Here is a 144,179-nt window from a genome sequence, read left to right as displayed (position 1 = left end):
TTTATTTTTGAAATTGCAACTTTATAATATATAAAAATCGATAGAACATTAACTCTATAATATATACAAGAATTAAAATATCATATTTAAGCATACTTTACGACCAGGCATTGTCGGGCGTTCGTGCTGGCTTAGATAAATACTTTTGCAATTTTAACAAAAAAGCTACAATAATATCAGAACATCTCCATTTACACTGAACATCTGCAGAAATCCAGCATCAATATATTACATATGAATGAATCGCCTGTGGAATTTCCACAGGTCCCGCTAGTATATGCATAAATAAATGAAATATGAGAGAATAGAAACGTCATCAGTGAGCAAATGCTAAGCTAAACATTAACAGAATTTTATAAATAAAAAATTGAAAATAAAAACGAAATATTTTAACAAAACATTTTTTATACAGAGATAAGAATATAAAAATGATTTTCTATCATTTATGCAAATTCGTGTTTGGTAAAGAAAGTTGCATAGTCACACCGTGTGAATAATAGTAATTAATATGTGTGAGTATTTGGCCACGTGACATTGTGTATCTGTGTATGTTGGTTTATCTTGTTAGTGTGTGTGAATGAATAGCAATTCGTTTCTGTTCACCTAACTGTCGCCAGTGTGTAAGAATGTGTACGCAAAATGAAAGCTGGTACGTGACACATGTGAAAATATGTTTTTAGAGTGACAAGGAAAATGAATCACAATAAAGCAGAGAAAGAAAGAGGATAGTAATTAGAGAAATTTGCTTTTTAACTTTCGTTTGAATCATGTCTCATTAATTTGCTGTCACCAATTGGAAAATAAGACAAAACGAATCAATAAAATTTGGCAACCATTTTGAGAGCTCACAGCTTCAATATAACTGCTTTTATTTATTTATTTATCTATTTATTTAAAAAAAAAATTTTTTTAAGGTTTTCTTATCGTGTAAAATTGCTATTATTTCGTATAAATAGTACAGAAACTACCCAGGGCAACAACTCAATTTTAATTTGATGTTCTGCAAAATAATGAACTCGTCTGTTGTGTTGTTGTTTTTTTTTATTTAAGATTTTTGCATTTTCTTATCGTGCAAAATATAATTACACTCATGGCCATTAGTTCTTCATAATAACACAAAAACTGTCAAGGACGATAACTCCATACTGTTTCCTGGTAGCAATTCTTTTGACGGTGTGGTGACACCACTCTGCTATCCCGTTACATTCAGGAAAATATGTATATCGGTAATGCATTCTAACCCCCCATTCAGTTGTGAATTTCTGAAATTCTTGATATCGAAACATAAAGGTATTATCAGTCAAGATTTCAAGTGGGGGGTCCACATTCAAAAAAGATGTATCTTAATTTTCATACAATGCTCAATGTATCCTGTCATGTCAACAGACGCCATATCATGAAACACGTTGGGCCACAGTTTGTTACGGTCAAGAAACGTTTATCACCATAATGAGTTATGTCCATACCTATCCGACACCAGTTTTCCTCCACCTTAAGCTTCCCTTTTTGCTATTGGGGTCGTGCTGAATCAATTTGCTGACACTCTTTGCACGAGTGTATTGCTGCCTTGATTCATGCCTTCATAGTTGCAGGACACACTCTTCGGACAAAATATGTAGTTCGATGAATTCCAGGATGTCCACTCTTCTGATATATTTCACGGATCTGATCTGGTGTTAATTAATCTGTTAAGCCTGCGCATGTCAGTTGTGGAGGATTAGATCCCTGCCTCATTATATCAATCCATCTCTTTGGCACTCGTCAGTTTATCAGCCAAATTCTTCTCAGATGGAACTAAGGTAATGTCAACCTGCTAACTGTATTTGTCAACAAGATGCTTTATTATCATTAGTCTCCTTCATATCAACATTTCACTTGCAGTTTTAGTCCTAACTTGTGCCTTTCTACTTAAGGTATCAGTCAACCAGTGGTAAATACATAATGAGTCAGTGTGGAGATGTATGCACTTGGCCTGCCATTGCAACGCAAGATTAAGGCCTTTCAACATGGCATCATGTTCCGCCAAATTGATATGCTGGGCATCATTTTTCAGACAAAGCTAGCATACATCATTTATAACATTACACAATCATTCCAACACTACAATTGTAGCCAAAGAACTCGCGTCAACCCATCCATTCAGTTCATGTCTGGATACATCCTACTCTCCTTAGGCAGGGTCGTTTCTATATACTTTAATCAACGTTTTGGCCATCATTTGCAACAGAGAATCACCATCGACTTTTTCATCCCATCCTTTTGTTACCACAGTTACTAGTCTTTTGTAGTACTCCTGTTGCCACTTAGAGCCATTCACAGACAGGTAAATGTCCTACTAATTTACCGCAAATAGAAAACGTGATGCAATGTTAACACACAAGGTAACTCAGGAATTGGGATCTCTCACTTCCATCATAAAGTATTACATTCCTCCCAGCCCTCAAGAGCCAACATGAGCATCCGATTCTTTAAGCGATTAGGGCCCTTGCTTATTAAACCAAAAGATTCCAGTTTCATTTTAACCATATCTGCAGACATTATGTCTTCATTAACATAGATGTCATCAATGTAAGTTGAAGTAGCTTTCACTCTGATATCATCTTGCATCAAAACAGTTTTAATGATATTAATGTCATTATTAAGGGTGCTACATTTAAGCCAAAACCTAAGCATATCAGACAGTATCTTTTCCCCTTGTAATCAAGAGAAAATGATACTGTCTGAAATGGTCACAGTGACTCATGAACCCGTATCTGTAGGTAGACTCTCTTCAAATCCAGCAGTGCTACATTACTCCCTTTCTGATGCCACTCTTGTAGTTTAGCAGCATACACAACTGTATTTCCAGTAAAAGCATCAACATGCTGATTCAATTCTTAATAATCCATCATGGGTTGAATTAGTCAGTTGCCTAATAGCCATGAGCGGAATTAATCCTTTGGGTGGTCCTAGACGTTCTTGTGGGTATGGTATTAACAAACCATTATCAATCTACGTCTGAAGTTCTTCTTCATATGCAGCCTGATTCTTGATAGAAACTGCATACTCTGGAATGGTATAGCACAACCGACCTGGTGATTCAACCATGGTCCATTTCCATCTTGCAGTCCAGGCTCTTTTTTTGTCGTCAAACATAGCAGAGAAGTCTTTTTCCTCAATAGAACTAACTGCACAGACTTCTTTCCCTCTACAAAGCATTATACCTTTAGCTGCTGTAATCACGACACCTCCTGGAGCTCTTATTGTGTCAATTCCAAATACTAAGTTGTATCCAAGGGTTTTTTCTTGCATCACCAGGATGTCAACTTCAGCTGCATTACTTTTCTCAGTGCAGATTGTGACTGTCTCTATACCACAGCATGCTTGGGATAAGCCATTAATGGACATGACCTTCACATGTTCTCCCTCCATTGTTTTATTGTTAATTAATGAAAGAAATTGAACCAGCTAATGGAAATATTGGAAAACAGTGTTTACAGTGTGTATGCATCCAGTCAGAAGATTGTCCCGGACATTTTTGTGTGTTCATTCCTTTCAATATGCCAAAAAAGGATAAAATCAAAACAAAACTGTTGGAAGATAGAGGAGATTTATTCAGCTTGATCTTCATTTCAAATCATTGTGGGGCAGGGAGAGACAAAGAGAGAGAGATGGATAATCACTGTTTAATCATATCTGATCAGTGTATTTTAAAATAGTATGTTCACACATGTAGAGCTACTAACAAACTGCACAAATAACTAATCAGTTTATATACTAGTGGGTTTACTCACTCAATATTTAACAAAATTTCACCTCTTTCAACCCTTCATATGTATCATATATTATGCCCCTCTTACATTGACAAACATTTTGTGAGAAAATGTTTGTAGAAGCAAATATATTCATTCTTTTATTATTATTGTTCTTTGTCAGTGTCATTTTTTTGTACCTCATGTCTAGTGAAGAAAATACTTATGCAATATAGCAGCATTCATGATAGAGGTATCGCCATAAAAACGTATAGAATGGAATATCCAGTATTTTGATATCAAAAATGCTTGCAAAACAAATGATAGATTTCATTTCTACATATGGAAGCGACATGGTGTAATGATTGCAGGCACACATTATAAACTTAGTGTGACAGGTTTAAGCTTTGTCAAGTTTACTACATCATTTTCACAAAGAACCTTTAGAAATGCATGAAACTATTTATGCTCTCTCCAGCTTTGGATAGGATAATAGGTCACACTTCTCTCAAGGGCTCATTTGTAGAATCTAACAAACATAAGGGAGATAACTCCATTTACAAAGCAACATTTTACGGCTTATATCTTTGTAAAGAGAATTTGGGACATTGAAAGCATACTCGACTGATTTTTTTCTTTGGAACTTTTAGTTTTGTTTTCAATACCGACTCAAATATTAGGAAGGTGCAACTGCACTATAATAGCGAAATTCAGAATTTTTAATATTGAATTTCAATGGTCTCTACTTAATTGTCATGTTACAATAATGAATATATCCATTAATTACGAAAAACAATAAGGTAGAAAAAATTATCAAACAGAACATTTTTTTTAATGAAAATTCGCAAAAACAAAATGGTTGCCTAAAAACACTGGAGAGTTCCAAGAGGAGGCAAATAGCATGTAACTATTGCCAATGTTTTAATATATTGTGCATTAACCTTTTTTGTACCAATGTTCCTTAAATGGAACATAGTTTTCAACATACTATAGAAATTGTAATTTTGCTTTAAATTCAATTTTTATAAGTTATTTCTATTAAAGTAGCTTCATTTTACTCCAGATTTATGAAAACTTTTATAAATTATTCTTATAGTTAAAATAAATGGAATTTAAAATAGAGCTATAATCACTGTTTTTCTGGATGAGAATTGGAAGGCCTGAAATAACCATAAAGCAACCTGAGAGAAGTTTTTGATCAAGAGGATATCCTTCAGCAGCAATCAAGGTTTGTATGTATGCTGTTAAAAATATAATACACCTAACAAAAAATTTGATATGAGAAAAATAAAAAAAATGTTCCATTTATAAAACATTGGGAGGTTACTGCTCCAAATATCTTGTATTGTATTACCTATGTTATATTCGCATATCTCTCCACATTTCCATGAATAAACTGGAAATCAGCAAGGCAATGACGGCAGCAACAATGGCGACCCTAAGACAAATCTGTTCGCCGTTATAACGTAGTCAAACACAATAAATACACAGGACAATTTCAAATCCCATCTCTTTAGATACACACATCATTAAAATAACTCGCACCTTACTTCAACATAGAAAACCTCCAGAGAAAGTTGCACAGCAAAAGAAAAAACCTAAATAAAAAATCACAGACACTACCGTAAACGCAACTCAGATAGCATAAAAACGCAAATAATGATTCCACAAAACACCCCAACAATACGACACCGACTAGGTTACATTCACAACTTTCTCAGCTGTAAATCGATGTAACACATGCATACACACACCAAACAGATAATTCTCTACAATTCATTAAAGCACAAAAAACAAACACAAATAAAAAATACAACGGCCATTTTGACGCCGGAGCCGATGTGCCTTTTACTACGTCCGCACGTGCTGTATAAATAAGCCGGCCGTCAGAGAGAAAGTCAGTCTTCCAGCAGATCGCCAGCCAGAGCAGGTCGCCTCGCTACCAGTAGAAGTGGACACAGCTGTTCCCCTCAACTCTTTGCAGCAGCTCAGCGACAGTCGTTCCCCTCAACCTTCCAACAGCAGCAGCAGCAACAGCTGTTCCCCTCAACTTTCTAGCAGCAGCAGCAGCGGCAGCAGCAATAGCCGTTCCCTTCAGCTCCATCTAGCAGCAGCTCAGCGACAGCCGTTCCCCTCAACCTCTAGCAGCAGCAGCAGCAGCAACAGCCGTTCCCCTCAACTTTCTAGCAGCAGCAATAGCCGTTCCCTTCAGCTCCACCCAGCAGCAGCTCAGCGACAGCCGTTCCCCTCAATCTTCTAGCAGCAGCAGCAACAGCCGTTCCCCTCAACTTTCTAGCAGCAGCAGCGGCAGCCGCAATAGCCGTTCTCTTCAGCTCCATCCAGCAGCAGCAGCAGCGACAGCCGTTCCCCTCAACTTTCTAGCAGCAGCAGCGGCAGCAGCAATAGCCGTTCCCTTCAGCTCCATCCAGCAGTAGCAGCGGCAGCTCAGCGACAGCAGTTTGATTCAAAGCGCCTAGTCACCATATCACCGCTTGTTCCAGTCCCGGACGTCATCCCTAGACCGTACCAGCATCTAGGCCCCTGTACCTGCCCGAACCTGATCAGGCCAGGATCCCTACCTCTCTAATCCCTATTCCGGCCTTCCTGACGCCCGGCTGACCGTTCCGGCTTTGATTGAGGATATATATGCTTATTCACTTTGACCCTCAATAAAGGTTGAAACCAAATTACTTCGTTTGTTCTCCTTGCTTCCATACGCTCGTGTTATTTTATAACAACTGGTGTCAGAGCGTTCAGCAAGATGAGTACAGACAGCTACGAGAGTTTCACGCGGTCGGAGCTATTCACACTGATCAAAGAACAGAAGCATCTGCTGTTCAACCTGAGGACAAGCTCAACACAACCATCGGAGGAGGCACTTCAGGAGATCCGAAATGACATAGATGCCATGACAACCGCCCTGAGATCAACAGCAATAACAACAGCCACCACCCCCCACACAAGCAGCGACTACAGTATGCTAATGCGCCAGCAAACAATTCGGGACGCCATGAGACAACAGAAGCCCTTCCGCCCTGGACAGGACGTAAACCAGTTCATATCAGCGCTCACCAAAATATACGCAATACACATTTTACCGGAGGGAGCAACATACCCAAGCCTGGAGGGCGAATTTGTCAAGGCCGCGAAAGACATGCTGGACCAGGGTATATTTCAGCAAACGCTGGATTCTGCACAAGATACATCCACCTTCAACAACCTGAAGGAGTATCTACTAACAACACACGGCAGCCAAATGACCACCTTCCAACATCTAAGCAAGGCCTGGGACTTAGAACGACATGACGGCGAAAAACTAACCGATTTTGCCGGTCGACTCGAAACCACACTCAGGGAAGCGGCCGTCCACATCAAGGCAAAACACAGAAAGGACAAAAACAATGAACTATCCGTTGACGGACTCATAGCAATCATAGGCGCAATGCTTATGAGTGAAAAGGTGAAAGCATGGAACACAAATATCTACCCGCACCTCGTCAGAACAATGGACAACCACTATACGGCAACTGGTATAGCGGCTGAAGCACAGCGATACCTGGATCGCGGCATAAAATCCGATGTCACCAATTCCCAAGACTCCGCACTCCTCTCTCAAGAGCACCACTTGAGCCAAAGAAAACCTTACCATGTAACAAACATGCACACCCACTCTAGTGGACGCAAGCGCTCGAACTTGATAGACGCACACAAGAAAACTGATCAATGTCAACATCAGCAGCAAGAAGCTCGCAGGCAAACAGTAAGTTTCCCTGTATGCCAGAGATACCTCAGAGGCCTATCCTGCTTTAGGCAAAACTGCAGATACCGTCACCCACCCCGCACCCAAACACAAGCCCTTGTCGCAACAACAGGCAACAACATGCCGGAGACAGAGGACCAGGATTTTCACTTCGGTCAGGACGAGATGTGATGCCCCGCCCGACCCGCTCCAATATCAGCCATCACGTCTTCAACTTTCAAGAGCAATCTAACTATTCACCACTTGTCTACTCCACCTTTTACATTGGCAACACAAAGTTCTCAGACATCGCGATGCTCGACTCAGGATGCTCGACCTGCATCATACCAGCATCACAACTACCAGACGAAGCCAAGAAGCACATAAAACGCTCGGACGTCAAAGTGAGGGGCATCAATGGCAGCATTACCGCGCTTGGCCAACTAACATGCGACATTGTAATCGGCAACCAGAACACACCCGCATTCTGTGGCATAAACGCCCTAATAACGGCACAATCTACACCAATCCTGATCGGCCAAAACATCCTATGCCATGATACCCTCATCTCGTACACGGTCGACAACGAAAAAGCGAAAGTGGAGTTCAAACGCACACTTGCCCAAGGAGGCTCCACACACACAGCTAACATCGTACGGCAGACGTCGTCGCCAAACAGTCCCACAGACGACTCCCAGACCAAGGTCATCCAGGACTACCTAGCTATCGGACCCCATCCCGAACTCCACACCTTGGATGAAAAGCTTACATGGCTAAAACACAACACAGGACTCACACTACCAAACCATCCCAACCGTGATGAACTAGAGGCCACCACCAACCTACTAATCCGCTATGCCGACATCATCGGTACTGAGAATGGCGACAAGGGCACATTCATCCGCCCCATTCGGATACCAACCAACGGCCAATCACGCAGCCAAAAACAACATCCGATTGCTCAAGCCCTGGAAGAGGAGGTCAATGCCGAGATTGGCAAGCAAAGGCATCATTGAAGCCTGCAGCGACCCCAAAGGTTTCAACAGTCCAGTATTCACCGTACGTAAGAAAAATGGGTCAATTCGCGTTGTTGCAAACTTTAAAAGAACGCTAAACAAAGTGCTAGTCGATCTGGACCCCTACCCAATATCCAGGATGGATCACCTGCTCAACAAAATCGGCAAGGGCAACAGGTATTTTGCATCCCTGGATCTGCGTAGTGGATATTGGCAGATTGAAATAGATGAGCAGGACCGGCACAAAACAGCCTTCACATGGAAGGACAAATGCTACCAGTACACACGCCTGGCCTTTGGTCTCACTTCGGCCGGGCAAATCTTTTCCCGTTGCGTAGCAGAGGCCTTAGCCACGGTCACATCTCGCAGCAACATATCATCTTACATCGATGACAACCTGGTGCATGCTAAGACATTCAAGGAGTACATCATCGCGCTAGAACAACTGTTCATGGCCCTCCAAAAGTTTGGACTTAAGCTGAACCCAGACAAATGCTCCTTCCTCGCACCTGAGGCCAAATTTCTCGGCCGCATAATAAACAGCGAAGGGTTCAAGGCCGACCCCGAATATGTTCGTGCCATAGGAGAAATGAAGCCCCCAACCTCAAGAAAGGAACTCCAAAGTCTCATTTGCCGCTTGGTCTGGATCAGACAATTCCTTGAGACGCGCCTTCATGAACAAATCAGATCAAGCATGTTCTCAAAACTCATGGCTCCTATACACGAGCTCAACAAGGTCAACAAGCCATTCCACTGGACCGAGAATGCAGGCAGAGCATTCAGGAAGATCAAGGACCGATTATCCTCCCCGCCGGTTATCTCATTTCCAGACTTCTCCATGCCCTTCACGCTCACCACTGATGCCAGTGATGTCGCATGCGGAGCAACCCTGATGCAAGAGTCCAGCAACGGGAAGAAGAACATTGTCGGAGTCGCGTCCCACTCCTTCAACACAACAGAGCAAAACTGGTCTACAACGGAACGCGAGGCATATGCAGTGAAGTGGGCGATACTGAAATTTGACTACTTTCTACGTAACCGTCCCTTCGTGGTGTTCACTGACCACAGATCTCTGACATATCTCGACCAACGGGAATTCAACAATGCAAAAATACGAAGATGGCAGGACGAGATATCGTGCTACAAATTCGTATTAGAATACGTGGAGGGCGAATCTAATGTTTGGGCTGATATGCTCAGCAGAGGCTGTGGACAGAAGAAGATTAAGACTCCCAGCGACCCCAATCCAGCAGGAAGGACATTCATACTGGATGGCTCAAGCTTACGCATCTACGTCCCATCATGGTGCATCAATGACATCGACAGTCTGAAACTTATTCCCAAGACGCACACACCACGGAACGCCCACACGCAAAGACGCATCAGCGACGCGTTTTTCGCATACCACACCTACTCCTCCATTCCTGCTGAACAAATCTGTGAACACCTGGATATTGCAACCGAACAACAGAAGGATGAGACCCTGGCCGGAATCATACACGCACTCCAAACATCATACCCGGACGGCCCACAAATTGACCCCGATGACCACCGAGCTAAGTTATTCAAGAGAAAGCTACATCAATTCTTCTTAGAACCAGGAACCACGGTCCTAATGTTAAGAGACCACAAACATTCCCCTAGGCTGGTCGTACCATACAAGCTCAGACCCAAATACCTGCATCAAGCACACGACGCCAACAACCACTCAGGCATAACACGGATGCAGGAACTCCTCTCCGGTTACTGGTGGGAGTCCAAGAACAACGACATCAAGGCTTATGCTGATTCCTGCATCACATGTGCAAAATGCAAGGGAAATTATGGCAGACGCACCCGCTGGCCTATGGGCCACTGCAAGCGGGGTAAGAGACCATTTGAACTCGTCTTTGTTGACTTTGTCACAATGCCCAACTCAAAGGGGAAAAGATATATACTTACAATACTGGACAGCTTCAGCCGGCATCTCACAGCTATACCATGTGCAAGAGACCGTGCCATCGACGCCGTCCGTGGTCTATACCAGTTCTTCCTCCGACACAGAGAAATCCCACGCATAGTGTCCTCCGACCGAGGCACACGCTTCACAGGGGAAGTCTATCGACAGTTCTGCGAACAAATGGCCATCACACAGGAACTGCATTGCCCTTGGCGCCCACAAAGCTCAGGGAACATAGAGAGACAACATCGGACAATGAAGAACACCATCTACATGCTGTGTGAAGACAGGAATTGCGAGTGGACAGATGTTCTCGAATCTGTTGTGTCTTCCATGAACGCCACAATCAACAAGGCCACCGGTGTCTCCCCGCATTTCACAGTCACGGGTCGCCACCCTAGCATCGGCTTGCCAACACCCCACAGAAAGGAAGCCAGGAGCGATGACCCAGGTGCATATGGCATGCAAATCAACGCCCTGCTAAGACAGGTTCATCACCGTGTCGCCCTGGCCAATGATGAAGCAGATCATAAAATGGAGAACCGCGAAAAGCACCTCTCCCACGGGAACCCGCTACAAGTAGGAGACAAGGTCCTACTTCACCGTCCTCAATCAGCCACGGCCCAATCAACACACATGCAATGGATAGGAAGCTTCACTATCACCAAAACCAACAGCTTGATGTACCAAGTACAAGATGAGAGCGGCATCACAACCTGGGTACACCGGGCGCACATCCGACGAATAGCACCACGCCCGCCGCACCTGTCTATCACAAACCTCCCACCCGCACCCAGCATCACCGACGAACAGCATTCCACGAACGGCCCCACATGCAATCCGGACGAGAATCGGACGCCATCCTCACAAGCCAGCCAACCCAGGAGATTACCAGCCAGAACAACAAGAGGACAACTCCCTACACGCTTCAGAGACTTTATCATGTAAATATGATCGAGATCTGGGGGAGCATTGTTATATTCGTATATCTCTCCACATTTCCATGAATAAACCGGAAATCAGCAAGGCAATGACGGCAGCAACAATGGCGACCCTAAGACAAATCTGTTCATCGTTACAACGTAGTCAAACACAATAAATACACAGGACAATTTCAAATCCCATCTCTTTAGATACACACATCATTAAAATAACTCGCACCTTACTTCAACATAGAAAACCTCCAGAAAAAGTTGCACAGCAAAAGAAAAAACCTAAATAAAAAATCACAGACACTACCGTAAACGCAACTCAGATAGCATAAAAACGCAAATAATGATTCCACAAAACACCCCAACAATACGACACCGACTAGGTTACATTCACAACTTTCTCAGCTGTAAATCGATGTAACACATGCATACACACACCAAACAGATAATTCTCTACAATTCATTAAAGCACAAAAAACAAACACAAATAAAAAATACGACGGCCATTTTGACGCCGGAGCCGATGTGCCTTTTACTACGTCCGCACGTGCTGTATAAATAAGCCGGCCGTCAGAGAGAAAGTCAGTCTTCCAGCAGATCGCCAGCCAGAGCAGGTCGCCTCGCTACCAGTAGAAGTGGACACAGCTGTTCCCCTCAACTCTTTGCAGTAGCTCAGCGACAGCCGTTCCCCTCAACCTTCCAACAGCAGCAGCAGCAACAGCCGTTCCCCTCAACTTTCTAGCAGCAGCAGCGGCAGCAGCAATAGCCGTTCCCTTCAGCTCCATCTAGCAGCAGCTCAGCGACAGCCGTTCCCCTCAACCTCTAGCAGCAGCAGCAGCAACAGCCGTTCCCCTCAACTTTCTAGCAGCAGCAATAGCCGTTCCCTTCAGCTCCACCCAGCAGCAGCTCAGCGACAGCCGTTCCCCTCAATCTTCTAGCAGCAGCAGCAGCAACAGCCGTTCCCCTCAACTTTCTAGCAGCAGCAGCGGCAGCAGCAATAGCCGTTCCCTTCAGCTCCATCCAGCAGCAGCAGCAGCGACAGCCGTTCCCCTCAACTTTCTAGCAGCAGCAGCGGCAGCAGCAATAGCCGTTCCCTTCAGCTCCATCCAGCAGTAGCAGCGGCAGCTCAGCGACAGCAGTTTGATTCAAAGCGCCTAGTCACCATATCACCGCTTGTTCCAGTCCCGGACGTCATCCCTAGACCGTACCAGCATCTAGGCCCCTGTACCTGCCCGAACCTGATCAGGCCAGGATCCCTACCTCTCTAATCCCTATTCCGGCCTTCCTGACGCCCGGCTGACCGTTCCGGCTTTGATTGAGGATATATATGCTTATTCACTTTGACCCTCAATAAAGGTTGAAACCAAATTACTTCGTTTGTTCTCCTTGCTTCCATACGCTCGTGTTATTTTATAACACCTAATACTGTACGTTTTATAAGGTATGCACTAAATATTTTAAAAATTATAGATATAAATTTTATATTTCTGACAATATTCATCCTTTTTTTCATAGATGGATCCTCATAAATTTTATGGAAGAAAGACGACAAGAGTTTCTACACTTGCTGAAGCTCGTGAGGTAATTGAGCAATCATCAGATCCTGCAGCCATTGTTGTGCTATCTCCTACTGCAGGAGATGCAGCAGATCAAGAAAGTGATATCGAGGAAATTCCCGAAGACCCGGAAGTTGAGTATGAGCCGGCTGGAGAAATTGAAATAGAAGAAAATACGGAAAGCGAGTCTGATCACGAAATCCTGCCACTTCAAAAAAAAAAAGGAAACAGAATAGTAACATTGTTTGGAAGAAGAGTGCTATATTTAGCAAGCCAATGCAAGTTGGAAATGCCGTTATAGATCAAAAGCTTGAAAAACTTGAAGGAATGACACCTTATGAAATTTGGAAGCTAATATTTTCTACCGAAAGGTTGCAATATATAGTTTTTCAAACTAACCTGTATGCTAATAGGGATAAAAACGTTGAAAAATTCATAATATTAGAACATGAAATGGAACAATTTTTAGGGATCATCTTGTTATCAGGATATCATCTTGTACCACAAGAGAAGCTGTATTGGTCAACCCAGCCTGATTTTCGTGTAGAAATTGTTGCTAAAACTCTGAGTAGAAACAGGTATCTTGAAATAAAAAAGTACTCACACTTTGCTGATAATCTGAAGCTTACTGCAGGTAATAAAATGAGTAAAATTTCACCATTATATGATATGATTAATGAAAATCTTGTGCAATTTGGTGTTTTTCACAAACTGCTCAGTATAGATGAGTCAATGGTTCTATATTATGGACGTCACAGTGCTAAAATGTTCATCAGAGGGAAGCCAATACGTTTCGGATATAAAATCTGGTGTATTTGCGACAATGATGACTTTCCTTATCATATGAAAGTCTACCAGGGAAAGGAGGATAACCCTGAAAACTTGCCCCTTGGTACTAGGGTAATCAACGGCATGGTAGATGTTATAATGTCGAATACGGATATTACTTGCCACGAATTGTACTTTGATAACTTTTTTACAAGCTACAACCTACTGTCTGAACTAGGTGATAAAAGTGTTAGAGCAACTGGAACAGTAAGAGAAACAAGAACATCTAATGCAACGAAAAAGCTCATCTGCAGCAAAATTCTCAAGAAAAAGGAAAGGGGAGCTTTTGATTATTGTTCTGATGGAAAAGGTTATGTTGCAAAATGGCATGACAACTCAATTGTAACAATCGCAAGCAATTGGGAAAACCATAAGTCTGTTCATAAGGTAAGACGTTGTGTCAAAGGGGGAGAAAAGCAGGTTCCGCAGCCGCATCTCGTACACTCTTACAATAAAGAAATGGGTGGTGTCGACCTAATGGATAGACTAGCTGAATCTTATCGACCTAGTATATGGGGTAAAAAGTGGTACTGGCCACTCTTCATCAATGTAATAAATTTGTCAGTGATAGCAGCATGGAGGCTTCACTGCAAAACCAATCAAAAAATACTATCTCATTTGTAATTTCGCAGTCAAATCACACCGTGTTTGCTAAAGGCAGGACCAGAACGTGGAAGAATATCTATGTCAGCTGGAACATTGCCCGCCAATGTAAGATTTGATGGAATGGATCATACATTAGGGTCCACAACACAAGGGAGATGCAAAGTGTGCAGCAAAAATACTAAAAATATGTGCAGAAAGTGTAATATTCGGTTACATGCGGAGAGGGGAAAATTGTGTTTTGAAAAATATCATAAGAAACAATGAAAACATATAAAATAAACACTTCTTTTCTTATATTTTAGATCTAGTATATTATACATGGAATTTTATTTTATAGCTTTATAAGAGATCACTTATTTTACAAAGGAATAAATTGTCAGAATTTCAATGTCGTTCACCTGTAACCTCCCAATGTTCCTTAAATGGAACACACAATAAAATAAAAAATTGATATCGTATAAAGTTCAAATTTTATATATAAACTCATTAAGCTATGGTGAACTCATATTTTAAAAATGAACGAAATCGTAAAGCAAATGCTATGGTCGGTCCAAAAAAGGTTAACAATCATAAATATGAGTTGTTTTAGCATAACTGAGTTTCTTCCCTTGTTATTATGTTAAGTGTGCTTAAAGAAATATGGGAGAGTTTTTTACGATACTTATTTTACTTATGTTTTTCGTTTTAAATAATGCAGTAATATTTAAATACTTCTTTCTTAGAAGTGCACGCCTGTGGAACTCTGTTCCGTTTGCCTGTTTCCCACCTGATTACAACCTGGATGTCTTCAAGTCCGACATAAACAAATTCCTGATGAACTGCCCCCTTAAATAAGACCCTTTATCAAATCTCCAATTACTAACGTACCGTACATGCAATAACCCTTATCCCCGAGTGGCTTCTGGGCCTTTATAAGTGGTGATCACCTTGTAAAAGAAAAATGTCAATTAAATAGATATCATTATAATGCTTTCAGTTGTAATTGGCACAAAAAGTCAGTAGATACCATTGTTTTATTTTTTTAAATCAGTTTTTTCATTTTCCAAATTTTGCTATTATGAAATAGTTGCACCATTAGGAAAACCATTGTTTCACTCTGATAATAAAAACAATCAGTAATTTCAAACATCATGCTAACCTCACAGTATCCTCACTTCACTAATATTTTATTATAAACATTCCACACAAGAAAACACTTATGGGGGGAACAATTCAAACTAATATTCCTAACACGTAAATAAATGTTGTCTATTTCATGTTGATACAGAGATTTTGTGTTCTCTGTTGAGCGGCGTTATTTTCTGGATTTCATTTTTTTTATGTAAGTATGTGGATTGGTGAAATCTTTGTATCAATCAGTGATCCCGTTAAATTTACCTTTAATGTTCCCGTGAATGCACTCTTCAATAAAATTGCAGCACACACAACCTCGGTTCTAAAAATTGATAAATCCCAATTATAAATTGGTTATCCTACCAAACTACATTTCCTACAAGTGATGACATCACCGTGAGTCCTACACTATATATATATATATATATATATATATATATATATATATATATATATATATATATGTATAAGGAATGAAAAAGTGTACCAGCGGTGGTTGACGTTATGTTTAAAGAAAAAATAGAAAAAACCGAATGAAATTATTAAAAAATCAACGTTTCGTCCTTGTCTCAGAGGACATCTTCAGGATAATTGAAATAAAAATGTGATAAAAGAAAAAGTCATAGATCGTGCGAAAAAAGACAGTTTTTTAAAATCCAACCCATCCGCACACATATTCGTCCTTTCCCGACATGGGTTGGATTTTAAAAAACTGTCTTTTTTCGCACGATCTATGACTTTTTCTTTTATCACATTTTTATTTCAATTATCCTGAAGATGTCCTCTGAGACAAGGACGAAACGTTGATTTTTTAATAATTTCATTCGGTTTTTTCTATTTTTTCTTTAAACATATATATATATATATATATATATATATATATATATATATATATATATATATATATATATATATATATGAACAAATGATTAATAAAATATGTTAAAAGACATCTTGAAAAAGAGTTAAAAACATATTATAAGCTCTATTTCCTTCTCGGTTTTATTGAGCTTTTTATATCTGGCTGAGTTTATTTTACTTGTAAATATTAACTCTTTAATATTTATAATATATTTTAAGTTTACCATTTTGATTACCTTAGTAAACTTATTGTAACTTTTATTTTATATATATATATATATATATATATATATATATATATATATATATATATATATATATATATATAAAAATTTTTGAAGAAAACTATTTTTACCATCGATTTTTATCATTACCACAAGTTTAAGTTGTGCAACATATCTTGGAGAAGGAAAATTCTAATATAACACAAATCTTTCTCTGCTTATTTCGACCATGTTCCCAACAGTCCTCAATTCTCTTTGTCAGTAGACTCAAACAATGACGATTCAGGAGATGTGCAGTTGAGGATAGCGCAACCCTTGCTTCACTGTATAGTTTCAGGTATCCTCGCAGGGGAATCCATTGTGTTTTTAGACTGAAAAGAGATTCAGTACTACTTCCTTTATTATTTTGTTTAGCAAGATTGCATAGTAAAATATAAGTTGCCTCCCTTTCATCTGTCGTTTTTGTTTTATTTCCTGTTTGATATGGATTGACAGACACACACGATTTAAAGGAAGGAGGAATTCTTCTAAACTTTTATGATTCTATCTTCCAGAAGAGAGAAAGGAGTAAAAAGGAAAGAAGAGGAGAGAGTAACTGACTCCCACCCCTGAAGGAGGATATTTGATAGGAATATCAAATTCATAAACGATCCCCAGTCCGTTGTGAAAATAAGGCAATTTAAATTTTTGTTCCAATCCAAAATGTTCTTTATTGGGCCTCTGGGTTTTCATTACATTAAGAATCGACCTTTTTTTTAACTCTGCCTTTGTAGGGAGGCACAAAAATTCATATATGATTTATCCGGCCTTTGGACTATGATCAAACCGTCCTATTTTAGCACAGCCTGGTTAAAATAGGCTTTTATCTGGTTGAATGAATGATTCCTGCCTAATCCCCCCCCCCCCAGACACACACAAAATTTATTTTTTATTTCTTGGTAATAGAATTCGGTGCTTATTTACACCGTGATCTTTTAAAACCAACATATTTCAGATGAAAACATTATTATGTACTTATGTGTTATGGCTAAATTAATATAAAATCTAAAAATTATTCAAAAGTATTTAGTAAAAAATGTGCTAGATGTATTTTTAACTAATAATCATCCACAAGTACAAGTACACTGCGTTTAAAAATTGCAGCCGTTTAATTTAAGCCTTTCCCTTTTCCATACACTTGTTTTTATTTTCACAATGGGGATCGTTTATGAATTTGATATTCCCATCAAACATCCTCCTTCACAGGTGGGAGTCAGTAACTCTTTCCTCTTCTTTCCTTTTTATTCCTTTCTCTCTTCTGGAAGATAGAATCACAAAAATTATTTCTCCTAAACAGCAGTCCGATGGACATCAGAGGTGTGAACTTGATATTTTCTACCAGCAAAAATGATTTCTGTTTTAAATGTCATGAATGTGTGAACTCAATATTTTTCCATCAATGGAAATGATTTCTGCTTGTTTTATATCCCAAAATAATAAGCCTATGTCAAATTAACAAACCTTATAAAAACGAAATCAGAGTCTTTCTAGGTGACATCCACAACAACAACAACAACATTCGCCTATCCAAGAAAGACAACGGAAGTACGCCACGCTGGAATTCCTTTAAACATGATTGCGATTGCTTTCTCTACAGTAACAATTTAACCACCAATGAGTTGACTCTCTCTCTCTCTCTCTCTCTCTCTCTCTCTCTCTCTCACACACACACACACACACACACACACACACACACACACAGAACTTTGGAACGAACTTTCTAATATTCGTGTCTATTTCTTTTCGTGAACTTTAAACTTTCTTAATGATCTTTTGTCTTTCAAAGTATATTTTAGATTCTTGCTATATAAATATTTAAGTCATGTTTTCTCGCTTTCATTCACAAAACCTTGTTAAATGCTGACTCATTCTTTTTCATTCGCCAATTCAGCTACATTTATATAAATTATTAGCATTGTTCTTAACACTTTTTGAAGGTGTTACTGTCGTCTAAACACACTATCTGAAGCCAAGAATAGAGCCATATATTCATTTGAAATTATATCATGCTAAGAAAATACTTTAAGCAGCAAAACATGAAGCGTTCCATGCTCTCTACAGATCCAAGTTATAACAACAGGACCATTGCCAGCACCCTCAAAATCCATTGCTGGATTGCCATGAATAACAGGGACGTGTCCACGGTGATAAAAACGTTTCCGGCCACAGTTATGGTCTTTGGTGTGGTTTCAAATAAGGACCACATCATGCCACCTCACATCTTTGAAGTCGCCTTGAAAGTCAACACCAAAGTGTACCTGAATGTACTGAAGAGTGTCGTGATCCCATGGTGTAATCAGGTGTGATCAGGTGGCTGCTAGCAGATCCTGGCTGAGGCTCATAAGTCTAAAAAGACCCAGGCTTGGCTTCAGAGGGAGTGCTACGACTTAGTACCCTTCTCTCATTGGTCTCCTCCTCCCCGACCTTAACCCACTGGACTACTTTGTTTAGTCATACGTCGAGAACATCACCAACGTGACCTCCCCCAACAACAGCAGCAGCAAATGTTATTTTTATGTACCGATTCTCAACAACAGCAGCAAATGTTATTTTTATGTACCGGTTCTCGACCAGACAAAATCCCAAATCAATAATTTCTTTCAATCAATCATAGTGCAAGAAATATTTATTTCTAAATATTTGTAAATGCTATAAAATCCAGACATAGTGTTTTTCTTCTTATTTCCTCCTTTTCATTCAGACACAACATGTTTGTACAGTACATCCTACCAAAGGTCTTTGGGGCTAAAAGGCCCTCAGCAAGTAGCATGCACATAATGAGAGACATTCACAAACTACTGTACACCCAACAGCGGCATACACATGCTGCTCACTGAACACATATACATGCAAGTTCATAGTGTACCCACTCTCTAACAAAATAAAGATAAACAAACATAAACACACATCTACAATCGCTAACCAAAATAAATGTGTACTCGGTTTCTCCTTACAGATATAACAAAAACATTTTTCACCTAGAACATTCTTGGACCTCTGAACCTTTATCAACTCTTCATTTTTAGATATCTTAACAAGTTGTAAATAAAAATATGTACGTTTCTGAACTTTTAAATAAGGATCGATTATTCATACCATTTGAATTCTTCCGACTACTGTTCTCATCTTGAGTGTTATTTTCACAATGTTTCAGTCGATGTAACCTCCGACCTTCTTCAGGTGTAGCTTGTCAGACTCTGGAATCTTTCTGTCAAACCTAGGGAATCTACACAGAATTTAGAGTAGAACCCTTTAATTTAAGGTAGCAAGCTCTTGTTCCATCAGCCATGACTGGACAGAAGTCTTAAATAATTTGCAATTGTATAAATAAAGGGTTCTGTTTGAAATTTTGGGCAGTTTCCCAAGTTAGACAAAAAGGTTCTTCAGTTCGATAAGATACACCTGAAAAGAGGCAGAGATTATACCAACCAAACCATTGTGAAAATAACACTGAAGATGAGAACCATAGTCTAAAGAATTCAAATAATACGAAAAATGAATTAATTTTGTATAAATAAACTTTCTCGTTTTCTATTTTCACTAGCATTTCAGCTCGGCGTTGCCTGGGTGTTTGGAGGTGTATGTTGAACAAAAAAAAAAAGTGCTAGTAGAAAGGCAGACTCAAACCCGTACCGCGAAAGAGGAAAAGAACAGAGGGGGAAAAAACTTGACGTCTTTGCTGTTACAACCACTGCCAAATCGGAAGTGACGTAGGTTTAAATTAAGGCTAGACAATCGAAAAGAGGAGATGACTTTCGACAATATCGGCGAAAAAAGCGACCCCTCCCTGTAGAAAAGTGGTCAGTTGAAGGTGAAGAAATTAATGTTTTTAGCCGATTTTCCGATATTTGCCGTCTGAAAGGTCGAGCTTAAAAACGATACTGATCTTGTGAAAATCCGTCGCTTCTGTCAAAAGTTTTAGGCAGACATGCAAACATACATACATACATTTATATATTGGTAGCTCAAATTTTCGACATAAACCAATTAAAAAGCTTGCCCTATCTCTGAATACCCTTTATGTAAAATTTCAAATGTTTAGACCAGAAATTTTCTGAGTAATTTGGTAGAGACCACAGAGGTCAAATTTTTTTTAACTTTGACCCCCTATTATGACCCCTTAAAATTTATTGTTTTGGGCTCAAATCAAGTTATTAAGTGAGATCCATGTCCAAGGAATCTATGTCTAAAATTTCAAGTGTTTAGACACAAAATTGGCGGAGGAGTTTGATAGAGTTCTCAAAGGTCAAATGGGTGAACTTTAACTCCTTAACAGGCAAATTTCTGGCTGAAAACCGATCACATAGATTTTCTCAATCTCAGTACCCTGTATATCAAATTTCGTGTCTGTAGACTTAAAATTGAGAGAGTTATTGCATATGGAAATGTACACACACAGACAGATACACAGACACACAGACACAGAGGCACGTTCACTTTTATAGATATACTAGCATGGGTGCCCGGCGTTTCCCGGGTATTTGGAGGTGTATGTTGAGCAAAAAAAAAAAATAAAGCGGTTAATTTTTTTAACTTTGACCCCTATTATGACCCCATAAAATGTATTGTTTTGGGATCAAATCAAGTTAAGTTAGATCCATGTCCACGGAACCTATATGTAAAATTTCAAGTGTTTAGACCTAAAATTGGCGGAGGAGTTTGGTAGAGTTCTCAAAGGTCAAATCGTTGAACTTTGACCCCTTAATTGCCAAATTTCTGGCCGAAAACCGATCATATAGATTTTCCAAAATCTCAGTACCCTGTATATAAAATTTCGAGTCTGTAGACTTAAAATTGACAGAGTTATTGCGTAGGGAAGTGTATACACACAGACACACAGATACACAGACAGACAGATACACAGACACGTTCACTTTTATAGATATATAGATAGATAGATAATGTCCTATCTTCAACAAACTGATCCCTGTTTTTAAACCAAAATATTTATTCTACAATGAACACATGTGTGAATGTGACAATTCAGCCATGCTTTTCGGGCACTCCCTAATAAAATAAATATTTCAACAGAAGCTACTGAATAAATGAGCAAACAACTTTGTAAAACTTCACAAGGAAAAGGTTTATTGAAGCAAGGGTAAGATGCCAAAAAGATATATCTAGGATAGAACTCGTCTGCCTTTGTCCGGTAGTTATTCCCAAGTGGGAATCATCGATACCGGTGTAGGCAGAGAGAGAGTGAGGAAACAGGTCCGCTCTCTTTGACGTCTCGCTGGAAAAGGGAAGAGTTTTTCTTGCCCGGGACGGAAGCAGTTATAGTTCTTTAAGGGGTAAGGAAGATCCCTGCGCTATGCCTCTGATAGGTCAGTATGTGCCATATCGCACAGTCAGGGGAGGCACTGACGCACAAGAAAAGAGTTCTATTTGTTTCTGCTACAGGGCTGAAAGGCTTTTAGCAATAGAACAGAAATGAAGCGAGACATTCACAACTTCTGTATGCCAAACAAAGCACACGCACGTTGCTCAGCAAACATATATATAAAATTTGTACATGCACTCTCACTAACAAACCAGGCATGCTAAAATACATGCACATCTTCATGCCTATCTCAATTACACACATGTAAATGCACACGTCGACAGCCAAAATGAACATATGTACTCAATTTTGCCTTACAAACATTTTTCTTTCACCAGAATGTTCTTTGGAAACTCTAAACTCTCAACCTTTACCAATTCTTTATTTTTGGTTATGTTAACAAATTGTCAAGCACAAAAAATTGCATTTCTATGTCAATCTATCTTTTCATAATGTCGTATCTTCAACAAAATTGATGGACAAATGGTGAAACAAAGCCAACTTTCGATTTTTGAGCGATTATTGGCGTAAATGACTACTTTACTAAAGCCGGTGTCGCTAGTTTGTAAGGGGGCCTATGGTTACATATCACTGATTTCCCGACTTTGTTCGGCCACAAGTTTGTAGGGAAGGGGGCGTGGTTGCATGTGTCAACATTTTACTGAAGTCAAAATCACCAGTTTGTATTATTTTATTAGATGACTGGAAAAGAAAAATTAGTTTTGTCCTCCTTTCTTTTTTCTTTTCTCTTTTCAGAATCTACTCATTTTTTTTTTTATATAAGATTATCTTTAACTCACGAGTTAATTAATTTTCTTTAAATGAAGTGACCCACGATTTTTCTCTTTACAAAACACATAAGAAATTTTATGAGAACCGCATATAGTTTGTGGGTAGCACCAAGGTTGTGTGTTACTAATTTACAGATGTCGAATTTACCAGTTTGTAGTCGAGGATCATCAATTTGTAGAGAGAAAGGGGATCAACCAGTTTCTGAATTCATGACGAAGATGAGAGCATGGATCGTAACAAGCAAAAAAAAAAAAAACAAAAAAAAAAAACACACAAGCATATAGCAACAACTCAGGAACAATTACAAACATTGAAAATAATAATTTTTATTTAACCAGAAAAGGATCACTTTTTGTGTGTGCTATATATGCAAGTTACAGTCCTTCTTGAATGTGCCATGTCTGCCCATGTGCATGAAATTAAAAAGATTGGACTCCATTAATAATGCGGTGAGATATGTATTTTTTATAAGACAAGAGTTCAAAAACATCATTCAAGTGGAAAAAGAATATTGCATAATTGTAAATGTAATGCTGAAAGCTTTTAGTGACTGAAGAAATCCTTCGAGACTGAGGAAGTTATTAATGTTAGCATAATTTTACAAAGAAAACTTTACGAATGCAAAATGCTAGGGAGAAAAAGCTTGTGAGCGTAGAATATTCATCCTTAGTAAGGGATAGAGTATTTCATTCATTTACAATTTTCTATAGCACTTTCACTCGAGCTGCTTTTTATATGTAGGCAGTTGAGGTCCACATGGTAATAATTTCCACATGGTAATAATTTCCACATGGTAATAATTTCCACATGGTAATAATTTCCAGCAACAGTTGTTTAGTCTGTGAAAAGCTGGATGAAGATCACAGAATCGTTGCTGGGACTTGGTGTGGTTTTTAATGTCCTTTGGATGGAGTTAGATGTGAGCAACATTACAGATGGTGACGATGATGACTTCAGGAAACACTTTCTAGACTGTCTAAATTTTGGTGCACTAAGTCTTTTATATTGAGTTTCGAGAATGTTCCAACTTTTCTTCAATAATTACAAGAAATCATCTCTACCACCATTAGCGATGGCCAAAAACACATTAACTGAAAGTACTTCTTTTAAACTCCTTGGCCTAACGTTTGCAGGGAACATGAGCTGGAACAGATACATTGAGAGCATTGCCAAGGCTGCTGTGAAGAAGGTGGGCTCTCTCTACAAGAAAGTTACTTATGCCTGAAAGTATCCTATACCTCTATAAGGCCATCATTCGCCCATGTATGGAGTACTGTTGTCATATTTGGGCTGACGCATCTGCTACTAGTCTCTCACTCCTGGACAAGGTTCAAAAGGGAATCGCCAACCTGATAGGTCCTCAACTGTCATCTAGGCTTCAGCCTCTGCCCCATCAACGAAATGTTGCATCCCTCTGTCTGTTCTACAAGTACTTTAATGGTGAATGCTCTGACCAACTACAAGCACTTGTACCCCCTCGATGTAAATACCACCGACAAACCCGATAAGCAGCAAAATCCCACCCCTTCACAGTAGAGATCCCTAGGTGTAAGAAAGCCTTCTACTCTAATAGTTTCTTCCCCAGAACTGCTAGACTTTGGAACTCTCTTTCGGGATTCTGCTTCCCCAACTGTACTGACATGCAGAAGTTCAAGTGTAATGTGAACAGACATCTTGCTGCTCATCTTCCTTCATAATATCCCTGCAACTTATGTCCCCGATTGTAGCTCCCTACTTCAAAGTGGCACTGTGCCTTGTTTGGGGTGAAAATGGAATAAAAAAAATTTTTTAAAATAAGAATATAAAGTTACTTTCAATCATGAAAATGTGTATTCATACAAACACGTGTATGGTGAAGAAAATTAATAGTCATAAGTCTTAGAATGGTGTTGGTCAATATGTTCATAGTGTGAATATGCATGTGCAAGTCATACATGTATGTGAGTATTTGGCAGTGTGGTATTGTGCATGTGGGCGCATTGGCTTGCCTTATTTTTATGTATACCTGTGAGTAGCCATTTGTTTCTGGTAGCCTGACTGTTACTAGAGAGTAGAAATGTGTGCAAGAAATGGAGAAAACTTGTATGTAAGTCACTGAGTCCTTTGCTATTCCTCCGCCCAAATACTAGAGGGGGGATGCTGTAATATTTTTTATATAATATTAGGGTATGATTAAAGAAAATTGGAAGATTTTATTTATAGACACTAGTGATAGGAACTGACTAATCAAACGGAGCCACGTTTTGCTCGCAACCAATCAGAAACCGGAATTACTCCATAAAAATATTTGGTCTTTTAGAACTCATACACATTGTTTGTAAACTTTAAAAGTTCAAGTACTGATTAGCTAACTACTGAAAACGCTCTTTCATTAGCTACCCATCAGGAACTCTTCTGAAATTAAACATGGCTTTCAATTCAAAAGAGAGTATTGAGAAAATGTTCTAAAGTTCTGTTCAAGGTGCATCAGCCTGAGAATTCTAGAGAAAACGGATTTTGTTGACCAGATTTTATAAGATTTTCGAAGTTAGCACTGGCTTATTACTTTCACATAGACGTTTTAATTTTGGGGGTTTGAAATGATTTTCACTTCATTTCAAACGGTTGAAAATATTTTGAGTTTAAATGTTCCTTTGAAAACTTCCTTGCTTTGGAGGGTGAGGAGGAAAGCAAATTCCAATGAAGCAGAGAAGGAAAGAGTGTAGCAATCAGAGCCATTTACATTTTAGCGTTCATAAGAATCACTTCACGTTTAAGTCGCAGCATTCCCAACACACTACTACTAGCTATGCAAGTTTGAACATGACTGCGCATGTGCATGCAAAAAAATTACGCATGAGTACAACAAAAGCTTTTTATCATGTAACTGCTAAAAGATCCTTCCTCATAGACGAGGGACATGTCATATTTGTAAAGATTACCTTTATTTGCTGAGGCCTTTTTATGCCCCTTTAGTTATTGTGTTCTCTTGTAATGTAGTGGTTCCCAATTATTGTGTCACGGCACATTGGTATGATGTGGAAGGATTACTTGTGTGCTGTGAAGAGATTATAGGTGGACATTACAAGTTGTTTTAGGTAGAAAACAGCTTTCATATCGTTATAACTGGAGTTGTTTGTATTAATAAATATTAACTCACACATTATTACTTACATGATGTTAACGCTAAATTATCAAAAAAAAATAAATAAATAAAATGTGTAATAAATTGTTTGCTCAAATTGTTGTGTATTTCGAATTTTTCGATAAAAATAAACATTGGTAAACACTGATTTATCATCTTTGTGTCTCGTTTACAATATTAACAGATTCTTTGTTGATACTTTTTTTTATTTAATATTTAGGTTTTATAATTAAGTTTTAAATAGGACAAATAAAAAAACATGATTAAATTTGATAAAAGTCCACTTTGATGTATTATTTAAAATTTTAGATTCAATTCATCCTTAATTATAGACAAGTTTCTAAGAAGAAAAAGAGATGGTGACAATAATTCTACAACTTCATTAAAAAAAAAAAGTCTGCAGATTGTAAAGTCTTGCTGCAGTTCTCAACGTTGTACCTATGTAAACTGAGATTTTCTTATGTAAACAACATTAAAAATAAAATATGTGAAAGACTTAAAAACATTGAAAAAGAGCTAAGAGTATGCCTCTCTCACATTCACTTATATATATATATATATATATATTTTTTCCATTTTCATCCCAAACAAGGCACAGTGCCACTGTGATGTACAGGACTACTATCGGGGACACAAGTTGCAGGGATACTATGTAGGAAGTTGAGCAGCGAGATGTCTTTTTACATTATACGTGATTTTTGGAATATGACATTTTCTTGGGAACCTGAGCTGGAACAGATATATTAAGAGAATTGCCAAGGCTGCTGCAAAGTCTCTTGCTCTTGGATAGGGTTCAGAAGAGAGTTGCCAACCTGATAGGTCCTGAACTGTCATTTAAACTTCAACCTCTGTCCCATCAACATAATATTGCATCCCTCTGCCTTTTCTACAAGTATTTTAATGGTGAATACTCTGACAAGCTACAAGCCCTTGTACCCCCTCGATGTAAATACCACCGACAAACCTAACAAGCAGCAAAATCCCACCCCTATACAGTGGAGATCCCTAGATGTAAGAATGCCTTCTACTCTAATAGTTTCTTCCCCAGAACTGCTAAACTTTGGAACTCCCTTCCGAGTTCCTGCTTTCCCAACTCTACTGACATTCAGAAGTTCAAGTATAATGTAAAAAGACATCTCGCTGCTCAACTTCCTACATAGTATTCCTGCAACTTGTGTCCCCGATAGTAGTCCTGTACATCACAGTGGCACTGTGCCTTGTTTGGGATGAAAATGGAAAATATATATATATATATATATATATATATAAGTGAATGTGAGAGAGGCATACTCTTAGCTCTTTTTCCCAAGATGTTTGAAAGAAGTACATTCAGGTAATGTGTCTTTAGTCATAGCTATTGGTGGTTAAGAAGATTTCTTGTAATTATTGAAGGAAACGAGCTTAGTCTTGGCAGCATTGAATGTTACCATCCATTTTTATCCCCATTCAATCACAATATTTGAGGTCTTTCCCTAGTGTTTTTGCCATTTCCTTAGATATGTGTTCATAGTTAAAAAAAAAAAAAACATCAGGCACAACTGTCCCACTGAAATTCACCATTATTATTCTGTACCAGGTACTGAATACAGGATGTTTTATTCATGCGAATAAAAACTTTGTTCTTATTATTTAATTGTAAAAAGGCTTTAGGAGTAGAAAATATTCACTTTTTGTGATAGGCATGCCATGAAAATTTAAAGAGCTCAATAGTGTGCTGTCATGTAAAAAAGGTCAGGAACCATTGTTGTAATGGAACAGTGTGAGTGGAACAATCAGGTTTATTATCAGAATTTTGGAGCATGCTGGGAAGTATAATGAAAATGGAAAACTCCCTTCAAAGCATCTTTTGAAATTTGAAAAAAAAAAAGAAAAAAAGGGTCCTTATCCAGATTTCAACCTAATTAAAAAAACAAAAATACAAAAACATTTTTATATATTTATCACAAAATGAAAATGTAATAATCCAAAATAATCATGTAAATGGAACAAGTAGATTTTTTTACGATTTTCAGGAATTTTAATAATAAATTATAGCCATTAAAAGGTTGATTTTGTTCTCAGTAGTTTGAATCAAGTTGTCTCTCCCTTATTTATTAAACATGGCGGATGAAAACACAGTGCCTTGAATCGTCAAACTTGATCAATTTACGTGATTTTTGGAATATGACATTCAAATTTTTTATTTTAAAATTAAATTTCACTACAAACTTTCTTTTCATATAAGAATAAAAAAAAGTACATTATCTATTAAGCCATGAGTCTTATATAGTGGCTAAAGTCCTTGGTAACATTCAGTTGTAAAAATTACACTCTTCTGGAGATTGAAGGTCCAATCGTTAGTGTGAGGATTGAACCTTCAATCTCCAGAAGAGAATTATGAATTACTTAGGACTTCTACCCAGTTAAAACTGATGGAATGAGAGCATGCTACCCTGGTGGATTAAATAAAAGGTTTTGTTCAAAATTCTGTACAGATTTTCGAGTTTGATAGAAGCATTCTCAAATTCGACAAGATACACTGGAAGAAGGTCGAAAGTTACATTGCCAGAAACATTGTGGAAATAGCACTTGGAATGAGAATAGCAGTTTGAATAATTCAAATAATATGAATAGACCTCTATCGGTTTTATTCGTCCCTTAAGAAAATAGTTAAAACAATATGTTGGAATTATCTATCAATGAGTAAGGGGTGGGTTGGAGAAAAGACGTTTAAGGCTTGCAACTACAACATACTGAGGCAAAGTTATTTCCCTAACCTCCAAATCCTAATGCGATTAATTATTGCTCTTTAAACTAGCGGGCAAGGCCAGTTTCCTGTTAATTTGAGATACGCAATATAGAGAATGTGAAGCCGACTATTTTCGGTCTTAATTAAAGCTTGTTTTTTACCATGTAGAACCAGTCTCATGTATTTTTATTCATGCAAGGTGTTACTGCGAAAACATAATAATCAGCAACAAAGCATGAATAATGTAGAAGAATAAAAAACAAACAAATTATAAAAATGGAGAAAACCTACAACCCATCGAACCAGAGTGAAAGAGTTGCTGCATTTGCGAGGAACGGATAAAAATTGAAACTTTGTGGAAATAGCACTCGGGATAAGAACATTAGCCTGAATAATTTAAATAATATGAATAGTCTTCTATTGCTGTTGATTATTCATTTCTTAAGAAAATAGTTAAAACAGTGTGTCGGAATTATCTTATCAATAAGGAAGGGTGTTGGGAAGACAGTTAAGTTTTGCAACTAAATGGCATCGTTGCTTACAAGTAATCTTTTCTCGTAAAGGTTGCAAATTGGTAACATAGACAAATTTAACACGTATGCCTTCTGTCTGAAAATCAAGGAAGACCTAATAGAGACTAAGTGCAGCACGTTTTAGACACCAACTTTTTGTTCCGCGATATTTGAATTACGGTCTGTTGAATCACTGCCTTCATTTTAGTAAATAATAGTGATGGGACTATCCCAATATTTTTCCTGATTCTGATACAATTACCGATTCCGATTTTTTTTTTTATAATTCTCTAAATATTTTGCTATAAAAGTATTATTTTGTCCTTATTACCGTAAAACACATTTTAAATGTGCCTATATTTTCTCAAATATAAAAACACACAAAGGGGGTAATCTAGAGACTTTAGTTTTACTGGAAGTTTAAATCAATTAATATTTATTATTTGATTATTACTACAAGCAGTGGAAGATGTTTCTTAAACCAAAATCAAATAAAAAAGATAATTTAAGGAATCGGTTTTGGCACCGGAAAATACTCAAATTTTTCCAATTTCGATATCAATTCCGATACCCCAAAAAGCTCCGATTATTCCAATTCCCAATTATTAATTGTCCTAACATTCGTAAACAATAACTATGCTTGATGGCAGAAACAGTCACATGATCGACACGTCATGAGCATGCATGCTAACAACTTTTGTTTCGTTTTTATCACAAGCAAGAGAACAGAAACATAAAACTTAACTTTTCACAACTAAACAAAAACAAAACACGTTTAATTTGGAACTGAAATTAATATAGACACCGTTAATAAATACCTAAAACTCTTTTGATTTTGACAAGTTTGGTTGGGAATTAATTTTAGCCATTTATTTGCTTATCAGCACCATTTCTGTAACTTCAGTGCTCTTTCATAAATAGAGTGCTTTCCCTACAAAATTTTCAATTTGACTTGGGAACAGGAAGTGTCCCCGAATTGTCACTGTAACGCACCCAGTGTCAAGTTGTCCGAGCCTAAACTTTATTCGCTACTACTGTTTTCCTTCTGAGATTACTCTCTACAACCAATGAACCTCCAGCTCAATCCAGTGCTTCCTACAACTTCCAGTGCCTCCTGCAGCCTCCAGCATTGCCTGCAGACTCCAGTGCCTCCTGGAGCTAACTGTTTCAATGTACACTGCATCTGACTACCTGTTCCAATGCCCACTGACGTCCACTAACGTTCAGCTACCTGTTTCCAGTGACTGCTGCCATCTCACTCAAACTGATCCTGAATATACGACCTCCGTTATCTACAATTTACCATTTTGATTCTTTGTAAATAAAACACAATATCCATCGTCTTTAAACGAAAATCAGTGGATGTCATTCTTCTTTGCTATTGCAATTATCTTTTTGCTTTCATGTCTACCTTTTAAGTTGTATGGTCGATTGGCACATTCACACCTCTTGGCCTGCTGCAACAAGAGTGTCTATACAACGTGTGAAATCCGAATAATAGAAAAATGGTCTAGTGCCGTTCATAGATAGAAGAGTTCTTTTACTTCCCTTCTAAGGACCACCCTTTGTAAGTTCAGCAATTCCAAGTTCTCACACTTACCTTACCACTAACCCTAAGTCCGATTGGCAGTATCTCAACTTAAGATTAGCAGTAGAGTAAGGCTTTATTATTATTATCATCATCATCATTATCATCATCATCATCTTTTAAGCATGAAATTAGTGACTATAAAAAAAAATTAACGCTATATTTAATTTTTTTCGATAAATTAACTTAACACAAATTCACAGATAATAAATCTTACAATTAGTTTCCTCACTTTAAAAGTAAATGGGTCGGTAGAAAATTAAATTTTAATGCATTTGGCTAAACTTATTAGTTGTATTTTTTATTTTCAATTTTTCGGCTGTTAACTATACTGAAAGATTGCCAAAATAAATATAGAAGTAAATAATTTAATGAACAAATGTACTCTTTCCTTTTTATATTCAAAGAGGCCGACGCCGGGCGGTTAGGAAACCGGAAGTGGTCGGTGCGAGCTTACTACGCATGCTCAGAAGGAATCACAATGAATCTTGTCGTTAATGTCTGGAATTTATTCCTAAATCTCTAGTCGCTGAGACGGTTTATTTGTCTCTAATTTTTATCTTTTTTTTTTTCTTAGAAATTATTATTATTTTTTTAATACTTACATACCGTGTGAAATTTACCTACCCGAGGGACAGCGGCGGTTACCACGATTAATCGCAGCAACAACCAACCAAGTAAGTACAACGAACACACGATCACACGTCTTCAAAAGGCTGCTAAAAAAAAGTACGGCCAATAAGTAGGGGTTCGATATAGCACGTTGATTGTGTTATAAATTGGACCCTCATTTTCTGACCATTTATTACTGTTTTTTTCTTTCTCTCTATTCACAAAATCGAGACTAAAATGTTTAAAAAATTGAAATCTAATAAAGAAATAATTAAAGCATCTTTTTATTAAAAATAAATGAAAAAAATAATTTCGTTTTTTTATGATTAAATTTTTTTTCCGGTTAAAATGCGTGGAATTTTAAAATAGTCTTCTTCATCACGATCGCTTTAGTTATTTTTGTTTTATTGTTTTTGTATATTTTTCAATAGTTTTGCATATTTTGTCAGTATTTGAGTTTTTAATTAATGATAAAATTTGTCAGTTTGATAAATATGAAGTAAAACTGAAATATCGTTTTTGTTTGTTTTTGTTTCACTATTTTTTGCCATGAAACACGAGGGCATATATAAGAATACTGTCGTTTCACATTACTAAAATTGAGACCACATCACATCACGTGTGTGTGTATTTCTTATGTCGACGTAACTTTTATAATGTTATCTTCTATGAATCGATTATTTATTCAAATCCAAAAACAATAATGTACAATAAAACAATTTTTTTAAATGTTATTAAAAATAATTGGTACTTCTTTAAAATTAAACTTATTTTAATAACAAATGCAGAAAAATTATTAAAAAAAAAAAAAAAAAACTATACTAAACTGTACGTACCAATCACAAAATGATGTCGTATTCCAAAAATCACGTAGCTTGATCAAGTAGGGTTCGGTTGTCGGTGTTTGTGTACGTTTGCCACCGCGCTATTTTTTAAATAGTTTTTTTTTTTTTTTTCAGGTTAAATTCAAGCTTCACGGTATCTTTATTAAATTGTTAGGTGGAAGCATAGAATAGTTACAAAACATCCCCCTCCCCATGTTAAGAATGGCTTTCAAAATAACGTTATTTCAGCACGGCGGCAAAAGTGCACAAATACCTGAGTTTCTATATAAACAAACTACTTGATCAATTTGTGATTTTTGGAATATGACATCTTGATTCTCTGACCGGTACGACGTACCGGCGGTACGTGCATCACTCCATCATAAATATTGTTCTGCAATTTAGTTAGAAATAGATTTAATTCTAAATATATTCGCGCAATAAAAATTTAAAAATGTATTTTTTTTTTTTTTTTTACTGGAAAAGTAAGAAAACAAATTATTTGCCGGCCGAAATAAACCTGGGTATTTTTTTCAGCTTATCACCGGAGTCAACGTGCTGACGTCATATCCGGTGCCCATGAGTATGTTTCAGTATTACCAAAAAATAAATAAATACGGGATTAAATTCACCGGAATGCATTTTCGAGTTCTTCATAAACAAGTTAGAAAATTAGGGTTATTTTTACAATCCACAGAGATTCGAAAAAGTGGTAAAAATTTCAGATATGTAACAAATGTTATCAAACCTATTTGGAAAAGTTGGTGCTAGTGCACTTAGTGCCGCCGCGCTATTTTTTTAAATCGTATTTCTAAGTTTAATTAAAGTTTTTTTGTTTTTTTTTTATTCAATTGTAAGGTTAAAGTACAGAATAGGTACAAAACACCCTCCCTTCCCCATGTTAAGAATGGCTTTTTAAATAATAACGTTATTTCAGCACAGATCAATAAATGCAGTACCGAAAAGTTTTTAGTGGTTTTATTCAATCTAAAACGTTTAATCGGTTCAAAAATATATAGTGTCTAGCGTTACGTGAGAACAAGAAACAATTGACTCCACTCATAGTTTTGAAAATGACTTAAAAATGTACAAAATGCTGTTAGAAACCCACCAAAAATTACTGTGACATATTGGGTTGGTTTCTAACATTATTTTGTATAATTTCTTGGGGCTAATGCAGAGAGTGATCCGCGCTATATTTTTTTTTTTTAATCTTATTTCCACGTTTAAATTTTTTTGTTTGTTTTTTTGTTTTTTCAGATTAGGTTCACCTCCACAATTTTCTTTTAAATGACTTTTATAGGTTTTCGACTATGCTGAATACGAACATCGCATTGAAATTTTGCAGAAATAAGTAGTTATCGAAATATAAAAAGTTGTATTATGTATTGTATTCTCTGGCGACCATCTTTTTTACGCGCGTGCAGTGTCAGTCATAGATGAGTAGATTTGTTTATGGCGCGCACGCGCGTTAAAAGATGGCCGCCAAAGAATACAACGCATAATACAACTTTATATTTCGATAACTACTTATTTCTGCAAAATTTCAATGCGATGTTCGTATTCAGCATAGTCGTCATTAAAAAGAAAATTGTGCATATATTCAGAAATATGGTAAATTCAGCATATAAAAGTCGTCATTAAAAAGAAAATTTACCTTTTTTTTATTATTCAATTGTAAGGTTAAAGTACAGAATAAATACAAAACACCCTCCCCTCCCCATAAGAATGGCTTTTTAAATAATAACGTTATTATTTCAGCACGGAGTATCAATTTTTTATAAAGTCCTATTCAAAACTTTAAGCATTTTAGGAGTCAACTTGTTCTCGTATAACGCTAGATAGATAGATACTGTTTTTCCAAATCGATTAAACGTTTTAAAGTGAGTAAAATCACTAAACTCTTTTCCAGATAGGTAAAAGAGTAACTTATCTTTCCTTTGATATTTGTTTGCTATGTTTGAAATTTTGACCACTTTTCGAATAATTGTAAAACAAACTCAAAAATTGTAATTGTATAATTGACAAAAAGGAATGGAATAGATCATTTGAAAAGAATTTAAAAACCTTTAAACTGTCTAGTAGTAAAAAGTTTAAATTGGCTCTAAAATTCATGCAATGTTGATTTTTTTTTTTTTTTTTTTTTTTTTTTTACTTCGTTAAAATATCTTAAACCATTAAAGTAAATAAAGGGTGCAAATTCAGCGTTCAACCAGATTAAAAATCATGAGTACATTTTTTGAACGTATGTACTTGCGTTATGGAATGGAAGTAAAGCCAAAAGGTAAATTTTAAAAAAATGCTACTAGAAATATTTTGGTACTAGTGCTAGTGCTGAAATATTTAGAAAGCTATTCTTAACATAAGGAGGAGGGTGTTTTTGTTGTACCTATTCTGTACAATTTAATAAAAAGATTTCATAAACTTTTAATTAAACTTGAAAATATATTTTAAAAAAATTAATAGCGCGAATCAATAAGTGCAGTAGCACCACATTTTTTAATGAAACGTTGCAAAAATAAAATATTTAAAAAACCCCATTAAATTTGAAACATGATCTTTATAATTGAGTGAACAAAAGTCGACTGACGAGTGAACACCATTTGTATTTTTATACTATCGGTCGTAAAATACGCTTGAATATATTTTAATTCATGCAGATTTCGTAGTCAATTTTCTATTGTGTATCATATTGTACCAAATATATAGTACTGATTTAAGAGTTTTACATAAAAATAACTTGGGTGCCATTAGCTAGAATCGAAACGAAATCATTTAGCGCTCGCTCCATCCATTCCAATCGCGTCCTCTACCGTCTGAGCTATGAATGCATTTTCGCATGCGCAAAATTAATAGAAATATGTCTGTAAGTTGAAATGGACATTTTGCATTTCAATTTACCGACATGTTTCCGTATGCGTTATTCATCCATCCAAACAAAGATTTTACTCGTTATAAACCATCCTTGGTATACGATTACTATTTCCTGTTAATTTCAGAGTTATGTGCCCATTAGTTTAAGAGTTTATCGGTTAAATATTTTCACGCACACATTTACTGTTTCATTTACATAGCTTTTGGTAAAAGTCGGAACTTGATTTGGGATCTAACGTTCGAACTGCTTACATCATGACTTCAAATTCCTAAAAAGCACCTCCGTGTCCCCGATCAACGCCGGGTAACCAAGCTAGTAAACAAACAAACACCTGTTGTCTTATAGACGAGTGTTTGATAAAAGCTTGAACTTTGTACTATCTGTGTGTAATCCAACCTGAAATCTCATTCAGTGGGGGGGGGGGGCGTTTACCGACGTATTGCTGTTCTCATTTCTTCAAATTTTGGCCACGTGTTTTGTTTTCAATTTCAACACCTTTACACTTTCACAAAACTTTTTAATACTAACGAGTGCTTTTCATGCTATTAATGCCACGAACCACAAAAACAAATATGTAAAAACACATAAATGTAAACCAAAATCTATAAACGTATTTATCATCACAAAAAATAAATAAAAACCTAAAAATGCTATGGTTTCGACAAATCGACACGTACTCTATCAAAACCCAGTGTAAGATTTTTCAGACTTTCAAATTAAAAATCCTAGCTTAACAATAATTTTATTTTAAACGCCTCATAAAGCATTTACTGTAATGCCGGACGTTTAGAAAATTGGCCCCCACCTCTAAATTCCACAATTTACATTTTTTTTTTTTTTTTTTTTTTTTTTTTTTTCACATTAATCTCATCGATTACAAACTTTCAGATTAAAAAAGAAATTTTGAAAAAAAAATTGACTTTTATCGTCGTGTTCAGTTTTCAATTATAACGTTCTACTAAATTGAACACGTACTTTGTGACCATCACCGAGAAAAATATTGCGACTCTCTCACGTGACCGGACCGGTGATTATTCCCATTTAAAAAAGGGGTTAGTGTAAATTTTTCTTTCCAATTCGATGACGACTTTTATAGATTTTCGAGTATGCTGAAAATGAATGTCCTATTTTAGCGTTGGAAAAAAAATTCTGGAAATAATCAAGTTAAGCAAAAAATTGAATACTAAGTTTGATACTTCTGCATTATGCGGGCCAGCACCATTGTTAGGGGGCGATAACTCCAATTTCTTCTTGGTCAAATAAATAACAAACAAGATTTTTTCCGAACACAAAAATAATCGAAAACGAAAACATTTATTGTATAAAAATGTATCAAAATATAATTAAAAACATTTATTGAAAAGTCTGTGTAAGAAAATATAATTTTAATAAAACAATTTTGTAATTAAAGCAACAACTAAAAAAAAAACTTGAATTTTTATAAAATAGTTTAAACAATATTATATAAATGCAGGTGTACCTCAGGGGTCAATCCTTGGACCTTTATTATTATTGATATTCATAAATGACCTCCCTGATAAAATTGTCTCTGAGATGGGTATATTTGTTGACGACACCATGCTTTATAACAGGCACGAGGGGAAAAACAAATGAACACACATCCAAGGCAATGGCTGAAGACCTCCAATCTGTAATGGAATGGGGGTCAAAAATGGATGGTAACGTTCAATGTTGCCAAGACTAAGCTTGTTTCCTTTAATAAGTACAGGAAATCTTCTCAACCAACAATAACTATGGCTAAAGATACATTACCTGAAAATACTTCATTCAAACTCCTTGGCTTAACGTTCACAGGGAACATGAACTGGAACAGATACATCGAGGGCATTATCAAGGAAGAAGGTGGCCTCTCTATACCGTGCTAGAAAGTTACTTATGCCTGAAAGTATCCTGTACCTCTACAAGGTCATCATTCGCCCATTTGGGCTGGTGCATATCTGCTACTGGTCTCTCCCTACTGAACAGAGTTCAAAAGAGTCGCCAACTTGATAGGTCCTAAACTGTTGCATCCCTCTGTTTTATAAGTATTTCATATGGTGGGTGCTCTCACGAGCTACAAGCCTTTGTACCCTCTTGACGTAAATATTCCCGACAAATCAGCAAAGTCTCACCACTACACAATAGAGATCCCTAGATGTAAGAAAGCCTTCTACTCAAATAGTTTCTTCCCCCAGAACTGGTAGACTTTGGGATTCCCTTCCGGGTTCCTGCTTCCTTGACTGTACTGACATGCAGAAGTTCAAGTGTAATGTGAACAGACATCTTGCTGCTCCACTTCCTACATAGTATCCCTGCAACTTATGTCCCTGATAGTAGCCTCCTACTTCAAAGTGGCACTGTGCTTTATTTGGGGTTAAAATGTAATTAAAAAAAAAATTGTTGGAAAAAGGGTGAAAAAACTCTGCATTTTTGCATCTGTTTTACCCATGTAAAATATGTTTATGATTTGAGACAACAGCATCCAAGATAGTTATGCACACCAGTTCCAAGATCAGCAATGAGCACTATAAATCTGCAATTGGAGCTGGGTTCAACATTGGCTTTCTAGATCGACCTCTCGAACATCTTCGCGAATCTTGGAGTGGTTCTGGAGCTATTTGTTTTCTCATAAACTTTATTAAGGGGAATCGTCCTGCATCACATTTACATGGATTTAATAATAAACTGATTAATATATATATATATATATATATGGCTTGATCTCTACTCTATGAATCTTGTGCAAGATTTAATATGTTAGTTATTGCAATGAATCATTAACAAGAAAGACCTCCAATGGTGAGGCCTCATTTAGTTACCATTGCTCCCAGGTTCACTTTGGCCCTGTTAGGGCATCTGATGCTATACTGGTTTCCTGACCAAAAATACACCAAACATTACAGGCAACTGAGAACCTGTGAATTTACAATCCCTTGACATTTTCTCCTTTAGAGGAAGCCGGTTCAACCTGTCTAGGGATGAATGTTGTACATGTTCGTTGTTGTAATGAATCTTGTATGAACAGTGGAAGTTGCACCTCCATGCATTTTTTTTTTTTTTTTTTTTTTAATGCGTTTTTACCTAATGTTTAAATGCTGGTTTGATCTCACAATTATTGCGAATTTTTGTTTACCATGAGATGTCATTACATTTGTAAGGATTTTTCAATTTTTATTATACACAGAAATTTGGCTTCTAAACCAATAACACCCAAGATGACAAGTTTCTAATTTCAAACAAACTTTTAAACAGTCATAATTTAATGGTTAATCTGTGCTACCAAGATAGTTTTATTATTGTTGTTTGTTTTGCAAAGTCTATGTTATGCCTTTATCCCGTTTTCCTCAGGTCAATCTTTATCACTTCCTTCCATTTCTTTTTTTTTTATTTCTTTGACCTTCCCCTGTGAACTGAACCTGTTGCCTCAACTGTTCTACATCTACTAACCTAAGAACTCTCATCAATTTTTCTTTTTCAATGTGGTCATACCATTGAAGTTTCCTCTTCTGCAATCCTCTTACTATACTATCTAGATTTAATCTTCCTCTGAGGTCATTGCACTTAGCTTGTCTTAGTTGCATGATTGGGGTCTCCTGCAAAGCATAACCTTCATGTTGTATATTATGCAACCATGAAGCATAACGCAGCATTCATCCAGGGTGAGTTCAACCAGCTCTAAATGAGTTCACTGCATCAAGGAGGGGGGGAGGGCACAGCATACTACAGCCATTTCCAGTTTCATCGAACACCAAAAATGCTGGGGCCCAGCTGCCAACTCTGTGCCTATCTTCACTATTCCAATCTTTATCTTCAGCAAGTGAATACGATTGGAGCTACCAATTTGTAGACTTGTAAATGAATTTCTTAAGGCATCAAAGAGTGTGACCAAACCAGCAGTGTTGCATGTTGCATGGATGGTGCAGTTTGGGATTTGGTTGGAGAAATGGATGCATAGGACATGTTATAGTCAATACGTGTTGATGACCTTGAGTGTGTGGAGATCTTTGCGCATAACCAGCAGTATTGCGCATACCCACAGTGTCTCTTTTAATATGCAAGAAAATATATTTGAGTTTTTGGCACGATTCAACAAAATTTGAAGGACAAATTACGAAGCTGTGGTTACTCTATTACTGTGGCCAAGTTTAAATCTTTTATTTAACTGATAATAAATAATTAAGTGTATGAACAAAAGATTTGGTGGAACATTTGGCTAACATTAATCTTATTTGTCTGTTTTAAAAGTAATTTGGGAGATTGGTGTTAATTTGGTCAAGTTGAGGCTTTTAACAGAACATTATTCTCTATAAAGCAAAACGATTCTTTTTATTTATATAGTACTTGATTATGTTGCTTTTTTATGGAAATTGCTCAAGACAAGGCACAAAGGCACTTGATGTAAGGAGCTAACAAAAACGAGAGCTGATTATTGTAAAGATAGGAGATTGTAAAGATAGGAGTTGCCTGTTGAAAAGACTAAGGCTACAGATACAAAAACAGTGAGCAGGAAGTTTCACAACTTTTTAGTTTTTGGAAAGAAATTACTGAAATAAGCTGTATTACAATGAGGTATCAAAACAGTGAATTGTTGAAGACCACTAGATCAACGAGCTGGAACAAAGGAAGCCCGGAATAAATCGGACGATTCCGAAGAATACATGCTGTAATAGCATTTCTAAAAGAAGATTGACTAGCGACATCACGTCTGTGAGAGAAAAGTTCAACCCTTCTTCACTGTGGTGGTTTCAGAGCTTTGCCGTCTGGAGCTCTGGTTCCTAATAAGGCCATGCATGGTGGACAAGTTTGCCATCAACCCTGCTAGCAGGGCTTTGGTGAAAATTCAGGTGGTGTCGGTATCAGATTCCATTGTCTTGTGGTCATCTCTGCCTCTGGGTGTGGCAAAGACATGTTGGTGATAAAACCAGAAAGAGTTGCAGTATTACTTCTTCACCATTCTTTTGTGTGTTCTGCGATTAGCTATCTGAGTTTGCATGCAACCACTGAGCCTTCCTGCTCTCTTTTGGAGTTAAAAACCACAAGACATGCGACTAGGGAAACTCTTGTGAATTTAATATTCCCATGAATCTTCATCCTTCAGAGGAAGCCAATTCAACCTGCCTACTGGTTGTAGTAAAGTGAATGGTATGACTTTTTAGCAGTTTGGTTCTGTTGTTGGCATTAGTTTCCCGTTAATTATTTCAGATACTTAGAATATGAGCTATATGAAGGTTGGGAACATCTACTTCCCCGCTGTTACTTTTTACTTAAAACATGGCATCATTAGAGTACAGCAACAAAAGAAACGGTCATTATTTTGATGCTTGGGTGTTGAGTAAACCTAATTTTTAAAATGTAATATGATAATAATGATAATAATGATTATATAAAAATGAGAAAGTTCAAAATGTTTTTTAAAAGTTAATATTTCGGAATTATTGAAGGTTAAAATCTTAAAGAAAAAAAAAATAGATTCATGAAATACTCAGATGTTCAGAAAGTGGTGTTTTTTTTTTTTTTAATGCAGAGGAAAAAAACATGGTTGAAACCATAATACTGCTATGCTAATCTTGCACGGTACTCATAACAAATAATGCACCCAACCAGAAGGATTTAATGTAGACTAGATAATCATGAAGCGCAATCTCATGCAGTAGTCTGCCATGCACTAGGTGTGTCAGAAATTTCGTGAAAAATATTGAATAATTCCACCCCGTCTTTCCAAGCTTATAACTCCTTGAAAAATGTAATTCAAGCCCTAATTTTATTTTTTCAATTAAAGGAGCAAGGACCAAGGTTTTATAAAAAAAAAAAATAAATAAACGTGTTTTTTTTTTTAAAAAAAAAAGAGTTTAAACTTCGGACTTTACAGGTAAATTTCTAAAAAAAACACTACTTTTTTTTTTTATTATTTGAATATATTATTTATTGATTTTTTATCTTCACTTTGTGATATATAAAACTTTGGTGAGTAAATTAATTATTTACTTTTTAATAGACACTTGAAAATGGGGGGGGGGGCGTGAATAAAAAAAACAAAAAACGTTTGTCTAAAATATTATATTCGGTTTATTGGAAAGAGCATAAAATATCACATTGACCCTGAAAATATCGTAAAAATTGAATCAATAGAAAAGTTTTGATAGATTTTTAAAGTTTAAGAATTGAAAAATACTGAGCTCGTAAAATTCAATTAATTTCATTACTATTTTAAAAAAAAAAAATATTTCTATTACTTTTAAAACAACTTTATTAGTTTATTTTGGAAGTTATAATCCATAAAGAAAATAAACAACCCACTTTTAAAAGAGAAATTACGAGTATTTTATATTTTATTCGCAGTTTCGTGTTAGGGGTGTCAAAAATTCCTACAAAAATTCTGATACACCTGGCCATGCACAGCAACAGAAAGGTGAAAAGGAAAACTCGCTATTCATCAAACATTAACAGAATGGAACTATAGGATTTATGTGTGGGATCAGAAGGCACAAAGGCCATAATTCATTCCTGGACAACATTGGGTGTTTTTACCAAATGTTACAAGAAATTTAACGAATTAAATTTTTGCATTATGAAATTAGTTCCTTCTGATTTTACATGGTCAAAATCTGTTATTTTTTATGATTTAGTATTAGAAGAAAACTATTTTGATCATTACTGTGCTATGAATTAGAAGATTCATTGTGTGAGCTGTTGAAATGAATTTTATATGAACAAAGTTGTGCTTCTATGTCGTTTTGATCTTTTATTATTTATAAAGATAATTGTATTTTGTTTAATAATTATTGCTTCCATTATGTTTCATTTTGATTTACCATACAACATTTGTAAGGATTTTTTATTTCTTTACAGTCTTCATTTTTACTTGTAAAAGTGATGAAATTTTGCTTTTGGTTACATAAAATGACAAATCTTTTCATTTTCAATAAAACGGTCATAGTTCAGTGATTAAACTTTGAATTCAGTATGCTATCAAAATAAACTTAGTATTGTTTTACAAAAAAATTGCGTTCAAATTAAGTTTTTAGTTTCTGAATTCTTGAGATGAAGATTGATCATATTATTTGGATTTTTTTAACTACTATTCTCACCCTAAGTGTTATTTTGATAACATTTTGGTCAATGTAACCTATAATCTTTTTCAGATTTATCCTGTTAAACTTGGGACTCTCTCTTCTGTGCAGAATTTTGAACAGACCTCTTTATTTAATCAGCAGGGGGAGCATGCTCTGGTTCTGTCAACCATGACTTGGAAGTCTGAAGTAATTCGCAATTGTATTTTGAGTGTCGCCTTTACTGAGGATTGCATCTGTCAACTGAATTTTATTAAGTACTTTATCCACTGTGCCACAGGTCCATAAGAAGACAGTAGTTTGAAGAATCCAAATAATATGCAGATGACACATCTTTTAATTTTCAACAAACTTTGAATGATCATGATTCATTGACTACACTTTAAATGGTCCTTACAAAATAAATTTGGTATTGTTTGATAAAAAACTGTGTTCAAATTAAGTTTTTACATCCAACAATACACATGAAAAAAATTGAAAGAACTTCAAGTATCTCAAGTGGCATACATAGGAAAAGCTTGATCTAAGAAATAATCTTTTTAAATTTAAAACATCTAAAAAAATGAGTAAAGCTTGACTATTTCCATGTCTCTCACTGTTTAATATCTTTGTAACAAAATTATTAAATTCCAGAGTTAGAAGTTAAAATATAAGAAATTACAAGTTAGCCAGGCAGACTGGAAAACTAATTCTGTCAATATAAATTTCAAACAATTTTTATATGTTTTATTTAGAAACAAGTGTTGAATTTCTACTCCGTTTGAAACCTCTTAGCACACAGATTTTTATCTGGTCGGAGTAATTTCATTGCTTTCAACATCTGTGTGCATATTTACGGGGTCCATCGCTGGAACCGCAAATGGCTTGCACTCATAACAGAAGCAGCCTTGGTCAGCAAGTGTCCAGGATGTGGTTAACTTGTTGGAAAGAACTGACCCAACTGAGCTGGGATGAATACTATGACCATATATATTTTTTCATGTCAACATAATTTTAATAATTACACATTAATTTACATGTTTCTAATTTCTTCAGAAACATATAAAATTGTTCTTCCAAAATTATTAAATCATAGAATCATATATAACTTTAATTTGATATTTTATTTTTGTTATTAATCATTTTAAATAGATTGTATGCTGATTGTATGAATTGAACTCAAACCTTCAGTGAGAAAAATAACAGTATAATTTCACTGTTTTTATTATCTTTTACAGGTGTATTTATCATGTAAAATTGGCCGGTGACCAAGCTGCTAGTATAATTTTCATAATTTTTCCGAATAAAAACTGTATAAAAAAAATTCAAAGCCAAAGGTAAGCATTTTATGTATTTGCAAGTGAGGATTGTTATCTGTACTTTGTTTACTTGCCTCTTCCATAAAGACAGTTAGGCACAAGGTCAATTTTGTTGTTGGAGTCCAGCTTCTCTAAAAAGAAGCTTTTCTGGATAGGTGAAAAATTAAACATATCTCCCTCACCCATTAACATTCTTCGGTGAGGGCATCCTGATCGATTAACTATAAACCAACCCTCCTCCCCAAAAAGAAGAAACGGGGATGTGACTTCTCCATCTTTTAGTGGAATTCGCTTTTTTCCCCAGTTTCATTAAAAAGTGAAATTCTATTATAGCTTTAGTTTTATCCCCCCCCCATTCAGCTCGATTTTATTTCTTTTTCTTATAAGTGTGGTAAATGAAAAAACGTTCACATTTATTAATTCATATTCATCAAAGTTTAATAATTGAATCTACACAAGCATGTTTAAGATAGTAATCTCAGGTGTTTAACGAAGCGATAAGATTGCCAGTTTGGAGAAGTCAAAATGGAACATGAAATATATTTTCAATAGACGCTTGAAAGATTAAAAGCAAATATTGGCATATGTTTTGTAGACGTGTCCATTAAAATCTCACTTCTCATCAACAAGTTATTGTAGACACTTGTGAGGGTCATGAAGTACTATTGTAACTTAACTAATAGTGCGCATGTGATTGGATGAGAAATGGTTTTACAGTTGCAGAAGAGTCCAGATGCTCTAACGCAATCACCATTGTTTTACAGTTGCAGAAGAGTCCAGATGCTCTAACGCAATCACCATTGTTTTACAGTTGCAGAAGAGTCCAGATGCTCTAACGCAATCACCATTATTTTACAGTTGCAGAAGAGTCCAGATGCTCTAACGCAATCACCATTGTTATTAAAACGGGAATTGTTAAAATAAGAGATGTAAACTTTTAAAAGAGACAAGTATATCTTCAGTACTTTTAAGTATATAGCAGTTGAAGAGAACTGGTTTAACCTGACATTGTGTCTGATGTCATTCAAATACCTGCTTTTTCATTCCCAAACATGAACCAAGTAATAGAATTCATTTTTTAATTGACTTAATTTTAGCATAACATTTTTTAATTTAAAAACAAAAAGAATCACAAACTATTTTTGTTCATTTGGATTGAGTGTTATTTTCACTACATTTTGATCGATGTGGCCTCCAACCTTCTTCAGGTATATCTTGTTGCATATAATTGCAAACAGAAGAACCTGTGGCATAGTAGATAACGGTCTTGGTAAAATTCAGTTAAGTTAATCTTCTGGAGGTTAATGGTTCAATCCTCAGTGCGACCAACACTCAAAATACAATTGCAGATTACTTAGAATTTCTACTTAGTCTAACTGACAGAACGAGGGCATGTTAAAGGGTTCCATTCGAAATTGTCTGCAGATTTCTGAGTTTGGTAGAAAGATTCCCGAGTTCGACTACATACATCTGAAAAAGGTCGGAGATCGCATCAACGGAAACACTGGTGAAAATAACATTCAAGATGAGAAGAATAGTCCAAAGAATCCAAATAGAAATAACTTTTGTTTACTAATTTCAAAATATGTATATATAAAAAAAAAAACAAAAAAAAACTGTGCATTTGTCATATTATTGAAGAAAGTAATTTTTACACTTTGAAGTTTTTGAATTAGAAAAGTTGCATTTTTTTTTTTTTTTTTTAAATATATATACTAGCATTTCAGCCCGGCGTTGCCCGGGTGTTTGGAGGTGTATGCTGAGCAAAAAAAAAAAAAAAGAGTAAATTTTTTTTTAATTTGACCCCTATTATGACCCCTTAAAATTTATAGTTTCGGGCTCAAATCACTATTAAGTTAGATCCAGGTTCAAGGAACCGATATCTAAAATTTCAAGTGTCTAGACCCAAAATTGTCGGAGGAGTTTGGTAGAGTTCTTAAAGGTCAAATCGTTGAAATTTGACCCCTTAACAGCCAAATTTTTGGCTGACACCCATCACATCGATTTTCCCAAATCTCAGTACCCGGTATTTCAAATTTCGAGTCTATAGACTAAAAATTGACAGAGTTATCGCGTAGGGAAATGTACACAGACAGACAGACACACACACACACACAGACAGACAGACACGTTCACTTTTATAGATATATAGATATATATATATATATATATATATATATATATATATATATACATACACACACACACTATGAGAACCTCTGAAATTTCATGTGGCTCCCGTGTCTAAAAAGCAAGGTTCATACAGACTTGAATAGTCCTTGAATTTTGACTTTTGTCTTTTTATTATTTCCTTGAAAATTTCTTGAAATAACCTTGAAAATTGTATTCTTTATGTCCAGTAAAAATTTGTGTTGAAATATTTAAAAATATAATCCAAATAAATACTATTAAATTATTATTTAAGTATTAATATAATTAAAATATTTTTTAAATATTGAAAATAAAATTGAAATTGCATCGTATTATTGTAGAGTTACGTCCTTTTATCACAAAACTACTTTGGGTAGTTTCGTGATAAAGATTGAAATCTGACTGTTTGTTCTCATCTATAATTTAATTTTATAATTTTTTAAAGTGGGAGGGAGGAGTAGTGGCGGTCGCCATAAATAAAATTACCCCCCGCCCATCTCTCTAAAAAAAAAAATACTTTCCTTGTGCAGACGGGACTTTCCAATGCCCCCCCCCCCCTCCCCAAGAAAAAAATTTGTGATTTAAAATTAGGCTGGCCAGGCCAAAATATAATTGAACAAGACTGGAGCTATCTTGGTTGAAAATTAAAAACTGTAAAGAGTGTTAATATTCAGATGAAATAATAAAAGCATTTAAAACTATTTAAAAACGTAAAAAAAAAAAAAAAATTATGCAATTTGGTTGCAAAATAGCTGTTATTGGCTATAACATTTATTTGTTGAATATTTGATTTTTGATGTTTTCAAATCGCTGTGGATTGTAAAACAAACCCTAAATTTTGTTTTGAAAACTTGAATTTTGTCTGGAGAAGGCCTTGAAAAACTTTGAAAACTCCTTGAAGATGTACATTGAAAATATGTACGAACTCTGAAAGGAGGTTAATATGTTCCCCCTTTTTTTTTTTTTTTTTTGTGGACGCCCAGCATAAACTTAAACCTGTTGGGGGGGGGGGGGGTTAGAGTGGAAGCCCTCAATATATCTAAGGCTTTTGACAGGGTATGGTACAATGGTTTTCTAAGGAAAATTAGATCATATGGTATCACTGGAAGAATACATAATGTAATTAAATCCTTCTTAAATTCGAGAAAAATCCAGGTTGTCCTTGACAGTTGTACATCTAAACAATATGATATAAATGCGAGAGTACCTCAGTGGTCTATTCTTGGACCTTTATTATTTCTGATATTCATAAATGACCTCCCTGATAAAATTGTTTCTGAGATGGGTATATCTGCTGATGATATCACGCTTTATAACAGGCACAAGGGGAAAACAAATGAAAAGATATCTAAGGAAATAGCAGAAACACTCTGTAGTGGAATGGGGACAAAAATGCATAGTCATATTCAATACTGCCAAGACTAAGCTTGTTTCCTTCAATAATTACAAGAAACCTTCTCTACCACCAATAGCAATGGCCAAGAACACATTACCCGAAAGTACTTCCTTTAAACTCCTCGGTCTAATGTTTACAGGGAACATGAACCGGAATAGATACATTGAGAGCATTGCCAAGGCTGCTACGAAGGCTTTCTTTACTGTGCTAGAAAACTACTTACACCTGAAAGTATCCTATACCTCTATAAGGTCACTGTTCGCCCATGTATGGAGTACTGCTGTCACATTTGGGCTGGTGCATCTGCTACTTGTCTCTCACTCTGGGACAGGGTTCAAAAGAGAGTCGCAAATCTGATAGGTCCTTCAGCCTCTGTCCCATCGACGAAATATTGCATCCCTCTGCCTGTTCTAGAAGTACTTTAATGGTGAATGCTCTGATGAACTACAAGCACTTGTACCTCCTCGACGTGAATACCCCTGACAAACTTGAGAAGCAGCTAAATCCCACCCCTTCACAGAGATCCCTAGGTGTAAGAAAGCTGTCTACTCCAATAGTTTCTTCCCCAGAACTGTTGCACTGATGAACTCCCTTCCGGGATTCTGCTTTCCCAACTGTACTGACATGCAGAAGTTCAAGTGTAATGTAAACAAACATCTTACTGCTTAACTCCCTCTATAGTATCCCTGCAACTTATATCCCTGATAGTAGCCCCCTACTTCAAAGTGGCACTGTGCCTTGTTTTGGATGAAAATTGAATTAAAAAAAAAATAAATAATAGAAATCATCACTTTCGCAAACAACCTTGTGTTCGCTTAGCTTGTAAAATGCCAGCAGAAAATGTAGAAAAGAAAAGCATAATTTTATAGGTCGCTCATTGGTGAACATATGTCATTAATTTGCATATGTACACAATTGGTAACTGTTAAAAGGGACGAATTCTAAAGCATGAGGTTGAGTCTTTTGTTGGATAGCTTAGAACGAATGATGGGAGATAATATCGAATTCACAAGGATTTATTACAAGTTGAGAGAAGAAAGGTGTAAAAAGACTTTCATGCGTTGTATCGACAAGATGATGCTTTGACACTGCCAGTGTTTTTTTGTTTGTTTTGTTCCCTTTCCATTTTATAAAACCTTACAATATTATACTATCTCTGAACAAAGTAGGAACTACACTTATGTCGATAGTATCACAATATAACAATTTTATATTTTGCTTCTTTTGTGTGAATTTTGTTTTAACAAATTTTACAAACTGTTGCTCATAATGTTTGTCTTTTTCTTTTAATACACAAGCAGGATATCAGTGATATGCCCGCACAGTCTACTGAGAATATAACTGCACTTGACGAAGCTGTTGAAGCTTCTCTGACTGGTTCGGAAGCTGTGCGACCTTCGTTGTCATCTTTGCCAAAGAAGGTCCTTCTTAGCAGTATTAACTTCCAGCTATCCAGCAAAACACACACAATACAGCTGGACAAGTTCAAGTCCAAGTATATTGTTCTCAACACTAAAGCCTCACAGAAGCCATCTAACTCCCCTAGTGTGACGGCGTCAGCCTGCTCTAACTCCCGGACAGAAGATGAAGAGAATAGTAAGTTGTGATTGTTTTTTAAATTCTTTTACCATCTGCCTCCTTTGACTCGAGGGATGAGACTTGATCTCCATATTAGATACATAGATATCATAATGTTCAATTAAAATTTTTTACCTAAACAGTGCGTTAATGAAGTTTTCCTCTCCCCAATTGACCAGTTAATTATGTTATATTTCTTTTTTGTGCTCTCTTGATCTTACTGGATTCTAGAACAAGAATTTATCTGGTCTGGTGGATTATCTAGCTTAGTGTTGTTATTTTAGTAAACATCTCTTGGGGAAGGTGCGCCTTTCCTCATAATATATAACTATGTTTAGGAGATCTTCTTTGAATATTATATGTATGGGAAAGTATCCTAATGCCAGGTTGAATTTCTTTCTACCAAGACACTAGTGTTTGTAGGTATAAAAAATTATTAATATTGATTGAAAAAATATTACGGTTTATAAACTCCTTTAAGAGATTAAAGTTGAGCCCCATTTAGTGAATTGAAAAAAAAATGTGATCAATTAGCATACATGCATTGTTCCAAACTTCCTGTTTGTTGAATACTCTCATGGTCATTGATTATGACAAGGCACCTTACATGGCTTCATAAGTATCTAGATTCACGTCCATTCAGTAGCCGAAAGGAAAAACGCTAGCCTGTAAAGTCAAGGTTGGCTTTGTTGACCGGGTTCGAATCTACTGAATAGCAATAATTGTCGCTTCCTACTATACTGATTGCATAAGCATGAAATCAATAGCTATAAACAATTATTAATATTTATGTATATATATATATATACTAGCTGGTAGCCCGGCATTGGCCAGTCATACAATACGCTTAAACATTTTATTTATGCAGACTGCTTATGTACTATTATAGAATCAATCCTCTATTGATTATTATATATTACAAGGAATAATTGGCCTGCTGAACATATTTGCAATAAAAATTTAATAATGATAATGTCGTTCATCAAATTTTTCCTGCTTGTTTACAATATCACATCAGCTGAAATTTGGATGTGATGATGATTGCCCTGGAAAAGTCACTTCTGATAAATGTTTAATTTTAAAATATGCAAACAAAGAAATGACTTGCAGCGATTTTAAATAGTACCTCTTTTATTGTAAATTGAACTCGTTAAAAAAAAAAAAATTAAAATAAAATGGTGAGATACACTCTGGTTTGAACAGAGGATCATTCAATCTGTTGTTGAATGCTTTACCACTAGGCTACATCTCCAGATTATAACAAGTTAGTTTTTTAAGAAATGATTTGCTGAAATTTAATTATCTCCCTTGTCAGCGTAACATAAAATATTCCTCTGTCAAAATTATTCATGTTTATCTAAGTTTTATCTTAAGAGAGAAATGCTATTTTTAAGATCGGATTTTTTTTTTTTTTTTTTTGATTTTCAATACCTATTTAATGACTTTCTATAAAAAACATATCAAAGAACACTGCCAGACATATAAATTAGCTTTGTGTGAAATTTGCAAAAGATAGGTTCGGCCATTTTGGGACCTATAAGAAAGGAACTCGCTCACACACAGTGAGCTTGTTATTTTCCCCGATTTTCATTTAAAAAAAAAAACGATAAATATGCAGATATTTTCCTAAACATCAAAATACACTTGTTTTTAGCTTTACTGATATTTTAAAATCAATAAATATTATTTTATTATTATTACCAGCAATAGAAGATTTTACTTTAAACAAAATCAAATAAAAAAGACAAAAATCGTTTTGGCATCAGAAAATAGACATAAATTTTTCCGATACCAATTCCAATCTTGGATTTTTTTTTTGTTTCCCCCCCCCCCCCAAATTCTGATTAATCGTCTCAACACTAATATATATATATATATATATATATATATAATGTGTGTATATATAATCCCAGGGGAACAATATCAAAGCAAATTTATACAGTTCAGATTACTTCAAATAGGAATCAATTTCTAAAGCAAAGATGAAGTTCAATATTTAAAAAGTAAAAAATTTAATATAACTATTACAGAAGTATTGCAAAGTTATATCATTCTATGATTTTCAGACAACACTCTTTTGTTAGAAGGGTGAGAAATCTGAAGTATTTTACAAAATAAAGATAAAAATCCTCAAGAATGTCAGATTGGCAATCAGACCATTAGAAATGATATCAGTTACAATTTCCTGTATCTCTACAAAACTACCATTTACCCATGCATAGAGTACTATAGCCACATCTGGGTTGGTGCATTCACAACTAATCTCTTCTTCTTAAACAAGGTTCAATAAAATCTCAAATCAACCAAGCTCCAACCCCTGTCCACTCATTGCTGCGATGTTGCATCCCTGAGTCTGTTTTGCAAGTACTTTAATGAAATGCTCTGAACTCGTTGCATTTGTATCCTCTTGACCTACATACCCCCTGACAAACCTGTTCAGTCACAAAATCCCAGCCTTTTACTGTAGATGCTGGTAAACTTTCTATCCTAATAGTTTCTTTCTTCGGACTACTAGACTTTTGAATTCCCTTTCTGCTTCCCTGACTGTACTGACATGCAGAAGTTTAAATGTAATGTAAACAGACATCTCATTCATTACATAGTTCCGTGAATATGATCTCAAATAGTGGCCCTTTACATCCAAGTGGCAACATAATTTGTTTAGGGCAAACTTGAGCTTAAAAACAAAAAAGAGGGAGATTCAGTAACAGCAAAATCTGATTATAAAAAAACAAAATATTAAAAAAAAAGTACAAAGCGTAATTCAGATTTGACTATTTTTCCTTTGTACTTGATATTGTTTCGAACAATCTTTGACTGCTCATCTACCATCCCTCTGCAGATTTCCATACTTATTTTTTTCTTTGATTTTGTTAATCATTCATGCTTGTTTGAAATAATAAAAATCGACAAATTGAATTTCAACTAAAAATAATCTTCTCCGCTTGTTTATCATGTTAAAATTAGTAACATATCCAAAAATTACAAAAAATGAAGTAGAAAATTAATAATGAAAATAGTTTTCGAAGAAATTGCAAATTTTACTTAAATATTAAACAAGAATTTTTGTGATAGGTGAGGTAACTGCGTGAAGTTGGGGATTTCAAAATAATAATGGTGGATCGTTAAATCATGAAAGTGCATGTTTTGTGTAGTAATGTATTACTATGTTACTAATTTTGACATGACAATTAAGTAGATAGCATTGCTTTTAGTTGAAATTCAATTTTTGATTTTTGTTTTTTATCTAAACTAGTACCCAATCACCATAATCAGATCAAATTATACTATTAAGAAATTTTTTTACTTTCACTCTTTTTAAAAATATCTACTTAATTTGGACATTTGAACCTTTGACAACACTGAGTATCCCTTTAAAAACAGGACTACAACTTTGATTAGTCTCTTATTTCTATGTATATAAAGTTGCACATATTAATAATCTTACATTTAAAAGTGATGAAATTGGACAAGGCTGTGTGGCTCATTGGTAAAACATTAGACTGCTGATAATGTAGTTGTGAGTTCAATCCTTGTTGATCAGCGATCCATGCTGATGATGGGTTGTACCCAGAAACATGTGTATATGGATATATTTTATGCACATAAAAATATTTAAATATTTAATAAATGATAATAGTTACACATTTAAATATATTAATATTTATTTATACAAACCTGTAGAGGCTTTGCTACACTGGCATGACACTGTTTCAATATGTAGTTATTAATGACTAAGATCTAATCAAGCAAAAAAAAACATGTTTTTTTTTCTTGGATGTTCTATATTGGAAAGTGAAAAGAAGAAAAGCAATTTAGATTGAAAATAATGTAAACCTGTTTTAAAAAATATTTTCAAAAAATTATTCGGTTATGAGCTCAGAAGGTTATTTTTAGTAATGAATTTGGGTGTGGTGCCTAGCAACATGGAAAAAGAGATAGAGGGACGGTGGACAAGAATGAAGATAAGAAGGTGCAATATTAAAAGGTGAATCCACTTTTTTCACCTGATTTGATCGTATTCATAATTACAGATCAAACTATTGGCGTGCCAATACAACAAAGGTGTACTTGTTTGTATAAATAAATATTAGTATATATTTGTTATTGAACACTATTTCATAAACCCAGTGGGTATTCTTTCGATTTTATCCTACAATTTTTTGTAATAATAAAAAAGGCAAATAAATTGGCTTTTTATTATTTACAGAAGTTAAAAAAAGAGATTCAAATGTAATTTTGCAATTTTTGATAAAAGAAAAAAACTTTAAAAGAAATGCAAAACAAAAATGTAAGTATAAATTTCTTCTGGGCAGCACCAATCAAGACAACTAATTTTTTATATTTCTCTTGATTTTTTAGAATTTTTTTGTCCTGTGTAAATATTGATTTTTTTTTTTTTTTTTTTTTCATGCTTTCCAGACTCTTCTTCAGCCATGAGTGGCCAACGAGAGGGTGATGGCCTGCCCACTCCCAGGTACGTCATTTACCCAGCTGACAAGCTCATGTTGGAGTGGTGGCCACGGCGTGTTCAGAAAATAGGTTCTGGTCTACACAACTTAGGAAACACATGTTTTCTCAATGCCACTTTACAGTGTTTATCTTACACGCCCCCACTTGTGAACCATCTTTTAAGCGACGAACACACAAATAGCTGTAAGTACACTTTGCTCTTCTTCTTTTTTTTTTTTTTGTCATTTGTATTCTCTAAATAAACAGTTTCTTTTATTAGAAGAATTGTAAAAATAAAGTTGATCTAACTTTTCTTTCTTTTTTTTTTTTTTCTCCAGGTAAACAAGCTGGCTTTTGTATGATGTGTGAACTACAGGTGCATATACGACGTTGCTATGAGAATTCTGGCCATGCCATCAAACCACAGTCCATTTTGCAGAAGTTAAAAGGTAAATCTTAATACAGGCAATTATGAGAAATCTGTGTTCCCTCACTCAACAAGAAACGCCAACCATACTGTATCTGGATTTCTCCTTCATCTTTTCTGGCTATCTCATCGTCTCTCATATCGAGAGGGCATGCACAGGTTCATAAGTATAAAAAAAAACAAAATAAAACACAAACTCCGACACATTCTGCAAATATCAGTTGCACTCTGTGCGTGTGACATGATTGATCGTCTACATGCTGAAGTCCACATCTACATCTTATGTTGAAGCCATGTTTGTCAGTTGCTTCCAAGCCATGACTTGTGTTCAACTGTCAATTTTCACAGCTGTGTTCAACTGTTGCAAATCCAAAACAGTCCATAAAGTGTCTTAAAACTTATTCTTTAAACTAACTCTAAATATATAGATCTCTTTTGTTCCTGTTAACTGCCACACCTTGATTAACAATCCTATTTTAATGCCCTTAGTGTGTGTTAAATAACTTTCTATACTTTTTGTTCTAATTCCTCTTTTTTTATATATTTAAAAATTTTTGAAATTCTCAAGTCTTTGAAGGTGATGGTTTGGTGTCAATAGTATCACACAATGTTATATTGTGTGTGGGGGGGGGGTTGAAGTGAATCATCAACATATGGAGAAAACTTTAGGACTAGACTCTATGTTCCTATTATTAGCCACTCTCTCTAGATTGTCATCAAACTCCCAATTTACATTGGTCGTTCAAGCTGCCAGATTGTTAGCCTTGTACAATATAAGGTGATTGGTGATGCGAGTATTTCACTTTTTACCAGTCTTGAGCGTAAAATCTTTTTTGAAATAGAAAGATGTAGTTCCAAGCAAAATAACTAAATAACTTTCTAGTTTCTATATCCAAGAAATTTCCCCTGTCACGATTCACATTTTTATTCAGTTCTGTCAAAGTAAAGCCGATTGTTTGGTGCATTAATGCCTTATGTGTAAAATCATTCTTGAAATAGCAAAATGCAGTTCCAAGCAAAAAAAGAATGGCAGCATAAATTTGGTTAGAGAATCTTTCCTGCACAAAGAAATCATTCAGCTAATATCAACAGAAACATTGTGGTCCTCTTGTTTCCATACAAAAAAAGGATAAAACTATCATTTACAAAGTTTTTTTTATTCATAACTTTGTTATAAACATGAAAAAATGGCCGGTCACTTAACTAGATAAATCGAATAAAGTCTGTTTTATACATGCGTGTGTGGTTGCTGATCTTTCGTTCTTTTGAATGTCGCTTTTCCATGTATAGTCAACAGGATTCAGTCATTTTATAAAGCTGTTCTGGTATCTGATTGGTTCATACATATCACACAAATATTACAAATGTCAAAAATATTGCAACAACCAAAATTTCACTTTTTTTTTTTAACCTTTTTTTTTTGTTTTTTTGTTTTTTTTACTTCCTTCTCATTGTTTCTCTTTTCCTGTTTTTATCTCTTCCATTTCCCTTCTGAGAATCTTGATATTGCAGCACTTAAAACAAGTCCTAACACGAGTACGAGCAGTATAGAAAACCATTGTTTGATCAAAGAATGACTTCCTGCCTCCATCCCAGACTACATGTGCTCTTAAAGACTTTGTCTTTAATTTTTACTTTCTCATAGTTGAAACTGATTGATAAATTGCTTTGGCTAAAAATGATGTTCAATTCTGACAAATAGATGCAGTTGTAGATCCCAAATTTAGATGGGATTGATTAAAGGAGAAAGATTCTCTTACTAGTGATAATAGCGATCAAAACATACACAGGACTGTGGCGTTAGTAGCCTAAATGCTTGATTCAAGAGTCTCTTCTCCTACCCCACTCTCTCACCCTGTCTTTACTCCGCAATACTTTTTAAAACAAAATTTAGTGGACTCTTTAATTCTATCTTAAAATATGCTTCATTAAGCTCATCTTTGAATATACATTATTCCTTAGTAAAATTTTTCCGGTTATGATCCAAACTAACCAATCAGATCCATTTGCCTCGCTATCATTTACAAAGTTGAAACATTAATTGAAATTAATTTTATTTATTGTGGACAATTATTCTCATCTTTTATTAGCTGTTTCACAACATTTCAGCCAACTATTCCTCTGGCCTTCGTCAGGTGGTATAAGAACTCTGAATCTCCTGACTGCATCCGCTGCAATTACTGCCTTCCATAGTTGTTGTCTCGCCACATCGTGAAACAACTAATAAAAGATGAGGATAATAGTCCGCAATAAATAAAATTAATAAACAATACTCATCTCAATAATGAATTCCAATTAAATAATATATGAATTGAAATGTTTTTATTCATAACTTTCTTTCAAACATATCGGTAAATTAACACTTTTTAATACAAATTTATCTTTTAAATGTGACCATAAAAAAGAAAACAAAAGAAATCAATTTGCTTTTTCACTTGCAATTTACAAATAGATCACAATTTATATTGAATTGTTCCAACTTGATTATTAACAAACATTAAATATTTATTCAATGAGTAAAACACTGTTGTAAAACAAGTATTTGTTCTATTCTAAGTACTTATTGAGCTAAAACACAACAAATAGTTAATTAATAAAATTACTTTTTCAAACCAATATGCAAATTAACCTTGCAAATGATATTACATTAGCTAGCACAGCTTGAGCGAGCATGTTTGTTTTTTGTTTTCTTTTTCTTTTTTAAATGGAAATGTCTCCAGACAAAACACGAAGGAACTTAAAAGAAAAAGTCAAGAACAGATCCACGATGGATTGATAGATTTTGACCCAGAAAACAGCAATTCTTCTCCCTTTATCAGGCCAGAGTGTGCTAATCATAGTGTGCTGGCGTTTCAAAGCAATAATTAACTTTGTGCCTCGCCTTTTTTTCAAAGGAGGTAGATAAATATGTATTATATGAAAATGGATGTGTCTGTTATCTAAAGTTGAAGTAATCTGAAATAGGATTTTAAAATTTTATTGTTAGTGCCAGAAATGAGGCCAACTTTTGTATTAATTTTGATAATGGATTTATTTTTCAGTGATTGCGAAACACATGCATTTTGGACGACAGGAAGATGCTCATGAATTTTTACGCTATGTTGTGGATGCTCTTCAAAAATCCTGCCTTAATGGATATCTCAAGTAAGAATGACTTTAATGTTTCTTTATCATTACATCATGAAAAATACTTTCTTTATTTTTGTTAATAGTTCGAACTTTTGGTTTAGTTACTCCTGTAACATTTTAAACATTGCATAAAATTTTATGTTTACGTAAGTGTGCCCTTTTCAGGTGTACGTTTTTACCAATGAGCGATCATTAACTAGATAAATTAAATAAGGTCTACATATGTGCATGATCGTTGATCATTCATTCTTTTGCCTGTCGCTTTTCCATGTGTTGACTGCGATCTTTCTGTGGTTGTTGATCTTTTGTTCAACTCTAGACAAATCAACTCACACGTGAAAATATGGTGGAGATTTGCTGATGTTTCAAAGGTTTTATTTAAAGAGAGTTCAATCATGGGAGGAGATCGATATCTAACTAATTACTTGTTTTTTTAACTTGGTGATGGCAACATACTGGCAGTCTTGAGGTAACATTCACTTGTATTTTTTCATTGTCGGGTGCATCTCGTCTGTCCTGCTTCTCTGCTTGGATTGACTGTTTAAAATCCTTTTGTTTATCTCCTCACATGTGTAATGTCATTACCTTCTATATCTCTACACCTGCATATCTAGGGCATTTTGTCTAGGTCCCTAACTTTTGACACCACCCCCCTGCTGCTTCAATCATGCTACCTGCAGTTGGGTCTATTTCTCTTTGCCGTCAGGTTATCCTGACATGTACTAGCGTAACCCTTTGCCAAAATGCATACTAGTTAATATAATCTCTATTGTGTTCCAATATATGTAATTATATTTTTATGTGTTTTTCATGTTGAAAATATATGGATGGCAAAGTTATTCAGAAATTTTACTTGTATAATATCATTGGCATACAGTGACAGATTCTTGTCTGATAGACATAATCAATGGATTTTCAGTACTGGTGACTTTTTCCATTACTAACAAGCAGTGTGGTTGCTACTGCCAATGAAGGGAAGAGTCTATCTGATATGTGTACGTAATCAAATGATGTGTGAACGTTAAACTTTGCCAGTGAGGGTTGAGGATGTGTGTTGCATGAAGAGAAATAATGAATATGTGATTTGAGTGTTAAAGGCAAATTTAATTCTGTAAGCATTTCAAGAAAGTGATTTGTCTAATTATACACCCTTGCTTGTACACACTAGAAACACATATGTAAATTAGATTGCAAAGTAATAAGTCTTTTCTGTATAAAAATAATATAGAATAATAATACTTTTTATAGTGAGAAATTGGTAAGTGTTTTGGGCTTTCCTCAAATTCTGGGATTTCAGATTTTATGTGGCAGATGTAATGAAATTTTATAACTAATAATTTTTATGTGGGAGATGTAATGAAATTTTATAACTAATAATTTTTATGTGGGAGATGTAATGAAATTTTATAACTAATAATTTTTATGTGGGAGATGTAATGAAATTTTATAACTAATAATTTTTATGTGGGAGATGTAATGAAATTTTATAACTAATAATTTTTATGTGGGAGATGTAATGAAATTTTATAACTAATAATTTTTATGTGGGAGATGTAATGAAATTTTATAACTAATAATTTTTATGTGGGAGATGTAATGAAATTTTATAACTAATAATTTTTATGTGGGAGATGTAATCAAATTTTATAACTAATAATTTTTATGTGGGAGATGTAATGAAATTTTATAACTAATAATTTTTATGTGGGAGATGTAATGAAATTTTATAACTAATAATTTTTATATGGGAGATGTAATGAAATTTTATAACTAATAATTTTTATGTGGGAGATGTAATGAAATTTTATAACTAATAATTTTTATGTGGGAGATGTAATGAAATTTTATAACTAATAATTTTTATGTGGGAGATGTAATGAAATTTTATAACTAATAATTTTTATGTGGGAGATGTAATGAAATTTTATAACTAATAATTTTTATGTGGGAGATGTAATGAAATTTTATAACTAATAATTTTTATGTGGGAGATGTAATGAAATTTTATAACTAATAATTTCGAATTTAAAGAGAAAAGCAAAAAACTTGGATTAAATTAACCTCTACAAAGTCACGTAAATTACAATTCACCAACTGGCAGAAAAGAGTTTAAAAAATGACAAAGCAGCAAAAATGAAAACTATCAAGTGTACTAGCTGAAAAAAGCCAATTCAAACGTACGCTAAAGTTGCATTTTTTTTCACAAAATGTAATTTAATAAATTTTAATAAACGTTTTTTAAATATCTTATTTGACAGTTCTCATACTTTCAACATATTCATTCTTTTGGGGTCAACTAGGCCAGGTTCTTCAGGGAGTCTTTTTTTTGTCTCTCTCTATGGAAAGAAAATTTGCTTATTTTTCAAATCTATTATATGAAAAAGATTTGTGTGTATGTATGGCCAGCAAAAGAGGAATGGGTTGGGTGGAAAAGAAAGAGAGGATCGAGGCGAGTCGGGGGGGGGGTAGAGAGATAGAAGTTTTAATAGAAATATGTTACACTATGGCAATGCTGGTTAACCCTGCTAGCCCAACTTCAAATATAATGAGTAACTGTTTTTGGATAAGCACTGCTTGCCAATTTCCGATTTAAAAGCTGAAAACCATCATCAAGCAGATTTCTATAATTTAACTGAATTTTTATCACTGAACAAAGAATATAATTTTTTTTCCACAAAACTATTTGATTGGAGATTTCACTTCCATGTAAAATGGTTTCTTTGACATCATTGTTTTTACATTTTCCCTTTGGCACAATAAAATATATTTCCGTTCTGGGGAGTTTTTGAGTTGGCTTCATGTAAAAGCCTTCTACCCATATCTTGTCCTCTGGAGGTGTGGGGTGGGAGCATGTAAAATAAAGCCAGTGCTATTTTTATCTCAAGATGTCAATGCACATCCAACCTGGAGATTGATGTTCATAAAATTTTGGTGCATTTGAGGTACACAGGTGCAAAAGGTAAAATTTATTTGGCCAACTCCATGGTTTGAAAAACAAAATAACATTTTAGGCCTTTTGTTTTTTTATGTTTTTCTTTTTCTCTAGTTTAATGAGGGAAGAATTGTAATTCTGTTGGGATCCAATCACAGTCGGCGACTGATGTAATCAGTTGGAATTGGGAGACTCATGAATGGTAGAAAAAGTTGGAATCTTGACATTATTGAGAATAAGTCTTTAGTTAAAATGCTCCTTAAATTGTTAAAATAAATATCTATACACCTATAATTTTTTTTTTTTTTTTTTTTGTGTGTATTGATGTCATATTAAAAAAATTATTTTTATATTTATTTAAAAAAGAAAATACAAAAACATTCATTTTAATTAAGTCCCTATTAGTTTTTTTTTTTTTTTTATCGGTTTTCTTATGAGATAATCATCTTTAGTTAACTATTACGTGTAATTATATTCATGCAGATATTCTACATGATTTGGACTTGTGTAATATTTACACAAGAAGGCTATAGTAAACACAAACCTCTTTCTATATACATTTATTTATGTGTATATATGTTTGGAAAATTTTGCCTACCAAACTCCGGTCTGTTTTTGGTCAACAGACATGAAACTTATTATATAGAGTATTCGAACCCATGAAAAACTTTATTTGAGTTTTAGTTGTGGAAAATTGGTGTGAAAGTGTAATAATTAAAGAAATGGAATTTGCCAGGTGAAGATCTAACGACAGCATTACAAATATGCATGTGCAACGTAATAGCTATTGGTTCATGTTTTAATTTTTAGCCTTGCAGCAGACGTCTTCATAGCACCGGCATTAATGTCAAAGAAAAAAGTAAATCGTAAGTTAAACGTTTTGGTTTTAATTCTCTGTGGTGGCACACAAGTCTTTTTAAATTATTTGTATATATTGGGTTCAATATAATAATGAATACGAAATCTGCGTTAATCAAAATATCATATTCAAGTGTATTTTACGACCAGGCAATGCTGAGTTTTTATATGAAAAAAAAAAAGAATGTGCTATTCGCCTATTTCATACAGCGTTCAATCACAGCACAGCAATCCTGATGCCAACAGAAGATCCAGAGAGGAAACCCAGGAGCAGACTTAGCTGTAGCTGACATCATCTCTTAATAAAAAGGAACATTTTATGACTTATGTTCTATTGTTTATCCTTTGGAGAGCTGGTTACGTTCCAGCAACATCCTCACACCAAGTTACACTCCCTGGCAAACAATAGTAACGCATCCTAATGTTTGGATTTGATCTGTTTGCAGAATTTGTCTACAGTTTAAAATATTGTCTGAGTTTCAAATAAACATTTTATTCATCATAATTTAAAAAAAATTTTTTTTTTTAATTTTCAGACTAGATAAATATAGCAGAGAAACGACAGTGGTCAATCAAATATTTGGAGGTTTTCTGCGGAGTCAAGGTAAGTAATAAGTTCAATATCCACAGTTCTTAGTTTTTAAGAAAATTTTGCCCAGTTAATTTTTTAGTTTGATACTTATCACCCCCCCCTCTCTCTCTCAATATATATATATATATATATATTAACTATCATATTTTGTTTGTATACTTTAATTATTAACAGGAGTGCCATACATCACAGTGTCATATATATCGGACTTGCTCCTATATTAATTAACCGATCATTATGAATTTTGGGACACAAGTATATGGGTAGATTATGAGCTATATTTAGTTTTTATGCAAATGGGATAAAACAGGGATGAAAAACTTTCACAAAAATTCAAATACTCTGATTTTTGTGAAGTATTTTTAACAGGTATTGAACATTTAATAAATATTCCTCAAAATTCATTTTATTTGGTGTATTTTAAAGGGTTTTTAAGAGGTATAACATGGGCACAATTTCCCATTTGAAAATTCAAATATTTCAGATTTGTATTGAATTTTATAGTCATTGGTTCAAACCTTTTTGCGAGCAACACTTAAAATACAATTGCAAATTACTTAGGACTTCTACTGCTGCTTTTAATAAGATTTCTAAAAAAAAAATTGCCACAAAAAGGGAATTTAAAATACTGGTACTTATGCAGAGAATTTATTAAAACTTTTTTTTTTTTTAATGTATTTTCCTGCACATGTTCAGCATTTCCTACTGCATTTCCATTTCTGGCAAATTGAAAGAACTTTTTCTGGTGACTGCATAATCTGCAAACCCACTAGATCTATTGTGATGACTTTACAAAATTTATTTTTAAATTATTTAAATTTTTGCACGATTAAAACTAATATTTTCTTCCAGTTTATTAACTGTCATCTGCAGCATTGCTGGAGCATTTCACCATATTCCGTCGATTTAGATAAGCTGCCAACGCAGTCCCACAAAAAAACAAAAAACTGGTCATTCTCTGCATAAGTACAAACATACTCAAAAGAAATTTGGAGAATATTTCTTAATTGATGTCAAATACCTTTTAAGATTTCACACAAATCGGAGATATCAAAAATTTCACAAGCTTTTCATGAAATTAAATAGTTCTACATTACGACACCTTATACTTAGTAGCTGTGTTCCAAAATTTTTAATGATTGGTTAATTGGTTTTATTGAATCTTGTGCATATAAATATGCTAACATATACACATACCATACTTTATATATAAATGTATTACATTTTTAATACTTTATATATAAATGTATTACATTTTTAATATTTGTTTCATTACAGTTCAATGCATGAAGTGCAAGGAGAAATCCAACACGTACGACCCTTATCTGGATATCAGCTTAGATATTAAAGTAAGTATAACTGTAGAATAGAAAGTCTTATTCTAACATTTTTTTTCCAAGTAAGTTTTTTTCGGTCAGTAAAAGAGAAATGGAAAAGAGAAGAGTGTTAATAAAAAAATGATTCCATGATTATGGACGAAGACAAAAATGGTTAGGAAGTCCTGTTTGAAGAGAAAAGACTTCATGTATGTGTACTGTACACAGGTGTTGATGCCAGTGGTAGCCTTGATAAGATTATGTGTCTCGTTAAGTTCGAACCGAGGGCCAGGTTGAGGGATGGGGGTTCTGTTGCGCTCAAAGAGAGAAGCTTGGGGTTGATTCGAGCCATATGTAGTTGTCAATGCCGTTTTCTGACCAAGAAAGAGGAACTTTGGTTAAATGCATGGAAAAGAGAAATGAGAAAAAATAAGTAATAGAATAAATCCATGATTATAGAGGAAGACAAATAGTTTGAAAGTCCTGTTTGAAGAGAAAAGAAGTCATGTATGCATCGTATACAGATGTTGAAGTTAGGGTCTTATGGTCTGACCCAGAGATAAAGTCTTTGGAAACACTGCACATTTCTTATGTATGCAGAGTGTCAACAGGGAGGACATGTCTGAGTTGTCACGTTTCTCTGCTTATTTAATATTACCTTCTGATGGAAATAACACTTGTATAAAGTTACTTATCAGTACATTAGTGATTACAGACGATCACATCATGGTCGTCAAATATAGAATAGAAAGTCATGTTCTAACATTTACAACATCTGTGCCTAAATCCAAACGTAGATTCCATGAGCAAAGCTTCTTTCTCAGAAGTGCACGACTGTGGAACTCTCTTCCGTTTGTCTGTTTCCCACCTGACTACAACTTGGATGACTTCAAGTCCAACATAAAGAAATTCCTGACAAACCGCCCCCTTAAGTAAGACACCCTATCAAATCTCCAATACTAATGATTACTACAATACTATCTCATTGATTACTGTACACGCAATAACCCTTATCTCTGAGTGACCTTTGGGCCTTGATAAGTGGTGACCCCCATGTAAAAAATAACCCAAAAAAACTTGATTGATTTTCTTTGTTACGTAAAAGAGAAATGAGAGAAGAGTGTTAATAGAATAAAGCCATGATTAAAGGCTAAAAAGTTAGGGAGTCCTATTTGAAGAGAAAAGAGATCATATGTGTGTACCATACACAGATGCTGTAGCCACGATGTGTGATGTATCTCCTTGTCATTCTAACATGTATTTAGCTTGCCTCAGAGATGACCTCTGATTGGACAAGCCAGAAAAGATGTTGAATGCTTGCACTAATCAGTGCTGAGCTATTAAACCAAACTCATAAACCGTGAGCTCTTGCTAATACTGTGGTCATCTGTAGTCGCTAATATTACTACATAACAACTGAATTTATAGAATAGATTATAAAGAAAATATTTGTCTTGTTAAAACTAAAATGAAATACAAATGTTACATATTCTAATTTTTTATGGCTCAAACTGGTTATGGTAAGACAATGCTGTAATATTTACTGACTAGAGATTGAATTAGTAAAAATTATGATGGAATTAGGTTTAACAATTAGTCTCTGGTGACTTTCATTTTTTTGTTTTGGTTCTTTTTTCATTCTTTCTAGTTATATTGAATGAGTTGTGAGAGAACAGTGTGTTCCAAAAGTAGCATGACTGAGGATGAAAAAAGTTTCGATCTGAAGCAATTAATCATGTGAAATGTTTTATGGCAATCGGTTCAAAGCTCAGATCAACCAGCTACAAGTTGGAAACAGATGTGTAAATGATTTTCAAGAAAAATAAAGAGTTAAGATTTGGATATAAAGGGAGAAAAATTAAATATAGATCTTATTCCACAATCTTTATATGATAGACATTGCTGTAGCAACATTTGATGAAGATGACCACAGATCTTCCTTTTTATTATTTTGTATTTATTTTTTAATGTCATTTTTTTTTCTTTTTTCCTTCTAGAACGTTCCATCTTTAGAACGTGCATTTGAAAAGTATGTTACGGCTGAAGTATTAGACCATGATAATTCTTACATGTGTACGAGGTAAGCGAACTTAATTTTCTATTTACACCCAATACAGTAACATTATTTGATGTCAAAATTGAGTGCAGATATGATATAAGGTATTGTAGATTAACACTCGTTAGTACTACCACCACCACAATGTGGTTCTACTTTATTTTAGGTATTATGAGTGAGCAATGGCCTTCTAAGTTGTAAAATTGGTGGTGGGGGGGGGGGTCTTTAGAAATCATCAACATTCCTGATATATTTATTACATTTTCACCCCAAACAAGGCATATTGCCACTTTGTTGTAGGAGGCTACTATCTGGGACATAAGCATCATGGGTACTGTGTAGGGAGTTGGGCAGCAAGATGTCGGTTCACGTTACACTTGAACTTCTGCATGTCAGTACAGTTGGAGAAGTAGGGACTCTGAAGGGAATTTCAAAGTCTAGCTGTTCTGGGGAAGAAGATACTGGAGTAGAAGGCTCTCTTACATCTAGGGATCTCTACCGTGAAGGGGTGGGATTTAGCTGCTTGTTGGGGGTATTTATGTCGAGGGGGCACAAGTACTTGAAGTTTGTCAGAGCATTCACCGTTAAAGTACTAAATTAAATAATTAGTTAAGTATTTTATATATATATATATATATATATATATATATATATATATATATATATATATATATATACTAGCAAGCTGCTTGGCATTTCTCGGTGATCATAAAATGTGTAAATATATTTTAATTCATGCAGATTTTGTATTTATTATAGAGCCAATCTGTATTGGTTATTATATTGTACCCAATATAATAGTAGTGGCCACCTGGCATGACCCAGTTATAAGATACGCTTAAATACAATATTTTAATTTATGCAGACTTCATATTTATTTTTATAGAGCCAATACTATTTTGATTATTATATTGCACCCAATGTAGAGTAATGATTAAAAAAAAAAAAAAAAAAACTTGGATGGCCATCCGAATCGAAATAAAAACCTGTAGCACTCCAGCCTTATTTGTTACCACCTGATCTATGTCCATATGCATATAAAATCTTAAAAAAAAAAAAAAATAAAGACATGAATGTATATTTAACGTTTCGGTCAGTGTAACCTCCAACCTTCTTCAGATATATATTATCGTACTCGGGCATCTGCACAGAATTTCAAACAGAATCCTTTTATTTAGTTTATCCATGAGGGTAGCATGCCCACATTCTGTCAGCTATGACTGGGTAGAAATCTTAAGTAATTTGTAATTGTATTTTGAACATTCAACCTCTAAAAGAATGTAACTTTAAACTGAATTTTACCAAGTATGTTATCCATTATACCATGAGTCTTTGCAGAAAGATTCCCGAGTTCAACAAGATACACCTGAAAGTCATCGACCAAAATGTTGTGAAGAATGACTCGAGATAAGAGCAGTCGTCTAAAGAATCCAAATAATACAAAAATGTGCTTATGCTCATAACACATAATTTAGTCTGAAGAATCCAAATAATACAAAAATGTGCTTATGCTCATAACACATAATTTAGTCTGAAGCATCCAAATAATACAAAAAAGTGCTTATGCTCATAACACATAATTTAGTCTGAAGAATCCAAATAATACAAAAAAGTGCTTATGCTCATAACACATAATTTAGTCTGAAGCATCCAAATAATACAAAAAAGTGCTTATGCTCATAACACATAATTTAGTCTGAAGCATCCAAATAATACAAAAAAGTGCTTATGCTCATAACACATAATTTAGTCTGAAGAATCCAAATAATACAAAAAAGTGCTTATGCTCATAACACATAATTTAGTCTGAAGCATCCAAATAATACAAAAAAGTGCTTATGCTCATAATACATAATTTAGTCTGAAGCATCCAAATAATACAAAAAAGTGCTTATGCTCATAACACATAATTTAGTCTGAAGAATCCAAATAATACAAAAAAGTCCTTATGCTCATAACACATAATTTAGTCTGAAGAATCCAAATTATACAAAAAATGTGCTTATGCTCATAATACATAATTTCGTCTGAAGAATCTCAATAATACAAAAAAGTGCTTATGCTCATAACACATAATTTAGTCTGAAGCATCCAAATAATACAAAAATGTGCTTATGCTCATAATACATAATTTAGTCTGAAGCATCCAAATAATACAAAAATGTGCTTATGCTCATAACACATAATTTAGTCTGAAGCATCCAAATAATACAAAAATGTGCTTATGCTCATAACACATAATTTAGTCTGAAGCATCCAAATAATACAAAAATGTGCTTATGCTCATAACACATAATTTAGTCTGAAGCATCCAAATAATACAAAAAAGTGCTTATGCTCATAACACATAATTTAGTCTGAAGAATCCAAATAATACAAAAAAGTCCTTATGCTCATAATACATAATTTAGTCTGAAGAATCCAAATAATACAAAAAAGTCCTTATGCTCATAACACATAATTTAGTCTGAAGAATCCAAATAATACAAAAAAGTGCTTATGCTCATAACACATAATTTAGTCTGAAGCATCCAAATAATACAAAAAATGTGCTTATGCTCATAACACATAATTTAGTCTGAAGAATCTCAATAATACAAAAAAGTGCTTATGCTCATAACACATAATTTAGTCTGAAGAATCCAAATAATACAAAAAAGTGCTTATGCTCATAACACATAATTTAGTCTGAAGCATCCAAATAATACAAAAAAGTGCTTATGCTCATAACACATAATTTAGTCTGAAGAATCCAAATAATACAAAAAAGTGCTTATGCTCATAACACATAATTTAGTCTGAAGAATCCAAATAATACAAAAAAGTGCTTATGCTCATAATACATAATTTAGTCTGAAGAATCCAAATAATACAAAAAAGTCCTTATGCTCATAACACATAATTTAGTCTGAAGAATCCAAATAATACAAAAAATGTGCTTATGCTCATAATACATAATTTAGTCTGAAGAATCTCAATAATACAAAAATGTGCTTATGCTCATAACACATAATTTAGTCTGAAGAATCCAAATAATACAAAAAAGTGCTTATGCTCATAACACATAATTTAGTCTGAAGAATCCAAATAATACAAAAAAGTGCTTATGCTCATAACACATAATTTAGTCCGAAGAATCCAAATAATACAAAAAAGTCCTTATGCTCATAATACATAATTTAGTCTGAAGCATCCAAATAATACAAAAATGTGCTTATGCTCATAACACATAATTTAGTCTGAAGAATCTCAATAATACAAAAAAGTGCTTATGCTCATAACACATAATTTAGTCTGAAGAATCCAAATAATACAAAAAAGTGCTTATGCTCATAACACATAATTTAGTCTGAAGAATCCAAATAATACAAAAAAGTGCTTATGCTCATAATACATAATTAAGTCTGAAGCATCCAAATAATACAAAAATGTGCTTATGCTCATAACACATAATTTAGTCTGAAGCATCCAAATAATACAAAAAAGTGCTTATGCTCATAACACATAATTTAGTCTGAAGAATCCAAATAATACAAAAAAGTGCTTATGCTCATAATACATAATTTAGTCTGAAGAATCCAAATAATACAAAAAAGTCCTTATGCTCATAACACATAATTTAGTCTGAAGAATCCAAATAATACAAAAAATGTGCTTATGCTCATAATACATAATTTAGTCTGAAGAATCTCAATAATACAAAAATGTGCTTATGCTCATAACACATAATTTAGTCTGAAGAATCCAAATAATACAAAAAAGTGCTTATGCTCATAACACATAATTTAGTCTGAAGAATCCAAATAATACAAAAAAGTGCTTATGCTCATAACACATAATTTAGTCCGAAGAATCCAAATAATACAAAAAAGTCCTTATGCTCATAATACATAATTTAGTCTGAAGAATCCAAATAATACAAAAAAGTGCTTATGCTCATAACACATAATTTAGTCTGAAGAATCCAAATAATACAAAAAAGTGCTTATGCTCATAACACATAATTTAGTCTGAAGCATCCAAATAATACAAAAAAGTGCTTATGCTCATAATACATAATTTAGTCTTAAGCATCCAAATAATACAAAAAAGTGCTTATGCTCATAATACATAATTTAGTCTGAAGAATCCAAATAATAAAAAAAAGTTCTTATGCTCATAACGCATAATTTAGTCTGAAGAATCCAAATAATACAAAAAGGTGCTTATGCTCATAAAACATAATTTAGTCTTAATATTCCAAATAATACAAAAAAGTGCTTATGCTCATAATACATAATTTTGTCTAAATATTCCAAATAATACAAAAATGTGCTTATGCTCATAACACATAATTTAGTCTAAATATTCCAAATAATACAAAAAAGTGCTTATGCTCATATCACATACTTTAGTCTGAAGAATCCAAATAATACAAAAAAAGTGCTTATGCTCATAACACCTTTTGTTGAAAATTCAAGCTTTAAAAGTAAATAATTTTTTTAAAATCACATTGTTTGGCTTTCAACAATCGCTAAATATTACATCTATAGTACCTCACCTGCTATATTATACATATTAAGCGAGAGATATTTTAAGATTCTAACCATTCCCTTAAGTGCAATTGTATGTATCTCTTGGACTTGATTCACTGGGTATATTTGCCAGGTTGTTTTTGAAATTCTTTTTCATGAATCCGGTTGCTTTTATAATTACGGGAATGGAGGTCTTCCTTAGATTTCTTTTTTCTTTTCATGTTGTACATAAGACGGTGGTATTTCATTATCTTTTACCTCTCAGTTTCGTTTAACTCCTTGGAGACACTAATTTCTAAGGTTTTTTTCTTTTTTTTTTTTTTCTTATCTCTGTCAGGTTTAATAGTGATGTTTTCTAGGTATGTAGTTGTAGGAATTGCATAGTCCTAGTGAATGGTGTATGACTTATTTCCAACTGTTCTTTCTGGTAAACATGTTCTCCGGACTTGTTGCTACATTTGATATTTAACTTTTTGCGAATGATGAAAATGTTTTTATTTTTTAATGATAATTTTAAACGTTAAAGTATTTTTGATTTTTTTCAGGTGTCAACGCAAAGTGATAGCAGAGAAGAGGTTTTCAATCCATAAACCTTCCAATGTACTTACCATTCAACTGAAAAGGTAACTGTTTTCCTTGATTGGATTCCACCACAATTACACTCTGTTTTAAAATGGAGGACCCTTAATTTAAGTCAAAGGAGTTTATCATACTGAATTGGTCGCACAGCTGTTCCACATGATAACATTTATTTTTATTTGTAATTATTTTTCTACAGTAAAATGAATGGATAGGTGATTGAGGGGCAACTAGTATTTGGATCATTTCGACTACTGTTCTTGTCTTGAGTGTTATTTGCACAATATTTTGGCAGATGTAAACTCTGACCCTCTTCAAGTGTATCTTGTTTAACACTTGAATTTGCACTGAATTCTGAATGGAACTCTTTATTTAATCGGAAGGGGAGCATGATCTTGTTCCATCAGCCATGACCTAGTAGAAGCTCTAAGTAATTTGCAATTGTATTCTTTGTATCAACTATCCAAACGATGTCTATTATAGCCGAATTTTATGTAGTACTTTAACTGTTACACCATGGTTCTGGTATAACCAGTAAAGTACTTCATAAAAATTCAGTTATAAAACACAATCTACTGTATCGTAGATAATGATAGGTTGAACATTGCATATTATATTTCATACTGTGCATCTCTTTTCAACTTTTTATTGTATTTTGATTTTTCTTTTCTTTTTCTATAGGTTTGATTATAACCGATATTTTGGGAAGATTGTCCGTCATATCACATTTCCTGAAAAACTTAACCTTAGGCCTTACATGAGTATTCGCCAGGTATGTTACTTGTTGCATTTAATAATTCTGTGTATTTTTTTTTTTTGCAATCTAATTTTTTTTGTTTTTTGTCTTATCTCATGCTGAGGTTAAACATTTTGTGAACAAGTTCAAACTTATCCTGTCTGTTGAATCGGGTCATCATCAACTGATCCCCTTCGTGTCTTTAGTGACCTCCCATGTTCATGTTTATGCCATCATGGAATACAGTCTTTCATATGACTTCAGCGAATGATGTGGCTGTACCAGTCGAGACATTGTGAGACATACTTTCTCATGGAAGCTTTTAGATTGAGGCCAGCAATTTTTTACATCTAATACTTTGTAGCCAGGATCCTGACATTTTTCAATTTTGTTATTGACTACATTTAGCAGCCATACAAGATTACAGTCTCATCTAATATTAAAAATTATGTTGGTTGGATTTTATAAGCAAACAAATCAAACTTTGATTCTAATTAGCCAATTTTTATTTGTTATTATTGTACAATGTTATTGTCAATTAACTAATGCAATTTGCTACAATTTATTTATTTACTTAATTTAATTTAGCAGCTTGCTAATATGAAGATTTCCTTAAATAAAAAGAAAAATCCACTTCTATTCAGTTTAATGTTCGTTTTATATGCTGACGTGCATTGGATGGATTGAAGAAATTGACTTCCAAAATAACCTATCTGTAGCCAATTTTTTATTTATCCATTTTCCCCATATTTATCACTTACCATGTTTTCCTTGGCCTTCCTTGATGAACTGGACTTGCTACTGTTCTGCATCTACTAATCCAAAAACTATCTCATCCATTTTTTTTTTTTTTCAACAGGCCAACATCTTCTAAGTCTCCTTTTCTGCACACATTTTCTGGTAGTCCAGATTTAATTTTACTCTGAAGTCATTAGAACATAACCAGTCTTTTAAGATTCACAATAAGTGTGTGTGTGTGTGTGTGTGTGTGTGTACATATATTACAATAGAAAAATGCAAGCATGAAAAGTAATATGGTTAAGCTTAAACATGGAAAACTAGTTGTTAAAACTGGAAAAAGAAAAGGACAAGATATTCTAGTAAAAATATAATTAAAAACATTTCTGTTATTGGATCATGATTTTATTGAATTTTTTAGTTGATTTTGAAATTCATGTTGAAGGAGCGCTGGCAGATTACCTAGATAGTGTTCCTGATGATAGCCTCGGACAGGCCATAGACATTGCTGACTTCTCGTCAATCCTCAAACTACTTGGTTTCAAACGAGAGGATAGCAAGGTATCTGATAGGCTGAGATTTTCCTTTTACAAACACCAAGTTACTTTGTGGAATGCATATTTTTCTGCTTTTGACCGTAACAGTTAAATCGTGGACATGCTGCAGCATCAGCAGCAAAGAATCACAAGCAATCAAAAGATGCCGATCTCAACAGATTTGCATTCCAATTAATCAGTGTGGATCAATAGATTCTGCATCACAAGCAACTGGGTTTTTAATGATGTATCACACCAAAAACCGTCATAAATTTACTTGGTTTTACAAATGTCTCTCAATTGCCACTCTTCATGGAAACATATAGTCTGCTCTCAGCCTGCTAAATGAGCAGAACATTCGATGAAAATTCGTGATATTTACTTGTTTTGAAAGACTGTATTTAACTACTAAACCAGTCTTCTCTTTCTATATTAATAAAAAATTTTATTTTAGTAAATTCGTTTTAGTAAATTTATTTTAGTAAATATATTTAGTAAATTCTCTTTTTCTGCTTGTTTTGTTTTTTTTGCAGGGCGATCCGATAATGTACAAGTTATATGCTGTTTTAGTTCACACGGGTCATTCATGTACGTCCGGTCATTACTTTGCATATGTACGACCTTCAAACCAATCTTGGTACTGCATGAATGATAGTTCGGTAAGTTATGCTTCCTACCTCTTAATCCCACCACTTGCGTTTCTTTTCACAATGTATTGTGTACAATCTTCAGAAGTGAACATTTGTCTTGTTTTGATAGTTGTTTATATTAATGCATAAATAAAATTAATAACATCACAAGAAAACTAGATTAAACTATTTGTGTATACCAAAAATTACGGAAAATTGAGTAGAATTTTAATAAAATTTCAACTGGACTAAAAAATCCATTAAAGCTGGAAACAGTTATAATTCGTTAACTTAAAATGAGTGCTTTATGCCAAATTGATGGTTGAATAACAATGAATTTGTGCTAATTTTTGCTTTTAAGTAATAACCCCTATTAATCATCAAACGCTTAGTTCGCTGCATAACAAAGGTCGATACAAAATTTCAGCCAGATCAGCTTAGTAGTTTCCAAGAAGTGGGACAGACACAAGCTAAAAGTAGATTTTCATTAAAATTCTTAATTTTTTTATAATTTTTAATGCACACACATAGTTTTGCCTAATATATCAAATAGTTTTACTTTTATTTTGAACTGACATATTTCACTTGTGTATTAATCCAAACAAGCACCCTTATTTCTAATTAGTGTTGGGACGATTAATCAAAATCGGGAATTAAAAAGACTTTGTGGGATCTCAGAAAACTTTGTGCCTATTTTCCAATGTCAAACACAGTTCTTTTAAGTGTTTTTTTGTTTGTTTGTTTAAAACTTAATTTTCCATTGATGGCACTAAAATATTTATTGATTTTAAGCAACCAGTAAAACTAAACTCTATAGATCATCCCCCCTTCCCCCATGTGTATTTTTACATTTGCAAAAATATATACACATATACGGTAATTTGAAAAATTAAAAAATTCAATAACTATAAATATTTATCACAGAATCAGAATCCATAATTGTATCAGAATTAGGAAGACTATTGGAATTGTCCCATCATTATTTCTGTAAATGAAATGGTTTCACTTAATGTTTTTTTTTCAATGAGGAATAGGACAGACCAATGAAGTTGAATTACACAGGGAATAGTCCAATATTACAAATTAAAATTTTCCATAGAAGAAAAAAACAAAGCAAAAAAAAAAAAAAACTTAAAAATAAGCAACCTTAGTTAATTTTATTATATTGTAGCAGTCTCTTCCCTGTCTATTTTATCTTATATGCATCCATGTCTATAGTTTTCACTACTGAAACAGATCTAATGATCAAAGAGAAATGAATGAAGAAAAAGTGAGGAAGAAGATAATCTTACTCCAGAGACCATACATATGCTTGAAGGATGAGATTCTCCATTCTGTATTGGCTGTCTTGCTCAATTTATGATGGAACCTATGTTGGTGAAATGTATTAGTCTAAATGAAACCCATTAGAGACATTACTAAAGAGTGTTTTTGGAATAACTTCAAATAATTGGTGCAAATGTTTTTTCTATGAATCAAGTGGCGAAATTTCCGTGCTTGTTTATAATATCAAATCAAATTTCAACTACACACAATCTTAATTGTCATGTCGAAAGTAGTAACATATTCAAAAATTATGAAAAATGATAAAAGTAGAAAATTAATCATTAGTGAAAATTGTTTTTGAAGGAAATTGCAAGTTTTACTTCAATAATAAACAAAAGGAGAAGTAATTGGATGATATCAGGATTTCAAAATAGTGAAATCACTAATAAATCAGTTTGTCATATAGAATTGGTTGCACAACTCTTCCACATTAAAACCTACGATAAAGCACGATAATACAATAAATTGTATTTCTATTTGTAATTATTTTTCTACTGGGTGATTTTTTAGTTATTTTTGGAATTTATTGATTTCGAGATGATACATAAGTACCTATTAATGTTTTCACCTGAAATGTGTTGCTTTAAAACATGGCTAACCTACACAAGCACTGAAATTACTTTAATTCTATTCTTTCATTACATTGTAACTGAATGACTCTACCACCACTACAGATATAGACGTACAAATCTTGACACAAAATATAAGTATAAATATTTTTTAAAATTAAAATAGCTACGATATCTCTCCATTAGCAAAAGAGGCATAAAGCTGAACTAAGATATGACACTGTAATTGTCTGTTTTTTTTTGTTTGTTTTTTTTGTTTTGTGACAATAACAACCAAGATGAGGAAGTCAGTTCGACAATCTCAATCAATAAGATATGACACGTTGATGAAATATATTGAAATAGAAATTTTTGTTAGCAGATCAGTCTGAACACTTGTTTGATCCTACCTGTGTCTCTAATTGTTGTTGCTCTACTATTGTAATAATGAAGCAAACACAATTGTATTTGAATAAAAGGTTCATTTCTTGAAATACACTTAGAGACTTTATCTTTTTTTGTTTATAATCAAATTAAGTCATGTTCATTGTGGTTTTGTTTTCAATCAGAACAACCAATAAAAATTGGTTAGTTTCAAACCTTCTGAGAAATGACTCTAAAATTTATTTGAAACTAGTCTTGAAATTGTATGATATACAGCAAAAACTGTATTGGATTTTCTGAAATGAAAAATGAAATTTTTTTTTAAACTCCAGGTTACTGAAGTGAGTTCTTCACGAGTATTTGATTCCGAAGCATATATGCTGTTCTATCTTCGTTGTAAAGAGAAAAAGACATCAGTAAGTATTGCAAATGTTCATTGCCATAATTCTGTGGTAGCCATTTTTAAATTTTACTCCTTTGAAGATTGTAACGTTGGGTATGAGGCAGCCAAACCAGCTGCCAACATTACCCTGCTTTTTATTGAAACCAGCCGAGAGCTCTTTTGAGTATCTTCGTTGTTCCCTTAAATGCAATTGTTTGGGTCTCTTTTGCACTTGGTTCACCAGGTATATTAGTTAAGTAGGACTTCAGGTTCTTCTTCATACTGTGTGGGGACTAACATGATGACTATCAATTATTTGTGTTGCAAAAATTATTTTTCTAAGTGAATTATTGGCGCTTGTGCATTGTTATTTTGGACAATTTTTATTATCTTTTAAAAACTTTCAGAACAAAGGTGATAAGGGGAAATAGATCAAGAAGACCCTATCTGAAAATGTCAAAGTTTCACGTAACTTTTAGGTAAAAATAAAATATATTTATCGAATTGAAATAAAATTTTAAAATTCTGAAATGAATAAAAATTGTCATATGAAAATAATCATTATTGGAAGGTGTGTGACTTTTTTCTTTTTCTTTTTTTTATTAAAAACTATTAATTTAAAGCTCATACATTTTCATATGACAACTTTAATTTCAGAATTTTAATTTTATTTTAATTCAGTAAATGTACAGATAATGAATGTTTTATTTTGTGCTATTAGAATTTTCTCAATTTTATTTTAATTCAATGTGTTTTTGTTTTTTACTAAAACTTAGGTGAAACTTTAATATTTTTGTATAGGATCTTCTTGATTTGTCTCCCTTTTTTCTGAAAGTTCTTAAAAATTAGTGATGCACAATGCCGGATTTTTTTCTAATCAATGGAAGTGTTCTTAAATCTCTGAGTACATCTTTAAGGGCTATGAAGGCATCACTCCGTCAAAAGTTCAAATAAATTCTATTTTGAAGAAATTTTTATCATATGTAAACAAAAGGAGGCGGTAAAACAAATTATTAGCAAAAAAAACAAAAACATGTAGTAATCATCCTCGTTCAATGCCAATCGATGTCTTGCTTTCCTGCTAGTTTTTTTTTTAGTTTTAATCTATTGTAATTTGTGGGTTGAGTCTAGCTATAATTATCACTTTAATTCTGAAATTATCAACAATTCTTTCTGTGGCCTTCATACTGTTAACTCTTCATGTTCCTACACTTAGCTAAATTTAAAAGAATCTGTCTTATATCCATTACCACACTTGTGAACTAAACTTGTCATATTTGTATGATTGTCAGTGCGACACTATTAACGCCCTCTTTCCCTCGTGTTAAGAAGTAAAAAAGAGGAAAAATATTTAAAAAAAAAGAAAAAAAAAAAAATGAAATAAGTTTATCAGCAGAACAAAGGTATTGGAAGTTGTTTACCAACATACATAAAGGAAACTAAAATTGGATTGTTAATCAAGGTGTGGCAGACAAAAGACTAGACATAAAGGTAGATATATTTAGAATTAGTTTACAGGTAGTTTAAAGAGTGGCAATAAGTTTTGCAACAGTTAGGGACAGTTTGTGGACCGTCTTGAATTTGTAACGGTTGCGGACAGTTTCCAGTTTAACACAGATGCAAGTTGTGACTAAAAGCAGATTTAGATGAGCTGACGGCAACTAATAAACATGACCTCAATGGGAGACGTTGATATGGATCTTAGCATTAAAGTGTTGATGGTGTCACACACTTAAAGTGCAACTGATATTTGCAGAATGTGTTTCTTTTTTTTTTTCATTTTTCTTAAACTTTTTCTTCTAGGGGATGGGACATCCAACCAGATGTCTGACATTTACCCCTATTTTAGTGAGTCCAACCAAGAGATCTTTTCAGGATTCTAGCCGTCCCTTTCAGTGCAATCGTTTGTATTTCACTTGCACTTGGTTCACCGGGTATGCTTGCTATGTACTTTTTAAAGTTCTTTTTCATAAGCCCAGTTGCTCCTATGATGACTGGTATAATTGAAACGTCTTTTAATTTCCAATTTCGTTTCATATCATACATAAGTCCTTGATACTTTGTTATCTTTTCCCTCTCAACTCTGTTAAGCCCTGTATCATTGGGTACACTGACCTCTTAGTTTTTTATACTTGTGAACAACTGCACCACCAATGTCAGAGATAATAACACAGCTAAAAGAGGAAATAAGACATTGAAACAGCATAGTGTTGTTACACTATGTTCAACGTTGAATGTTGGAAAGGTAGAATAAAGAACAATAGATGACAAAAGAAAAAGAAGTAGGTTTAGCGAGTAATAAAAGAACTTATCAATGGATAAGAAATTGTTCTTAACGCAGGAATAAGAGTAGGGTTTAAATCAAGGTATGACGAATGGTGATATCAAATGGTCTGAACAATGGGCAAAGGATTGAACAATAAGAACAACACTTGACGGGGTAGGGTCAATCATATGATTAGTTAGTTGAAGCCTGAACTCTGCTGCAGACAGTCGGGGTTTTAGATACAGTTGAGAGCAATTGGTCCTCGAGGGAGATGAACTGACGGCAAGTGACTAGTATGGCCTCGACAGAACGTACATGTGAATCTTAGCATGTAGAAATGCACACTCCAGAGTCCAACTGACTTATGTGAATCATCAGCATCTGTGTTTTCTTGTGTTTTATTTTTATATTGTGGACCTGTGCATCCATATCAACTGTTGCCAGTGAACAAGACGACAACACGGCCAGAAGTTGGTTGGTTGGTTGGTTGTTTTTGTTTTACGGCATATCAACCCTTTTCGGGTTATTTAATGCCGAATCCAAAGATTTTGAAGAAAAATTTTTTAATAGAATATATTTGTTGTTTTCAAATCAGTTTCTATTTAACCCATAGTTGGGACCCTAACAGGTACTACCACTCCGGGTCAGAGTGGACCTGGGAGCAATGGTAATTAAAGGGTGGCTCCACACTCCCCAAAGCCCGCAAGCTGAGGCCTCACCACTGGATATAGTTTAAGGTCATATTGAGGACCACGGCCAGAAGTAGACGAAGGAGAAAGCCATGACACAACATTTGGAGGCAGCAACTTGTTGGTAGGGCCACGTGTGGTCCTATCACTGTGACCTTGCTCAGAACCGCTGTTCATGGATCACTATAATTTGAGATATAGTACAGGTCATAGGAGAAGTCGACTCAACTGAACCAGGATGAATACATGCTCAGGGCCTATTTTCTCTTGAATGAAGGTTGGGAGAACCCTTTTGCTACCTCCAAAAAGGAGAGATAATGCTTGGGAGAATGATCTGAACCATGAACAGTCTGTATATCTAGTGTGAATTTTACATTGAGGTTGGCATTTGTTATTTTATGTCTTCTTGTATCAAAAATTGTGCTCTGAATAAGTTGATTGAAAAGTAATCGAAAAAGGCTGGTAGAAAATAATTAAGAATCTACAGATTCTACAAGTTTTTATTTATTTGGGTTCTTGTCCAGAATTCCCACTATATTAAAGAACAAAAATATAGATAATTATGAATGATGTATGTACCTGTGATGGAACAAACATATCATATTCCCATAACATATATTGATCAAGCAGTTTTGTTTAAATAAGAAAATGGAATTTTATGAGTATTGGCAGAATGATCGTCTTTCCTGCCATTTTGAAAAAAATCTTCAAAAATAAGGGAGATAACTCAACAATAACTTAAAACTTGCAAGATTTATTTTGTAATGCCTAGAAATTCACATAATTTACTTAAAAATTATTTTCTTTATGAAAATAAAACTATTTTGATCAATTTAAGTGATTTTTTTTAAATATATTTTTTGCCTTAGTTACATATATCATACAGAGATTTTTATTTTTTGCTTTTTAATATAAAAGGTAAATTTGTATGGGAACCAATATTTATGCTATATAAAATCTCTTCTCACTATTTCCAGACAAATTTCATTGGACCACAAATGCCTGCCCTTCAAAACAACTTCCGCGTAGTCAATGGATCATCCCACAGTAAGTTACAAAAAATAAATGTTATTAACGTTTCATCATCTGACGTGGTTGTATTTCTTCAGTTCAAGTTTATTTTTTAGAAAACTGAAGTTTTTAACCAGTACAAACTAAGTATTAATAACTCTTTTTTTTGATGTTTAATTAACATCTCGTTAACTAAAATAAATTTTAACTAATGTTTGTTTGTTAATATTACGTAATCATTCTTTTTAACTGTTCTTAATTTAGAAATAAGACAAAATACTTACAATTTTTAAAAACTTTTTTAGTGCTTGTGTAGATTAGTGATGTTTTAAACGAACACATTTCAGGTGAAAACATTATTACATACTCACGTGTCAAGTCGGAGTTAGTATAAATTCGGCAAGTTACAAAAAAAATGATCCAGTAGATGTGTTAGATGTATTTTTATCCACAATTATGTTCTCACATTTTATGGCTAAAAATGAGGATCCTTGATTTAAGTCTTAAATCAAGGGAGATAAATCAATTTGTCATACTCAATTGGTTGCACAACTCTTCTACATTAAAACATAAAATTCAATAAATTCTATTTTTATTTGTAATTTTTTTATTGGATCATTTTTTGTAGTTTTCATAATTTATACTAATTTCGACTTGGCATGTAAGTATATAATGTTTCCACCTACACAAGCATTGCTTTTTTATTATTTGAATCCTAAAATTAAGAATTTGATTTTAGTTCAGTAGAGTTATTCTCCTTTACTTTACCGATGTGACATCTTTTATTTTCTAAAGATATTTTTTCCTTATTTTTTATTTTCTAAAGATATTTTTCCTTATTTAATTTCAACGTGATCTGTAATGGTACTGTTATTAAACTATGTTCAAAACTTGTATTTTATATACATTGTATTTATACATCTCTATTTTTGCTTTTAACACTTCATAAGTTAAAACAGAAATTACTGGAATATTCAGATTTTTGATCTCGTCTTGGACGTTATTCTCACAACATTTCAACCAATGTAACTTCAAACTTTCTTCAGATGCATTTTATCTGTACAAAATTTCAAATGGAACCATTTATTTGGAGTAGAATGCTTTCATTCAGTCATCTATAACCGACTGGTGAATTTTCAGGTGATGAGAACAGTAGTTCAAAAAATGTAAATTGTCAACCCTCATCTAAAAAATTTTGAAACCTAGAAATTACTATTATGACCTAATACTGACACTTGTCCATATTTTATCATTCTTTTAAATGTGTTAAATTTTAAAACATACTTTTTAAACTATAAAAAAAATCAAGGTTTTTTATATTTAAGAAACATTAAAAATTATAACTTGATTTGAGCTCATTAGTTGTTTCACTAGAGTTGTTTCCCTTGAGTTGTTTTTTTTTTTCTTCTGCCATATTTTGTCTTTATTTTATATCTGCATTTTACATGATCTCTAAGTATCTATTTACTTGCCTTTCCATGAGGACAGCCTCCAGCTTTTAATGTAGGGAAAATTCAACTCTCATAAAAACATATTTTTGCCATGATAAAGAAAATCCCTCAGTCTAGAAGGATTCAATGATTCTTTCTTCATCGGCTGAGAATAGAGCAGATACTACTGTTTGTTCTCAATCCCAAAACTTCATTTTCTTGTACTTGTTACTTTTCAATGTGAAAAGTTGATCAGTTAACTTCAGTTTTGACTGAATTTAACCATTTTGCAAGATTATTTATCAACATGGATGAATGATTTAGCAATTCAAGTGGCAAGTTCAGTCATGTACGTTATGCAATGAAAAATATATATCAGTTCATAAGCCATAGAACACACATACACACTCGTTAGTTTAATCATAATTTAAAATTATATAATAAAGTTTGAATTTTCTTTTACAAATTATAAACTGCAAAACTAAAAATTAAATTTAAATTTTTAATTTCATCTAAGTATTCACTGAATGTAATGCTTACATGTAATTCTCATTTCTTGTTAAACAATTTTCAGGAAAAGTTAATCTCTTATTTTAATCATATGATTTGAATATATAATAATTTACAGTTCTCATCTTGAGAGTTAGTTTCTGAACATTTTGGTTGATGTAACCTCCGACCATTTTCAGGTGTATCTTGTCAAACTCTGGAATCTGCATAAAATTTCAATCATGTAGATTCTCAAGTTCAGCAAAATGCACCTGAAGAAGGTCAGAGGTTACATCAGCCGAAACATTGTGATAACACTCAAGATAAGAACAGTCATCTGAACAATTCAAGTAATACGAATTATTAATCCTCATCTATAAAATTCAGAAACTTATTTTTTTTTTTTAATATATATATACACTTAACAATTGAACCAGGGTAGATATGGTAGTGAGGTCTCAATAAAAATGTGTGGCATCACCATATATTTGCCATCACGTCCAGGTCAACTCTTTCAGAGTTATATCTATGGGTTGAATAAAATTTATCCTGTGTCTACCGTGAAACTGCATCGAAAGAGGAGGCCCAAGTTGGAGGTTAATGTAATCGTCACCCCTTTCATTACCATTGCTCAAAGTTAGCAGCTCTGATCCTGAGTGGTTGTATTTGTTAAGGTCAAATCTTCGACTATAAAATCCACTCTGTAATCTAGTGGGAAATGTTCATGATAGATGCTTGACTGAGCTCCAATCTTTTAACTCCGCCCCTCCTTAAAACATTCACAGAACTTATTTGGTTACAACCACTGTAAAGACCATTATTTTTTTCTCTTTTAACAAAGTTTCCTTCTTAGAACATTCTATCTATGAAACAAGATACCTCTATGCTGCTTCCTAACCAACTACAGCTTCATTGTGAAGAAAATACTGGCTGAGCTGTCCTCTTAGATGATCAGGTTTTCTTAATATTCTGCCGATCCCACCCATTTTTTTTACGCTCCTCTGTGGAGGCGATCATTATCCAACTGTCAATCATCTCTTCAACCCTTAACCTTGATTTGTGTCAAGATGACCCATTAGTAAAAAAAAAAAAAAAAAGTTGTAACTCAAATAGAATTTATAATATACAGACTATTTGTTTATAAAATAAATTCATCTTGAAATATTTGAAGATTAAGAATTCATCCAAATAATGGAATTTGGCGTTAAATAATCAGAAAAGGATTGAAAAAAAAAAAATAAAAAACGCTAAAGCAAACAACATAAATATTTGAAGAATAAAGTTTTAGAAATTTTTTAAAGCCAAATGCTTTTTTAAAAATTATTTATTCTAAAAACTTGAGCTTTCAACGTAAAATATTCTGAAAAAGTATAGGCGTTTATTTGTTATTTTAATCCTTATGAAAGGCATATTGCCTCTTGGAGATAGTAATTCATTCGATGAAATTAGCAGTTATGGTTTGAATGTCAGAATGTAACACATTGAATGTGTTTGCGTGTTTTGATATGAAAATATTTTGAAGTTTTTAAGAAACTGAGTCATAATTTTTTACTAAAATGGCCGAATTTATCATTAAATGAACCACAAAACAAAACACCATGATCAACCAACGTCTAATTAGTCCTCGCGCGAAAGAGCAGGACACAAAATGTTTTAAATAATAATAGAATAACAATAACAAAGATTTTCACTGGCGAGGACTACTATTGACCATAACATAAGTCCTTTTGAAATTTTCATCTCTATTTTTCTCATTAATGTACTGAATATTTGTTAATAAAACCTATATGAAATATGTTCCTTATTAAATTTTAAAGATTTTCTATTCTGAAAGAAATCTAAAAAAATTTAATCTAAAAAGGTTATTTTGAAGTTTTTGTTAAAAAATTCAGATTTTCTCATTATTCAGACCTGTATTACAAAGAGAGGGTTGCAAAAAATGAGTTGTGGTGTAAGGAGAAATACAAACTTAAATAGAAAGAGTTTTAAAATATAATCTAAAAAGATAAGATAGAAGTTAAAAAAGTATTTCATCCAAGGCATGGAAATTGTTAAACAAAATGTTTTTACTATAGGCTTTAAAAATAAGGATACATGATTCAATTTGAAATTTATTTATCTTCAAGTGCATTTTTATAAATTTTACAAAGTAAGGTATAAAAATTTAATTTAAATTGAATCAAAAAATTACCTTGGATTTATTTTATGTAATGTACATTTTGTTGCAATTTAAAAACATCTTTCATCTAGCAATTAATGATATAGATATAAAATTTTCAATTATTTTTTTTTTTTTTTAAGTGCAACAGAATGTACATTACATAAAATAAATCCAAGGTAATTTTTTGATTCAATTTAAATTAAATTTTTATACCTTACTTTGTAAAATTTATAAAAGTGCACTTGAAGATAAATAAATTTCAAATTGAATCTTGTACCTTTATTTTTAAAGCCTATAGTAAAAACATTTTGTTTAACAATTATCATGCCTTGGATAAAATGCTTTTCAAACTTGTAAGAAAATTATCAAGACTCAAAAGAAAAACTTGACAGAGCTGAAGTATTAAACTAAATCTAATGTTAAATAAAAAATAATGATTCTCTGCTTTAACTTTTATCATTTTACTAGCAAGGCTACTCGGCATTGTCCGGGAGTAAGAAAATAAGTTGCATCTTTCTCTTCCATGTTATTTTTTCTCTTCCGTGTTACTTTTTGAGCTCGCCTTTCCCTCATTTTCTCTTTTCCATCATCAATCTTTAGTTGAACATGGAAAGGAAAAGGATGACTTGGATATAGTGTAAGCAATCTCTTTAACATTTTCAAGAGTAAGAATGAAATAAGGATATCAAACACACTAATTGGATATTTGGTGGTCTCAGAAAATAAATACCTTTTTTCTCCATAATCTGCACAAGGTCATGCTGAATCAGAATGTAAGATTTCTAAGTATCTGTGGTAGTTTCTGAGTTTTGTTTTTTCCTTTACATATATATAATTATAAAATTTTTCAAATATTAATTATTTTTATACCTACAAACCCTAGTTTTTTATGTTTATGCAATCAACAGTGTAGGATGTGATAATTATTGCTGGTCAAGAGATTCAAGTCCAGTTACAAAGTCACCCATGGCTTTTTAGGCTAACATATTTCCTTTAGGCCATCAACAATTAACATGAATTGAAGGGAATTAAGTACTTCCGTACATGGAAAATCATACCTACATAAGTGGATGAAAAAAATAATTAAATGTGTAACTTACTATTTTGTGCTGAGTGTATTAGAGTATTTTAGAAGCAAGGTAAATCCGAACTTATTTTTAGGATATTCTTTAAGGAAATTTTCATAATCCGTTCCCTTTTTCAATCCTTTAATCAAGTGTAAATAGTTCATATATATTATATCGCAGTAAACTAAGTGCAAATGATTTGATTTTAATTGCATATCTTTGTTTATAACAACGTTCGAATCTTTAATATATGTATTAACAGAAAAACCTTTAAAATATTCACTTGGATAATTTTAACATAAAACGAAAAAGTAAAAACTCCTTCAGTCTTGAGACTATGGATACCCGCCATAAGGGTGCTTGTGCATGAAACTTTTGTGGCAAGAGGTGTGCAATCTCCAACCACACTTCTCCTGTTCGGGATGAGTGGAAACAAATGCTAAGATAAGAGAAGAGCACATATTGTGTCTAGAATTCCTAAATAGTCACCCATCTCATACTAAGCAGGTCAACATTGCTTAACTTCAGTGATCTGACAAGAACCGGTGTGTCAACGCGATTATGCCGTATGTTAACAAATGCTATATATGTTGTAAATATATAATCGTATGAGAACACAGTTGGTTACGATTAATGTTAAGTTAGACAATAAATGTAATGGATATTACTGATGACTTAGTGGATCGCATTGACATGAATGTTGCTCTAGTTTTTGTTTTTAGTGGTCAAAATGATTTACAAATAAAGGAAGCTGACCAATTTTGTTTAAACTCATGATTTGGGATTCATTTTTTTTCCACCATTAAGTAGAAAATACATGAAAAAAATTTACCAATCACGTCATATTTTCCCAACTATACTGAAAAATAGTCATAATCCTATTTAATTATGATTAATGCAGATGGTTATGCTCTTTCAGATTAGTTCACTAAAGTTAAGTGATGTCAAGCCTGGTCAATACTTAGATGAGTTGACCACTTAGGAATATCTAGGTCCTGTAAGCAAATATTGCATGTCTATAAATAATTACAGGTCTTCATAGGAAATATTCTGTTACGAGGAATAATTCAGGCTATTTGTTCTTTTTAGGATGATTAAATCAGAGATAAGCATTCATAAATTTTTCTAGCTAAAAAAAGTGGACTCTTCCTACTGCTATGGCTATTTCTTCAATATTTCCAATGGAAGAATAAGACCTGATAGATACATTTTGGTCAAGATATAATCTCGCCATCATCTGTACTTTTTTTAAAAATAGAAATCACAATGATATTAAAATTTAATCAAAACTTATTTAACAAAGAGTATTTTTGAGATTTATAACAAACTCCTATTTTTTCTTTCTCTTGACTGTTATATTCACATATGTACTTTGTATTTTTCATGTCAGATATAAAAAAAAATTCATAATTCCATTATGCAAAATAACTTTAAAATAAATTAGAAACCAAAATGATATTTAAATTTAATCAAAATTTAGTCAAATATTTTTTTGAGAATTATGACAAACCCATGTTTTTCTTTCTCTTAATGTTTCGGTCAATATAACCTCTAACCTTGTTCATGGGTATCTTATCAAACTGTCAAACTTGGGATATGCATGGAATTTCAAATGGAAACCCTTTTTAATCCACAGGAGTAGCATATTCTCGTTCTATCAGCCATTATTGGTTAGAAGTTTTTATTAATTTGCAATTGTAGTTAGTCTTACCCACACTTAGAGTTAAACCTTCAACCTCCAGAAGAAACTGAATTTTACCAAATACTTCATTCATTGCACCACGGGACAATTCCAGGATGTATTTTTGTTTTTAAATGTAAATCTTAATACTTATCACTATTTATTACTACAGATTACTAATATATATGAATGAATTATAATTATTGGTTCACATATTCTATTAAATTCCATACTTGGTTTGCTTAGTAGGTGATTGCCACTCAGCATATGCACCGCTTCTCAAATAAACAAATATGTATATTTCACATACATGGCTGATTGAACAAGAGCAGACAACCCCTGTGGATTTAGTGAAGGGTTCGATTTAAAATTCTGTGCAGATTCCACAGTTCAACAAGATACATCTAAAGAAGGTTAGAGGTTACATCATTTGAAACATTGTGTGAATAACACTTAAGATAAGAACAGTTGAAGAATCCAAATAATATGAATGATCATCTAGAAAATTCCAAAACCAATTTTTTTTTTTTATTCTACATTGATTTTTTTTTTTTTTTTATCCAATCCTCATTGTGGGTGATACTAAGAATACAATTACAAATTACTTGAGATTTCTGCCTGATCTGACAAAATATGTGCAAGCTTTCCCCATGAATTAAATAAAAGGTTGCATTCAAAATTCCGTACAGATAACCTTGTTTGATGTTAATATTACTGAATTCAACAAGATGCACCTGAAGGTGGGAGGTTGAAACCTGAAAAAAAAAAAACATTCAAGATGTAAACAGTAATCTAACTAAAACAAATTATTGATCCACATCTCAAAAATTTTGAAACAAAAAATATTTAACTTTGTTAAAAGTAAAATTTTTCTCTGGTTAAAAAAACTTTCATATTGACAAATGGTGGTGCCAGATTTAAGAAAAAAGGAAATAGTACAGGAACGGAATACATTTTTATTGCCATGAAAACTTCAGCTTGTATTTTCATGACAACTTGTCTTTTCATATTAATTTAGATCTGAATTCAAATTGTGCAAATACTTTCAGTTTTTATCCAGAATGCTCCCTATATTAAAAAAATCAATAAGAAAATCCTATAATGCACATAACCGTGATAAAACAAAAATGTCATGTTTCAAAAATCATGTAAATTACTCGAGTAGTTTTTATTTTTATTAAAAATGTCATTTTTAAGCAATTAATGGGAATTCATAGGCATTACATCATAAATCTAGCAAGTTTTAATTATTGTTAAGCTATCTCTCTTATTGAAGATTTTTCCAAAATGGCAGGAGAGACAGTCTCTGTTGATACTCTTAAAATTTGATTTTCTCATTTAAAAATAAACTACTTGATCAATTTATGTAATTTTTGGAATGATATATTTCGATATGTACATCACAAAAGTTTTTTTTTTTTAATTTTATTTTTTTAATATAGAGATAATTCTGGGCAAGAACCCTATTTTTCTCTATCATATGTCATGTTTAATTATCTCCTTTGCAAGAATCAATTATAAAGAGGGCTATGGCAACAGCATATTCTTTCCATTGTTTTGACTCTTGAGTGTGTATCCGTTGATATCTTATATGCTTTTATATAGAGTGATGTGATTCTCGGTTAACTGTGTCTGTGTTGGATATATACTTGAGTCAAAACAATGCAAAGAATATGCTGTTGTCATAGCCCTAATTATAAGTTATCTCTATTATAACTCTTCACTGCCAGAAATAGAAAAAGATTGTTCTCTTCTTTTCATATTGAGAATAGCATATCACTCAGAAGATAAAAACACAAAAGCATGAATTGAACAGCACGTGTATTCTTAGTTCTACATTATATATTATTACTATATAGGTTTCATATTAAATACATGTATAGTTTATCTAAGAAATTATATGAATGAAAATGGCTATTCCATTTGAATATTTTTATGCTTGCTTCAATCTTTGTGAACCGGCATTATTCAAGAGTAACAAATACAAAGAACCCCAAAATAGCAGGTGAAATGCCTTTCTTTTTTTCTTTTTTTTTTTTCTTTTTTTTTTTTTAAGACTTGGTAGGCAATTACCTAGAGATGGTGTTTTGCTATAAACAATGATGATAGAAATCAGGAAGGGCATCCAGCCTATAAAAATTTTGCCTTCAAGAAATAACCCAATATTGGATTTTCTAAGCAATGCAACTTATGGATTCGAAAGAGATAGGAAGTCAAGTTGTAAAAGTTGTCCAACACATGTCATCATGTGAAACAGACGTTAAATCAAATACAATAAGAATAACATATACTCTCATTTCGTAAATTTGTGTTTTTCATCCTTCTTGTTTGATAAATCAGTGATGCTGTCTCATGTGTAGGTGAAAACGTAAAAACTTAAAATATCCCAGTGCAAAACTACACGTATAATAAAATTAATAGTAATGTATGGCTATCGAATTGGTAATAACTTGTGTGCCATATTAGCCTTGGATGGGCTATACTAGCTTCTTCTAAAGGAGGAACCTAATAGGGAATATGAAATTCACAAACGGGACCCCAGTCGCATGTATATTCGTCATAAGAAAATGGCGTACAGTGTCTAGCATTCCCAAATAGTTACCCCTCTTTTACTGGCCAGGCTTCACATTGCTTAACTTAGGTGATCTAATGAGAACTAATGTTTCAATGCGATTATGTATCTTTCCTTGAATCACTTCCCTTTGGAATTACCTCCCTACTCTCAGATTCACTAACTGTATCAACATGCAGAAATTTAAATGTAATGTGGACAAACATCTTTCTGTAAAACTCCCCACTTATGATCCCCACTCTTCATAAATCTTGGTCCTTAATTCACAGTAGCCCTTATATCTCTGTGGCAATGTTTTGTTTGGGATTAAGAACAATGCATGGATTCATACTTTGACAGGCTGTGATGACATGGGAAGGTCTGTTCTTAGAGATCGTTTGTAATTTTTTTCTTGTAATATATTTGTAAAAAATAATGCATAATACACATGCATTTAGTAAAAATAGGTTACATGAACCGTAAATCTATTACTAATTGGGATTTGGTATCTGTCTGGAGCCGCAATTCTACTATTACTTCTATTAATTGTACTATGGTACTATCTTTCAATATTCAGTTCAGTTGACTCTAACATTTCAGACTTTCAATATATAATTCAATGGTTGAGTGTAGTATCTGTTCTGTTGTCATCCCAAACATTACTTCCTCCTTTAAAGGCATCATGGGCATGGTTTTGGTATTCACCCTGGGTCAGTTGGGCTGGCTCTTTCCAACAAGTTCACAAAGTCACAAACCCTGGCTGATCAGGCACAGCAATTCAAAGCTTCTTCCATTTGAGCAACAACCCCCATAAAGGTTAGCAACCTGTTTCACTGTTGTGGGCCAGATTTTGGAGTTGACCAGTGCGACGTGATGTTTCTTCCAGTCTGGTGATGGAGCTGGATCGAAGTTACTTTGGTGTCATAGAAGGGCGTGGCTGAACCAGCAAAGGTATCTGGTAAGGGGAGATATTTTGAGAGACTGGATCCTGCAGAGAGTGTGAATTGTGCTGTTGAGGACAAACGTTTGTCATGATGGCATTTTGGCAGAGTGGCAGAAATGTGACCAGAGGAAGCCTTTATTTGCTAGTAAACCATAGAGCAAATTGGAAATTTTAATTCAACTTTTTTTTTTTTTTTTTTTTTTTTAGAAATCAGGGATGTAACTTGATTAGCAGACCAACATCTCATTTCCGTTTTGGTAGCAATGATGTCATACAAATCATATTATATACAACAAATATTAGATACGATTTTGTTAAGAAAACTTTAAATCCTTGACTTGGTATCATTATCATTTAAGAGAATCTATTAACATCATAAGTCCCACACTATCTATCAAACTCTAGTCTCTGTCCCATCGCCGTAATGTTGCATCCCTGTGCTTGTTTTACAAAATTGTTCCAACAAACTTACTGGACTTACCCTAACCCTAACTCAACAAGCAGTCAAATCCCACCTCTTCACTGTAGATAGCCCATATTAAAATGCCTGAAAACTTTTTCCTCTAATAGCTTCTTTCCTTGAACTGTCTGTCTCTGGAATTCCTTCCCTGCTCCCAATTTCACTAACTGTACCAACATGCATAAATTTAAATGTAATGTAAACAAGTATCTTGCTGCACTCTTTATAAATTTGGCCCTTTAACTTATAGTAGCTCATTACATTTCCATGGCCATATACTTTGTTTGGAGTAACCCAAAGTTTAAAAAATCATAACTTTAAGGTTTTTGTCCAGAATACTTAGAGAAATATGTGCAGGACAGGAGATTGATTGATTTTGGTCACAGTGAAAGAATGGATGAGTTTTGAGTTAGATACATAACATTTGAAGTTAGAGGGTCAGTTCACAGAGAACAGCAAAAAAAGAAGTAATAAGAATGGACTTCAGAGGAAGAGGGATAAATAAAGACCTGACCAGAGATAGGTTAGTTTATAAGTTAATTTCTGAAAGTCAACATATAAAATAAACCAGATATGATTGGGGCCAGACACTGAACCTCAAGTGACAACAATGACTTATTCTAATTTAAAACTCCTAGACACATTTTGCTATATTAATAAAATTGCACGATTACTTCTTGTGTATCTGTTTCTTGTGTCAGCGTTACTTTGATAATTACAGTTTGAAATACTTTTTAGTATCAAGTTTAATCTAATAGATTTAAAACAAATTAATTTGCAATTTCAGCGGGATTTCTTTTTTTACAATAAGCATAATATACACATTTGAAAGTCAAACATGTGTCTGATGAAGAGATATTTCCCGAAATATTACAATACAACTCATCCTCTTAATAATACTAATACAAGCAAGAATACAGTACATGTAAAATATTTAATATATATCATTAAAAAAGGTGAATCTGCACAGCTTATTTCACCAATGTATTTTAATTTGCTTCAGTTTGTGTCTATCCATTACATTGCCTTTAAATTTTAATCTCCTTTATGTACACTAAACAATGCTTCAAGTAAACTACATTGTCGTTTTCTTTTATTTACTATTCATTAAAATAAAAATTGTAATAGCATCAACTACAACAAAATTTCTAGAAATCTTATTTCAAGCTTAATATTCACTTTTTCTCATTTTCATATAAGGCTGATACTACATAGCCAGTTCTCCCTCCCTGCATCTGTCACATAATTAGTACTCCTTTCTTTATCAACTTTCTTACTGATTTAATTCCTCTGGGTCTAAAATAAGTAATTATGTGTTTTTCAAGTGAAACAAAATTACAAATACTCCCAGGCATTACCGGATAGGTACATTTTACAGCTAATTTTCTTTAAGTTCTGATGCATTTATATCTTGAGGTTTTTGTTTGTTTTGCGTCCTACCCGTTTGCTAAATAAGTTGTGCTTGTCATCGGTGCTGTCTCACTGAGCCTACTTAATTTACTTGCAGGTACCTCAGCAGTGAACGACTGTGGCACTGCTCTCCATCGCAAGAGCCATTCTCTCCCGGTCTTGCATCCTTCCAAGTCTTCAGTAGTCACTGGCAGTTGCAATGTGTTGAAAGCCACTTCACTGCTTGAGAAGCGAGAGAAGGTCTCCTTTGGCATCGGCAGTTACTCAAAGGGTGGAGACACTGTGAAATCGGCCTCCAATACGAACCCTAAGTGCGCAGAAGCTAAGCCAAGGATTGTTATGCAGATAAAAAACGGCATTGTGACTACAATTGAAAAGCCGGCAACTGCTGGGAAGCTCTCTGACAAGAGTGATGAGCGCCTATCAAAGCTGGTACCCTACACAGGTGATTCTGAATCGGACCAGGAGAATAAGTCTGCGTCCAGTAGTTCACCGCAACCAACTTTTCCAAAAAGCAAGTCTTTTGAAAATCACCGCTCTTCTTCATCGTCTTCTAGTGGTAGTAGTAATAGGTCTTCAGACTCTGGTGGTGCCGGTGATACCAAAGTTGTCTTTGACCAAAGCCTCAATGCCACCACATCGGTTCCAGGAAATGTAAACCTGCTTGAGACATCCACTAGGGAGCGGAATAATCTCCGGGATTCACGTTCAATGGACCGTTTCCTCCCTTCTTCCTCCTCCTCTTCATCATCATCATCATCATCATCACCACCCCCTTCCCAACCATCACATTCTAAGGACTTAACACTAAAACTTCATACTAATCGTCATGGTTGCAGCAGTCCCATGAAACGTTTCTTGAGTGAGACCAATGGTAGTAATGGCTGCACAGCTGCTACTCTGAATTCTCCAAGCTCCCCTCTTGCCTCAACTAACCCTAACCCTCTCGCCCCAGGGTCTATCCTTACTTGTGATACAACTTCGGCAACAAAGTTGAAAGTCAACTCTACCACATCGTGGCTCGTCCATTCTCAGGAATCTGCTGTGAGTCCATCCTTGGCTTCACTTTCTAGTTCTTGTGCAAGTATTAATTCAACCACAGAATGGCACGTTACTGACAAGGGTGACATCCCTCAATACCCTAAACTGCCTGAAAGGCAGCATTCAGGGTGGACAGTGTGCAGTAAGGAGGAAACAAATGGTAATCAGGATGTGCCAACTGAGAATGAAGATGTTGCAAGTTCTTCTCTCCCTTGCAGTGCTTCCCCTGAACCAGGAGATATTGGCCCTACTCCTCTCAACAGGGTACCCCAAGTGGTAACAACTACTAACACCCTTACACCTGCTGTTTCTTCCGCTATATCATCAACAACAGCTTCTATACTTCCAGGGAATAGTCCAAGACAGTCTTTGGACTTGTTAAGTATAGAATCTCAGATATCTGTTGTCTCGTCAAAGGAAGAACTACCAAACGATACTCAGAAAGCAATATCTGAACCAAACAGTGTCGGCTCTTCACCATCAACTTTAAATACTTCAGAAGCTTGTTCCAAAACAATAACCTCCATATCGCATCCACATAATGCTTCTCATGTTGACACATCTTCCGGTCGTCTAAATGACAATACCATCTCGCACGTACTATCAACGCCACCACCTGTGAACTCTGAGACCTCTTCTAGCAGACACTCTCATAAAAAACACAAAAAACACAAGCGAAAACGGCATAAGGATGGCAGCCGGCACTCACGCCATGACATAGAAAATGAGAGCTTTGATACCGAACTAATACGCAGAAAAAAACACAAAAAACACAAGCATAAAAAAGAAAGTTCAACCTCCGATGAGCGGCGGCGAGAGTTAGACGATGGCCTTTCTTCGGCAAAACGACGGCATCGATCTGGCCATGTTCAGGACGACAGTGCTGAGTACGAGTGGGTAGAGCGGACAAAAGAACATTTCCGACCCCTTGATATGTCAATAATCTCTCCCACTTTGCCTTCAACTGAAGTTCCGAATGATTCATTAACTGAACCACGCTCGGTCGAAGGCCCAGTTGAACCTCCTGTTGAGCAACTTAATACCAAAAACGCAGATAGGCATTTATCGTCCAATACCTCTGAACATTCTTCTATGTCAGTTGAAAGTAATTGTAAAAGTTCAAACAAACTTCCTGTCCAAAGTGTTGTGGACAGTAACGGTAAATCCCCTTACAGCCCCTCAAAAAGACCTAACGCTAAACTAATTGACTGCCAGTCGAAATCATCTGTATATAGCCCCAAAGAACTGAAACCTGATTGCACCTCATCAGAACAGCACACTAAATCTTTAACTGTTACCCCATTGGAGATTCCGAGCCAATCTCATCCTTCAAATGCAGCATCTACATCTCGCACAACATCTTTTACTGTGAATTCTACTCCTGTGTTCTCTTCGCAAAAGAATCGTCTTTCGGCGCCTGCAGTCGATGATAAAATATCTCGTGTGGCGGACAAGTCTGAACTGCTTAGCAGTAAGCACAGTGATTTGTCGTACTCTTCTTCCTCAGATCGGACGATGGCATCAAATCCTTCAAATGGGCAGCACAAACTACTTTCAAAGTCTGAAAAGCCTCGATCACATTACAGTGGTGAAGTCAGTCGACACTTCAAGCCTAATGGTAAGTGGTGACTCTCATGGCAGTGCTGTAGCCGTATTTGTGTACCTTGCTGGTGTATTTCACAGCAATTTATATTTGTATATGTATTTATGATTATATACATGCTTTATTTTTAGTTGCAAGTGAGATGAGGGATGGTATTTGATGAAAACTTGTTTGATACTGAATAATAGTAGAGATTGCATAAAAAATGCATCGAATCATGGTATTGCGATTAACCCTAACCTGACTCCAGTTAAAAAATAAAACAAAACTATACATAGATGATCCTTATCAAATCACAACTTTCCAAGTCTATTTGTTTGGCTGTCATAGACAGACTTAACACATGAAATAGATTAAAACTGTAATCAAGGTTTTGGCATCCAGGAGTATTAGAAAGAATTGGAGTCTGACTCCTAAAGGGTACTTGTGTGATACTATTGAGCCCTTCAAAAAAAAAGAGACAAAAATATAACAAAAAAAGAGGAAATAAGTTTATTAACAAGCAAAAGTTGTTCATCAAGAAACACAAAAGAAAGCTAAAATAGGATTGTTAATCAAGATGTGGCAGTAATGAGAACAGAAGTTCCGAATAATACATTTTAGAGTTTTAATAGGGGCAATTAGTTTTGCAACAGTTAGGGACAGTTTACAGACTGACTACCCTGAGTTTACTATGGTTGAGGACAGTTTTGAGTTGAAGAGAATTTCAAGTTATACACAGTTGAAGTAAAAATGAATCGAGATGAGCTGATAGAGGCCTCGAGAGATTATGTAGATGTGGACCTTAGCGTTCAGAGGACCGATGGTGTCAAGCACGTGTAGAATGCAGCTGATAATTGCAAAAGGTGTTAGAGTTTGAGTTTTGTATATTATTCTTTATATTTGTGAACTTGTGTGTGCCCCCTCAACAGCTGGTAATGAGACGACAACACAACCAAAAGGGAAGGTGGAAAAGAAGACTGTGGAAACAACGTTGGGGTTGGTGTAGGTTGTCAAGCAGGATAACACGTGATCGTATCACACAAGTTAAACGTAATTCATAAGCATTCGATTAGATTTGAGGCACTCCAAAATAAGCAGAAGACAAAAAGATGCATTTTTGTTTTAACAGTTATATTAGGTGCTTTAAATAAGTTTCCAGACTTTTTTTGTACAGGCATTTAAAATTGTTGGTTCTTGAAAATTCAGTATGTTATTTCTATACATTTTATGAAGTGACTGACCAATTTTTATGATTTCAAGTTTAAATGAACAGTTACAACAGAAATTGGAATACACCCTACTAAAGCCCGATTGTTACAGCTGGTGAATTTCAAAAATACAATCTGGATGTGAGGACACTTTAGAAGAACGACGTGCAATAAAATTCTGTTCTGAACTTGGAAAAAATATCACAGAAACATATGGAATGCTTCAGAATGCTTTTGCATTAAGTGACATAAGAGATTCAAGGAAGGCAGAGGATCTGTGAGGGATGATGATAGGTGTGGAAGGCATAAGGAAGTCAGAACACCAGAGTTGATTGGTCAAATAAAGAATTTTATGATAAGGACTGTCATATGTCTATGGAGACAATAACTGCACAGTTTGATGTCAGTGTGGGAACTGTACACACAATTATTCAGAAGAAACTGAAGATGCAGATTTGCACAAACTTTGTCCTGTGTTCAGAGAAGATTAGAAACTCTGTCCTTGTCACAGACTATTTGGCCAAGATGAGCATCAAGACAGTTCCTCACCTTCCCTATAATCAAGACCTTGCTCTCTGTGGCTTTTGGTTATTCCCCAAGCTCAAGGAAAACCTTAGAGGCTGTCGTTACGTGACAATTGAGAAAATGAAAGGGACTGTGGCCAGGATTATTGACACGCTCACACACGAGGACTTCCATGAGACCTTCCAGAAGTTGTTGGAACGGTACAAGTGCATTGCAGCTGGAGGAGATTACTTCAAAGAAAACAAGTTTCATGTGTGTCAAAAAGTGCCCATGTGAAAAAAGTCTGGAAGCTTACTGAAGGCACCTCGTGTGTATAAAGTGATTGGATGATTCCAATATTTTTCCTGATTCTTTTAAAATCCCTTAACATAATTGTAAACTTGTTTTTAATTATTTTCTTTTGTATTACCGTAAAAATCCATGTATTATATGCATATATTTTTGCAAACACTTCAAAATCAATAAATATTTATCATATTTTATCTTTAATACCAGCAAGAGAAAATTAAGTTTTAATCAAGATAAAATCACAAAAACTACAATTAAAGGAATTATTTTTGGCATCGGAAAATAAGCACTAATTTTCTCCAATACCAAAAAGTTCCGATTTTTTTTTTTTTTCTTTTAATTCTCGATTTCAATTTCAATTCTAATTAATTATCTTACATATATATAATCAACAGTCCTCTCGTGACGATGACCGGTTCTACGCATACGTCAGATGATGTCATGACCTGATTTACTTTAAATAGTTGAAAATTGATTAAATTTTATGTATGTCGCGTTAGGTCAATTGATTAGCGCATTGGTTCATTATCTAAACATTTTGGGTTCGAATCATGGTGTGAGGTGTCTTTTTTTTTCTTTTTTTTTTTTTTGATTTTTTTTTTAAATTTAAATATTGAACCCGTGTTATTTAAGCCATTTTTCACGTAACAATCGTTTTTCTGTTTTTTTTTACTTCGCTTATCCACCTCTGATCATACACCCCAAAACACCCGGGTACCCATCGATTTTTTAAATTTTAATATCAAAACAGGCTTATTTAAGCCATTTTTCACGTGTTCGTTTTGCTATTTTCATCGTCCGTTTGCCTTACGTTAGTTTTTTGTGTTTGTTTTTTTTTTTTTCGATGTTTTGACCCCCACCCCCTTCCGTGCGCGCACCTGTCAATTTAAACATCTTTCAATATATCATTCTGGCTGGCCGATTTTATTTTCAAACTTCACCTCAGGGCTTCCGGTTCGATCCTACGCCCCCCCCCCCCTCCCCCGGTTTCTTTTTTATTTAACACCACACACACCTACAAACACCCGGGTAACATCGGGTACCCCCGCTAGTCTATAAATATAAAAGCAAAAATGTATGTGTGTTCGCTTTTTCTGTGTGTCTACAAAAGGCTTTTTTCAGAGAAGCGGTCAGTTGGTTCACAACTTTTTAAAACTTTTTATATCACATATAAATCGTAATATCTCAGAGTTAACGAAGCTCGCCTGTCTATTTAATTTGCTCGACTTTGGGAAGATAAATATTCAACATTTGTCGCTCACCTCATGTGGGTTAGTTTTTTTCCTATAACATCTTGGGAAAATAAAAATTTAAAAAAAGCGTTCCCGCAGTAAATGAAATACTATCCCACAGTCAAACTTAACCTCATTAAGTCGCCCGGGCATAAAATACGCTAAAAGATATTTTAATTTATCCAGATTTCATATATTCTTATAGTCATGATTTCAAAAGTAAAAAAAAAAAAGTATTTGGGTGGCATCAGTTAATCCGAAACTGTAGCATTCAAAGTTGGTGATGTTACCACTGTACCACCCATATGAACTGTTTAAAAATAAACCAAGATGAATGTACTAAATTTTTAACAATTTTTTTTTTTTTCAATTTTGACCCATATTTGACCCCTTTAAAACTATTTTAACCAGCTTTAGACCCATGAAAGAACGTTCCATAAAAAATCCAATCATTTGAGACCCCTAGCACTGCTCTGCGACTTTTACTTTCAGAAGAGATATTGCTTGAAAATATGAAGACACAAACACACAGCATTTTATTTATATATATATATATATATATATATATATATATATATATATACACTAGCATGGAGACCCGATGTTGCCTGGGATTGAATGATGATCAACAAATGTTTCGCATTCCCATATTTTATTGTAATCGAAATCAGTGAAATCTCGCATTTTTTAAATCAAATGGATAGATTGCCAGCTCTAGTTGGACACCCATCACAATGCACCAGGAGGAAATTTCACGTGCTTCCCCGCAGTGACTTAGTCCACAATAAATTGTTGTAGTCTACATTGCATTCTCTACATTGCTCTGTGGAGAACCTACTGTTGATTTCATGAAATTATTTTTTATATAATGGCTTGAATTATAGTTTAAAATGGAAAAGTCAAGTATCATGATTCAACTGTGTTCTAAACAGAAACATTTATTTCGAACATGTTCCTATAATATCAAAGAACCTACTGTTGATTTAGATGTTGGGCCTTTTGTCTTGTGCAGTAATAAAACTTCTCATATGATGTCTTGTGATGTTTGGCTGTGTAAGTGTTAACTTCGCCTGTTGCTTCTTTCATTAGATTATTTCAATTATCGATACTTATCAAAGACATTCTGATACAAAACCTACCTATCTAAGGACACTACCAGATACATTTGTATGAAATTTGATAAAAATTGACCCAGTTGTTTTTGAGTCCACACACACACACAGTTCCTTTTATATAATAGAGAGGATATATACAAGCATGTTTTGTTTAGTAAACTTTGAAGATTTATAAGAAAAATTGTAACATGCAAAGTTTTATTAAAAAAAAACAAAAAAAAACTTTAAAATCACATATTTACTCATCCAAACGATTTCAGATTTTCAAAGTCTTTGGAAGTAAACGGTATTAGTTAATTTGAAGACCTCGTTGAAAATGTAGATCAAAGCATAAGAATATTCTTTAAATGATTTTTGCAGAAATAATTAATACTGAAAGTAAATTTTTTAAATATAATAAGAATATCCAAACACTGATTTATTTTAATTTTTAATCTCAAAGTGTTTATTTTGCTTAAACATTTTTACAGAAATAATTAATATTGAATGTAAAATATATTTTATTATATAGTAAAATAAATATTTTATATGAACATAAATGAATGTTAACTTAACATAGTTAAAAAAATATGAATTCTCCACGTATGATAAATGAAAGAACTGACCCACTAAATTATCGCCCCATTAGCCTCCTCCCGCTTTTCGCCAAAATATTTGAGTCCTTAGTTAATCAAGCCCTAGTCCAGCACCTAACAGCTGCTAAACTCCTGACTGACAAACAATATGGATTCAGGCAAGCCCGTTCAACAGCAGATATCTTAACTGTAGTTTCTGAACGTATATACCGTTCATTGGATAAAACAGGAGGGTAGAGCGGTGGCCCTCGATATATCTAAGGCTTTTGACAGGGTATGGCACGATGGTCTTCTAAGGAAAATTAGATCATATGGAATCACTGGAAGAATTCATAATGTAATTAAATCCTTCTTAAGTAATAGAAAAATCAAAGTTGTCCTCGACGGTCGTACATCCAAACAATACGACATAAATGCGGGAGTACCTCAGGGGTCTATCCTTGGACCTCTATTATTCCTGATATTCATAAACGACCTCCCTGATAAAATTGTTTCGGAGATGGGTATATTTGCCGATGACACCACTCTCTATAACAGATATGAGGGGAAAACAAATGAACACATATCCAAGGAAATGGCAGAAACACTAGAGGATGACGTCCAATCTGTAGTGGAATGGGGACAAAAATGGTTGGTCACATTCAATGCTGCTAAGACTAAGCTTGTTTCCTTCAATAACTACAAGAAACCTTCTCTACCACCAATAGCAATGGCCAAGAACACATTACCTGAAAGTACTTCTTTTAAACTCCTCGGCCTAACGTTTACAGGGAATATGAACTGGAATAGATACATTGAGAGCATTGCCAAGGCTGCTGCAAGGAAGGTTGGCTCCCTCTACCGTGCTAGAAAACTACTTACACCTGACAGTATCCTATACCTCTATAAGGCAACCATTCGCCCATGTATGGAGTACTGTTGTCACATCTGGGCTGGTGCATCTGCTTCTTGTCTCTCGCTCCTGGACAGGGTTCAAAAGAGTCGCCAACCTGATAGGTCCTGAACTGTCATCTAGGCTTCAGCCTCTGTCCCATTGACGAGATGTTGCATCCCTCTGCCTGTTCTACAAATACTTCAATGGTGAATGCTCTGACGAACTGCAAACACTTGTACCTCCCCGACGTAACTACCCCCGACAAACCCGACAAGCTACTAAGTCTCATCCCTTTACAGTAGAGATCCCTAGGTGCAAGAAAGCCTTTTACTCCAATAGTTTCTTCCCCAGAACTGCGGGTCTTTGGAACTCCCTTCCGGGATTCTGCTTTCCCAACTGCAACGATTTGCAGAAGTTCAAGTGTAATGTCAACAAACATCTTTCTACTCATCTCCCTTCATAATGACCCCGCTAATTAAGTCCCTGATAGTAGCCCCCTACTTCAAAGTGGCACTGTGCCTTGTTTGGGGTGAAAATTGAATAAAAAAAAAAATAAAAAAATAAAAAAAAATAAACATAATTAAATCACATACACATGTAATATAAACAGCAAGGATTTTGACAGAAAATTAAAAGAATGTAATAATGTAAAGAATGTAAATATTTTGTGGAATTTTCAGATTATCTAAAGGAATGCCATTTGGCGCTCAAAGACTTGTTTGGATTAATGAATATGCAATTTCGCCAAAACTTTATTTAAGCAAAATATATAAAGAAGCAAAACAAATAATAAAAAAAAGTGTTGTGCAAAAGTATTATACAAAAATATTTTTTATTTATTTATTTTTTAAATATGGAAATTTTCACTATAAAAATCTTTTAAATTATTCACAATAAAATGGAAAATAAAAAAATAAAAATAATTGTTAGAACAAATGCGTTGTAGCTCATTCTGGCGGTGCACCAAATCTATTTGATCCAAAGCATTTAAATTATTGAATAAAAAGTATTTCTGGTTTTAAAATTATTTCCAGCGAATCAGAACAGGTGACTCGGTCTGCAGTGAATATAAAAAATTGTATTTATATCTTCTGCTTCTAAAACTGGATTTCTTGTTTTAGTTAAAAATAATTAATCAAATTAGCGTAAAAAAAAAAAAACTGATGCCTTGATTTTTATAAAACTTTCTGAAAAGTTATAACTAACTGATTTCTATATAATTTTGTTTGTCTATACTTCACGATAACTCTTGGGTGTGTCCCAGGGGCTCTTTTAGGACCAATAAAAACACTCCATTTTTGGGATGATTTTACCATATATGTCAAATTTTCTGTGTATATCTATTTAGCAGTTTTGCGTGGTGCTGAACTCAAATTTAAATATGTTATGGTCTTGGGGACTTTTGGGGCTAAATGGGGTGGGGGCAAATGATGGACTTCGTTATTTCTTTTTTTGCATGGTGCAGAACTCAAATTTACATACGTTAAGGCCTAAAACTGCACCGTTTGTTCATTTTCACCAGGATTTGACGTCTCCTGAGAATTTCCAGGGGAGGCGGGGGGGGGGTGCTGAACTTGGTCTTCTTTTTTATGCCTTGTTCACTGTGCACTCACGGGCAGGGGGGGGGCATACATGCTTCACTTGTTTTGAAAACAATCTTTTCTAAAAATAAGTAATACATGACGGAATAAAATATTTCGACATGAGATTTTATTTAAAATGTTGCCGAAATATTTTTTTAACTGTGATGCCAAAGGAACTCTTACATGTAGCTTCTACAATTTTCTGAATCAAAAGTTAAATTTTTTAAACAAAAATTTACAGAACTTTAAAATGTACACAAATTGGATTATTTTTAACTGAAACAGGAAGTTCAGTTTAGAAGCGAAACATTTTTATATCAATACAAATTTTTTATATGACACTGTTTGCTGCAGTCTTCCAGTCATCTGTTTTCTGATTTGCCTTCTTCCCATCAGCCAGCATACATATCTCAGATAGTTGACAGGGAAATTTTTGAATTAAGCAAGAATTACATAAATTATTCAATCATGTGCTACCAGCCATTCAAAACTCAGATAATGGACTTGCTCTCTGCCTTCCTATAAACTTTCTAGTTTCGCGGCTAACCACCTGACGAAGGCGTTGTGAAACAACAACTATGAAGATGAGGTTGTCTGCAAATAAATAAATTACTCATTTCAAAGGATTCCAATGAAAAAAATGGCAAAATTATTTTCAAAATATTCCAAGTTAACATTATGTCGCCTATGCATGTTTTCATCTGTTATATATTCCTCCCAGGCCTTTCCTCTTTTTTGACATGAGGCAGTGTGTTTGTTCTTCATGATATCATCCTCCCAGGATTACCTGCTCCTTTGCTTTGAATGGAGGGAGGAGGTATAGTGTACTATATGTTCTCCATCATTACCTTTCCCTTTGGGGATTAGTGTAGATAGTTTATCATATCATCCTGTCAGTCTAGCAAATATGTGACCGGAGGGGAGGTATATATTTGTTAGCGTGCATAAATTAATCGAGTGACCAATCATATATATATATTTGTTAGCGTGCATAATAAATTGAGTGACCAATCATAACTTAAAACTTCAGAGAATGGACTTGCTCATTTAAGCATAGTGGAATATCCCCACCTTTTCATATTATTTTTTTAGTGTTCTTTTCAGTTTGTTTGTGACTCAACTGGTCAGACAATTGTACACTGATTATAAAATTTAATACTTTTATAGACTTATTTTCTCAAAAAACTAAATATTTTCTGCTAAACAAAAAAGACTAAGTGAAACAAAATTAAAATGACTCCTGGGCATCACCAGATATAGTTAGTCACTAAACATATTTTTTATTTTATTTTTTTTATTTTTATTTATTTTTTAATTAACCATTCCTCTTTGTAAAATTTATTGATTTTTAACTACAGAAAATGCAATCACATTTTAATTTCATTGCTTTCCTTCAAGATTTATCTACAAAATCTAACAAAATCTTTGTTCTAACTTATTAAAATCACTTAGAAAAAGAACATGTTAATGTGTCGTCTCATCCTACGAACCACAATGAATGCAAAGTAAACGGGTGAATGATGGAAATAGCAGAAGACATTTTTTTCATAATTAGCAATTTAAAAAAAATCTTTTCAATTAAGCAAAGTTGTGTGTCCAGTCAAAATCTGCATCTATTTACAAAGCTGATAATTTTTTATTTTTTTATGCATTGTTGCAAGCAGAATATAGTATTTTTTTTAGCGTTGGTGTGAGGGTTCAACATTTAAAGTGTTTTTGTTTTTATGTAGTAATTCTTCAATATTTCCTTTGCAGTTGTTCAATAAAGTTGAGGGATGAGAGATAGGTGAAATGTAGAGATATAGAACAGTTTCAAAAGATATTTCACCCACTTTTTAATCTTCTATTTTGTTGTTCAAACCTTCCCCTTCCACGCCATCTTGTGTGTCTGAAATAAGAGATTTAAACAAAAAAAAAAAACAACCAAGGAGAATTGTGACGTAGACATACAATTTCTATTATAGTAAGATGTAATGTGTTTTTTATATTTTCGTTTCTGAAAAAAAACTTTTTTTCTTATTTAATTGATAAACTAACCTACTCAAACATCTTTCATAGTTTCTTGCATAAAATGTTGTATATCTATTCAATGTGTTGCCCATTCTTACAAAGTTCTGACAAATCCAAATGCAAGTAGGTAAATAAGCATTTATAAAAGTCATGTTACATGCAAATAGTCTGATCAAAGAAAGATCAAGACAATACATTGGAAATGTTTGCTTATGTATACTTTGACTTTTTATTTTAATCTTTGAAGCTTATGCGAACATGTATGTGCATCTATTTGCTGTGTAATGTGTGTATTTTGTGCTAGTAGACCTACCCGGCATTGGCCAGAATCATGGATAAGTTTTTAAAAAAGTAGTGTGTATAACTTCTTTTTCTTAATTTTTTTACAGGTTGATGGCAACCATGTCATTTTTACTTTTGAAATCACTTATATTGGGTATAAGCAATAGAATATTGGCTCAGTAATAATAAATATGAAATCTGCATAAATTGAAATATATTTAAGTGTATTTTAGAACAGGGCAACGCTGGGTGACTTGCTAGTGTATGTGTGTGTATATATATATATATATATATATATATATATATACTACAAAACTTTGTTGAAATTCAAAGACTTGCCTTTTTTTTCTTTTTTATAATTTTATTTCATTTTGGATTTCTTCATTATAACCGTTTCGTTAATGGGATGATAATTTTATGATTTTATGTGTTCATAAGAATCTCCTTTTTCTCACCAACTCGTCAGATGTTATTTTCATTCGATGTTACCAACAAAAAGTTAATTTTGTACATGATAAACCTGGTTTTTTCATTTGAGGAAAAGAAATTCCATCCCCATGTTGTTACAAGTTGTGCTTAAAGAGAATTTGTACCTGTGGAATCGATTTGATTTTAAACTGGTAAAACTAGTTGCTGAGGGGTCAACATTGAAAAATTGGAACTTAGCCAACATACGTTGTGCTTCTCTATACGTGCATAAATACATATTTATATGTTAATGTCGGTTTATTTTGAGAGTTTTGATATCCATCTGTTTGTGGCTCAGATGGTAATAAAGTTGAAGAGCTACATGTTTTGCTTTCAATTCTAGTTGATGACACCCAAGTCATATATTTTATTTTACTTTTGAAATTACTACTATATTTTAGGTACAATATAATAATCAATAGAGAATTAGTTATGATAATACTAAATACAAAATCTGCATAAATTGAAATATTATATTTAAGCGTATTTTATAACTGGGCAACGCTGAGCAGCCTGTTAGTACATCCTAAAATGGAGTACTGTTGCCACGTTTGGGAAGGAGCTACTCAAAGTACAAAACTGACAAAGTTCAAAACCAGCTTCGAAATCTAGTAGATAATGTCTTTTTTCTCCTTGCAACCTTATTTCTTACAGAATAAACATTGAAAGTCTATCTCTATTCTATCATAGTTTTCATGGCATGTGCTCAACTGAGCTTCAATCTATGTCCCTTCCTGCAAAACATTCACAACAAACACACTTAACAATTTCTCCCACTCTATCTGTACTTAAATTTAAAAGCAAATTCCATGAACAAAGCTGATTTCCTAGAACTACCCACCTGTTGAACTCTTTACTACAGGGCTACTTTCCAGCTGAGTACAACATGGTCATTTTAAAGTCCAATTTAAACAAGTTCTTGTTGAACCAAATAACCAAATTCTACCCAATTTCCACCACTACTTATTACACTGTTTCACCTTACACTTAACCTTTATCCTTGAGTGGCCATCAAGCCTTGATAACTGATGACTCCCTTTTAAAAATTAAAAAATACATTTTTTTTTATTTAGTATCTAATCTGCGTTGGGATACTCATATCCATGATGGATATAAGCGGCCAATGAAAGTGAACGACAATTGCAAAGTGACCTGGGACGGCTCTAAAAATTCTAGAATTGCAGATGAATTGGAAAAGAGTAGTCATCGGGCTTATGGTGGACAAAGTAAGTGTTTTTTTTATTTTTATTATTCACATTTATTATTTAGGAAAGCATATTGTAAAAAAATAAATTGATTCAGGTATTTACCAATAATTAGGTTTGTTTGTTTTTTTGTTTTGTTTTTAATTTTATACATTTATTACTTTTCTTTGGAGTAGAATTTTTGTACGTTTTATTTTGTGACCCTTTTTTTTTTTATTTCATGACCTGTAAATAAAAAAATTTATATGGCTTTTTTTTTTTTTTTTTTTTTTTTTTAATTTTAGATAGCCTTTTTTAGATTTCATATGGGCATTTTTAATATGATCATTTTAAATTTTGTAATTTATTTTTATGCCTTTACATGTTTTTTTCTTAATTTTTCATTTTCATGACCTTTTCAGTTTTTGTTTAATGTAATTTTTCATTTTTTTTTTTTTATAACAATGCTAAAGTATAGTATTTTTGTAATTATGTTTGTTTCTGTAATGTTTGCTGTTTACTTTTTTCTTTTCTAATTTGGTGCTTGTGTAGAATAGTGATCTTTTAAACCAACGCATTTCAGGTGACAACCTTTATGTACTTACGTGTCGTGTTGAAATTAATATAAATTCACAAAATTATGCTGGTGCTACCAGATCAGGCTGTCTATTGGCTTCCAGAGACGAAATGCACCTACATTGATGTTCCTTTTTGTTTTCTATTCTCTTTTGTAAAACTTATGTTCTACAAAACCAAAAACAAAAACAGCTCCTTTCCTCCCACCCACCCCCTTTTCCCCTCTACTTCCTCCCTTCGCCCTGTCAGTGAGGCTTTAGAATACACCAGCTACCCCCCTGCAGAGAGTAAAAGTCCCTCAATGGGGCCACCAGTTTGCCGTGGGTGGCGTCCCATGACACCTTGGAACGGAATCCTGGTGATTGAAGGTTGCGGAGGATAGAAATGGTTTCCTCCCCTTTCCAACACACCACTTTGGCCCTTACCTCGGCTAGACGGGCGGTCGGAGAGGCCCGCTCTGATCAATCGGCTGGTCACGCCTAGCTCTAAATCAGACAAACACAACAAGAAAACACGCTTGCGCTCCCCACATTAGGCAATAAACTGATTTAGTAAGCGGTGGCTGAAGGGTCAATCAACTTGCTGAGTACGGACGAAACATGGCTGGAAAACCAACATCCCTTCCAAAAATAAGGCACTTGGAGGGAACGAAGGAAACACAGGTGCTGGAATCCAACAGTAAGAAGAGTATACTTCTGCTGTATCCCTGTTGCGTTTGGGGCGAATGGGTTTCCCCCCCAAACACTTCCCACATAGGGCTCCGAGGCGGGTGGGGAACAGCAGAAATGAAAAAATAACCAAAAATAGAAATGGAAAAAAAGAAAAAGCTTCCCAAAAGAAATCACATGGAAATATCCGATATTTCCAGCTCAGAGGAAGAAGATTTACAAAAACAAAACTTTCCAAGATTTATCATCCTGGAAGCTGAAGATGACAATCCCCTGACAAGACTGTCTCCATTCTTGATACAGAAAGAAATTGCTGCAAGAATATCACCCAAAGCGGTTAAGAATTTAAGAAATGGAACAATTCTAGTAGAAGTGAATAAAAAAAAAAAAAGATGCCAATATCCTCTTAAAAAATTCCATAATAAAAAGATCAAAGCATATTCCCACGGTAAAATGAATTCATCAAAAGGCGTTATAAGAAGCAAAGAACTATTGTACTGTTCAATTGACCAAATAAAAATCTAACTAAAATCCCAAGGGCTAACAGACATAAAAAGAATATCCATTAAAAAAAATGGGAACCCAATTTTAACCAACACCTATATCATAACGTTTAACACACCAAAGGCCCCAACAGAAATAAAAATCGGTTATGCAAACGTAAAAGTTGAACTATTCATACCAAACCCACTTAGATGTCAAAAATTCGGACACCATGAGGATGTATGCCACAATCAACCTGTATGTGGCAAATGTAACTAAAGAAACTCAGACCACAATTCAAACGAGTGTACAAACAGATACAAATGTGCAAACTGCGGAGAGGACCACCCAGCCTATGCAAGAAGCTGTGACATATGGAAAAAAGAAAAAGAAATCGTAACAGCAAAACAAAAGCAAAATATATCATTCCCCGAAGCAAGGACAATTGTAGACAGATATATGACTGAGAAAAGTTATGGATAAATTACCAAAAAGGAAATTACAGAAAAAAAAGATAAATACGATATACTCGTTGAAAAATTAAGAAAACTTGGACCAAACGACTGGCAAAAATTCATAACTGAAATAAAACCAATAATTACAAATACCACAAAAACGAACACATACTCTGAAATAAACCAAAACAGAAAAAAGAAAAATCAATTAATAAAAACACCAAATCAAACAGAAATAGAAACCGCACAAACCCCTAGCACATCCAGAATCAAAGAATTACCAATACAAGAAAGAATTAACAAAAAAGAGAATGAAACAAAGCAAGAACTAAAACCCTCCTACAGAACATCACGATCACGAACAAAAACAAATAAAAGCTCTAGCTCACAAACCAAAGATAAAGACAAACAAAAAAACACTATGCCACCAGGACTCGAAAGCCATGAAGTCATGGAGATTGAGGAATCCACCAACCCAAAACAAAAGAAAGAAAATATAAACTATGGCTAACAAAATCCTACAGTGGAACATAAGAGGATTAAAAATTAATATCGAAGAAATCCAAATACTTATCAAATCCCTATGTCCTGCAATAATTTGCCTACAGGAAACACACTTAAAAGAAAATGACAAAATTAACATAAAACACTACTCAATATACAACCACATAAACAAATTATCATGCAAAGCCACCGGTAGATGATCAATACTGATAAACGAAAACATTCGACACAGCAAAGTGAACTTAAAAACAAATATGCAAGCTGTTGCAATAACTGCAACACTACACAAAACAGTAACCCTGTGTTCACTCTATATACCACCAAACGAAACAGAATTAAACAATATAATCAAACAACTACCTAAACATTTTCTACTACTGGGAGACTTCAATAGTCACAATATATGGTGGGGCAGTAAAAAAAAAACAACAAAAGAGGCCAAACCATAGAAAAAAATAATTAACCAAAATGATCTATGCTTACTCAACAACAAAGAGAATACATACATGCACCCACCAATGGGAACCCTATCAACAATTGATATAACTCTATGTGACCCAACTATATACATGGATTATAGCTGGAGAACACAAGGATACATGCGGAAGTGACCACTTCCCAATCATAATAGAGAATCCCAAACTAGAAGATAAAACACCTCGCTGGAATTTACAAAAGGCAAATTGGGAAAATTTCCAAAATACATGTCAACACAGATTAATACCTGAAGCGAATCCTAACTTAGAACACATCACATATTTCAGCAATACCCTACTCACAATAGCCGAGGAGAACATACCAAAAAGTTCCACTCCTACAAAATATAACAAACCCTGGTACAATAAAGAATGCAAAGAAGCTATAAGAGCCAGACGTGCAAACCTATGGAAATTCAAAAACAAGCCAACGAAAGAAAATTTGGACACATATAAAAACAGCAAAGCCAAAGCACGGAAAACCATCAACGAATCAAAACGGAACACGTGGAAAAGACTATGTAACAAAAAGTAATCAAAACACAAAACCCAAAAAAGTATGGGAGATGGTCAGAAAAATAGCAGGAAAAAATACAAAGAACCCTATTAAACACCTTACATGCGACAACACGAAGATTACGACAAACAAAATATCACAAATAAATTAGCAGAACAATTCTCAATGAACTCATCATCAAAAAACCAAAATAAAAAATTCCAGGCTATAAAGAAAAATGAAGAAAAAATAAAAATAAACTTCAAATCAAAAAATGAAGAAAACTACAATCAATTATTCAATAGCGCAGAGCAATAAACAAATCTCACGATACAGCAGTCGGCCCCGACGAGATCCATTATCAATTCCTCAAAAAACTACCAAAACCATCACTGGACTACTTATTACAAATTTACAATGAGATATGGATAACTAACAACATCCCAAAAAACTGGAAGCAGGCAACAGTAATCCCAATACCTAAACCAAAAAAAGATCATACAAACCCTACACAATACACCATATACTGACAAACTGCATTGACCTTGAACAAAGTATTACCAAGAAAATATCTAAAAACAATATTAAACAAGATTGATCCTCCAAAAATTATCAATTTTCTGAAAGAGATTAAAATATACTCTAAAATATAAGGAAAGACCCTCCCCCCCCCCCAAAAAAAAAACAACAAAAAAAACCTTAAGAAGAACAAACCAGTATATAACACAACTAATCTTTCGGTATTAAATGACCCCAAAGTGGTTTATATGCCGTAAAACAGAACAAACAAACAAACACAAAATTATGAAAAAATGATCGAGTAGAAAATCTGCTAGATATATTTTTAACGAAAAAAAATCATCCACAATTATTTTCCAACATTTTGTATTTAGAAATGTCAGATTGTAATCTAGTCAAAATGATAGATTGTAGTTACCTCCCCTGGATTTTTCAAACTCTTGAACATTAAAACACTAAAACTCTAAATCGATAAACTCAATAAATTTTGTAATCATTTCTTTACCGGAATATTTTTATAAATTTTTGGAATTTATACTAATTTTGACAGGACAGATAAATATGCAACCTGTGTTGGTTTAAAACATCGCTATTCTACTTTTTTTTTATTCTATTTTTTTTTTTAATCTTAGTTTGATAATAATTTTTTGTATGTTTTATTAGTATAATTATATAAATTGTCATTTTGCAAATATTTTGTATTTTTTATTTAGTTGGTTGTTTTTGTAGTGCCCCTCCCCCCCGATCATAATTTTATTTTAGATTTAATTTTTATTTTCTTTATTGCAGTGATGTCATGGGATGGTGGCAAGTCTGTGCTGACGCAAGATTTAGAATTGTACGAGCGTAATAGGAATAAAAGATACTCCAATCAAGATTATAATGATGATTTTGATCGTGGAAAAGTAAGTCTCTCTCTTCCTTTTCACATTAAGCTATCTTTGTAGATGATTTTGGGAGGGGGAAGGGCAATTAAAATTAAAATTTTATTAAACTTTAACTATTTCAAATATGCCCTCTCTCCTTATGTATGCTATGGCTCAAGCAACCAAAACTTTTCAGTACCAGAATCTACAATGAAAAGTGATGACCTTGAAGTTTTATTACCAATTATCATGTAAACTATATGTATATTTAATATTAATTTTTGTTTGACTTTTTTAAAAACTTTTCAAAAACTTCAAAACAATTTTTTAATTTTTCAGGCCAAGAAAATCAAGAAGTCTCGTTTGGATCACTTGTATAACAACAATGGAATTAACAGTTTTCAACGACTTCACGAAGACAGAAATAAAGACAAGGTACATCTTTCTTTGAATATTCCAAAAATGGGCAACTTGTTTTGTTAGTTTGGCACATGAGTTGGAATGAAAAGAAAGGGAGGGGGTCATGTCTTTGCAGACTTTTTGTGACTCTCCTAAGTGATGTTTTTACGCCTGAATAAAAATGATGACAATGATTTAAACTTAAAATGTATTTTATTATCTTTATTATAAACTGCATCTAGAGATTATATGCAAGTGAATTGGTATATAGAGTTGCGTCTTTAATGTTGAGTCTTTAATGTTGAGTCTTGTTATGTTTAAATTGTACTCCGTATAATTAACTTAACTTAGATATATAGTGAGGGAGTAAACTATTGTTTTTTTATTTAAAAAAAAAAAAAAAAAAAATTACTAAATTCACAAAACTAATTTGACTGTCAGTAGTTTATTGCTGAAAAAAAGGAGGGTGGACCTGTAAATTCACCCTCGTCCATTCGTCTGTCTGCACTTTTTTCAATAACTACGCTTTGGAATTTTTGGAAATTTTACACAAACATTAAGCATGATATGAATAATAAAAAAAAAGTAACAGAACGGATTTTCCTGGAAAACTCTGGTTGCATAGGGATGCCTTTCAGGTTAAAATGGCTAAAATTTACACTTTTGTGTTTATTAAAAAAAAAAAAAAAAAAATTGATACCTTGAATTTTTATAAAACTTTCTGAAAAGTTGTAGCTAACAGATTTCTATATAATTTTGTTTGTCTATACTTTGCGATAACACTTGGGTGTGCTCCGATGCTGAACTTAGTCATTTTTTTATGCCTTATTCACTGTGCACTCACGGGGGACCATGCATGCTTTGTTTCTTTTACCTTGTACAATTAATGTGAAAACATATGAAACGATTTTAGAACAAATTAAAGAAAACCATAAAAAACGTTTTATTTAAAAAATGTATTTTTTTTTTTAATTATTGCACAAATGCTCATTTCTTTTCAATAACTCTTAGCAGTCTATTGTAAACATCTGATGTTAGATTTGCAATTTCAGCGGCTGGTAAGTTGTTTGCAGCAACTTTAATTTCCTCCAAGAGGTCATAGTTACTGTTAAATTGCCTTCTATTAGAATATCTATTTTGAGAATGCTCCACAGGTTCTAAATGAGATTAAAGTCACAACTATTTGAAGGTCGGTTCATAATGAAGTCTTCAACAAATCTGCTTTCAACCAGAATTGACTAAATTTTGATGCATGACTTGATATGTTGTCATGCAGATTGATCATAGATTTACACTTGGCTAAAGAATGGTTATCAAGCCATTCAAAGAAATATTGCTCTAAAAATCACAGTAATTTTTTAAATTCATTTTAATTCCTAATGAACCGCCCCCTTAAGTAAACACTCCATCAAATCTCCACACTAACGTAATGTACTTGCAATAACCCTTATCCCTGAGTGGCTTCCGGGCCTTGATAAGTGGTGATCACTGTGTAAAAAAAAAAAAAAATTCCATCTTTCATTTTAAATGTACCCACAAGTTCATTATAAATAATTCCAGCTCATATCATGATCTCACCGCTGCCTTGTTGACGTTAAAACAATTGTCTTCAATCATCTTGCTTGCACACCCATCCTCAAGCCCATCCATCGGGCCCATCAAGGGTGATCTTTGATTCGTCTGTAAATAGCACTCGATTGAAATCAGTTTTCATGAATATTTTTGCCCACTGCAATCTTCTTTCCTTACATATTTTTTTGTTAAAATAGGTTTTTTATTCGATTTTTTTTTTTTTTTTTTTTTTTTTTACACCAACAAACTTCCTTAATGCTTTAAACCTGGTTTCACTTGTCATCATAGGAGCTACAGCAACCTCAAATATGAACGCTCTTGATGTATTTGCGTTTCTTATTAATTCCCATCAGATATGTGATAGATCTTTGTTAAATTCCTGAATTCAGCCTGAGATTTTTTCCCTTGGTTGAATTCTCATTTGATATATTTTCTTGATTGTTCGATGATCCTTTTTCAAATCCTTAGAAAAATTAAGGGAAAACTTTCCTTTGTTAATTTATTAGATTACATAGTTCTTTTCATTTATTGTTAGTTCTTTTTTACGTGCTAAAATTAAAAATTGGGATTTGTTTTCATGCTTACTCTCTAGGCGCATTAGGACAGGTTATTTCATTCGATAACATATATTTATGAATTTTACATAAAATATTTGAAAATTTCTCATTTGCATATAATCTCTAGACACAGTTTATATTTATGAACTATTTTACAAAGGAACCTTCTAGAAGGCTTGACCTACAAATCAGAAGGTGTAGTCACCCACGGGGCAAGTCCATTAAATTTCACCAGTTTTATTTTCTCTTTTCATCATTTTTTTCCCCCTCTCTGCAAGAATACATTTTGGTATTGGCTATATGATGCAATAGCTTGTACCCTCTTCTCTCTCTGAGTGGGGGAAGAAAAAATTGTTTAAAAGTCAGATCTGTATTCTCGGCTGAAAGAAAAAGCATGTCTAATCTACTGAACTCTTTTGATGAAAAAATTTGAGTTTCCCACAAGGCCAAAACTGATAAACTCAAGAATTCTCATAACATTTTATCCTTTCTATTTTGAAAGCATCTTATATTTCTAAGAGGTATTACTGTTATATACTAGGCATCCCAAACTAAAATTTTATTTTAATTATATCAACAAAAAAATTGTCTGGATACAGATCTTTGCAAAACATAAATGTACCAAAGTTATTTTGATAGAATAATTCCATGGCTAATTTAGCTAACTTGAACAAACAGTTCACACATGTTGATTCCAACAGATGTGCACACGCGTGTTATTGATAGTGAGAGATCAAGAAACAAAACAATAAAAAAGTTGTTTTTTTTTTTTTTTTTTTTTTTAAATACATGCATGGTTGCTGATCTTTTAATCATTGCTTTGACCCCTCATTTCAATCACAATAGCTGCAGATTCTGTATTTCCATTTGCCGCCAGATTATCCTGATATGCATTCCGTAACCCATGCTGAAATTTATACTAGTTCACATAATCTTTACTTACCGGTGTAGGGTCTCAATAACATGACCATCCAAATTTTGTTGGAAATTAGAAAAATGTTCATCTTATGTGCTATTGCTTTTCATGGTAGTTAACTTGAAATACAGGTTCCAAACAAGTGAAACATCCTTACAAATGTCATCTTGTAGTAAATAAAAATCTTAAATTTTACTTAAATAAAAAAAAGTAGTGTGGAGTGAAGCCGTTTGAATTCAAAATTAAAAACAGTTTTTTACGAAATAAAACAAAATCACAGCACTATTTTTGTAGTACTATTTTCAAGTTTTACAATATCTGTTTATATTGTTAGGTGAAAGTACAGAATAGTTACAAAACACCTTACCCCCATGCTTAGAATGGGTTTCTAAATAGTGTTTCAGAAGTTTTAGGGCCCCCCCACACACACACAAACAAACTTAAAAATTTACCAAAATTCAAGAAATTAACCAATTTTTATAAAATTTTCAGTGTTTATTAATTAACAGTGACAAAATATAAATATGTATAAAAATAACATTTTTGGACATTTTATTTGTTGTATTAAAAATTCCTCTCTCTATCTCTCTCTATATATATATATATTTTTTCCGATGCTAAAATAGAACATAACCAAAAATATTGTTCATAAAACTTATGTTTTCTAAATAACTAAAAATAAAAAAGGTATTGCTGTAAAAAAAAAAATAAAAAAAGGTATTGCTGTAAGTCACTTCATAAACAAACGTTTTGTTATGAATTTACATGATGGCATCGTACATCCCTTGTGGCAGGCAACACTAAAAAGAAAAAATAAACCATCGGCCCCTGCTATCATTTCTATTAATGCGCACATAAAAAGTTCTTGACCAATTCTTTTCAAATTTTATAAAAAAAAAAAAAAAAAAAAAAAGAAATATATCAGCTATTACATACCATTTGAACAAAGTTTCCATCTTGATTTATTTTTGTGCCAGAAAGCCTCAATTTGATGTTCAAACTTTGGACTGGAAAGTTGCACGTTTTGTTCAAATTGTGGTAAAGACATTTCTTTCCTCTTATTGTTTTAAAAATATAAAATGTCATCAACTAGTGTTATATGAACGCACCTAAAACATCTTATGGTTTAAAAAATATAAAATGTCATCGACTAGTGTTATATGAACGCGCCTAAAACATCTTATGGTTTTTAAGATATAAAATGTCATCGACTAGTGTTATATGAACGCTTCTAAAACACGAGTCTGAAAAGTCATTTATCGTTCGCAGACATGCCCTGGTGGCATGTTTCATTGTTGATAGATTAAATTGCGATTTCTTAGAATTTAAAAATCACAACAAAAATATTAAAATACCATTTTTAAAAAAATTTCTTTTGAATTCAATCAAGTATTATATTAATTGACATCAGAGAAATCCACTAAAATTACTGGTTTTCAAAACTAGGACTGTCAGATTAAGTAGCAGAATGTGTCTTGTCCAGTGCTAACGGTACGTCATTTGGTATTACTAGTTTGTATGCTAGATTCTAAGTCTCCAAATGTATGTTCACCTGACCAGTTTGCTAGAGGACAGCTATTCAAAGCATTTTTTGTCTCCTGATCCGTGTTTTGCCCAGTAGGTCACACACTGATGCTTTTTTCTCAGCTGCAACTTGGCATCATGTTCAGTCTAGATCTGAAAGCAACTGTGCTATTCTCAACATCAACAGACAATCAATGATAACTCTTTCTTCCATCTATATATATATATAAAACGCAAAATGTGTGTGTGTGTGTGTGTGCATTTTTTCTGTATGTCCAGCAAAGGCTTTTTTGAAGGGAGTTCTTTCGCACTGTGAATTCGTTTTCTCTACTACTACTACTATGGTGTGATGTTTCACCTAGAAAACCATATGTTGACATTCAACCACCTGCGTTTTTAAACGTTTATTTTCGGCTGTTCTCAAGTCCCTGCCTTTGTGGTTTCATGAGACTACTAACCTCAAGACTTCAGGTTTGAGCCTATCTCCCTCCCAAAATTTTTTCGCTGTTTTTTATTTTTCCGATTTTTAACAAGTTTAATATAGATTTTTTTTTTTTTTTATTTAAACAGGGTTATTACTTTGCTTATTATTTAGTTTCCATTTTGTTTTGATCTCACCCCCCTCCCCAACACGCACAAACACCTCCAAACACCCGGGCAACGCCGTGCACCCCCATTAGCATTTTTATATGTCCAAGCAAGGCTTTCTTCGTGGTGGTTCGCACATAGGTTACTATTTTGGAGAAGTTTCCTTTACTTACTTGATTATAATATCTCAGATTTAAAAATGGACATCGTCTCTATTTTGATCAACTTTTTAAAAAAATCCCAGGTTTCCAGTGTTTGTTTCTCTTTTTCGTATAAAAACGAAACTGATCAAAGCAAACTCATGCTCCTCCTGGCCATCCAGGTCGGGACGTCTTAACGACAATTAACTTTGATCAATGTGAGAGGAAACCCTTCATATCAGACAATTGCTATTCATTTGGACATTGCCAGAGTTACCCCTTTTTTGGGGGGGAGCTAGTTTCCCCCAAAATTGTAGAGAAATAGATAAAGAAAACTGGCCTCCAGCCAGACGTTCATTTCTGCGCCTGTGTGAACTCATTTACTTCTGCAAGTCAACATTTTGATTGACATCACTAAATTTGAACACTTTTCACTTCCTCTTATGTCATGGGCTAGCGGTAAGATGTCAGGTTTTTTTTCACTTATTTTTTTGTCTTTGCATCACGAGTTCATGTCTGCCTGCCTGTCTACTACCACTTTTAAAAAAAATTTTTTTGTCTGTTCAACACACACCTACAAACACCCGGGCACCTCCGCTTGTCTATAATATAAATCCCACCTGTTTAAATGTATGTTTGTATGTCTGCCTAAAACTTTTGACAGATGCATCAGAATGTGGCAAAACCAGTATCATTTTAAACCTCGTACTTTCGGATGACAAATATAGAAAAATTGACCAAAAACATTAATTCCTTCACCCTCAACGGAGCAGTTTTCTACAAGGAGAGGTCGTTTTTTTTTTTTGCAGACTTTTTCAAAAGTCATCCACTCTTTTTGATTGACTAGCCTTAATTTTGCCGTTCGTCACTTCGGTTTTGCGATGGGCGCAACAGCAAAGATGTTGCGTTTTTTTTGTTTTTTTTTACATCTCCAAACACCCACGCAACGTTAGGCATCCAGGCTAGTCTATAATATAAATCTCACCTGTCTGTTTAAATGTATGTTTGTATGTCTGCCTAAAACTTTTGACAGAGGTGACGGATTTTCATGAGATCAGTATCGTTTTTAAGCTCGACCCCTGGGACAATAAATATCGAAAAATTGGCTAAAAACATTAATTCTTTCACCCTCAACTGGGCATTTTTATACAAGGAGGGGTTGCTTTTCTTGCCGGTCTTTTCTAAAGTCATCCCCTCTTTTGGATTGATTAGACTTAATTTAAACCTTCACCACTTCCGGTTTAGCGATGGCTGCAACAGCAAAGACGTTGCGTTTTTTTTTTTTTTTTTTTTCTCTCTCTCTCTCTCTCCTTCGCAGTACGGGTTTGAGCCTGGCTGCCTACTACCATTTTATTTTTAATTTTTTGCTCAACCCTCCTCCAAACACCTAGGTAATGCCGGACACCCAGGCTAGTTTTCTTATAAACAAAAATAATTATTGTATAAAATAATTTCACATACAATTGTGCAATGAAAAGTTAAATTATCTGGGTTTGTCTGGACTTGGTCAACATAGACTGTTTTCTAGATGTAGGAATTATGATTCAAAGCAATTTCTTCAGATGGTTTCTCGGTCAGACAACGAAGAAAGGACTTTTCTATCCGTACCTTGTAGCTGCCAGCTTCTAAACGCTGACTTCTCTTCAAGGCCAGCAAGCAAAGCTGTTCTTTCTGCTAAAATTTTTTTTTATGAAAACTCTAATTCCGCCTCTTCCCATCATTCTGTTTTCTTCTGTTATCTCCTCTTTTTTCTTTCAAAATCTTTTTCTCACTTTTTCTTTTCCTTTTTATCAAGAAAATCTATTTATCAAGTCTTCACAGGAGGTTTGCTTGTGTTAAGTGTCTATAATCTTCCAGCCAAACAAACATGAAAATCTTTTACGGAATGTTATCAAAACTAAATCAACAAATAGAAAACAAAGTTTATTTAAAATCCCTTTTTCAATATAGCAGATGTCTATTTGGCAATAACTTGTTGATATTTCGCTAGGACTCTTTCGGGGATCTGTCATCTCGATTATCATTGAGACATCCATTTTCTAGCATCTTCAAAAAATACATTTTATCATTCTCTGAGCAATCTGGACTTTTTTAACCATGTGTCAAATACGCTTGACTGTCTGAGTTTTTGACTAGCAAGATTAGATGTTGCCCGGGACATAGTGGTTCATAATTTCAGACTTAAAAGGGTAAAAAAAAGGGTTTACCAGTTTTTTTATTATTCATTAATTATTCATTAAATAATTTTATAAAACAAGAAATTACATTTTGTTTTAGATGAATTGTTTGAATTCACACTAGAGCAAAGTTTGTTTTTTGTTTTGAGGGGAGTCAGCTGCTTTAAGTCTAGCATATTAATATGGTACATATTAAAGATGGGATATTTTTTCTATTATAGTGGAATTTTTAAAATTGAATTTTTTTTTTTTTATTCAATAAAGTTTTTAACTTGGATTTTCTTTGAGAAAAACAAGAAAACCATTCATCTAGAAATTATAAGTTGGAGTCTGTTGTTGAGATTGTAACTCTATATCCATTTTTAGGAACACCAGTTTTGTTTTGGTAATTTTTTTTTTTTTTCACAGGTTAAGTATTACACTAATAAAGTTAATTCACAGAAGTGTTTTGCATCACTTTTATGTCTCCTTACAATGATAAAAATCAAGATATATCTGTGCTACTAAATTGTATGTTTGGAAACTTTATTCCAATTTTGAATCGCAATCCAGGTTTTGCTTTTAGAAAAATGTCTAAATTTGAAACTTGGTCCAAAGAAGAAATTGAAATTTGTGGAATCTTGTGTCTATCTAATATATCAATCTGAAATATTTGAATTTTGAAATGCAAAGTTCTGCCGAGATTATGTCCTCTAAAAATTCTTTAAAGAAACTGAAATGTGACAAATATTTATTTGATGTTTTAATAGATGTGGTTAAAATTTCATAAAATTCCAAAGTATTTATTTTTTATGAAGAGCTTCCAGCCTCCCTTTTACCTTCTGCATTAAAACATTACCTACCCTTATGCTAAGCAGTTCGATTCTAAAAATGCATTATGATTGATTGGTTTCAGAGTTTACACCTGCACAAATGTATATTTATTAAGTTAAATATGTGTATATATTTTTTAATCTATTTTGCATTTGGCATCTGTGAAGCCGAACCTTTAACCTTCTACTATCCTATCTTACAATGCTCAATTCATCAATTATAGGCGGGAGAGCTAGTATAGTCTCTGTTATGATATCATCCTCCCAGGCATTATCTCCTCTTTTGGGAGGTAAGTAATATATGTTTGTTCATCAGGTATTATCTCCTTCAGGAGGCTTGTGTAGTACATGTTCATTCTAATGTACATTTTAGAAATAAAATCTAATTTTTTTTTTTTTTGATAATTAAGAAAAAGTGGGAGTTTGCGATGGCTGAGATGTCATGAGGATAAAATCCAAGATGAGAACAGTTATCCGAATAATCCAAAATTGTTTTCACGCATTACTTCTTTAAACAAGTGATGAATGTTTATTTTCCAATTTAATTCATAACTCACAACTTGTCAAAATAATAAACTGAATTTCTTTAAAAGCACACTAAAGTCTTCATCCTGGCTTCCTACTAGTTATCATACTCGTATCATTATTAACGTTGCTATTACTTTGTTTCCCCCTTCCTCCATGGTTAATCTTGTTTACATTCTTTTACTGATTATTTATATTATGTCAATGTAACTTCACAAAAGTTAGTTTTAAGATGTGCAGTCTTAAAATCTTTGTAATAGAGCGCAGATGCGTGTATAATAGCAGCATGCAAATGACCTTGCAAGTGTGCAACGTGTCATAGCAAGGAAGAAGGAAAGAAAAAATGATTATTAAAAAAAAAAAAAGAAAAGCGTAGCCAAGAGACAGGCGTGTTACACACGTGGGCTGGAGCAACAGGAGAAAACACGCGTCCGAAACACGGTCGGACAAAAACAGTACTACGTGTTGGGCACAGCAGAATCTTAAGCACATTGGAGTTTGAGAATATTTTTTTCAATTACCCTAAATATTGGTTGTGTGTAAAGTGCCTAACTGGACAGGGCGCTATACTGGAAAGTACCTGTAAATAAATGTCTGTTTCATGTAAAAAGAGTAAAATTCTTTCCTTGCGATTGTCTGCATACAACGTGTGGGTTCCATGTGTTGACATGTAACGATTATTGTACATCTTTGGTAAACGTTATCAGTAGCAACATAAATTATCTAAAAGCAATGTTAGGAAATTAATCAAAAACAAGGTGCTTGTGTAGTTTAGTGATGTTTTACACAAACACATTTCAGATGAAAACATTACATACTTAGTATGTCAAAGTTAGTATAAATTGCAAAAGTGATCCTTTAGAAAAATAATCACAAGTAAAAATGAATTTATTGATTCATAGTTTTATCATGTTTTTAATATTAAAGAAATAGCAAGATCCAGGAGAACTAACTGCAATCGATCATTTTGACTAAATAATTATAATCTGATTTTCTGTTAAAATACATTTAGCACATCTACGGGATCATTTTTCATAATTTTTGGAATTTATATTAATTTCAACATGACATACAAGTACGTAATATCTTCAACTGAAATGTGTGCTTTAAAACATCACTGATCAGCACAAACAATTTTAAGGGATTTCACTTCTTTGAAATTTGTATCTGTTAAAAATATGTTTCATAGAAGTTTCATTTCAATTACCCTGAATATTGGTTGTGTGTAAAGTGCCTAACTGTACTGTAAGAACTGTATTTAATTTAATGAATTCAAGTTTTAAAAAATACTCTTCTTCTGTGCTTAAAACTAAATGAAAATTCCATGAGCAAACCTATTTTACCTCTAGAACTTCTTGCTTGTGAAACGCAATAGTGCAGAGCTACTTTCCAGCTGATTATAATATGGACGTTTTTCAAGTTATGGTTGAAATCTTAAAAAGATCTTTTGGTTTGAATATATGAGATAGCGACTGAGTCTCTTGCATCTGGTAGGATGCCATATTCCCAGCTAGGACAAAATAAGAAAAAAAGCATAAGAGAAACAAAGTGTGGTATCTGTTCTTGGTCAGCAAGAAATCTTAACAATTTTTGTTTTCATCCCAATCAAGAGTGCCTCTTTTAGGGGTGCTGGATTTTCTCTACATTAAAAATCAACCTTGTATCTAAGTTCACCCTCATAGAGAGGCAAGTAAAAAAGAAAACAAACAAAAGATTCTTTATATTTTCAGTACATTAGCATTTTTATTAACATGGGATTGCTTCCCTACAGATTACAACACAGTTATCTTTAAATTCGACAAATACTTGCCATAAACTGTGTGATACTATTAGTGCCCCCCCCAGAGGTTGGGATGTGAGGGGGGAAAGAGAAAAAGAAGCATGACAAAAGAAAGGGGAAATGTGTTTATCTGTAGAACAATGAATAGGAAGTTGTTCACCAGGGTGCACAAAAGAAAGCTAGTAAGATTTGTTGATCAAGATGTAGTAGACAAAACTGGACACAAAGGGAGATATATTTAAAGTTTTAGCATTGGTAATGAATTTTATGATGGTTGATGAGAAAAATTGTTAGTTTGATTCAGTTGAAGGTAGGTTGCGGCTTAAACAAGATCGGAAAAGCTTTAAGAGATGAGCTGGCATTATCAACTGACAAATCTAGTCTTGACAAAAAACCTAAGATGTGTATGTTGGCACTTTGTGTAATTTCCTACAATGGTGTCACACACACACACACACACACACACACACAGAATGTGTTTTCTTTTGAGTAGTTTTATTTTTTTATCATATACTTGTGAACCTGTGCACACCTCCTTAACAATCACCAATGTAAGAGATGATGATAGGGCTAGAACAGAAGATGGAAACAATGTTTGAGTCAGCCATCTTGTCAGTGGAGAACCACATGGTTTTACACCTTACTTCATATCTGGAATCAAGATGACAATCAGGCTCATTCCATGGAAAGTGGTCCAAAATCAGAGAATTTTAAATCTAATATTTTCTAGCATTGTTTTTTCTGAAAGACAACACCCTAAACTACAAAAAATTTTTAAAAATTCAATTTTTTCTGTGTGTTGTGTTGAGGCTATAAACATCGGCTATTTATTGAAATCAGAAAATGAAAGCATTGCCGATTTTTCAGGCATTCATTTTTACTAATAAATAACGCAGAATTCTGTTCAATTATATTTTTCATGATTGAGACATAGATTTCAAAATAATTGAGGCCCTGAGTTTCTGTCGTTAATCATTTTTATATTAAATTTTCATAAAGTTAGCCCTATGTCCATGTAACACACGTAATGCTTAATCGACTTTTTTTTTTTCTTATTCTTCACTAAAACCCCAAGGAAAAAATCCTTTCTGGTTATAAGCTAGTATATTACTGCAAACAAAATAATAGCAAAAAAAAAACTAGCTATTTTTTTCTTGTTGAAAGAACACTTTGAATTAAATAAAAATATCACTTTAAAATTTTCAATAATCAATGGATTTAGACATTATAAATAACATACTAATACAATGCTATAAAATATTTATTTATTGAGAAATTTTAGGTTGAAAATAATAAAGCACATCCTGATTTCTTCCAATATCTACCATTGGTGGACTTGGTTTTCTGATGACATTCTCTCGGGCCGGTATGCAATTATATCAGTTTTTTTTGGCCAGTACCATTGGCCTTTTCTGGAATACTTCATTAGTAATACTTCTATATCAGTATCTGTAATTGATAAAACTTCACTAGGAAATAAATTTTCTATTCAATTTTTTTTGTTCTAATTGAACATTAAAAAAAAAAAAAAAAAAAAAAAAAATTCCACGCTAAAATAGGACATTACTGAACACGCACATATATATAATTTATATAAAACGATACCTTTTTCTCACAACTTGCCCTGAACTATGTTCAGTTTCTGTTCTGTCGTCTCTTGGATCTTCCGACCACTCTGTTGTATCAATTAAGATAAAAATGAAATGTAATAAGTCCCCAGACGTACCTCTCCATCGTACAGTATATTGATACACTAAGGCTGACTGGGATAGCTTCCGTACATTTATATCTGATCTACCTCTGCATTCCATGTTTAAAAAGGATGTGTCTTCTATAGTATTAGACCTGAAGGAATGGTTAATTGTAGGTATTGACCGTTTCATACCCTCGAAAAAGTTTCAGCAAAAACCTAACAGCAAGCCATGGTTCTCTCCAGAATGTGCTGCTGCCATTACGCACAGAAATCACTTTTTCCACTGTTTCCAACGTAATAGATGTATGAAAACTAAAGCCGCTTTCGGGACTGCCAGCAACCATTGTAAGAAAGTAATAAAGAATGCAAGAGAGTTGTATGCTCAATCTGTTAAGTCCAAAGTAGCTGAGCAGCGGCTTGGTTCCCACCAGTTTTGGCAAATAGCAAACAGAATCCTGAACAGAAGCGTGTGCTCCATCCCAACTATTATCAATGGACCTGAGGTAATCTCATCAGCATCAGACAAAGCCAAACTCTTTGTCAAGAACTTTGCAGCTAATTCTACCCTTTGCGATCAAGGCCGCCAACCCCCAATATTTCCTCCTGTATCAGAAAACACGCTATGTGATATACGTATATCTGTACGTGATGTTGCGAAGCTAATCAAAAACCTTGATTCCAGTAAAGCAACTGGCCCTGACGGTATTCCAATTATAGTACTCAAAAAACTTCAACCTGAACTAGCGCCCATACTTACAAAACTGTTTAAACGTTGTCTTAAGGAGAATAGTTTCCCATCTCCCTGGAAAATTTCATCAGTATGCCCTGTATTTAAGAATTCAGGTGATCGCTCATCCCCCTCTCAGTACAGGCCAATAAGTCTCCTGTGCGTCATGAGTAAGTTGCTAGAATCTGTGTTAAATACAGAAGTAATCAACCATCTCAACAAAAATAACCTTATTAGTGACACTCAATATGGTTTCCGTTCTGCTAGATCATAGGATTAGCAAATCTCTCGACGGAGGCAACCTTTCTAGGGCAATTGCTCTTGACATATCTAAGGCCTTTGATAGGGTATGGCATAAAGGTTTACTTCATAAGATCTCTAGCTATGGTATTGCTGGAAATGTCTTAATTATTAAATCATTTCTTTCTGATAGGTTCATAAGAGTAGTAGTTGAGGGGCAAAAATCAGAAGCTCACAGTATTAATGCCGGTGTCCCTCAGGGGTCCATCCTGGGCCCAACTCTTTTCCTGATCTACATTAATGATCTTCCAAATCACATCCTTACATCATTTGTAGACATCTATGCTGACGACACTACCATCTATGGTAGCACATCTAAGACAGTAAACGACCAAGTTCTCTCCAATTCTCTCTCCTCTGATCTTGAGCACGTAGTACAATGGGGTAAGGAGTGGCTGGTTACTTTTAATGCATCTAAAACCAAGCTTCTCTCTTTACATCATCAACATTCTGATCCACATCTGGCATCAATTGAAATGAATGGCTCTCATCTTCAGGAGGCCTCAAGTTTTGACAAGCTTCTTGGCTTGACCATTACTCCTTATCTGAAATGGAACACGTACATCAAATCTGTTGCCAAGGCCGCTGGAAAAATGGTGGGATCTTTCTATCGATCCGGTAGATATCTCACTGCTGATGCTGTTCTCTATCTATATAAGAGCCAGGTACGTCCAAGGATGGAATACTGTTGCCACATCTGGGCAGGAGCTGCTAGAAAGGACTTGGCCTGCCTTGATAGAGTTCAAAATAGACTTAGTAGCCTCGTAGGAGATGTCCTTTTCTCTTCCTTGCAACCTCTATCTCACAGAAGAGATGTTGCGAGTTTGTCTCTGATGTATCGTTATTTTCATGGAAAGTGTTCGTCTGAGCTTCAATCTATGGTCCCCCCTCGCCAAACTTTCACAAGAAACACTCGTCTAGCTGTAAACACTATCAATAATTCCCCCCACTCTTTATCTGTACCTAAACCTAAACGTAGATTCCATGAACAAAGCTTCTTTCTTAGAACTGCACGCCTGTGGAATTGTCTTCTGCTTTCCGGCTGACTACAATATGGTTGTCTTCAAGTCTAACGTAAATAAGTTCTTGATGAGCCGTTCCATATAAGTTATCAAATTTACCAAATTTTCATTACTAATGATTACTATATTGTCCAATTTCTACTGTACGCTCTTTAACCCTTATCCTTGAGTGGCCTCTTGGCCTTGATAATGTGGTGATGCCTATGTAAAAAAAAAAAAAACTTCTACTAAACACTAAATTTTATTTTATTTATTTATTTATTTATTTATTTTTTGTGAATACAAACAGGTCATAAATGAGATGGTAAACCAAAATATATTGTTTTTGACAAGTTTTCCAACTTCATTTTCTTTAAACTAATTTTCATTATTGTTAATTTTTATTGGAAAGCTTGGAAATTTGAGATGATCTATTTGCTTGTTCAGACAGAAAAATAGTTTCTCGGCCAAATGCTTTACGTTACTTTGGATCTGATGAGGAACACTTTTCTTTTTTCATTATGCCCCTGACCCACCATACTGCTCCCACCCCTTTTACCTCCTACAGAAAATGAAATATTGGACAAATTTCTGAAACTTTTCATATATAGCTTTATATAGATTCTGTTAGCATTTCTTTCTATAGGGAACAAACACATATACATGTAATTTATTTATACGTACGTGTACAGGCACTGGCATGACAATGTTTTATTAATAACTAAGATCTCATCAGGCGAACTATCTTTTTCCTTTTTTAAAGAGTTTTTCTCAAAATATCAGTATTTTTAGACTTACTAGAAAATAAAGCTTGTGAAGAAAAATATTGTATATATATTGTCTTCCATTATTTGTTTATATTTGCTTCCATTGTTCCATTCTTTTCTGCATTGCGTACAGCCTTACAAAATAGCTATATACTTATTGACCAGCAATAATTCAAACAATCATATCCTTGTATTTAAAACAATTTTTTTCCTATTTTCAGTGGCGATACGGCCAAAGAATGTCGGGCTCAACTTACGGACAACATCCATATCATCGGCCTTACCAGAACTATGGACGTGGAGCCTCTATGAACCACATCAGACACTACAGTCACTACATGGGACGAAATGTTTACCGTCACTAGTGGCATTTAACTCCTCCTCTCTCTTTACATAACTTTTATCCTCTCTCTCTCCTGCCTTTTTAGTCCTATTGCTAAATTTTTTTTAAGAGGAAACGAAGGGAGAAAACAAAAAGGACATGTGAACTTTAACAGTGTTTTTATATAATATATATATTAGTACTTCATGACCTATCATGGTGTTGATGTGCTAAGGAGGCTGATTCATTGTTTTCTTACCTTTGGCAAGTGTGACATCCTCCACAAAAAAAAATTATAAAACAAAAGAAAAAACATGTAAAAGGAAAAAACAATTGCCATGCAAAACTAGTTTGGCTTTTACTATGAAATGATAATATAAAAAAATCCAATCCCCCCTCTCCCCCTTTCTTTTTTTTTTGTTTTTTTTTTATTGTAAGCTATATTTGGTTGGAAAATATATAAACTTGGATTTTCTTTAAGTATTTAATTTTGTTTCTTTTTTTGTTTATGATTTCTTTTCAGCATTTTTCTTTTTTTTTTATGTCTCAATATCACCATCAACATCCTAATCATTGAGTTCAATGTCTATATGCTGGCATGTGTTGGACAGATTTTAGAAATTGGCCATCTCTGACTAGGTCTAATTTATCACAATTTCCCTTGAATCTACCCTTATCATTTCCTCCCAGGTTGTGTTGTTCAGCATCTTTTGTTTTAATGAACTTATAAAGTCAACCTTGAACTTAAAAAAATTCCATCATAATACATTTTTGTTCATTGATACATCAATTGGTTATTTTATTCTTTTGGTATATCATAAATTAAAATTAGATACCTTCTCCCATCTTAATCCAGATGTTGATGCAGTAGCTAGCAGAAAGAATTATAGATGTACTATCTGTCCACACAATAATATTGGGCAAAGCTAAAAAAAAAAAAGTGTGTACCTACATCCAATATAGAGAATGCAAATGAAAGCACTGAACAAGAATCTTCAATGCTCCTCATAAGAGTTGCAAGGATGAACTACTCACCACCCAGACCCACCTTTATGAAAGCCAAGAAACTCAACAAATTCAAACACCTTGTTTAGTTAGGGATGGTATGTTTCTTTCTTTCTTTTTTTTTTTTTTTTTTTTTTTTTTTTTTCAGACCAGTTGCACAATGTTCAGAAGAAGTAGTTAGCTTACAATCGATGCAAAGGCCTTGATGAGTGGTAACTCGACTCCCATGTAAAAAAAAAAAAAAAAAAAAAAAAAAAAAAAAAAAAAAAAATGTTCATTCAAACAATGATAGTCTTCGTGTGTATTTCTAGTGAAGGTCATATCATTGCGTCCCACAATTTTCAAAAAGGTCCAACTACCTATATTGAGTTGTTGTCCACTTGTATCTAGCATTGGATGGCTGTGTGAAAGACATTAGCATGCCAACGATTCTTTCTCATTTCCAGAAAAATTAAGAAGTACGAGGGGCGTGCAATTTGTCTGATCTAGCTGAAATTTTGCATGGGCAATGATTTATACATCTACGGTTTATGTGGCAAATTACAGCTCTGAACTAATTGTGGTTTCTGTTTTACAGGTGTTTGAACTGAGTCAGGTGTGAAATGGAGCCTATTGATCCGGTTTTTGTATTTGAAAGGACTAACATTACAGGAGACTTTTGATGAAATGAAAAAAACTTATGGTGATAATGCTCCATCATATGACCTTGTAAAACACTTGCATCGTGAATTCAAACATGGCCGGAAGTCTGTGGAAACAGCCCCGAGACTTGGTCCCCCCCCCCCCACACACATACACACACATCTTCTGCCATTGATGAGGCATCTGTCCGTCAAGTTGAGGCTGCCATTTTGGAAGATTGGCGCATTACTATTCGCCAAATAGCACAAGATGTCAAGATTAGTACAGGGTCTGTGGAAACTATCATTCATGACCATCTGTATATGCATAAGGTGTCTGCCAGATGGATTCCCAGGTTGCTCACACCATTTCAGAAGCAAGAACGCGTTAAGTGCTTGAGGATGAATTTGGAGATGTGCCAAGAAGATAAGTCAAAGTTTTTCAAAAGACTGATTACACAGGATGAAACCTGGGTCCATCACTATGATCCAGAGACCAAAGCCCAGTCAATGCAGTGGAAGCACTTGGACTCAGCACCTCCAAAGGAGGCAAGGTTGCAGCCTTCCGCTGGCAAGGTCATGCTCACAGTCTTCTGGGACCAGGACGGAGTAGTGATGACAGATTTCCTGGCAAAGGGTACCACAATTACAGGAGCCTATTATGCTTCACTTTTGAGGAAATTAAGGGAAGCTATCAAAATCAAGAGGCGGGGCAAGATCAGCAAAGATACTCTCCTCCTGCAGGACAACGCTCCTGTCCACAAGTCGCATGTCGCCAGATCAGAGGCACGAGCGTGTGGTTATGAAATCCTTCCCCATCCTCCCTACTCTCCTAACCTTGCACCCTCTGACTTTCACCTCTTCCCAGCCATGAAATTGTTTTTGAATGGAATGCGTTTCCCAGATGATACAGCCTTGATTTCTGAAGTCACGTCGTGATTGGAGGACCAACCTGGGGTGTTCTACAAAAACGGTCTCCAGAGCTGCATCAAACGATGGGAGAAATGCATAACTCTGGGTGGTTCCTATGTAGAGAAAGACTAATAACTGTGCCAAGTTTCGTTGCTCTACTGCTATGGGAAGTGAGTCAGGCGCATTACTTATTGCACGCCTCTCATAGCTGTCAAAGAACTTCACTTTCAACACTTGTCTCCCTCTAACTCCATGAACTATTATGAGTCGATGAGACAGACATCAACTGTATTGTATTTAAGACCAAATTGATTGCAAGGATCAAACTGGTCTTAAAGTATCTTTTGAAGAATGCCATGAAGGCCGCATTTTACAATTTCAGGTTTCCCAGAAGGCTCAGTACAGGTTCTTCAAGTTGCATTTGGTTAACGTTGAATTTTCAGAAGACCTCAAGTTAGCCAAGTTATGAGGTTCTTTAAATCAATTAAAAAAATTTTTTTTTTTTTTCTAAATACTCTTTTTCATGGCAAACAAGGCATGATACCGCTTGGAACATTAGGGGCTACTATATGGGATTGTGTCTAACAGGACATTGTGGGAGTTGAATGTCTGTTCACATTACATTTAAACTTCTGGAGGTTAATAAAATTGGGAAGCAGGAAATAAGGAAGAAATTTCAGTTTAGCAGTTTGAGAGAAGAAACTATTAGACTAGAAGGCTTTCCGGCATATAAGGATCTCAACAGTGAACATTGAATTTGTCGAGTTAGTCGGTGGCATGTATGTAGAAAGGGCACAAGTACTGAGTTCCTCAGAACACATTCCATTAAAGTCGTAAAATAGACACAGGGACAAAGGTTGTATGCAAAATTTGCAGAGATTACCAGAATTCACCACAGACTTCTAGTAATTTTATGTTGGGACCTCCCCCCCCCTCACTCGACAACAAATGCCAACCTCAATACTGTTTCCATGGTCGTCTTCCCCTTTACTTTCTGTTCTGGCTGTGTCGTCATCTCTCACCTTGGCAGTTATCAACGCAGCACCAACATGAGAAATGATGACACATCCAGGGTAGAAAAAGTATAAAAATAAAATATACTCACTCTCTCACATTCTGCAAATATCAGTTGCACTCTGGGTCCGTCTGACACCATTGATCTTCTGAACGCTAATGTTCACATCAAGACCATAGTTATTAGTTGCTACAACTTGTGTTTTTTCCTCTCTCTTTTTAAAAGTCATCACTTACCAATTTATCAAGGCCGAGGCCACTTGAGGATAAGGATTAATGAGTGTATGGTAGTCAATGGGACAATATCGTAGTAACCATTTGTAGTGGAAATTTGGTAAATTGGATTACTTAAGGACACAGCTTATCAAGAAACTGTTCATGTTAAACTGTAGTCGGGTGGAAAGCAAAGAAACAAGAGAGTTCCACAGCCGTGCACTTCTAAGAAAGGAGCTTTGTTCATGGAATCTACATTTAGGTTTAGGCACAGATAAAGAGTGGGGGGAATTATTAATAGTGGTTTCAGCAGCTAGACAAGTGTTTCTCGTGAAAGTTTGGCGAGGGGGCACCATAGATTGGAGCTTGGATGAGCACTTACCATGAAAATAACGATAAAGCAGAGACAGGCTTGCAACATCTCTTCTATGCAGGGAAGAGAAAACTAGGCTACAAGGTCTATTTTGAACTCTGTCAAGGCAGGATAAACTGCTTCTAGGAGCTCCTGCCCAAATGTGACAACAGTACTCCATCCTTGGACATGCTTAAATCTTATACAGGTAGAGAATTGCATCGGCAGTGTGATATGATCCGACCATTTTTCCAGTGACCTTAGCAATGGATTTGATGTACGTGTTCCATTTCAGATCAGGAGCAATGGTCAGACCCAGAAGCTTGTCAAAACATGGAGCTACCCCAAGACGAGTGCCATTCATTTCAATTGATGACAGACAAGGATCTGAGCGTTGATGATGATAGAAGCTTGGTTTTAGATGCATTAAAATTCTTTCCCTATTGCACCACCACGTGCTCAAGATCAGAGCAGAGAGAACTTGGTCATTTACAGCCTTTGAAATACTGCCATAGATGAGTGTTGTCAGCATAAATGTCTATAAATGATCTTAGTATATGAGTTTGGCCCAGGATGGATCCCTAAGGGACTCCAGCATTAATACTGTAAGCTTCTGATTTCTGCCCATCAACTACTACTCTTATGAGCTTATCAGAAAGAAAGGATTTAATAATTGAAAAGAAATTTCCAGCTATACTGTAGCTGGTGATCTTGTAGAATTGACCTTTATGCTAAACCTATCAAAGGCCTTGATATGTCAAGAGCAATTACCCTAGAAAGGTTGCCTCCGTTGAGAGATTTGCTAATCCTATGAGATATAACTGCTAGCAGATCTGCTGTAGATGTAGCAGAACGGAAACCATATTGCATGTTATTGGTTATTTTTGCTGAGGTGGTTGACTACTTTTATATTTAACAGATTCCAGTAACTTATTCATGATGCACAGGAGACTTATTGGTCTGCACTGAGGGAAATGACCGATCACCTGAATTTTTAAATATGGGACATACTGATGAGGTTTTCCAGGGTCTTGGGAAGCAATTCTAATGACAATGTTTAAACAGCTTTGTAAGTATCGAAGCTAGTTCTGGTTGAAGCTTTTCAGCACTATAATTGGAATGCGATCAGGGTCAGTTGCTTCACTGGAAGCAAGGTTTTTGATTAGTTTGGTAACATCATGCACAGATATTTGTATGTCACATAGCATGTTTTCAGACACAGGAGGTAATATGAGGGGTTGGTTGCCCTGATTCCACAGGGTAGAATTAACTGCAAAGTTCTTGGCAAAGAGTTTGGCTTTGTCTGATACTGATGAGATTACTTCAGGTCCATTGATGATGGTTGGGATAGAGCACACGCTTCTGTACAGAACCCTGGTGGGAAGCAAGCTGCTGCTCAGCTACTTTTTACTTGACGGACTGAGCATACAACTCTCTCGCGTTCTTTATTACTCTTTTACAGTGGTTGCTGGCAGTCCTGAAAGCGGCTTTAGTCTCAATACATCTATTAGATTGGAAGCAATGGAAAAAGTTATTTCTGTGTGCAATGGTAGCAGCACATTCTGGAAAGAACTACAGTTGGCTGTTGGGTTTTCGCTCGAATGTTTTGGAGGGTATGAATCGGTCTATACCTACAATTAACCATTCCATCAGGTCTGATAGTATAAAGGGCGCTTTCTTTTTAAACATGAAATGCAGAGATAGCTTTTGTACATTTATATCAAATCTATCCCAGTCAACTATAGAGTATCGATATACTATATGATGAAGAGATATGGTTGAGGACTTATTACATTTCATTTTTATCTTAACTGTGACAACCGAGTGGTTGGAAGATCCCAGTGGAGACAGAATGGAGGATGAACATAGCTCAGGGTAAGTTGTGAGGAAAAGGTCTAGGAGACTTGCATACTGACCATCAATATCGGGCACATGGGTGGGTTTGTGAACAATCTGAGTTGGGTCATAAGCAAAAATTTTGTTGGCACCAGCTGTTCATTGGGGTGTTTGTCATCCGCTCCTTCTGAAATAATTAAAGTTTTATGGCACCATTTTGGACACAAGGAAATCCTCAGATTCTTCAAACCTAGTTTAATGTTTTTATAACTTTTTATTGTAAGTAAAGTAAATATTATAGAGTTCGCTTGCTTATTCAATATCACAGATTTTAATAAACCTTTCCGCATCTATTTGATAAATGGCCATATGGCGTCTATTAGAGACTTGGGACTTTAATATCAAAGATTTAACAAGCTTGGAATTTTTTTTCTGGTGCTGGTTTTGTCTGATCACCACATCCTTTGAAATATTTCATGTTTCCTTATATTTTGTTTGGTTTTGGCACAAGTGAAAATATAGATGAAAATCTCACAAGTTTCTCAAAACTTTGAAAGAGCAAACATTGAGAAATTTGTTAACTTTCATTTACATTTAAAATAGCCAAAACGTATGAGATTCTACTTTTTTAGGCAATTCTGTGAGAGCACACTGAAACATTATTTTAGAATTTAGAATGGGGGTTCAATTGTGCATATAAATATAATGTAAACTGATCCCATTTCGGTACATTATAACTTTTTAAGCAGTTAAGTAATTTTTACCATTAATTCTAAATGCGATCAGCAAAATCACAAAATCACATGTAATTGCTATATTTTTCGTATTGCCACCCCTACTTAGGGTTAGTAATAGGAAAAGAACATGGTTTTTATGACTTTTAACAATACTATATATTAATGCGATAGCATGTGTGTTATTTATTTTGTGCGTCACGATTACATCCGAGTGACTATTGTTTAATTATGGATTCCATTTCTTATAAGAAATAATTTTACCAAGAATTCTTCGTAAGTTTTGGTTTTGGTTTCAATTAAAGCTGATGGCACTCAAGTCATTTATTTTCTAATAAATAATTTTACCAAGAATTCTTCATTAGTTTTGGTTTCAATTTCGATTCTAGCTGATGAACCTCCAGTGATCCATGTTTTTTTTTTTAATAAATAATTTATCCAGAATTCTTCATAAATTTTGGTTTCGGTTTCAGCTGAAGGAACTAAAGCTGATGTACCAAAGTCATATGGATATATTTTTTATTTTTGAAATCACAACTTTATAATATATTAAAATCAATAGAATATTAACTCTATAATAATATATACGAAATCTGCAAGAATTAAAATATCATTTAAGCATACTTAACTTGGTTACGCCAGGCATCCTTGCTAGCTTAGATAAATACTTTTGCAGTTTTAACAAGAGTTACAATAATAACAGAGCATCTCTATTTACGCCATGAATGCCAACATCAATTTATTACATATGAATGAGTCCCCTGTGGAATTTCCACAGGTCCCGCTAGTTGTTATTATTTGCATCTCGTTTTTTTGTTTGTTTTTTTTTTGTTTTTTTTTACAGCAAATCAATTTAATAACCCACCAAATTTATATAATTAAAATGAAATTTAAACATTACCAAAAGTGTGTTTATTCATAAAGTCTGAAAAAATGCTGGTTTGGAAAATTTTCAAATGATAAAATGCTTGAAATTGTCGAACTGAACATTGAAACAATTGTAACATAAAATGAAATACACTTTTTGTTGCCATCAACACCTTTTTTGAAGTCTTGATTTTGCACACACAGTATGTTAATGCTCAATTATGAAATGTGATAATTTTGTAGTTTACTCCTTAAGTCAACCATTTTTGGCTTAAAACCTATTGGTATATTGAAAATTTATTGAATTACACGAACTCAGTATATTACATATAAGTCTATATATATATATATATATATATATATACACAGTCCTGGTCAAAATCATAAGACCACTTAAGAAAGTTTACGCATATTATCGAATTTTTAATCAAACAAATGGTTGAAACCATTGCCAAAAGGGAAAATATGATGGAAAAAAAATGAAATCTACTTCATTCGAAACCTTAACCCTGATCTAATAATTATTTTTAAAAAAGCAAACATTTTCACCTGGTCAAAATGATAAGACCACTTTAATAAAATCGGTTAGTTTTGAAAAAATGAATACGAAAAGCTTTCTATGTTACTAAAAGCAACTTGTTAGTGGATAAGAAACATCTTACTAAATTATAAATGACAAAAGGGAAACCATTATCAGAGTTTGAGAGAGGAAGGATCTTTGAGGTTAATAGGGTTGGACTCTCCCATAGATCCATTGCAAACGAAGTGAATCGTAGCAAAACGGTCATCACAAATCTTTTAAGAAATATGGATCAATATGGGTACAAAAAGAGTCCAAGTCGACCAAGAAAAATAACCCCATCACTGGATCGCCGTATCAGAAGTTTAAAAAAAACTCCAGTATGAGCTCAAGTCGATTGAAAAGCCAAACAGCAGCAGAATGTAGTCCTAAAACCATCAGAAGGCATCTGAAAATGAAAGGTTTCAATCATTTAAAGCGACTACAGAAACCACATCTTCTTGAACAGCACAAAACTAACCGACTTAAATATGCCGCCAAATACCAGACTTGGGATGAAGAGAAGTGGGAAAATGTAATTTTCTCCGATGAGAAAAAGTTTAATCTAGATGGTCCAGATGGATTTCAACACTATTGGCATAATAAAAATTTGCCCAAAGAGACTTTTTCAACTCGGCATAGTGAAGGAGCGTCTTTAATGATCCGGGGTATTTCTCGTAAGCTGGGACCCTAAAGTTGCAAGTAGTGAAAGGCCGGCAAACATCATTGAAGTACATTTCAATGCTTGAAAATGCTTCTATCAGGACTGAAGATCCACGTCTGTGTAAGAAATTGGATTTTCCAGCAAGACAACGCTGCGATACACACTTCTCAACAAGCACGAGAATACTTTTCTTCAAATAATATAGAATTGTTAGATCATCCAGCATGTTCTCCGGACCTCAATCCCATTGAAAATCTTTGGGGATGGATGGCAAAAGAAGTGTTCAAGGATGGAACCCAGTATGATTCGATAAAGGAACTTTCTGATTCAGTTTTCAGTACATGGGATAAAATTCCTTTGCAACTGATAAAAAACTTAGTCGCAAGCATGCCAAAGAGAATTTTTGAAGTAATTCATAATAATGGAGGCTATACTAAATACTGAGACCCTTTTTAGTAATTTATAATTGCCTTTTGTTAGATAAATTATCAGTGGTCTTATCATTTTGACCAGGTGAAAATGTTTGTTTTTTAAAAAATAATTATTAGATCAGAGTTAAGGTTTCGAATGAAGCAGATTTCATTTTTTTCCCCATCATATTTTCCCTTTTGGCAATGGTTTCAACCATTTGTTTGATTAAAAATTCAATAATATGCATAAACGCCTACTTTCTTAAGTGGTCTTATGATTTTTACCAGGACTGTATATATATATATATATATATATATATATAATATATATATATGTATATATATATATATGTGTGTGTGTGTGTTGAAAATAAAAACTAGTGGCTACACATATGCAAATATGTTTCAGTGACCACCCTGCTAGGGAAAATCACATCATCAGGCCAAGAATATCTCCAAAAGTATCAATCAAAAACATTACCTTTTTATATTAAAACCAATCAATAGGATTATATCATTGCCAAGGGTTAAAGGGGTAACCAGATAAAATAAGTTTTCACATTATACAAATTGATGTATATGGATGTTTGTATATATATTCATATATATATGTATTAAATATGTGTATATATATATATGAATATGTATATATATTCATATATTTCTGAATATGTATATATATATTCATATATTTCTGAATATATATATTTATATGTAATATTAATATGTATATATATGCATATGTATATATTAATCTGTAATATATATATATATATATATATATATATATATATATATATATATATATGCATATGTACAATTTGAGGTTCCTGTTTTTTAAAGGTATGCAACTAGTGAAATATAATGAGGTTAATACAAGAGTGCTCAATACCGGGATAGAGCATGTTACATTTTTCATTTGTCTTTACATAAGCAGTAATGTGTTGCTACGCAGTCATGAGCATGTTTCGGTCTTCTAGTGTTATATAGTTATTATTATTATTATTAGACGATACCACTTGTGCGCGTATGTTACGTGAGTTCTTATTAGTAATGATATGAGTCTTAGTGAGAGTTCTTGTCTTATTACATATGATGTTGTATCTTAGAGAGAGATGTGTATGTAATGACATTTTATAACAGACATATAATAACAATACAATTTACCTTTTTGTAGAAATCACAAACACAAAGATGAGCTTTATCCAAAACACATGATGGATTTATTTAATATGACCGGTCGGGATTTCCTCATTAAGAACTCAAAGTTTCACATCTTAGTTTCTGAAGTGACGTCTCGCTTCAGACGTCTTACTGTCTCTCCTGACTGTCTCTCTGACTGTCTCTGACTCTCTCTCGACCAACTAACTCCCACTTGCTATATTGAGAAATCCATGCATCCCGGCCACGTGAGCAAAATTCACGTGTTTCAACATGCGCGACTTTGCACGTTTTCGACATTGATTTCCCAATAACCTATTTTCCTTGTGTTGTTTCCACAAAGGAATTTAACCTACATATCTAATTTATTTAACTCATATTTTATTATCAACATTCTTTTAACAATTGAATAGTTTATTTATTATTTATTTCATCCGAATTAACAATTTACTGGACATTCCATTTAAACCTATTGTTCTTTAAAACTTATGTCCAGGGTTCGATTTCTGCTTTCTCTTATTTTCATTTTAACTAATCTCTCTATTTTTATACTTACATGAACAGGGGACAGCCCTTATCATGTAACACTAGTATTTAGTTACTAGAGAACTCTTCAGGCAACAACGCATATATTCAAAAGCGAAATTCTTAATGAAGACTATATACATGAATATGTATATGTATATATTTATATATTAATATGTAATATATATATATATATATATATTTATATATATATATATATATGTACATATATATGTACACAAATACATACATATATATATATATATATATATATTTATATATATATATATATATATGTACACAAATACATACATATATATATATATATTTATATATATATATATATGTACATATATATGTACACAAATACATATATATATATATTTATATATATATATATATATATGTACATATATATGTACACAAATACATACATATATATATATATATATATATATATATGTACACAAATGCATATATATATATATATATATATATATATATATATATGCATATACGCATGAGACAGCAGTGTTTTGAAATTAGAGTAACCTTCTCGTAGATGGTCTGTCTTGGTGGACTAACCAGAGCTACTAGTTTTATGTCACCAATGACTCACCTGATGCACCTCTTCTTGTCAGTCGAACAGGTCTGCTGGGCTTGGTGAAAAGCCACATATTCTTCATTCTCCTGAGCTCTTTCTGTAGAACCGCGACATGCTCCTTGTATTTTCTTTTGCCGACTTTCTGTTTCTGAGATTGTTAGTTAAAAGTGTTTCTGGGAGGACCTGTTTTTCCTCCAAGAGAGCCAAATGTCTCTTGGTCATTGTCATCAAACCAGTCTTTGTGTGTAGACTTCTTCAGGCCAAGTATCTCCACTCCAGAAGTATATACCTGATCTTTAAAATTTTTCCAGGTGTCATCAAACTCAACTGTGCTTAGTTTTTTCTCCAAAGCCATGCGAATTGCAGGATCTCTTAGTTTGGCGACATCAACACGTTTTGGACCCCTAACCCCTGCTATTTGAATCTTTCTATGAATGCAGAGCTTAAATTTTCCATGTACCAACTTGTGATTGGTGTCACAGTCAGCACATTGCACATGTCTCTCATGTCAATTTTACGTGTGAGTATGAAGTCGATCATATGTTCAGGCTTTGATTGGGGGGGGGGGGTTCATATGACTTTAATCTTACGCTTTTGACGGAAGAATGTATTAGACACAACAAATTTAAATTCTCAACAAAGCTGCAGTAAACCATAACCGTTAACTTTGCCAAAACGGTCAAGTGCATCCCATATGTTATGTTTCCAACCAACATACACGTTGAAATCACGAAGGACAATCAGTTTCTCCTCAATTGGTACAGCTGCAATGGTATTTCCAAGAGCCTCATAAAAGGACATGATGCTTTCTTCTGTTGATTCCATAGTTGGTGCATACACTGACAGAATAGACAAGCATTGAACACGTACCAGAGAGACTCTGAGCTTCATGAGATGATCAGTGATTCCAGTTAGAAGTTCAATCTTCTCAACGAGACTGGACCTAATCGCAAAGCCAACGCCACCACCCCGCTTCATATCCTCTGGTTTACTTTTCCAGAAAAGTGTGTAATCCAACTTCACTTCAGTAATTTGGTCCTTGCCCGCCTGATAGACGTGTTTCAAAGCTGCTATATTGATGATAGTTTATTCATAACTAGTGCTGTTTGTTGCTCTGGACATGCATTTTTTTCCAGAACAAGAAAAGTTCTGACGTTCCAACAACTTCCTGCAAATTTCTTGTTCCTGCCGTAGTGAATTTCCATTAACCACAGTAAGCTAACCAGCTTGGTTCTGATGGGCAATTTTTAGTGCATCTTTTCTAGCACCCTCCCATACAGTGAGTGAGCAGTGCTGTCTCTAAATAGGGTTGCTCAGTCACACAAATCTCCACCGGAAACTGCCCTTAAATCAGAACATCATAACGACGTAAAGAAAAGATTTTTGCCCTCATGTGTGAAATTATGACTCTCAACTGATTAAATCTGCACATGTTACTATGCCTTCCTCGCCATAGAACTTTGAAAAGTGGTCCAATAAGAATGATCTAGAACCATTGGGATATCTGTACTTTGATGGATTTAAGTGGCAGAAGCTTGTACAACACCAATACCACTCACTAACTCTTCGCAAATATGACTCAATGACAAGCTAAACAATCAAGATGATCGGTAAATGTGTGAATCGCAGATTTTAGTTCAAAGGTTCCGTCTCCTAGTTGGAAATGTGAGGCTTGTAATCACGTGCTCCTCTCATAAGCCATGAGCGGCTTACATTAACCACAAAAAATACATGCCATGAGCGGCTTACATTAACCACAAAAAATACATGCCATGAGCGGCTTACATTAACCACAAAAAATACATGCCATGAGCGGCTTACATTAACCACAAAAAATACATGCCATGAGCGGCTTACATTAACCACAAAAAATACATGCCATGAGCGGCTTACATTAACTTGCATTTCATAAGCGGCTTACATTAACCACAAAAAATACATGCCATGAGCGGCTTACATTAACCACAAAAAATACATGCCATGAGCGGCTTACATTAACCACAAAAAATACATGCCATGAGCGGCTTACATTAACCACAAAAAATGCATGCCATGAGCAGAGGAAGAAAAAAAAAACAGAGGTAGAAGTGAAACAGGTTTCAACACACAACTTTGTCTGCCATATGTGTGACAGACTGGGCAAGTCAAATGCAGGCCTGAAAAGTCATCTTCATATCCAACAGACGTGGTTTAGGTGTCACTGACCATTAACCTGAAAACTATGATGAGGTTAGTAGGGAGCATTGGGATGGCTAACATCTGTAAAGACGAAGCAATTACCATATATATATATATATATATATATATATATATATATACATACAGGGTGACCCACAAAAACGGGCCCCAACTCTAATTAGGCCCCGTTTCTTAATGTTTTTCCGAATGAAATGAAACCTTGGTCATAACTAGTTTATTATCTTCAAACCATCACATGAAAACACTAGGGTCTTTGGCCTTTTTTTCTCCGTTCTACAGCATATCTTCTAGATGGCCTCCATTTAGCTCTGTGCATTTCTTGAAGCGCAGCACAAAGTTGTCCATGACATTCCCTGCATAGACTCTGTCCTTAAGATAGCCCCAAAGAAAAAAATCTGGGGGGCTTAGGTCCGGGATATGGGGTGCCCACTCAAAATCAGTCTTGAGACTGATCACTCGGCCTCCGAAGTTCTCTTTCAGCCAATCTCGGGACAGGTTTGAGGTGTGAGAACTTGCTCCATCCTGCTGGAACCAGAACTTGCTCATGAGCGATGGGTAGATTGTCTGGAGCTCACTCTTGAAGGTTTTGAGGACCTCCACATACCACTTCTTGGTGACTGTCACTGCTGTGCCAGATTCTTTGATGAAGATTGGTCCGATGATGCCTCTGGCCGAGATTGCAACCCACACCGTGCACTTAGGAAAGTGCAGGGGCTTGGTGACTACTTCATTGGGTCTGGAGGACCCCCAGAAGACATTTGTCTTGGAGTTTGCCTTTCCATCAAGATGGAAGTGGGCTTCATCTGAGGTCCAAAGGACGTTAAGGAAACTTGGTGTCTCCTTGATCTTCTCGAGCATCTTGACTGCCATAGCCCTCCTCTGCTTCTTGTCTGAGGCTGTAAGGGTCTGCAGCGTCTGTATTCTGTATGGGTAATCCCTGATATCATTCACCAGCACTCTCCTGCAAGTCTCATGGGACATACCGAGGGACTGACTTCACTTACGCAGAGAGCGTTTCGGACTCTGCTGGAGATACTCTCTCACTCTTTTGACTAGCTCGATATATATGTGTGTGAATATGTATTTATATATTAATATGTATATATATATTTCAATTGACATGTTATGGGGAAAGTATGGCGTTAGATTCTCCTCTCACTGTACCCCGTCCCCCCACTTCCCAACGAGGTTCAGCAAGTGATGCTACCCAGCTTATCTGCTCTGGTCTCGGGTGGCTGCTGGAACTAGGCAAGGGTCCTAGTTGATAAGACGATTTGGTTGCATCTGTTGCCGCTCTCTGCGCATTGCTTTTGATAGAGTGTGTAATCTGTTCAGCTCTAGTTTCCAAAATCAGCATCACTGGAAAGTAGAGGTCATTTCAAAACAAAGGAAGAGAAGACAGACAACTCGGCAATTCGGCTTGTTATATAACAAAAACAAGATAATTATTCAGGGGTAGTTACAAATTCTGACTGTTTCTGACTCCAGATACAAATACTCGGACACTGGTGGCTTTTGTTAATAAAATCGGGGCGAATAACCCTAAGTCTGAGGGGCCTGTCTCTTTACAGTGTGAGCTCAGTGGTTTGGAGCAGAGTGAGACCCAAGTGAATGTGTTTCCTCTCAAAGATCTGAATCTCCCAGCGGTCAGGCAGAGGTGTCTTCGAGGCTATTGTTGCCATTCATTATATTCAGAATCAGGTAGAATTAGCCCCCCCCCCATCAACAGAATTTTTCTCCATAAACCAATAAACCAATGTCAAAAAGGATTGTACTTCTCAAGCTTCGAGATACTTTTTATCTTTCTTCTTCTCTCTGAATCCATACATCTCATCCTCACTAAAGCGAGTGGGCCTCAGTGCCTTCATCCTCACACCCATGAAGTCTACCTTTTTTCTATCACTTGTGGGATGGTTTTCCAAAGGCCATCTGTATAAGGTAGTATCAGTGAATCGGTCATCATAGCTAACCCTCTTTTAAAAATGATTTCACGGTCAATCCAATAATTAAAATCTACTTGACAATTTATCTACTTGACTTGATTTTCTGGTGGTCCCTCAAATAAAACAAGTACCAATCTTCACAGCCTGAAAACATTTTATGATTCCAACTTCAGTTATCATCCAGCTTGTGGAGGGGGGGTCATTTTGATTATCTGTTAAAAAGATTTTCATCATCATCATCATCATCATCATCATCATCATCACTGTTACATCCAACAATGTGAAATCCCCTCAACTCATGTCAAAAGGACCACCCAGACGCTGACTGCTTCCAAACCCAGTAAAGCAAGGCCATTCAGTGTTGTCCGGTCCACCATCTGGTTACACACTAACTGAAAATAAATAGAATTGTTAGATCTATTTATGATATATTAAAACAATCAAATAAAAAAATATAAATTAAAAACCTGAAATGAATATAATTAATATTAGCATTTGCATCTAATAAAACAGAAAATATCACAAATTCACAACTTATCTGCTAAAAGCGTCCATCTTCAATGCAAACGATTAAGGATAGTCTTTGCTTGAAATAAACCTCAGCGTTTACAACTTGTTTTAAAAAATAAACCGTCATTATGTACTATAGTTCCGTAGTTGGACTAGTATGTCATTTTATAGGGATGTAAGGTGCAGGAGTGGGGGAGGGAGTCAAGAGAGCAGAATTATGGGATCTATTCATGCTATATTTAAAATAAACTTGCCAGATAAAATCAGAATATTCTTGGACAAGATTATTATACATTCAATAAAATAATCAAATAAAAAATATAAATTAAAAAACTGAAATAAATATAATTAATCTTTGCATTTGCATCTAATAAAACAGAAAATATCACAAATTCACAACTTATCTGCTAAAAGCGTCCGTCTTCAATACAAACTAGGATAGTCTTTGTTTGAAATAAACCTCAGCGTTTCAAACTTTTTTTTTTTATGACCACATTCAGATTGTTCACAAACTCACCAATGTGTCTGACACTGACGGTCAGTATGCAAGTCTTCTAGACCTTTTTCTCCAAACTTGCCCTGAGCTATGTTCATCTTCCGTTCTGTCTCCACTGGGATCTTCCAACCACTCTGTTGTATCAGTTAAGGTTAAAACGAAATGTAATAATAACTTTTTCCATTGCTTCCAATCTAATATATGTACTAAGACTTAAGCCGCTTTCAGGACTGCCAGCAACCACTGTAAAAGAGTAATAAAGAACGCGAGAGAGTTGTATGCTCAGCCCGTAAAGTCCAAAGTAGCTGAGCAATAACTTATATATATATATATTATATATATATATATTATATCTATATATATAAAAAAGTAATTTTGGTTCGTTAAAAGCGAATAAAACCATATTTCTACGTTACCAATTTAATTGAAATTTTCAGAAATTCTATTTTTAAAGTCAAGGAATGTTTTTATGTTATTAAAATAATTTAACATTGCGAATTATAAAAATATTAAATTAAATAAAAAATATTTTTCGTAACTGCGAGATTATCGCCATTTTATTTCCGGTAGAAATTAGCCTTTCACTTATTGAGATAAGTATTATTTGTATTAATTTTTATGATACTCATGCAGAGAGTGATCCGTGCTGAAATAATGTTATTATTTAAAAAGTCATTCTTAACATGGGGAGGGGAGGATGTTTTGTACCTATTCTGTACTTTAACCTTACAATTGAATAAAAAAAAAACATATCGTAAAACGTTAATTAAACGTGGAAATATGATTTAAAAAATAGCACGGACTGCTCTCTGCATTAGCACCATTTTTATTTATTGCGGACTATTATTCTCATCTTAATTAGTTGTTTCACGACTTTTCGGCCAACTATTCCTCTGGCCTTCATGAAAAGAAGTAAGTCCTTTTATAAATGTTCAGTAACTTTTTCCTTTTATTATTCTTAAAGAGTAAAACTTTTCTTATTCATGAAAAGAGTTAAGCCTACATAAATAAATAAATGTTTGTACTCGTGACAAATTATCAATAAATGGTTTAGTTACTTATAAAACCCAAAGAGCGGAAATATACAGCTTTTGAAGCTGCTGGGTCCCTGTATCAGTTTCGTTGAATCCCTTTCGGAGTAACCAATGGTGTGGCGAGTTTCCAGCGAGTGATGGATGACATGATAAAGCGTGAAAACCTTCTAGGTACTTACGCTTATATTGATAATGCCACTATATGTGGACGAAACCAGACGGACCATGACAACAATCTGAAAAGATTCCTGGATAGTGTGGCAAAGTATGGCTTAACTTTGAATGCAAGTAAATGCTACTATTCACTCGGCTCCGTGAATTTGCTTGGGTATAGCATAAGTAAAGGGTCAGTAAAACCCAACTCTGACAGACTTAAAGGATTGATGGACCTACTAGTACCAAAAAACCTCTCTTCCCTCCGTCGAGCGATGGGAATGTTCTCCCACTATTCAAAGTGGATACCCAGTTTTTCTGAGAAATTACATCCCCTGACTAGAGTAACTAGTTTTCCCCTCTCTGAGAGACAGTCGGATGCTTTCTTCCACCTAAAAAAAGAAATTGCCAGATCCTCGCTGACTAGTATAGACTCGGACTCCCCCCTTGAAATTGAAACGGATGCTTCCGAACATGCTATTGCTGCTTCACTAACCCAAAACGGTCGGCCCGCGGCTTTCTTTTCAAGAACCCTAACGCCTACAGAACAATAGCATTCCGCTGTGGAAAAGGAAGCCTATGCCATTGTAGAAGCGATCAGAAAATGGCGACACTTGCTACTCGGGAAGCATTTCAAGCTCATCACCGACCAAAAATCTGTCTCCTTCATGCTAAACCCTAAAGGTAAAAGCAAAATAAAAAATGAGAAGATTACTAGGTGGAAGTTAGAGCTTGCCTGCTTCAGCTATGATATAGTGTATCGCCCCGGAAAACAAAACGCAGCCGCTGATGCACTGTCTTGAATTTGCTC

At 34.2% G+C, this 144,179-nt stretch overlaps 2 protein-coding genes across 3 annotated transcripts; one reads left to right on the top strand and one right to left on the bottom strand.

Moving 5' to 3' along the window:
* Positions 1-31,112: 31,112 nt before the first annotated feature.
* Positions 31,113-126,037, top strand: LOC145266505 (uncharacterized). Of its 2 annotated transcripts, none has more exons than XM_080122237.1 (19): positions 31,113-31,325; positions 43,247-43,345; positions 48,176-48,470; positions 52,875-53,108; positions 53,243-53,353; positions 56,373-56,475; positions 60,787-60,854; positions 62,121-62,191; positions 64,156-64,238; positions 69,274-69,351; positions 69,989-70,079; positions 71,851-71,976; positions 74,537-74,620; positions 78,519-78,588; positions 90,842-93,403; positions 104,604-104,756; positions 109,681-109,796; positions 110,097-110,192; positions 125,457-126,037. In XM_080122237.1, the coding sequence occupies exons 3-19, from the start codon at positions 48,188-48,190 to the stop codon at positions 125,598-125,600; spliced, it is 4,473 nt and encodes a 1,490-aa protein (XP_079978363.1). In that variant the 5' UTR covers positions 31,113-31,325; positions 43,247-43,345; positions 48,176-48,187; the 3' UTR covers positions 125,601-126,037. The 2 variants fall into 2 exon arrangements, with proteins under 2 accessions (XP_079978363.1, XP_079978364.1); XM_080122238.1 differs by having other exon boundaries at positions 31,127-31,325; positions 48,173-48,470.
* Positions 126,038-137,666: 11,629 nt separating this feature from the next.
* Positions 137,667-138,011, bottom strand: LOC145266677 (uncharacterized). The gene has a single exon (XM_080122604.1). The coding sequence runs from the start codon at positions 138,009-138,011 to the stop codon at positions 137,667-137,669; it is 345 nt and encodes a 114-aa protein (XP_079978730.1).
* Positions 138,012-144,179: the final 6,168 nt, after the last annotated feature.

This window comes from Euprymna scolopes, chromosome 41, assembly GCF_053919585.1.
Source record: "Euprymna scolopes isolate OS-2025 chromosome 41, ASM5391958v1, whole genome shotgun sequence".
Classification (NCBI taxonomy): Eukaryota; Metazoa; Mollusca; class Cephalopoda; order Sepiida; family Sepiolidae; genus Euprymna; species Euprymna scolopes.
The sequence above is the reverse complement of the archived record's forward strand: the minus strand, read 5'-3'. Positions and strand labels throughout refer to the sequence as shown.

Bases quoted from the DNA above. Each gene is read 5' to 3' on its own strand.
- LOC145266505 (XM_080122237.1), top strand. From the start codon at position 48,188: ATGCCCGCACAGTCTACTGAGAATATAACTGCACTTGACGAAGCTGTT. The intron at 53,354-56,372 runs GTAAATCTTAAT...TTTATTTTTCAG, and splicing joins CATTTTGCAGAAGTTAAAAG to TGATTGCGAAACACATGCAT. The intron at 62,192-64,155 runs GTAAGTATAACT...TTTTCCTTCTAG, and splicing joins ATATCAGCTTAGATATTAAA to AACGTTCCATCTTTAGAACG.
- LOC145266677 (XM_080122604.1), bottom strand. From the start codon at position 138,011: ATGAAGCGGGGTGGTGGCGTTGGCTTTGCGATTAGGTCCAGTCTCGTT.